Source organism: Schistocerca serialis, chromosome 7, assembly GCF_023864345.2.
Source record: "Schistocerca serialis cubense isolate TAMUIC-IGC-003099 chromosome 7, iqSchSeri2.2, whole genome shotgun sequence".
NCBI classification, from domain to species: domain Eukaryota; kingdom Metazoa; phylum Arthropoda; class Insecta; order Orthoptera; family Acrididae; genus Schistocerca; species Schistocerca serialis.
Genome location: NC_064644.1, coordinates 370,065,609 through 370,193,556, shown reverse-complemented (window position 1 = coordinate 370,193,556; position 127,948 = coordinate 370,065,609). Strand labels below are relative to the sequence as shown.

General features: G+C 40.1%; 1 protein-coding gene across 3 annotated transcripts; it reads right to left on the bottom strand.

Annotated features, from left to right (window-relative positions):
- Positions 1-46,514: 46,514 nt before the first annotated feature.
- Positions 46,515-115,556, bottom strand: LOC126412480 (protein FAM114A2). Of its 3 annotated transcripts, none has more exons than XM_050082098.1 (9): positions 115,421-115,556; positions 104,788-105,636; positions 91,764-92,013; positions 87,690-87,934; positions 77,260-77,365; positions 70,544-70,800; positions 56,990-57,180; positions 56,774-56,909; positions 46,515-46,990 (listed from the first exon to the last, which is right to left on the bottom strand). In XM_050082098.1, the coding sequence occupies exons 2-9, from the start codon at positions 105,616-105,618 to the stop codon at positions 46,913-46,915; spliced, it is 2,094 nt and encodes a 697-aa protein (XP_049938055.1). In that variant the 5' UTR covers positions 105,619-105,636; positions 115,421-115,556; the 3' UTR covers positions 46,515-46,912. The 3 variants fall into 3 exon arrangements, with proteins under 3 accessions (XP_049938055.1, XP_049938054.1, XP_049938056.1); XM_050082097.1 differs by lacking the exon at positions 115,421-115,556 and adding an exon at positions 115,289-115,369; XM_050082099.1 differs by lacking the exon at positions 115,421-115,556 and adding an exon at positions 115,282-115,300.
- Between the last annotated feature and the right edge of the window lie 12,392 nt (positions 115,557-127,948).

Here is a 127,948-nt window from a genome sequence, read left to right as displayed (position 1 = left end):
GTGGGGCTGTTATGTATCCATACGGCTGAGCCCCTGGACAACACAGGGATCACACTACTGATACCTGAGCTATCCCTCCCTTTGTATGCCAAGGAGTGGTTGCTTGTCTTCTTGGAGCATTGGAACTCTCAGCAATGGCTGCCGTGCCAGACGGCCCTTGCTGTGGCTGGGTGGTGCCCATGGGAAGGGCCCCTGGTTGGAATGGGTGGTATCAGGGCGGACGCTTGGCGCATGAAGCGTATCAAGCTGGGAAAATCTGGCCGTTCCCACATGGCCATCTCATTGAATGGTGAAGGATCCTTAAAGGCTGTCTTGTATGACATGGCAGCTTCCCCTTCCCTGGCTACCCCATGGGAAGAGGGCCAGGCTCACCATCTTGGGCTGAAACCCTTTCCCCTTTACCTCGCCTGTACTAGGATGGATGGGGACACTTTCACCACCACAAAGCCATTGTTTTTCTTGGAAAATATTGAGGACAAGTTTAGTGAAGTGGAGTCTATTAGTAAGATGCTGTCGCACTCCCTGTTGATCAAATTTTCTTCTGCCACCCAGTCCACAGCTTTTTGTGCCTGTGATTGTCTTGCCAACGTCCCAGTGTCTATCACTCCTCACAAATCTCTGAATATGGTCCAAGGCATCATTTTTCATAGGGACCTCATCCTGCAAACTGATGAACTCTGGGCTAATCTGGAGTGGCTTGGTGTTCATTAAGTTCGACATGTGCACTGTTACTGGTGCCTTCATTCTGGCTTTTGAGGGGGATACCCTCCCAGAGAAAGTCAAGGTTATGTACTACAGATGTGATGTGAAGCCATACATCCCTCCACATATCCAGTGCTTTTGGTGCTTGCGTTTTGGGCATATGTCTTCCTGCTGTACGGCGGACCCTTTGTGTGGTGACTGGCCGCCCAGCCAAGAGGGAAGTTCTTGTGTTCTGCTGTCTGTGTGTGTCAACTGTGCTGACCGCCACATCCCTCACTCGCAGATTGCCCTGCTTACAAGAGAGAAAAGAAGATACAAGTCCCTGGATCGCCTGTCTTATGCTGAGGCTCGCAAAAAGTATGAGAGACTCCATCCAATGTCACTATCTTCAACTTTTGCCTCTGTTATGTCCTTTCATTCTCCTCCTCCTCCGCCCTTGTCCTTACCCCAGCCTCGCCCCACTCTCCCCTCCACCTCCCCTGCAGTTCCCAGGACCTCCCGTCGGGGAGTTGTTTCCCCTCTCCGGCCAAAGAAGTGCCCCCCCCCCCCCCCCCCTTCTTTGGCATCTTCCGGTGATCAGGTTCCCTCCCAGGAACCCTTTTCCTGGCGTCTCTCAGGCCAGAAGACTCTCCCCACCACCCGGCCACAAAGCGCACCACCTGTACGCCCCAATGTTGCCCACTCTCTTTCAGTCACCGATATTGCAGATGCCTGTACTCCCCCTGTGACCTGCCCTCCTCCACCTCAGAAAGAGAAGAAGAAGAAACGTAAATCCCATGACAAGGCACTCCTGGTGCCCCCAGAGGAGCCAACTCCCCTCTCGCAATCTGAGTCTGATATCTTATTTATAGATGTCACCCTATCCTTGTCTGTGACTACTACTGACGAAGTGCCTTGACCTCCTCCTCGGCCCCTTCATGCCTACCTTGGACTCACGCCACATGATCATCCAGTGGAACTGCAACAGATACTATCGTCACCTACCAGAAATGTGACATCTTGTCTCCTCTTATTCTGCGTTTTGTCTTGTTCTCCAAGAAACGCATTTCCGTGATGACCACTCTACAACTTATCGGGCATTCTGTCAGAACTACGTTCACCCTGGGATAGCATCTGGTGGGGTCTGCACTTTGGTTTGCTCCAATGTTCTTAGTGACCGGATCCCCCTACATACCACCTTGGAAGTGATAGCAGTTAGAGTGCAAACGGATGCGGCAATCACCCTTTGCAATGTCTCCCTCCCTCCAGGTCAGCCACCTGCTTATGTTGCACTATCTACCTTAATCCAGCAACTCCCGACTCTGTTTCTCCTCCTTGGGGATTTCAGTGCCTACCATCCACTGTGGGGGAGTGTCACCTCAATGGGTTGGGGTATCCTAATCGACCAACTTATCACAGACTTCAGTTTGTGTCTCCTCAGCAATGGTTCCCCTACCCACTTCAGTGCCACTCATGGCACCTTCTCTGCTAACGATCTCACGATCTCCTCCCCTGCCCTCATGGCTTCTCTACATTGGTTATCCCATGACGACCTTTTTGACAGCGACCACTTTCCAGTGACACTATCGTTCCCCTACTGCGACCAGGCAGACAGGCCCCCACGTTGAGCATTCCAAAGGGCCAATTGGCCTTTATACATGTCTGCTGGCCACTTTGACACCTCCCTCTCAGATTCCATTTATGTAGTCATGCAAGACATCTCTGCCACTTTTCTTCATGCTGCTGTCACTGCTGTCCCCCTATCCCCAGGGCCCCCTTGTTATTGGCCAACACCGTGGTGGGCCAAGGGCATTGCAGTCGCTGTCCAGGACAGCCGAAGAGTGCTGCAGCAATTTAAGCGACACCCCTTCCAGACCAACCTCACTTTTAAGTGTCTCCGAGCTAAGGCTCGTTACTATATTAAGCGGAGTAAAAAGGTATGCTGGGAGTGCTATGTTTCCTCCCTAGGGACATATGCCTCTTTATTGCGGATTTGGTCAAAGCTCCATAGCGTTCTGGGCCACCGCCAACAGTCAGCTGACCAGGGTCTGAACCTCCAAGGAGCTCTGTGCACTGATCCATTGGTCCTCACGGAACACCTTGCGACACACTTTGTGATGGCATCGTTGTCCACTTACTCTACCCTCTTAACTTTCTCCAGCAGAAACAGAGTTGAACAGACCCCCCTCCATTTCATCCTTCACCACGTTGCGCCCTATAATGCACCTTTCACTGAATGGAAATTAGTGCAGGCTCTTAGCTCTCCATGAGACACAGCCACATGACCAGATTTCATTCACAGTCAGATGATTCAACACTTGGGCACTCCCCATAGGCAACAGCTCCTCAGGGGCATCAATCACATCTGGCTCACGGGTGCTTTTCCGTCACAATCGCGAGACACTATAGTTATTCGCATACTAAAGCCCAGGAACCCAACGTCTCTAGACAGCTACTGCCCCATTAGCCTTACGAATGTGCTTTGTAAACTGCTCAAAAGGATGGTCAACTCCAGATTATGTTGGGTACTCGAATCTTGGGACCTTTTGTCACCGTATCAGTGTGGCTTCTGGGCAGGGCGATCTGCAACTGGCCATTTACTTCGATTGGAATCAGCCATCTGACAGGCTTTTACTCACCGCCAGCACCTTGTCGCAGTTTTCTTTGTCCTACATAAGGTGTATGACGGCTTGGCACCATCACATTTTAGTTACCCTCCATGACTGGGGCTTCCGTGGTCCCCTTCAGATTTTTATACACTAGTTTTTATCTTACCTGCCCTTCCAGATTCGAGTTGGCTCTTCACTCATCACCCCTCGGATTCAGGAGAATGGTATCCCACAGGGTTCTGTGCTAAGTGTCACACTCTTCCTCATTGCCATAAAGTGACCTCTGTTGGGCCTCTGGTTACCCCGGCATTGTACATTGATGACTTTTGCATCTGATGCAGCTCCCACTCAGTGGCATCTGCTGAGTGTCAGCTCCGAGGCACCATTCAATGGGCCTCTTCGCGGGTCACTGCCCATGGCTTCCAGTTTTTCCCCTCCAAAACATGGGTTATGCATTTTTGTCGTCAATCCACGTATACCCCGATCCAGAACTTTATTTAGGCAACCAGCCCCTCGATGTTGTAGCACAGTCTGGTTTCTTGGGCCTTATTTTCGATAACAAGCTGACATGGGTGCCCCACATTGCCACCTAAAGACTACATGCATGCGGAAGCTCAGTGCTCTCCGCCTCCTGGCCCATACATCTTGGGGTGCAGACTGTTCCACTCTTCTCCATCTTTACCGTGCTCTGGTCTTGTCCACACTCATTTATGTTAGTCAGGTTTATGACTCAGCAGCTCCTTGCACTTTGAAATTGTCCATTATTGTGGGGTGTGTCTGGCTATTGGTGCCTTTTGCACTAGTCCTGTTGATAGTCTCCTCACAGAAGCAGGGATTCCCTCTCTACACATCTGATGGAGCCAACTCCTTGTTTATTACGCAGTCACAATTAGTCAATTTCCTGAATGTCATGTGTACCCTGTGCTCTTCGCCAATGAGGGATGTCTCCCTCCTAACACCCGCCCACCGGTGGGATTGCCGGTTGGCATGTGTCTCCCTACCCTCTGCTGGGATCTCCAGCTGCACTCACTGGACTGCACCCTGTGTCTTTCCTCCCATAAACCCCCCGCCCTTGGATGGTGCCTAGACCACGGATTAGGACCGATCTTTTTCAGAGTCCTGAGGTCTCTGTTGCTCCTATGGTTTACCAGTGTCTTGTATGTGCCATCCTTGCAGAGTTCCAGGTTGCCACCATCTTTTACACTGATAGTTTTAAGACTACTGATAAGGTGGGATACACTTTCCTGTCTCCTATTGGCTTCGAGCACCATTTGTTGTCAGGATCATGTAGTGTATTTACAGCAGAGCTTCTAGCCATTCACAGGGTCCTCCTTTTTGTTTCTCAGGCCTCCCTCCATAGTGTTTTAATTTGTTCCGACTCCATGAGCAGCCTGCAGGCTATCAATCGATACTCCTCTTGTCACCCCTTGGTCTCTGCCACGCATGACCTTCTCTCTTCTCTCTTCCCTTGAGTGTGTCGCCTCCTTCAGTCATCTTTCTCTGGGTCCCAAGTTATGTGGGAATTCCAGGGAATGAATTGGCTGACCATTTGGCTAGAGAAGCAGATAACTTAGCCCCTCATTTCCTTTCACAGTTCCAGCTGCGGATATGCAGATCTATGTCAAAGCTCTCTTTGCCCAACAGTGGAATGCCATCTGGAGCACTACTGCTCATAGTGATAAACTCCGCACAATCAAGGAGTCTACTGCAGTTTGGGGCACTTCTTTCTGCCCGTTTTTTAAGGAGGCCACTGTTTTATGCCGTTAACACCTAGGCCATACCCGTCTCACCCATTGTTTCCTCCTATGTAACGAACCACCCGCCACAATGTGGTTGTGGTGCCAGACTGATGATATCTTACATATTGGTGGCATGTCCCCTTATTTCGACCCTTCGTGCTAAGTATAGTCTTGCTGTTTCCTTAAATTTAATATTAGCAGACGATCCAAGGGTGATTGGTGATTGGCCTGGTCCTCGGTTTCCTCCGTGAAAGTGGTTTTTATTTCCAGATATAAGGTTCTCCTTTAGTCTTGGAGCAGGGGCTGGTTGGTTGTGGTTGGGAGTTCTCCTGCAGTCTTCATGGTCTGTGACCTCATGACAGCCCCCCCCCCCCCCCACACACACACACACTTTTTTCCAGTTTTTAGATTTGGTCTCACCTTTTATGCTTTTACTGTGTGTGTTTAATGTTTAGTCTTTTATAATTTGACTCCTCCGACTGAATCCGTCCACTTTTAGCAAACCATCTTTCTTATGTAACCCACTTTGGAGCTGCGGGACTGATGACCTCGCCGTTTGGCCCCATACTCTCTCAATTAATCAATCAATCAATGAATTAAGGTAATAGCTTATGGTTCCAAGCTCGTGTATCAAATTGTATAAAGTGATTAAGAGAAATCTCTCTCCTGATAGTCATTGCCATGGCAACTAACTCATAAATGTGCTAGTGTGTTTTGACAAAGATACTTGTAATTGCCTCAAAACAATGATTCAGTGATCGGTTGCAAACAAAGCATCTAATGTGTGTAGCACATTTCTTGGGTGGATGTTGGTAGACCATAACAGTAAGAGAATGAAAAAAATCTCTGGTTACCTCTTGCCTTGAGGCAATGTTCCACCAATTTAGTTATTGCTGAAATGGTGGTAAGATTAATAGAAAACATCAGCAGATGCATTGGCTACAGCAATTATTTGTGAAAAAAAATCTCAGGATAGTCGCTTGCATCTATTAGTATGCCACAAAATATTTGATCAGGTGATTGTCAACAACTGAGGAACATATTATTAGAATAAAACATCCTTTTCAGTTGCCAGTAATTTTTTATTTATTACATGACCTAGTTCAAAGCCTAAAGCTTCACCTTCAGGCGCCATGAAATAAACATGGTAACATAAATGTGTGGTGGTCGGGATAGTGAGTCACGGAAGGGTCACACCCAAATCAAACACACAATTGGGAGTTTATTAACAGCAACTGTGGTGCCTGCCTACTGCCTAAACACAGAAGTGCTGAAGATGAAGCCTTAGGCTTTGAAAACAGTCTTCCAATAAATGAGAAATTACTGGTAACTGAAACGGATTTTTTATTCTATTGTCAGTACATCAATTGAAACTATAAATGGATAGTAATCTCTTTTAGATGATTTGATTCATTAATGACTAAAAGAAGGGTTAATGATTTCAAAAAATGATTTTCTACTCCAAGTAAGAATGAAAATATTTTTTAATCGTTACCTGTGTTGTTGTTGCGGTCTTTAGTCCTGAGACTGGTTTGATGCAGCTCTCCATGCTACTCTATCCTGTGCAAGATTTTTCATCTCCCAGTACCTACTGCAACCTACATCCTTCTGAATCTGCTAAGTGTATTCATCTCTTGGTCTCCCTCTACGATTTTTACCCTCCACGCTGCCCTCCAATACTAAATTGGTGATCCCTTGATGCCTCAGAACATGTCCTACCAACCGATCCCTTCTTCTGGTCAAGTTGTGCCACAAACTTCTCTTCTCCCCAATCCTATTCAATACTTCCTCATTAGTTATGTGATCTACCCATCTAATCTTCAGCATTCTTCTGTAGCACCACATTTCGAAAGCTTCTATTCTCTTCTTGTCCAAACTATTTATCGTCCATGTTTCACTTCCATACATGGCTACACTCCACACGAATACTTTCAGAAATGACTTCCTGACACTTAAATCAATACTGGATGTTAACAAATTTCTCTTCTTCAGAAACGCTTTCCTTGCCATTGCCAGCCTACATTTTATATCCTCTCTACTTCGACCATCATCAGTTATTTTGCTCCCCAAACAGCAAAACTCCTTTACTACTTTAAGTGCCTCATTTCCTAATCTAATTCACTCAGCATCACCCGACTTAATTAGACTACATTCCATTATCCTTGTTTTGCTTTTGTTGATGTTCATCTTATATCCTCCTTTCAAGACACTGTCCATTCCATTCAACTGCTCTTCCAAGTCCTTTGCTGTCTCTGACAGAATTACAATGTCATCGGCGAACCTCAAAGTTTTTATTTCTTCTCCATGGATTTTAATACCCACTCCAAATTTTTCTTTTGTTTCCTTTACTGCTTACTCAATATACAGATTGAACAACATTGGGGAGAGGCTACAACCCTGTCTTACTCCCTTCCCAACCACTGCTTCCCTTTCATGTCCCTCGACTCTTATAACTGCCATCTGGTTTCTGTACAAATTGTAAATAGCCTTTCGCTCCCTGTATTTTACCCCTGCCACCTTTAGAATTTGAAAGAGAGTATTCCAGTCAACATTGTCAAAAGCTTTCTCTAAGTCTACAAATGCTAGAAACGTAGGTTTGCCTTTCCTTAATCTTTCTTCTAAGATAAGTCATAAGGTCAGTATTGCCTCACGTGTTCGAGTGTTTCTAAGGAATCCAAACTGATCTTCCCCGAGGTTGGCTTCTACTAGTTTTTCCATTCGTCTGTAAAGAATTCGTGTTAGTATTTTGCAGCTGTGACTTATTAAACTGATAGTTCGGTATTTTTCACATCTGTCAACACCTGCATTATTTGGGATTGGAATTATTATATTCTTCTTGAATTCTGAGGGTATTTCACCTGTTTCATACATCTTGCTCACCAGATGGTAGAGTTTAGTCAGGACTGGCTCTCCCAAGGCCGTCAGTAGTTCCAATGGAATGTTGTCTACTCTGGGGGCTTTGTTTTGACTCAGGTCTTACAGTGTTCTGTCAAACTCTTCACGCAGTATCCTATCTCCCATTTCATCTTCATCTACATCCTCTTCCATTTCCATAATATTGTCCTCAAGTACACCACCCTTGTATAGACCCTCTATATACTCCTTCCACCTTTCTGCTTTCCCTTCTTTGCTTAGAACTGGGTTTCCATCTGAGCTCTTGATATTCATACAAGTTGTTCTCTTATCTCCAAAGGTCTCTTTAATTTTCCTGTAGGCAGTATCTATCTTACCCCTAGTGAGATAGGCCTCTACATCCTTACATTTGTCCTCTAGCCATCCCTGCTTAGCCATTTTGCACTTCCTGTCGATCTCATTTTTGAGACGTTTGTATTCCTTTTTGCCTGCTTCATTTACTGCATTTTTATATTTTCTCCTTTCATCAATTAAATTCAATATTTCTTCTGTTACCCAAGTATTTCTACAAGCCCTCGTCTTTTTACCTACTTGATCCTCTGCTGCCTTCACTACTTCATCCCTCAAAGCTACCCATTCTTCTTCTACTGCATTTCTTTCCCCCATTCCTGTCAATTGTTCCCTTATGCTCTCCCTGAAACACTCTACAACCTCTTGTTTAGTCAGTGTATCCAGGTCCCATCTCCTTAAGTTAGCACCTTTTTGCAGTTTCTTCAGTTTTAATCTACAGGTCATAACCAATAGATTGTGGTCAGAGTCCACATCTGCCCCTGGAAATGTCTTGCAATTTAAAACCTGGTTCCTAAATCTCTGTCTTACCATTATATAATCTATCTGATACCTTTTAGTATCTCCAGGGTTCTTCCATGTATACAACCTTCTTTCATGATTCTTAAACCAAGTGTTAGTTATGATTATGTTGTGCTCTGTGCAAAATTCTACCAGGCGGCTTCCTCTTTCATTTCTTAGCCCCAATCCATATTCACCTACTATGTTTCCTTCTCTCCCTTTTCCTACACTCGAATTCCAGTCACCCATGACTATTAAATTTTGGTCTCCCTTCACAATCTGAATAATTTCTTTTATTTCATCCTACATTTCTTCAATTTCATCATCATCTGCAGAGCCATTTGGCATATAAACTTGTACTACTGTAGTAGGTGTGGGCTTCTTATCTATCTTGGCCACAATAATGCGTTCACTATGCTGTTTTCAGTAGCTTACCCGCATTCCTATTTTCCTATTCATTATTAAACCTACTCCTGCATTACCCCTATTTGATTTTGTGTTTATAACCCTGTAGTCACCTGACCAGAAGTCTTGTTCCTCCTGCCACCATTACCTGTTAAGTGAATTGAAATTCTTTACTTGTGCCATTCAGTTATTCATTGGAAAAGCAATTAGTTTTCAAATGATTAATTATCTTTGCTGTTTACAAGGTATGCTAAGATGACTATTTAATTCAGTCAGTGTAATAAATCATTACAATTACTGCAAATGTTTTGTTTGTCCCAGTATATTTTATACTACAGCACATCTAGACTTAAGAGAGAGCTAATTACAAGAAATCTGCTCTTTTGAAACACATTTCACACATACGTCTGTGGAGAGATTGATAATTAATTAATGGCTTTTTCAGTGCTTTGCTAGAATTTTTTCTTTTTCGAACATTGTGCCTGTGACATCTGATGTAAGAAAAATGTACTCATAGGTCTCTTGCAGGACCACTAGGATGCAGCGACATCTGTTCACATGTTATCAGATGTAAAAGGAAGAAAATGTGTCAACATTTGCTCTTGGCCTCTCATCCCTACTTTTGAAGGTAGAATTTGATTTGCATCATTTTGACAAGTGAGATCATATACAGGATCTGTAAGAAACAGATACACAACAAAAAATGAAAGGAAACATTTTGATACTAATTGAGTAGATTTTAACCTTCCTTTACTGAAAGGTTGCACAAAACAAGTGTTTTTTAAAAATACATAAATGACCCAACAGTCATAATGGTCACATCCTCAGAACTTAAATTTATCTTATCTATATACATAAAAATGTGAGACTCAAACAAAAATGACAGGCGGAGAAAAGTAAGTAAACTATTTATTATTTCAAAAGTAATTGCTATAACTGTTAATACATTATCCTGCTGAGAGACAAGATGGTCAATGCCTTAATGGAAAAATGTTTGTAGTTGTCTATGGAACCTTGCCAGGCATGCACCTCTTCATCCCAAGCAAGTCACTGGCCATAAATGTCTTTCTTGAGGCCTCCAAAAATGTGGAAGTCACATGAGCAGGGATGGATGTGCAAGGGCTTCCCCGACAACATATGATCCCACTCACAAGTTGCAAAGACTGTTTTGACTATGCTGCAGAAGTTTATGGGAAGCCCTTACATATCCTCCATACAGTCCTGATATTTCCCCTGGTGATTTCCATGTTTTTGGAGCCCTGAAGAAAAACATTCACAGTCGTCAATTTGCTTCAGACAGAGGGGTGCATGCCTGAGTACAATCGTAGTTCTGGAAGCATCTGCAAACATTTTTTCACTGAGGCTTTTACTGTCTTGTCTCGTTGAGGGATGAATGTGTTAACAGTTACAGTGATTACTTTTGAAATGATTAACAGTTATGTACTGTTTTTTTCAATCTCTCTCATTTTCATTTGACATCCTCTTAAATATATGCTGAGGTGACAAAAGTCATGGGATACCTCCTAATACTGTGTCGGACCTCCTACTGCCTGGCATAATGCAGGAATTTGATGTGGCATGGACTGAAACAAACCGTTGTAAGTCCCCTGCAGATATTGTTGAGCCATGGTGTCTCTATAGCTGTCCATAATTGAAAAATGTTGCTGGTGCAGGATTTTGTGCATGAACTGACCTCTCAATCACATGCTATAAATGTTCGGTGGGATTCATGTCAGGTGATTTGGGTGACCAAATCATTCGTGTAAATTGTCAAGAATGTTCTTCAAACCAATGGCCAATAATTGTGGCCTGGTGACTTGCTGCATTCTCATCCATAAATATTCCATTGTTGTTTCGCAACATGAAGTCCATGAACGGCTGCAAATGGTCTCCAAGTAGCCAAACATAACAATTTGCAGTCAATGATCAGTTCAGTTGAACCAGAGCACCCAGTTCATTCCATGTAAACACAACCCACACTATTATGGAGCCACCTCCATCTTGCACAGTGCTTTTTTGACAACTTGGGTCCAAGGCTTCGTGGGGTTTGCACCACATTCAAACCCTACCGTTAGCTCTTACCAACTGAAATCAGGACTCGTCTGGCCAGACCACAGTTTTCCTGTTGTCTAGGGTTTGACCAATGTGGTCACGAGCCCAGGAGAGGCACTGCAGCTGATGTCATGCTGTTGGCAAAGGCACTCGTGTCAGTCATCTGGTGCCATAACACAGTAACGCCAAATTTCAGTGCTCTGTCATAACAGGTACATTCATTGTTAGTCTTACATTGATATCTATGGTTATTTCATGCAGTGTTGCTTGTCTGTTAGCACTGACAACTCTATGCAAATGCCACTGCTCTCAGTCATTAAGTAAAGGCTGTCGGCCACTGCATCATCTGGCGAGAGGTAATGCCTCACATTTGGTATTCTCAGCACACTCTGGATACTGTGAGTCTCTGATTTCCAAAATGAAATGCTCCAAGCATCTAACTTCAGCTACCATTCCACATTCAAAGTCTGTTAATTCCTGTTGTGCAGAAACCTTTTCACACGAGTCACCTGAGTACAAATGACAGCTCTGCCAATGGACTGCTCTTTTATACTTTGTATACATGATATTACCGCCACATGTATAGGTGCATATCGCTATCCCATGACTTTTGATACCTTTGTGATTATAGCATTTAATTTGGAACTACTAATATCTTGAAAAATACGTGTTGTGTGAAAAAAATGTTCTAGATGTAAAGTTGAGATTTCCAAAGGGAGCATTTGTCTGCTAAAACTGGCCACTCCCAACACCCTCCCTCGTGGGGACTCAACTTTTTATTTTCAAATGGGACCCCCTTTTTTATTGCATGTGCAGATTCCATGCCAAAAAATACCTAGGGTTTATCTGAAATACTTTTTTCCATTTGTGGTAGATTGTATTGTAATCGATGTGAGAGGTACGGCAGTTGGATGGAACACCACACAGAATTCAGTCACACTAATGTTCAGATTCAAGGGGCTCGCCAAAATTGGCCCTCCTGATAATGTGAGGGCTCATTGAAATCAAGCCCAAAAGGAACAGGAAACTACGTAATGTTAAACATAGCTTATTTGCCAGACTTTTAAATGTCTAAATTTAAAAGGTCTACTGTACAATCAAATTTACAGAACCCCTTCGGGGTTGATTTCGGCAAGTCTCCTAGAATGCTATCATAAGGGGGACTGATTTCAGTGTGTTCTTCCATCCAACCACCATTATTCTGGCATTGATTACAGTGCAGTTTGCCATGGATGGAAAAGAAAAAAAAAGCTGTTTCAGATAAATGGTCAGTATTTTTGGCACAGAATCTGAATCTGCAGTAAAAAAAAAAATTGGAGGTGGTTTCCATTTGAAAATAAAAAGTCAATCGTGCTTGAGGTGTTAGTGGCTAGTTTTGGATACTGCTTTCACCTATTATATTTATATTGAATGTATTGGTTAATCACCAAATCAGTGGAATAACAATAATTGCCAACCCTAGCAGAGAAAACAAAATCTTCCTGCTGGCTGCTCAAATATCAAAGGAAAAGTTGATGATGTTTCATAGGACCCTTTTCACAGTTTCAATAATAATTCCCTCGTCTATGACTAATTTTAGATTTTATTCAGGTATAGCTTTTTTAGTACTCTTCTTTGTTAATTATCTACAAATAATGCAGTTCGTAATGGTCAACATTCCAGAATAATAATTATTATATTAATCCATAATCAACTTACTTTGTTGACAAAAGGTAATATACACCACACCCATCAGCCTTCATCTAATCCTTTTCCCCTGGCTACCTCAGTAACTGATTAACTTCTACAATTTAGCCATACCATGTAATTTGTTCCCTTAAAGAGACATACTTGTTCCTCACTATGATGCCTGCTATGTTCATTACCAAACAAAAGAAAAAACGTTAATGCTATTTGCAATTCTGTCTACTATTATGGGGCAATTTATTTCCTATTTTATACTAATACCTCTGCATGTTTTTTTCTTTATTGTCTTCATCTGAGTGACTTAAAATAGTACTTTACTAGGTTTTTTTTTTTTTCACCTATTGTGTTCGTGGTACTATCCATAACGAAACTGTCACTTCCACACCGTCAGTCTTCGAGGTCACAATCTTTTCCAAAAGAAGTTTATATTATTACAATATTTATAAATCCAATTGGTACCCAAAAGCACATTCATACACGTGTGGTACAACAAGGATTGACTAAAAACATGTAAAATGACCAATACTTACTCTAAGAAATGCTCCTTTCCTGATTTATGTCAATCTCTGTAATTATACTCCTGTTACTGGTAACACAAGATTACTTAGATCTGTAATCTGTGTGTAACATTTGTTACTAAATTGCTTCCATTATCAACAAATGTATTAGTATATCTACACATTGCTTTACCATGAATTACAGCCCTTACATCTAGTTTTTCTTTATATCTAACCTCCAGATATCTATCCGAATACTCCATTGCCAGGTATGACTGGCATAGTGAAACAGCTGAAAGTTGAAAACATATAAGTCACCTGGTCCAGATGGAATTCCAATTCAGTTTTACAGAGAGTACTCTAAGACATTGGCCCCTTACCTAGCTGGCATTTATTGCTAATCTCTCAGCATAAACTTCCAAATGAAAGATGTAGACAACTAAAACAGACTGAAAAAAGGAATATTTACTTTGAAGAAACGCTGAGACTGAAGAAATTAACATAAATTAAGGCCAGGTAGTTGGCAAGAACCAAGGACATGTTGTAGTGGCAGTTCGCACCTGCAGAGTTCTGAGAAGCTGGTGTCTGGAGGGAGAATCCAGATGGCACATGTTGTGAAACATGCACTGAGGTCATGACTGTCATGTTTTAGTGCATGCTGTACAACAGGATATTGTGTGTTGCCAATATTCACCTTCTGGCTATGACCATTTATCCAAACTGGTAACTTGGTGTTAGTCATGCCGATGTAAAATGCCAAACAATGTACATAACAGCTGGTATATGACAAGTGTCATTTCACAGGTGGCTCTCCCTTTGATAGCATATGTTTTGCTATTTACTGGGCTGGTATAGGTGGTGGTAGGAGGGGCATGGTGCAAGTCTTGGAGCGGGGGTAGGAGCCATGGGATAAAGAGATGGGTGCAGAAGGAGCATAGAGCCTGACAAGGATATTGCGAGATTGGGAGGGCGACAAAAAGCTAAGGCAGAATGGATCTCATTCCAGGGCAAGATTTTAGGAAGTTGCGGTCTTGTTGAAGTAACTGATTAATACATTCAAGATCAGGATAATAGTGAATGACAAGTGGTTTACTCTTTAAGATGTTTTTTGGAAGGATCAGCAGTACAAGGATTGGATGTAATGGCCCGGGAAATCTGCTTTTGTACTCGGCTGGTGGGGTAATTATGTCCAATGAAGGCTGAGGTGAGAATGGTGGTGTATTGCTGTAAACCTTTGCCTCAAATGTCAAGGCTATATGGGAGGGAACTTTTGATATGGACAGGATGACAATTGTCAAAATGTATGTACCGTTGTTTGTTAGTAGGCTTAATGTGAATGGAAGTATGTAGCTGGCCTTCTGTGAGGATGAGATCAACATCAAGGAAAGTGGCATGGGATTTGGAATAGGACCATGTGAAATTTAATTGGGAGAAAATATTTAGAGATTCCAGGAGTTTCAACAGTTCAACCTCACCCTGAGTCCATACGGTAAAGATGGCGTCAGTATATCCAGACCAAATGAGGGGCTGAAGGCTTATGGGTCCCAGGAAGGCCCCCTCCAAGTGACCCATGAAAAGGATGGCATAGGAAGGAGCCATCCTCTTTCCCTTGTCCATATTCCTGATATATCTGATATTTTAGTATAGTATGTCTTCCCCTCTAAGGTGAAGTGGTTGTTGCTAAGTATAAGATTGATTAAGGTGAGCATACTGAAGATATACCTCAGTTGGTCGATGAAAAGAGGAAATACAAAAATGTTCCGGGAAACTCAGGAATACAGAAATACAAATCGCTGTGGAATGAAATAAATGTAAGTGCAGGGAAGCTAAAACAAAATGGCTGCATGAGAAATTAGAAGAAATCGAAAAGAAATGACTGTTGGAAGGACAGACTCAGCATACAGATAAGTCAAAACAACCTTTGGTGACATTAAAATCAAGGGTGGTAACATTACGAATGCAAATGGGAATTCCACTGTTAAATGCAGAGGAGAGAGTGTATAGGGGGCAAGAATACATTGAAAGCCTCTATGAGGGGGAAGATTTGTCTGATGTGATAGAAGAAGAAACAGGAGTTGATTTTGAAGAGAAAGGGATCCAGTATTAGAATCAGAATTTAAAAGAGCTTTGGAGGACTTAAGATCAAATAAGGCAGAAAGGATAGATAACATTCCAGCACAATTTCTAAAATCATTGGGGGAGGTGGCAATGAAACAACTATTCACATTGGTGTGTAGAATGTATGAGTCTGGCAATATACCATCCGACTTTCAGAAAAATATCATCTACACAATTAAGAAGGATGCAAGAGCTGACAAGTATGAGAATTATTGCACAATCAACTTAACAGCTCATTCATCTAAGTTGCTGACAAGAATAACATACAGGAGAATGGAAAAGAAAATTGAGGATATGGTAGATGACGATCAGTTTGGCCTTGGGCCTAAGGGCACCAGAGAGGCAATTCTGATGTTGCGGTTGATAATGGAAGCAAGACTAAAGAAAAATCAAGACAAATTCATAAAAAAGCATTTGACAATGTACAATGGTGCAAGATGTTTGAAATTCTGAGAAAAATAGGTGTAAGCTATAGGGAGAGATGAGTAATATGCAATATGTACAAGAGTCCAAGACAGATTAACAAGAGTGGATGACCAAGAACGAAGTGCTCAGACTAAAAAGGGTGTAAGACAGGGATGTAGTCTTTCGCCCCTACTGTTTAATCTGTATATTGAAGGACCAATGATGGAAATAAAAGAAAGGTTCATAAGTGGAATTAAAATTCAAAGTGAAAGAATACCAATGATACGATTCGCTGACGACATTGCTATCCTGAGTGCAAGTGAAGAAGAATTACATAATCTGCTGCAGGTAATGAACTATATAATGAGTACAGAATATGGATTGAGATTAAATTGAAGGAAGACAAAAGCAATGAGAAGTAGTGGAAATAAGAACAGCGAGAAACTTAACATCAGGATTGATGGTCACAAAGTAGATGACATTAAGGAATTCTGCTACCTGGGCAGCAAAATAGCTAGTGATGGACGGAGCAAGGAAGACATCAAAAGCAGTCTAGCACTGGCGTAAATGGTATTCCTGGCCAAGAGAAGACTACTTGTATCAAACATAGGCATCAATTTGAGGAAGAAATTTCTGAGAATGTACGTTTGGAGAACAGCATTGTATGGTAGTGAAACATGGACTGTGGGAAAATCAGAACGGAAGAAAATCGAAGAATTTGAGATGTGGTGCTATAGATGAATGTTGAAAATTAGGTGGACTGGTAAGGTAAGGAATGAGGAGGCTCTGTGCAGAATCAGAGAGGAAAGGAATATGTAGAAAACACTGACAAGGAGAAGGGATATAATGATAGGACATCTGTTAAGACATCAGGCAATGACTTCCATGGTGCTAGAGGGAGCTGTAGAGGAAAACAGCTGTACCGCAAGGCAGAGATTGGAATACATCCAGCTTATAATTGAGGATGTAAATTGCAAGTGCTATTCAGTGATGAACAGGTTGGCACAGGAAAGCAATTTGTTGTGGGCTGCATTAAACCAGTCAGAAGACTGATGATCCAAAAGAAAGCGAGCAGGAAGGATGGCATAGGTTTGGAATCAGGTGGGTGCTGACTGAGGAAATTTTCAGTAGCAGACAGACCATGTATGTGGGGGATGTTGGTGTAGAGGGAGGTGGCATCAGTTGTGACAAGCAAGGTGTGTGGTTGGAATAGGACGGACACAGATTTCAGATTCATGGTAAATGATAACAGCCAGATTTCAGATTATTTAGGAAATGGTTGGTGTCTATCATGTAGGAGGGAAGACTTTGCACTATAAGTTGCGTGTGCTGACCAACTACATTCAGTGGGTGCTTTGAAGCCAGCAACTATGGGACAGCCATGATAACTGGGTTTGTGGATTTTAGGATGAAGGTAAAAGGTGAGGGTGTGTGGTTTGGGTGGGATAAGAAGCTCTATAGATTTAGGTACTAGCCCTTGTGAGGGGCCTGAGATTTTAAGGAGGGGCTGCATGTCAATTTCTATCACAGGCATGGGGTATTGATGGCCGATGCTGTGTGTAGAGGTGTCAGACAGCTGGCATACATCTTCAGTAACATACTCCTTTTGGTCAAGTACCACAGTGGTAGATCACTTGTCTGCTGGGATGATAATGATGGAGTCATCGGCTTTTAAGGAACGAGGAGCTAGGAGTTCTGCAGAGGACAGGTTAGGATCACATTCCAGGGAGATAAGGAAGCAATGCTGGATATGAGGAATCCTGATCTGAGGAATCCTTGGAAGGCTTGTAAAGGGGTGAAATTGAGGTAGTGGTGGTGGATCAAATTGAGGTCATGGTTGGAACTGTTCAAGGCAGGGTTCAGTGTCAGGTTGCTATTGGTAATATTTTGGGATTTGGTTGCAAAGTGATATCTCCAGTTGACATTACGTTTTAAGGAAAAGGAGGTTCTTCATCAAAGTAGCATGATTAAAAGGATGCTTAGGGCTGGAAATGAGACCTTTGAATAATAGAGATAATTCAAGAGGGGAAAGTGCTTTAGACATGAGGTTGAGAACAGTGTAACGTTGTGACTGGTTCTTGTGATTATGGGTTATTATTGGTCTGTTAGGCAGTGGCGAAAGTTGGGGGATGTAAAGGAGGTTGATCAAGCTCGGTTTATAGGACTGAGGTGGTGGTTGGTGGTGTGGATGTTCAGGGAGCTGCAGAGAGACAGGAAGGGAAACACCACTGTTGAGGTACTTTGTTTAGAAGGAGGTGGGATAGCTTTTTGAGGTGAAGTCTGGCATGTTGTTGCAGTTTGGAGTTATCGTAGCAGATGATACCATCCAAGGAAGCACTAGGGGCAGATAACTGCATGATTTTTATAGAAGGAGAGAAGTCTGGTGGAGTGGAAGCTGGCAGATTAGATATATAGGTCACAGTTTAGCCGGGTAAGTGCAAGAGATGGCTGTATTTGACTCCGTAGAAGAGGCTGCTGTAGAGTAGGATTACATCCAGAAACAGGGACTTGCAGTGTTAAACCTTCAGGAGTAACTTAAAGGGACAAGCAGGTTTCAAGAATCAGAATATGAGACCTTAGTTTTGATTATGCAAAAGCATGTTTTCAAAAGGAACAGATGTAATATGTGATGGGATTCATCATGGCAAGAGAGGAGGGTTTGGAGTGTTAGAGATGGTAGGAGAGGCAAAAAAGAGAAGCAGCGGGTGGAAGAAGATAGAAAAATGGAAGAAAGACAGGGAAAAAGATGGGAAAATCAGAAAATCTGCACGAGAATAGAGAGAACAGACAAGACGTAATGAGTGGGCGAAAATTTCTCACCAGGAAAGTGGCCCATATGATACAAAAACATGACTGGAAAAGAATAGCATTGATAGGGAACATTGGGGAAAGGAGAGAAAATTTTTAAAACTGGGCAAAGATAAAGAGGGAGTCAGGAGAAAATGTAAACTACTGTGTTTGGCAAATAAAGCAATGTAGTAGACAACAGTTTAATCAGTTTAATAAGTCACAGCTGCAAAATACTAACACGAATTCTTTACAGATGAATGGAAAAACTAGTAGAAGCCAACCTCGGGGAAGATCAGTTTGGATTCCGTAGAAACACTGGAACACGTGAGGCAATACTGACTTTACGACTTATCTTAGAAGAAAGATTAAGGAAAGGCAAACCTATATTTCTAGCATTTGTAGACTTAGAGAAAGCTTTTGGCAATGTTGACTGGACTACTCTCTTTCATATTCCAAAGGTGGCAGGGGTAAAATACAGGGAGCGAAAGGCTATTTACAATTTGTACAGAAACCAGATGGCAGTTATAAGAGTTGAGGGACATGAAAGGGAAGCAGTGATTGGGAAGTGAGTAAGACAGGGTTGTAGCCTCTCCCCAATGTTGTTCAATCTGTATATTGAGCAAACAGTAAAGGAAACAAAAGAAAAATTCAGAGTGGGTATTAAAATCCATGGAGAAGAAATAAAAACTTTGAGGTTCGCCGATGACATTGTAATTCTGTCAGAGACAGCAAAGGACTTGGAAGAGCAGTTGAATGGAATGGACAGTGTCTTGAAAGGAGGATATAAGATGAACATCAACAAAAGCAAAACGAGGATGCTAAGGGAATTAGATTAGGAAATGAGACACTTAAAGTAGTAAAGGAGTTTTGCTATTTGGGGAGCAAAATAACTAATGATGGTCGAACTAGAGAGGATATAAAATGTAGGCTGGCAATGGCAAGGAAAGCTTTTCTGAAGAAGAGAAATTTGTTAACATCGAGTATAGATTTAAGTGTCAGGAAATCATTTCTGAAAGTATTTGTATGGAGTGTAGCCATGTATGGAAGTGAAACATGAACGATAAATAGTTTGGACAAGAAGAGAATAGAAGCATTCGAAATGTGGTGCTACAGAAGAATGCTGAAGATTAGATGGGTAGATCACATAACTAATGAGGAAGTATTGAACAGGATTGGGGAGAAGAGAAGTTTGTGGCACAACTTGACCAGAAGACGGGATCGGTTGGTAGGACATGTTCTGAGGCAACAAGGGATCACCAATTTAGTATTGGAGGGCAGCGTGGAGGGCAAAAATCGTAGAGGGAGACCAAGAGATGAATACACTAAGCAGATTCAGAAGGATGTAGATTGCAGTAGGTACTGGGAGATGAAGAAGCTTGCACAGGATAGAGTAGCATGGAGAGCTGCATCAAACCAGTCTCAGGACTGAAGACCACAACAACAACAGTAGACAACAGTAAAAGTTGATCGAAGCGGTTTGGTGAAAAACAAACACACAAAAACACGAAAGAACTATGTACATACAAGATAAGGTGAGGGTGGGAAAGAAACTAACTGTGAAACAAAACCTTTCATATATCAGCTGTTATGTAAGCACTGGCATTTTACATTGGCATGACTACCACGAAGTTATCAGTTTAGATGAATGGGCATACCCAGAAGGTGTATGCTGGCAACACACAATATCCTGTTGCACTGCATGTACTACGACATGACAGTCATGACCTCATTGCATGTTTAATCACACATGTCATCTGAATTCTTCCTCCAGACACCGTTTTCTCAGAACTCTGCAGGTGAGAACTGCCACTACAACATGTTCTTGGTTCTCGCCACCCATATGGCATTAATTTACATTAATTTCTTCATTCTCAGTGTTTCTTCACAGTAACTATTCCTTTCTTCAGTCTTTTTTTGTTTTCTACATCTTTCATTTTCTGACCTGTCTGTTTTTCTTCATCCCCCTCCCACCTGTATCACATACAATGCACCTAGATTTTTGCTCTTAATAAACTGTGCACAATGTATTAGCAGTAATCTCTGTCTTGTCTTCCACCTTTAAGCTCTCAGGTTTTCAAATCTTGTCTAATGAAGTCCTCAACAGTCAATCTCTTTCCTCCTCATCCCATCCAGTAAGTCTCTCCTGTCTCAGGCTTCCAGATGACTTTTCTGAACTCTATCCCTTTTCCTTCACTCCTCTTTTCCCCCTTCAATCCTTCTGTGGGAAGAAGAGGCTATTGACTTCAAAAGCTTGCATACGTAATACCTTTTATATGTGTGTTCTCCTGCAATCACTTGGTGAGTAGATTTTCTGTCTATCCAATTGTTTAGGATATCCATTTGACAATATTATGTAAAGGATTGGCACCCACATGGAACCATCCTGTGCCAACCTATTCATAAGCCATCAAGAGGAATACTTTCTAACCAAACAGAATCCTAAGCCCTCGCCTTGTTCAGATTCGATGAAGACACCTTCAAGATATGGATCAAGGGTGAGGACACCCTATCCACATTCCTCAAGAACCTCAACACCTTCTCCCCCTCATTCACTTCACCTAGTCCTCCTCAACCCAACAGTCCACCTTCCTCGATGTTGACCTCCACTTCCAATATGGCTACATCAGTACCTCTGTGCAAATCAAACCTACCAACCACTAGCAATACCTCCATTTCAACAGATGCCAACCATTCCATATTAAGAAGTCCCTTCCATACAGCTTAGTCACCCATGGCCATCACATCTGTAGCGACGAGCAGTCCCTCTCAAAATATACTGAGGGTCTCACTGAGATATTCACAGACTGCAATTAACCCTCCAAACCTTGTACAAAAAAAGATCTCCCATGCCATATCCCTCCAGTCATCCACCACCTTTAAAAATGCCACCATCCAGCCACAGAGGAGCGTTCCCCTCATGACTCAGCACCAACTATGACTAGAGCAACTGAATCACATACTCTTCCAGGGTTTTGACTACCTGCTTTCATGCCCTGAAATGAGGAATGTCCTACCCACTATCCTTCCCACTCCTCCCACAGCGGTATTCCACCACCCACCGAATCTACAAATATCGTTGTCCATCACTACACAACTCCTACTCCCAACCCCTTGCCTCATGGCTCATATCCCTGTAATAGACCTAGATGCAGGACCTGTCCCATACATCCTCACACGACTACATCTGCCATTTGAGTCACAAGCATCACCTGTCACATTGTAGGCCTGTGAAACCAGTTATGTGACATTCAAGCTAAGCTGCAACCACTATGCTGCATTATACGTGGGCATGACAGCTGGCAAGTGTCTGTCTGCATGAATGGCCACCAACAAACTGTAGCCAAGAAACAGTTAGACCATCCAGTTGCTGAGATCGCTGCCCAACATGATGTTCTCTACTTCAATGACTGCTTCATAGCTTCTGCCAACTGGGCCCTTCCCACCAACGCCAGCATTTTCTAAACTGCGCAGATGGGACCCTCCCTGCAATATACCCTATGTTCCCATAACCCTTAGGGCCTCAACCTTTTTCATTGTTCTTTACCCACCTGTCCCCTTCCCTGTTCTCATTCCAGCACTACACAGCCTTCTACTCCACCACTGCACCTACAAGCCTTTTACTTCTCTCCTTTTCTGCTGCCTCTGTCCAACCTGTCAACTGCACATAGCTGCCCTACTCTCTCCACATCTCATCCCTGTATGCTCCCACAAGCAGCACTTTGCTGTCTCTCACCCCTACCTTGCTAACCCTTCCATTCCCTGCCCTAGCCTCCTCCACACCCCCGTCACCCAATTTGCTTCTCCCATCATGCGCTGCTGCTGGCAGTCTGGCCTTGGCAGCCATAGATTGTGGCCATGTTCAGAGGTGTGTGTCTTTTTTTTGTCTAATTCCAATGAAGGTCTTTTTGGTCAAAAGGATTGTTGTTCGAAGGTCTTTTTGTTGTGCATATCTGCGACTCAGCATCTCTGCTGCATGGTGGGTAGCATCCCGATTTTCCATTGTAAGGTATCAGTTTGGTTCAGCCACTAAATACAACCTAGATATACATCACTTGGACATTGTTACTGCATTTTTACAAGGCAGTTTGAAAGAGAAGATTTATGTCTAAACCCCAGAGGCTGATTTTTATTCTAGAACCATTAAGAACAAATGTATTACGAGGCTCATGAAAACAGTTTATGAATTAAAACAGTATAGTTGCAAATGGATTATTAAGCTAAATAAGGCACCCAAATTGCTACTTTCCAAGAAGTACAACAGACCCATGTGTCTGTCAGAAGAATAATGAAAATTAACATTAATTGTTGCAGTTTATGTTGGCAACATGTTAATTTTCAGTAAGAACCCGAGAGCTAAAAAAAAAAAATAAATAAAATAAAAATAAAAAAAAAAAAAAGAGCTAGGAGAAAGGCCAATTTGCCTAGCAATCAGAATCACAAAAGGGGAATATTATGGATGTATAAATCTCATTATATAGACAAATATTAAATAAATACAATATGAAGTATTACAGTCGAGTGTCCACACCTTTGGACAACAGTCAATCACTTACACACAATATGGTCACCAAGACTGTCAAAAAGAGAAAAGCCATGGGAAATAGTCCCTACAGAGAAACTAAAGGCAATTATATGTATGCATAGTTGGGAACCAGGCCCGACCTCACACATGCAATCACATTTTTACTTCGCTTCAACGATGATCCAGGCATGTCTTACTGGCAAGCAGTTAGAAGAACAATTAGTTATTTACACTAAAGTGCCAAAGCAACTGGTACAGGCATGCTTATTCAAATACAGAGATATTTAAACAGACAGAATATGGCACTCCGGTCGGCAACAAATCTCTGGCACAGTTATTAGACTGGTTGCTGCTGGTACAAAGGCTGGTTACCAAGGTGTAAGTGAGTTTGAACGTGATGTTATAGTCAGGGCACAAGTGATGGGATGCAGCATCTCCAAGGTAGCAATGAAGTGGGGAATTTCGCACATGACCATTTTACAAGTGTACGGCGAATATCATGAATCCATTAAAACAAAAAAATCTACAACATTGCTATGGCCCGATAAAGATCCTGCAAGAACAGGACCAACGACAACTGAAGAGAATCATTCAGTGTGACAGAAATACAACCCTTCCACAAACTGCTGCAGATTTCAATGCTGGGCCATCAGCAAATGTCAGCGTGTGAACCATCCAATGAAACATAATTGATATGGGCTTTTGGACCCGAAGGCCGACTTGTGTACCCTTGATGACTGCACGACACAAAGCATTATGCCTCGCCTGGCCCCGCCAACACCGACATTGGACTATTGATGACTGCAAACAAATTGTCTGGTCAGAGTCTCATTTCAAATTGTATCGAGCGGATGGATGTGTACGGGTATGGAGACAACCTCATGAATCCATGGACCCTGCATGTCAACAGGGGACTGTTCAAGCTGGTGGAGGCTCTGTAATGGTGTGGCATGTGCAGTTGGAGTGATATGGGACCCCTGATATGTGTAGCTACCACTCTGACAGGTGACACATACGTAAGTATCATGTCTGTTCGCTTACACCTATTCATGTCCATTGTGCATTCTGACAGACTTGGGCAATTCCGGCAGGACAATGCAGCACCTCACAAGTCTAGAATTGTTACAGAGTGGCTCCCAGAACACTCTTCTGCGTTTAAACACTTCCGCTGGCCACCAAACTCCCCAGATATGAATATTATTGAGTTTATCTGAGATGCCATGCAACATGATCTTCAGAAGAGATCTCCAACCACTTGTACTCTTACGGATTTATGGACAGCCTTGCGGGATTCATGTTGTCAGTTCCCTCCAGCACTACTTCAGACATTAGTCGAGTCCATGCCACGTCATGTTACGGTACTTCTGCGTGCTCGCTGGGGTCTTACACGATGTTAGTCAGGTGTACCAGTTTCTTTTGCTCTTCAGTGTATAGTGAAATTGAGCAAAAAAAAGAAATTGGTTCTCTTGGGAGCAGAAAAACGTAACAGATGGGCAGAATCTACCTGCTTTGTCACTGGCCCTAATTCCTTTTATTCAGTGTAACCTCTGTTAGTCTAAATTTTCCTGTGACATATTTTCCTTCTCTAAAAGCTTTACAATTTTCTATAATGCTGGATCTTCCCTTTGCTCAGCTGTAATGTTCATCACTGTGGGTTACAACTTGGTGTTGTAATGTTATTCCAATAGATTCTGCAAAAGGCTGTCGGCATACTTGTGTTGACATCCATTTTTATATACTGTGACGCTATTCCTAAAACATCATTGCTAATCTTGTTGTTTGTCGTGACAGATCCCACAGGCTTGTCAGCCACCATAAAGAATGGCAATCAATCACAACAGTGAATAGTCTGCTGTATAAATAGGGTTGGAACTTACTGACTGTCCACACAACTATAAGGCACTCTTACCCAGTCATAGGGTAATTCTCCTCAGACTTGGAGAGTACTCTGGAGCCTTAAGCAATTATTCTTTCAGTGACTTCCAGTTTGAAATGGAACTACACCTAATCTGAAACAACTAGCATCAGTATGTAGTTCCACTCACCATTCTCACCAAAAAGTGCTAAGATTGGTGAAGATGCTGGCATCTCTTCAAGAATACAGAAAGTTCAGTCTTTCTACTCAGTCAAGGCTCCAGAGTACTCTCCCAGTCAGAGGACAATTACTTTAAGACTGGGAAAGAGTGTCTTAGTGTCTTACAGCTGTGTGGATAGTCAGTAAGTTACAAGCTTATTTATACAGCAGACCATTCACTGTTGTGGTTTATCACCATTTTTATGATGACTGAAAAGCCTGAAGGACCTCTCAGAACAAACAGAAAGATTAGCAATGAAGCTTCAGGAATTCAGTCTCACAGTATATAAAAATGGATGTCAACACAAGGATGCTGACATCGTTTTGCAGAATTGATTGGAAGAATATAATAACACCAAGTGGTAACCCACACTCACGAACATTACAGCTGAACAAAGGGAAGATCCAGCATTACTGAAGATCATAAAGCTAAAAAATAAATGAATAAATAAGTGTCATGTAATATTTTGTGTAATGTAATATCTTGTATAGACACCTTTTATTTACCTGACCCGTTCCACATCATTATAATCTTAGAGAAGGAAAACATGTCACAGGAAAATTTAGACTAATAGAGGAAACACTGAATAAAAGGAATTAGGGCCAGTGACAAAGCGGGTAGATTCTACCCGTCTGTTACGTTTTTCTGCTCCCAAGAGAACCAATTTCTTTTTTTTTTTTGCTCAATTTCACTATACACTGAAGAGCCAAAGAAACTGATACACCTGACTAATATTGTGTAGGGCCCCAGCAAGCATTCAGAAGTGGTGCAACACGACATAGCATAGACTCAGATAATGTCTGAAGTAGTACTGGAGGGAATTGACACCATAAATCCTGCAGGGCTGTCCATAAATCCGTAAGAGTATGAGGGGGTGGAGATCTCTTCCAAACAGCATTGCAAGGTGTCCCAGATATGCTCAATAATATTCATGTCTTGGGAGTTTGGCGGCCAGCGGAAGTGTTTAAACTCAGATGAGTGTTCCTGGTGCCACTCTATAGCAATTCTGGATGTGTGGGGTGTTGCATTGTCCTGCTGGAATTTTCCAAGTCTACTGGAATGCACAATGGACATGACTGGATGCAGGTGATCAAACAGAATGCTTACGTACATGCCACCTGTCAGAGTTTTATCTAGACATATCATGGGTCCCATATCACTCCAACTGCACACACCCCACATCATTACAGAGCCTCCACCAGCTTGAACAGCCCCTGCTGACTCACAGGGTCCATGGATTCATGAGGTTGTCTCCATACCCGTGCATGTCCATTCGCTCAATACAATTTGAAACAAGACTCATCCAACCAGTCAACATGTTTCCAATCATTAACAGTACGATGTCAGTGTTGACAGGGCCAGGTGAGACGTAAAGCTTTGTGTCGTGCAGTTATCAAAGGTACATGAGTGGGCCTTCAGTTCCAAAATCCTATATTGATGATGTTTCATTCAATGGTTTGCATGCTGACAGTTGTTGATGGCCCAGCATTGAAATTTGCCAAGCATTGAAATTTGCAGCAATTTGCAGAAGGGTTACAGTTCTGTCACATTGAACAATTCTCTTCAGTCATCGTTGGTCCCGTTCTTGCAGGATCTTTTTCCGACCACAGCGATGTCAGAAATTTGGTGTTTCCCAGATTCCTGATGTTCACAGTATGTTTGTAAAATGGTCATATGGGAAAATCCCCCCTTCATCGCTACCTTAGAGATGCTGTGTCCCATCGCTCATACGCCAACTATAACACCACATTCAAACTCACTTAAATGTTGATAACCTGGCATTGTAGCAGCAGTAACGGATCTAACAACTGCACCAGATACTTGCTGTCTTTTATAGGTACTGCTGACTGCAGCACTGTATTCTGCCTGTTTACACATCTCTCTATTTGAATACACATGCCTATACCAGTATTTTTGGCACTTCGGTGTATTTTCAATGTGTTTATCTGTTGATAAGGTGCACTTATCTACAAATTTCAAAATTCTATTTAGACTTAATTTCACTTAAATTCATTATTCATATTATTGTTTCAAGTGTTTTGATTACATTTGTGTAATTAGTTTTTATTTGGGTACCATTAAGTGAAAGTTATAGTTAACTAAAGTTAGCACAACATTTTGCTATCTATGAGCTAATCAGCAAAATTTATTGAAATGTAAGCATTTTCACTTTCCAGTAAAGTATTTTAAATGATTAAAAACTAATGATCCTCTGCACTAATTAACATTAAAGTTTCTGGATAATAAGATTTTTCATTGCAGACTTCATCACAATCATTGTCAGATTCTGAACATTGACTACTTGCTTTTGTTACGTTATGTTTTCTGTATCATCTGCCATACAGAATTGATTACTTAATAATTTCATGTAATTCACAATGATTTTCAATAAGGCACTCAATCATTTAACTCTTTCAGTCCTAATGTGATTGAGAAAAATTTAATTTTAAAATTTTTTTACAAAATTGTTCTTTATTATCAGTCTGTAAGCTAAGAATACAAGAAGAAGTAGGCATAAAGTAAACAATCAATTGTTTTAAGGAGATAATTTCAGTTTGAAATATCTGCGACATACATTTGTCACCCACTCACCTTTTCATGAGATCTATTTTTTAAAGCAATTTCCAATTTTTCTTAGACACAATCCCACATCTCAAAACATCCATGAAATCATAATGCTAAAAACAAATTATATTCCTAAATAAAAAGAAAAAAACATGCCTGAAATTTAATAATTTAAGTTAGTAGTACATACTGGCTCAGTGGTTTCATTTCGAAACCATTCATAAAAGCAGCAGTACAAATTCAAATTTATGTTACAATAATATCAGATATCCTTACTTTCACTGTCAATGCTCTCCTCAAGTAACCTCAGTGTACCCCTATACGTCTCTGAATTGCAATAGCAAGATTGGTTTCACGCAAAAGGCTCTGGTACTTCAAATGAAAATTAATGGTTTCAGGAAGAAAACACTGCTACTCAAATGGTTAAACAAGGGACTCACATTGCAGAAGAAAAATTGTGTCTGTGTATTTTTCTAACTTGATAAGCCATAATATTTTCTGTAATCCAAACTTCCACTGATTCTTGCAGTTCATCAAAAACAGTAATTTCCAACCTAGCCATTTTTAAAGTATTATTTAGTTTTCAAAATAACAGTTTGTTCTTATGTCCATCTAAAAGCAGTTGAATGTAACCTCAAATAGTCAGTCCGCAGTATGAAAGGAAATGTAAGATGTGCTCTCATTGTTGACTCACACCACTATTATTTATGTTCAGTACACAAAAGTACATGCTCCAACCACCACAAATCTCAAGAAATTTAATATTTAATTACTTTCACATGATATTCATAATTTAAGTTAATGGTTGTTTTAATTCAATTGTGATGTGAAACTGAATTCAGCTATTGTTAGATTCACAGACTGTTTTAAATAACAACCAAAGTGTCAAACTATCTCGTAAATTATTCAGGATGGTGATAACTGAGAATTGTGACATTTTCTTGTACATATTAACATTGTGAAAAGTGGAAAACTGTTTGGTTTATCTTTCTTCAATTTATTCTATGATAAATAATTCAACTGGAGGGGAGTTGAGTTAGGATAGCCGTGAATACATAAAAGTTTTGACAGGTTAATGAGATTACAGTGACTGTATGTGCTGGCTTCATCTCCTTATTAACACTGTCCAATTTATCCTGGTACTGGCTATAGTACTGCTTTTTTGGGTGAATCATTAAGCACTGAGAATATAGGACAAGAGTCACATGTGTGCAAAAACACCTCTTGGTGGCCTTTCACAGAAACACAAATAGGGCAAGCTTCAGGTAGAGTGGGTCTCATGTTGTTGGGGTGAAAGTCACCACATTGAGAATCATTCAGATGCCCTGTGTATTTTTGTGTTTATGGCATGTTTCCACCATGGACAACTGAGCTGAAAGCATTAAATCCTGATGATTGAACTCTGTCAGCAGAAGGTCGGTACATGAACCATGATAAGTGCAATCAGAAATAAATACTACCCCCCCCCCCCCACCCCAGTTTTCCAAACAACATGGAAAAGCACCTCTGACATACTACAGGTTCAGAAGATGACACAGAATTGATGGCTAGCCTGGAACAAAGTCTCTTAACTTTTCCCAGGACCTGTGATGTGAGGTTAATTGCTGGGTGAGAGGACACTGACTGCTGAAACTGATGTGATCTCATGAGGAGGTAACACACAGAGGGAAGTTTTTTTTAGAAAAGAGGGGAAGAAATTGAGCTCATTGGTGATTTAAATGTCTCATCTCTTCTTGATGGGATATTTTGTTAAACAATTATGCCATTGGTGGACATATATAACTTTCAAGAGTGTCTGTGGTCTAGTTTTTTTGGTGGGAAGAAAGGAGGAGTCAGTTCTTACTGGAGGATGTATGAGAGGAAGGATACTGTATCACATTGGAACAGAGTAATGACAGGCACAAAAAGAGTACACGCAAGGCTAACATGAATAAAAGAGATAACATAACAAGAGATATGACTACACTAACGAGAAGTACATATCTACTACATTTTACGTAACATCATGTGGACTACTGCTTAACTTCATTGGCATTCTGATGGGAATTTTAAATTTTAATATAATAATTTGTGTTGTTGTTCATTTAAAATACTGTTCACAGGTAGAGAACGTATGGGGAAAGTGCTTCACAAGAAAGAGCATTATGTGAAAGAATAAGAAGTGAATAGATCTACCACAAACAAAATTACAGATAGAAATACAAAATGGGGAGGTGGGACAGAATAATCTGCCAAAATAGAACAGAGAGCAGAAACCACACCTTGATTACATGAATCACTGATGACAGTGTTCTTACGTACTGTTTGTATGCTGGAAGATAATTAATTGGATACTGCGATGATGCAAATAATTACACTTTGTTGATCCTACAGGATGGTATGAGTAGAGGAGAACTAGAATAGTACTAATAATCTACCAATAAATTACTTACCTTGTACTAACATTAATGTGTTAATTAGATGGCTATAATTAAACTTTCCTTATTTAACACATTATAACTTGGAAACGTGAATTCTTTACAGACGAATGGAAAAACTAGTAGAAGCCGACCTCGGGGAAGATCAGTTTGGATTCCGTAGACCTCGGGGAAGATCAGTTTGGATTCCGTAGAAATATTGGAACACGTGAGGCAAAACTGACCTTACGACTTATCTTAGAAGAAAGATTAGGGAAAGGCAAACCTAAGTTTCTAGCATTTGTAGACCTAGAGAAAGCTTTTGACAGTGTTGACTGGAATACTCTCTTTCAAATTCTAAAGGTGGCAGGGGTAAAATACAGAGAACGAAAGGCTATTTACAATTTGTACAGAAAGCAGATGGCAGTTATAAGAGTCGAGGGGCATGAAAGGGAAGCAGTGGTTGAGAAGCGAGTGAGACAGGGTTGTAGCCTCTCCCCGAAGCTATTCAATCTGTATATTGAGCAAGCAGTAAAGGAAACAAAAGAAAAATTTGGAGTAGGTATTAAAATCCATGGAGAAGAAATAAAAACTTTGAGTTTTGCCGATGACATTCTAATTCTTTCAGAGACAGCAAAGGACTTGGAAGAGCAGTTGAATGGCATGCACAGTGTCTTGAAAGGAGGATATAAGATGAACATCAACAAAAGCAAAACGAGGATAATGGAATGTAGTCGAATTAAGTAGGGTGATGCTGAGGGAATTAGATTAGGAAATGAGACGCTTAAAGTAGTAAAGGAGTTTTGCTATTTCGGGAGCAAAATAACTGATGATGGTCGAAGTAGAGAGGATATAAAATGCAGACTGGCAATGGCAAGGAAAGCGTTTCTGAAGAAGAGAAATTTGTTAACATCGAGTATAGATTTAAGTGACAGGAAGTCGTTTCTGAAAGTATTTGTATGGAGTGTAGCCATGTATGGAAGTGAAACATGGACGATAAATAGTTTGGACAAGAAGAGAATAGAAGCTTTCGAAATGTGGTGCTACAGAAGAATGCTGTAGATTAGATGGGTAGATCACATAACTAATGATGAAGTATTGAATAGAATTGGGGAGAAGAGGAGTTTGTGACACAACTTGACAAGAAGAAGGGACCGGTTGGTAGGACATGTTTTGAGGCATCAAGGGATCACAAATTTAGCATTGGAGGGCAGTGTGGAGGGTAAAAATCGTAGAGGGAGACCAAGAGATGAATACACTAAGCAGATTCAGAAGGATGTGGGTTGCAGTAAGTACTGGGAGATGAAGAAGCTTGCACAGGATAGGGTAGCATGAAGAGCTGCATCAAACCAGTCTCAGGACTGAAGACAACAACAACAACAACAACAACAACAACAACAACTTGGAAACCAATTACCATATGAGTACCAAACTTGGTAGCATTAATGTCCAGAGTATGGGGTGCACGACTTCCATGAACCACAGTGCCACTGTCTAGTTCCAACTATGACCACCAGGTGCCGTGATCAGTCATCGTGATTCAAAGTCTCACACACCTGACTTGTTGATTTATGAACATGAGATTGCACAAAAGGAGCACAGCATTATTAGTGAAACTCTATTATCAAAACACCAGTAATGCTGCAGCTGCACTTTGAAAACATTGCCGGCTGAAAGGATTACAGAAAAAGTCCTCTATCTCCACCTGCTGTGTGGAGCATGATGAAGTAGTTCAAATCAGCTGGAGAACTGGGCGTAGCTCCAGGAAGAGACCAACAACCATTTGCACCACAGGTGATTGAAGGAATTGCTGTTTCTATGGCAGACAACACTGCACACAATTTCCAATCATCAGGCAGTGCACGTGCTGTGTCATGGCAGTTGAACATCCCACGGTCCCCAATACGGAAGGTGCTTCAAGCCATTCTCACATGGAATCTGTACGAGATCCATATCATGCAGCAGCTTGCACCACAGGACACTTAACGACATATTGACTTTGCTCACCACTTTCTCGCAAGGACTGAAGTTGATGTGGACTGGCCCTGAACCAACCTATGGACTGACGAAGCTCATTTTTCTCTGATGGGGGAGGTGAACACACAGAATTGCCGAGTGTGGGGATCTTCACCTCCAGTCACTGTGCATGAAGGTGCCACTGTATGATGTGGCTTCATGGCTATGTTGTCCACCTCCGTAGCGTAGCGGTAGCGTTATCGCCTACCACGCAGGGGGCCCCAGGTTTGATTCCCGGCAGGGGATAGGGTGTTGTGTTCCTTCATCATCATTTTCATCATCATTGACGCGCAAGTCGCCGATGTGGCGTCAAGTAAAAGAACTTGCAATACTGTGGCTGAACTTCCCAGAATGGGGCCTCCTGGCCATCAATGCCATACAACTATTTCATTTCATGGCTATGTTCATCATTGGCCCATTTGTTTCTGAACAGGTTGCACTCAAGGACCAAAACAATCCAGTGTGACTGGCCAACATTACTCCGATATGTTTCACCAGCAAGTCATACCCGCACTACAGAAGAGAGACGCGTTAAACTCAACAGTTTTCATGCAAGATGGGGACCCACCGCAAATCGCTCATGAAGTTCACCTTCTTCTCCAAAACACATTTGGAATTGATCGAATTATCAGCTGACCATTTCTAAATGCTTAGCCAGCATGATCGCCTCATCTCACTCCCTGTGATTTCTGGTTGTGGGACTACCTGAAGAAAGATTTTACCAGGGAAACATTTACACACATGTTGATCTGAAGTGCAGCATATGAAGAGAGGTAGCCAGCATACCTATGGACATACTTTGTTCTGCTGTGCAGAATACAATCCTGTGCTTTCAGACTCTTCTGGACACCATATTGAGCACACTTTGCAGTGGTCAATTGTACTGGTATGTAATGGTATGATGTACCATAGCAGCACATTAAAAGTGTTTCAGTTGAATTGATTCTGCATTATTTCTCTTCCCCAGGTCCTTGGCATTAATGCTACCAAGTTTGGTGCTCATACATTAATTAGTTTATGTGTTATAACATGTTAAATAGTGGAAGCTTAATTATAACCACCTGGTATAACAAAAATTCACCATGTAATACGAAAGATAGTGACAACCCATAGCGGAAACAATTCATCAAGTTCACTGTCTAGTAATAACATTAATATCTGTATGATTATAATATTGGAAATAAGCTAGGGAATGTTAACGGTTTTTGTGAATTTACACAGTGTGATACTATTATGTCTGCAGCATTACTGGAAGAGAACAAGGGGATGTTTAATTCTTTCATAACATTTTATAGGATTACACCATTGCATAAATTTGTGTAAAGTAACTTTGGAGATCTTAAAAATGTGTTGTGATTATTTTTGTATTTGAACAAATTTTGTAATGGATCTGGTTTTGAAGATTGTGCAGTCACGACCGTGGAGTGGGTATGCAACAGTGGCTTGGACAGAGAGCATTCTGAGCCATGGCCAGGTCGTGTCAGTGATCATCAACCCAGCTGTAAATGGGGCAGCAAGACCAATGATGGAAACTGGTTACAGCAGCTCAGGCACTTTCACAGCTGGTGGAAGAACGGAAGGTGGAACGGCAGGACATGGGCTTGTCTGGTGGAGAATGAGAAAATACTTCAAATGAACATACATCCTATTTTTAACTGTAACCAACATACAGCTGTTCACAAATCAATGGCATCAGTTATATGTCCCTCTTCATCAGCATTAACATAGGAATACAACCAAAGTGACATTAGACTACATACTGTTGTCTTTACTGACCATTTCAATGCATACAGTACTTCACTTATGGAGGGTGGGATGATGAGTCCTGTAAGTGTACATGTTATTTACCTCATGTCTCAGTACTACGGTGGCTGTACCAGTGTACTACACTGTTGTTATGTGTACAGTCACAACAGTACAGGTCTTCACACATGCAGAGTATGGTTATCTTTGTCTAAGGGTTTTGCAGTGGGAATTTCAGAGCTACTGTTCATGAATACAAGCAATGAATTCCTAATTGCAGAGCACCAGACAGGGTACTTAAAAGCGTGTTTGACAGATCGCATGAGCACGGTATGCTTTCCAGCGTACATGTTGTAAACAAATGTCCCAGCCAACAAGATCTTAGTGAAGTTGAGAACACTCTTGAAAATATAGAATGCAGCCCAGCTATCACATCTAGAAGAATTGTTGCACAGCTTGTTATTCCACAAACACAGGAGATGCACGCAGTACATGAGGAGTGTCTGCCTCCATATCATTAGCAGTGTGTGAAACATCTACATGTAGCAGATGGTGCCAAACAAAAGTAATTCTGTCAATGGATCATGCCAATAAACACTGTATTCCATATATTCTGTTCACTGATGACTGATCAGTTTACATTTACCTGCAATGGCATCAATAACATGCATAACTTTCACATGTGGGTGAACAAAAATTTGCATGCTGCTGTGGAATCAAATTTTCAATGATGTTTCTTAGTGAACATGTGGTATGCTATGCTGCCAATCCCTCCAATCATAACAACCTAATTCCAACACTGAAACCCTGCCTCTCCCACTTCATACCATCATCAAACTGTGATCCTCCCCACCTCCCTCCTATCCACCTGCTGGTCACCTTCCAGGAATTCCTTACCTCCAACTTAGCCTCGCCATCCTTTCCTACATACCTTTCTCAGAACACCAACCATTCAAAGAATAGCCATACACAATCTCAAAACACATCCCACCCACAAGTCCTAATCTACAAACAAATCTCAGTGATCATATTCCTGTGGAACAACGAGGTGTAAGTCCTGCCCAATTCAATGACCGAGAACTACCTTTCCAGTCCTGTCATAGGCTTATCTTACTCTATAAAAAGCTGCACCACCTGTGAAAGCAGCCAAGTTGTATACTATCTCTGATGCAACCACTGCACAATTTCTATATTGGTATAACTACCAGCCAGCCTACCAACCAGTTGTCCAAGAGTATGAACGGCCACACCAAACTGTGGCCAAGGGCAAAGTAGACCAACTTGTGGCGCAACAGGCAGCTGAGCATAACATGCTTGATTTCAATGGCTGCTCCACTACCCAAGCCACCTGGATCCTTCCCTCCATCACCCACATTTCTGGACTGTGCAGATGGGAGTTATCCTTACAACACATTCTCCACTCCTGTAATTATCCCGGCCTCAGCCTATGGTAAAATACTGCTCTGCGCCCTCTGTCCTATCATCTCCTCCCCTCTCTTGTCTCCCACCCTCTTTGTTTGCTGGCGTTTGCCAATGCACCCGCATGTCTTTCTCCCTCCCCCACTCCTCTCCTTTTTTCCCCACCTCCCTGCCTCACAACTCCTGATGCTCTGCCTGTTGGCATTCAAGTCTCTGCGCACTCCGCCACACAGCATTCCTATCTTCCCACACCCATACACTACTATCCCTTCCCCACCATCTCCAGAGTGTTGCTTCCATTGCACATGATAGTTGCATTCTGGTCTGAGCTGCTGTAGTTGGCAGTCACAAGTGCATGGGGTGTGCTTGCTTGTGTGTATGAATAGTGTGTGTTTCTCTTTTGCTGATGAAGGCTGGGGCCAAAAGCTTTGTGTAAGTGTCTTTAATTGTGCCTGTCTGCAACTTAATGTGTCTTCTTTTAGGTAAGTAGCAGTCTGTCTTTTCCTACATTGTTGATATTCCTACCTTTCCAAGGTTAGATCACAATGTTTCATTTCTACATCTACAACATACATACTCCGCAATCCACCATATGGTGCATGGCGGAGGGTACCTCGTACCACAACTAGCATCTTCTCTCACTGTTCCACTCCCAAACAGAACAAGGGAAAAATGACTGCCTATATGCCTCTGTACGAGCCCTAATCTCTCTTATCTTATCTTTGTGGTCTTTCCACGAAATGTAAGTTGGCGGCAGTAAAATTGTACTGCAGTTAGCCTCAAATGCTGGTTGTCTAAATTTCCTCAGTAGTGATTCACGAAAAGATCAGTAGTGATTCACGAAAAGAATGCCTCCTTTCCTCTAGAGACTCCCATTCGAGTTCCTGAAGCATTTCCGTAACACTCGCGTGATGATCAAACCTACCGGTAACAAATCTAGCAGCCCGCCCCTGAATTTGCTTCTATGTCCTCCCTCAATCTGTCCTGATAGGGATCCCAAACACTCGAGCAGTACTTAAGAATAGGTCGTATTAGTGTTTTATAAGCGGTCTCCTTTACAGATGAACCACATCTTCCCAAAATTCTAGCAATGAACTGAAGACGACTATCCGCCTTCCCTACAACTGCCATTACATGCTTGTCCCACTTCATATCGCTCTGCAATGTTACGCCCAAATATTTAATTGACATGACTGTGTCAAACGCTACACTACTAATGGAGTATTCAAACATTACAGGATTCTTTTTCCTATTCATCTGCATTAATTTACATTTATCTATATTCAGAGTTAGCTGTCATTCTTTACACCAATCACAAATCCTGTCCAAGTCATCTTGTATCCTCCTACACTCACTCAACGACGACACCTTCCCATATACCACAGCATCATCAGCAAACAGCCGCACATTGCTGTCCACCGTGCATTGATATGAGCTTCCTACCACTCTCATGTGTCGAAGCAGATGCCCCAGAGTTCTCATCTGACAATATAGAATCTTCAGCCTCAGATCACGTTCATGTTCAGAGATGTGTTTTTTCTTTTATTTTTTGATGACATATGCAGTTCTTTGCTGTGTTGCAGCAATGATGTATGCTGTATAATCAACAATACTCATTATGTTAATAGATGAATATACTATTTTTGAACATAAATTGTGGACCAACACAAGTAAGAATGAGATCATAGTGTTTGTTTGTTTTCTTTTGTATTTACACTTAATATTACACTAGAGTATAATATTGGTAGAAAATATTAAATTATTTTATGAATACTATATGGTGTTTGCAAATAGTATTATGACATACTTAGTGCCTGTAATCATTTGTTATCATTAACACACCCTGTTTTCACAGATCTTTCTATTAGATTTAGCTGTTTCATTTCTATTTCTGTTTCTCATGCATTAAAAGTACACATCTCCCACATGTGAAAACATGGGCAGCTGTAAGGGTACAATTGTTGAACTTTTGTGTGTGTTATTAAGGGAACACACTTTGTAAAAGGGCAGAGTGGCAAAATGATAGTGTAACATAATTTCAACTCTAGTCTTAGTAAAATGTCAAATGATTTGACCAGCTGGAGATTGAAAGTTCACTTTGAAAAATTATAGATTATCAAGGATTTGTCTTTAGCATCTTGGTCGGCTTTAAGGATGTATCTGGTCGTTTCCCAGCGGATATATGTGTTTCCTTTTGATTTTAGAACCTTTATTTTCATGTTGTGGTTGGGAAAGATACATTTTTGTTGTAAGCTATTTTCAGCCAATGGCAACAGTTGTCATCTAGTTAAACCTGACGACGTCATCAGGTACCGCTCACTGTTTCAATTTTGCTTTTAAGTGCCACTCTATATCTATCTTTAGATAGAAATATCTTGCAAAATTTTTGTGCAGCAGGATATCATCAAAAGCAGCAAGCTGTTCGGCTTGTCTCTCTTCATTTTATTTTATGATAAATAATCAGACTAGAGGAGAGTTGAGGCAGGAAAGCTCTGACAACGTGACAGTTATGTCAGGTTAATGAGATTACAGTGATATATATATATATATATATATATATATATATATATATATATAAAATAGAGGGAAACATTCCACATAGGAAATATATATCTAAAAACAAAGATGATGTGACTTACCAAATGAAAGTGCTGGCAGGTCGACAGACACACAAACAAACACAAACATACACACAAAATTCAAGCTTTCGCAACAAACTGTTGCCTCATCAGGGAAGAGGGAAGGAGAGGGAAAGACGAAAGGAAGTGGGTTTTAAGGGAGAGGGTAAGGAGTCATTCCAATCCCGGGAGCGGAAAGACTTACCTTAGGGGGAAAGAAGGACAGGTATACACTCGCGCACACACACACACATACACATATCCATCCACACATATACAGACACAAGCAGACATACTTAAAGACCAATATGTCTGCTTGTGTCTGTATATGTGTGGATGGATATGTGTGTGTGTGTGTGTGTGTGTGTGTGTGTGTGTGTGTGTGTGTGTGTGTGTGTGTGTGTGGGCGCGCGCGCGCGCGCGCGCGCGAGTGTATACCTGTCCTCCTTTCCCCCTAAGGTAAGTCTTTCCGCTCCCGGGATTGGAATGACTCCTTACCCTCTCCCTTAAAACCCACTTCCTTTCGTCTTTCCCTCTCCTTCCCTCTTCCCTCTTCCCTGATGAGGCAACAGTTTGTTGCGAAAGCTTGAATTTTGTGTGTATGTTTGTGTTTGTTTGTGTGTCTGTCGACCTGCCAGCACTTTCATTTGGTAAGTCACATCATCTTTGTTTTTATATATATATATATATACATATACATATATATTTATATATTTTTTTTCCCACGTGCAATGTTTCCCTCTTTTATATATATATATATATATATATATATATATATATATATATATATATATATATATATATATATATGGAAACATTCCATGTGGGAAAAAATATATATAACAACAAAGATGATGTGACTTACCGAACGAAAGCGCTGGCAGGTCGATAGACACACAAACAAACACAAACATACACACAAAATTCTAGGTTTCACAACCAACGGTTGCCTCATCAGGAAAGAGGGAAGGAGAGGGAAAGACGAAAGGATGTGGGTTTTAAGGGAGTGGGTAAGGAGTCATTCCAATCCCGGGAGCGGAAGACTTACCTTAGGGGGAAAAAAGGACGGGTATACACTCGCACAAACACACATATCCATCCACACATACAGACACAAGCAGACATATTTAAAGACAAAGAGTTTGGGCAGAGATGTCATTCGAGGCGGAAGTACAGAGGCAAAGAAGTTGTTGAATGACAGGTGAGGTATGAGTGGCGGCAACTTGAAATTAGCGGAGATTGAGGCCTGGTGGGTAACGAGAAGAGAGGATATATTGAAGAGCAAGTTCCCATCTCCGGAGTTCGGATAGGTTGGTGTTGGTGGGAAGTATCCAGATAACCCAGACGGTGTAACACTGTGCCAAGATGTGCTGGCTGTGCACCAAGGCATGTTTAGCCACAGGGTGATCCTCATTATTAACAAACACTGTCTGCCTGTGTCCATTCATGCGAATGGACAGTTTGTTGCTGGTCATTCCCACATAGAATGCATCACAGTGTAGGCAGGTCAGTTGGTAAATCATGTGGGTGCTTTCACACGTGGCTCTGCCTTTGATTGTGTACACCTTCCGGGTTACAGGACTGGAGTAGGTGGTGGTGGGAGGGTGCATAGGACAGGTTTTACACCGGGGGCGGTTACAAGGATAGGAGCCAGAGGGTAGGGAAGGTGGTTTGGGGATTTCATAGGGATGAACTAACAGGTTACGAAGGTTAGGTGGACGGCGGAAAGACACTCTTGGCGGAGTGGGGAGGATTTCATGAAGGATGGATCTCATTTCAGGGCAGGATTTGAGGAAGTCGTATCCCTGCTGGAGAGCCACATTCAGAGTCTGGTCCAGTCCCGGAAAGTATCCTGTCACAAGTGGGGCACTTTTGTGGTTCTTCTGTGGGGGATTCTGGGTTTGAGGGGATGAGGAAGTGGCTCTGGTTATTTGCTTCTGTACCAGGTCGGGAGGGTAGTTGCGGGATGCGAAAGCTGCTGTCAGGTTGTTGGTGTAATGGTTCAGGGATTCCGGGCTGGAGCAGATTCGTTTGCCACGAAGACCCAGGCTGTAGGGAAGGGACCGTTTGATGTGGAATGGGTGGCAGCTGTCATAATGGAGGTACTGTTGCTTGTTGGTGGGTTTGATGTGGACGGACGTGTGAAGTTGGCCATTGGACAGGTGGAGGTCAACGTCAAGGAAAGTGGCATGGGATTTGGAGTAGGACCAGGTGAATCTGATGGAACCAAAGGAGTTGAGGTTGGAGAGGAAATTCTGGAGTTCTTCTTCACTGTGAGTCCAGATCATGAAGATGTCATCAATAAATCTGTACCAAACTTTGGGTTGGCAGACCTGGGTAACCAAGAAGGCTTCCTCTAAGGGACCCATGAATAGATTGGCGTACGAGGGGGCCATCCTGGTACCCATGGCTGTTCCCTTTAATTGTTGGTATGTGTGGCCTTCAAAAGTGAAGAAGTTGTGGGTCAGGATGAAGCTGGCTAAGGTAATGAGGAAAGAGGTTTTAGGTAGGGTGGCAGGTGATCAGCGTGAAAGGAAATGCTCCATCGCAGCGAGGCCCTGGACGTGCGGAATATTTGTGTATAAGGAAGTGGCATCAATGGTTACAAGGATGGTTTCCGGGGGTAACAGATTGGGTAAGGATTTCAGGCGTTCGAGGAAGTGGTTGGTGTGTCTGATGAAGGATGGGAGACTGCATGTAATGGGTTGAAGGTGTTGATCTACGTAGGCATATATCTACGTAGTATATAGAGGGGAAACTTTCCATGTGAGAAAAATATATCTAAAACAAAGATGATGTAACTTACCAAATGAAAGTGTTGGTATGTTGATAGAGACCATTTTTGGGAGGCCAGTGTCAAAATAACCAGACTCGTGAACAGGGGTCGACAAGAGGTTCGCGAACTTAAACCACTTATTGCCCAAACCGCCCATTTCTGCTCCAAATATATCCTTTTAGAATGGGAAGAGTTACTCCAAAATATAATACCATACAGCGTAAGTGAATGAAAATATGCAAAGTAGACTAATTTTTGTGTCTAACCATCAATCACTTCAGATACCATTTGAACAGTAAAAATGGCAGCATGAAGTCTTTGAACAAGATCCTGATTGTGGGCTTTCCACAACAGTTTACTATCTATCTGAACACCTAGATATTTGAACTGTTCAGCTTCACTAATCATGGAACAGTATATAGGGTTAACAGGTTACGTACACCCAAGGAAAAACAGGGTGAGGGTGGCGGAGTTCACATAAAACATACCGACAACAGAGATACGTGGCAAATTAGAGCCCCTGCTGCTCCTGATTTATGTCTATATTGGAGAAGGTGTAAAATAGAAAAATAAATTAAAGAGACTTTGATGTCAACATGGAAATAAAAAAAGTTAGAAGTTTGAGAGATACTGCAGAAGAACCCAGACAGGTGAAATTTTTCCAGAATTTGACGTGTCTCCTGTACTAGAATCAAATGAATATGTACGTTATGAGACGAACAAACCACAATTCACGAAAAATTCACAGTTCTAGACAGTGGGATATGGGTGACTGCGGAGAATAGTTAACTGGACACACTGAGATAGCAAGAATATTACATTATAAGGTACGAGTACAAACTGGGATGGGATGACATACTGGGTGTGATACTCTGTGCAGAGAAACTACAATGGAGGCAGCACGTGGGCAAGATAGGGAACAAGCCAAATAAGTCTCTGCACATATTGAATGAGGCTACTGAAAGGTGAGAGCAGAGTACAAAAGCAAAAACCTACATATCATTTGTAAGTCCCTAAGGTAGCTTGAGTATTACAAATTATACTCAGTTGTTTAACAGATAACTTTTATTTGTACTTTCATAAGAACAAAACCAGAAAGAGAGCAAACAACTGTAACCAGTCTGACTGTGGCAAAGATATATCCTATATAGTCAGTAATGGGTTCATTCACTCACTATGGTGAAGTTGATTAGTGAAGATGCACATTAGCACCCCCCCCCCCCCCCCCCCCTTTGAAAAGGGTGCCCCAGTATATGGGGGAACTCACACTTGATTTGTCTGTCTGTTCACATGAAAATGGCTGCCACAGGCAAGGACTGCTACTATTCTGCAGTTGTCACTTTAGTGTCCTCTTCTGGTTCCAAGGGTTTAGCGAAAATCTTTGTAGACGCATTGACCTCCACACTGGGTGTGGTGATGTAGGCTCTGTAAGGAGTGACCCTAATCGGTGTATGTGGGTTTGAGCTGCTCTACTGAAACTGTCTCATTTGCCATCCTTTTCAATTCTGAAATTGTGGTTTCCTCTTACAATTATCATGTAGAGTTGAAAGAACGGCATAATGAGCGGTGTGCACACTAAATCATCTAAGAACCACATGTGGGACAGCTTTCCAGGTCTTTCTGTATTAACACCCTCCAGTCTCTCCATGTCTGCCAGGGCTGGTAGACTGAATATTCCTCATTTGGATGCTGTGCTGTTGCATAAACTGTCAACATAGCTCAGGGAAAAGTGTCTGTGCAGATGCTGGCATGATTAATTCACCTGGAACCCTCAGCAGCTTGCTGTAGATCAGCTGTGTGCAAGAGCATTTGATGTCCTCATTCACTATCTTTCCCTATCCACATAAGACTAGGAGCAGTGCTTCAAATCATGATGACTAACTACATGTTATGGAAGTTTTGAGTGAGCAAATAGCATTGTCCCGAAGTGTATAGTAGTGCCCCAACAATGTTCACGTGTGTAGGCAAAAACCTTGCTGATGATGTCGGGAAGTGAGCAATAGGTTCTAAAACATGCTCGCTGATCTTATTATGCTGGCCTGTCAGGCGTACACATGCCCATGCACAACAGTCTATTTGCAATCTCGCCACACAACTTGGCAGAGACAAACTTGGCTTTGTCTCAGATTCGCTGTTGTACCACATTATGCAGTGCATAGAAAATCTGACAAAATATTTTTCTGGTATATAGGGTCACTGCTTCCCTTTCAATACATCACACCAAATTCTGACATGCACATCTGGGGCTGACACACATCTGAGTTGCAGTGTTGTTCGCTGCTCCTTTCTAATAAGATTCAAAAGAGGACCTTCTTGTTACTTTGATGCTAACTCTACCCGATGAATGGAGTTTAAATTGGAACAATTCTGAGATAAGCAATTAGTGACCAGGTTGTCTTTTCCTGCTATGTCACACACATCTGTTTTGAACTGTGAGATATACTTTACGCACCTGCATTGGTGCAATGAATTGAGGTCTATTTCCTGCTGAAAGATAGCTACTAGTGGCTTGTGGTCAGTAAAAATTAGTGATGAGATAGCAATCTGTAACTGGAGTGAACAAAAGTCTCCACATGCTCTCCATGAATTACCTTTTTATGGATCATGTGGAATGGGGAGCTCCACAGACTATCAGAATCGCAGACATCAGAATTGAATCATAATAGCCCAGCACGTGTGACACTGTACAGGTGCCAGACATCTCCATGCAAAAAGCCAAGGTACTTAGCACTGCACCTGACCTGATGTGAAAGATGCAGTAGGCACTATCCTTTCTGTGATACTGGCAACAATCGACAGTTAATGAGATTGGGTATAAGCTGATATTTAAGTAAAAGGCCCACTCCAATTATAGGACCAGGCATCTGTGCAACCATAAAACTCTATGTTAAGTGGAAATTTGAATCCAGGTAGAAAAGTGTGTTTGGATTCCTGCCTTCTTTGCTAAGACTTCCAGTAGTAAGTCTGTTTGTGCCACAATGATTGTAAATTTCAGGCCAAGATCTGTCCAAAGCCACAATATGCATAAATATTGTTCATGCACAATTTCAGGGACTGCTAATGTACACAGGGCTTTGAATACTTGTGATGGAGATTTGTAATCCAAACTTTCAATCTGCAAAAATTTTTTGTGATCGCAGCTACAATAACTGCTTTTCACTGAAGCTAGGTGTTCTGGAGTAGTTGGCCACAGTAAAGTAAGCACATGCTGCACTGCTGCTATCACTATGTCACCAGTTCTTTTTGGTGACTGGTTCTAGATGAACAATTGGAGTGATAGGCTGACTGAAAATAATGTGGCATTTACACATCTTTGTACCATGCTCTGATCCTGTGTTGAGCTATGCTGTTGCTGGTGGATGTTAGAGCCCTTTAAAGCATATCTTTGAAGTCTGGGTAGTCGCACGGCTGAGTACATTAATGGACGGAGTTGCTGAAACGCCTGTGGTACGAAAACCATTGTTCTGGCCAGTCTTGTGGGATGGCATTTTCCCATTTTTGACAACTGCCACTTCATAGATAGCTATGTAACTACTTCCACATTGAGTTTTGACACCTATGCTGCCAATTGCTCCATGGTGGTTTCAGTTGATGCGTGCTGCTGTGGTCAGTGATGTTAGCTTCCTCAACCATACCAATCCCATGGCCTCTGTCGATTTCTGCACATGCAGAAACTTCACTTGAAATTTTTGCCTTCTGTGCTAAGACTTGCAGTGGTAAGTCAGTCTGTGCCTCAATGATGGCACGAATGTTAGCTGCAAGTTTACAGAGTCATAATACGCATAAAGGTCGTTCCGGCAGAAGTTCAGGGCCTGATAATGTATGTAGGGCTTTGAATACTTGTGATGGAGACTTGTCACCCGTATTTTCAAATGTGAAATTTTTTTCTAATTGCAGCTCTGGTGGCAATGTGTAATGCTATATGAGAGCTTCGTATAATGCGGTGTAACTTTGTTGTGACAAAGTTTCTTCTATTTTCTCCATGAATGGCCAGTTTTAGAACATTTTTCTACATAAGTGACTTATCATTTGGCACCCTCCCACAGCCCATTTTTTCCTCTTACACTTTCACCCATGTCAGCTTTTGTTACTAACTGTGATATGCACTGTATAAAAATCTTGTATGGGTGACACTGGCAACTATCACAGCTTGTCATCCCACGTGGTCACTACTAATTGTGATATGTCCTTTATATAAATCTTACTATTGTGGCACCTCTAGCACTCCTCCCAACTTGCCACTTACATGACACCGTGTAACGCTTGGGTCTTACACTGGACCTGCCTTTGCAAACCTTAAAGTACAAATGTGAAACCCCTATATAAAATTTATCAGTCTTTGTACACCTTATACTGTTGAAGTACACATTCATCCTGTATGAACCAGAGTTGAGGTTGTGTCGGGGAGAATACTAGAAGTTTAACATATCCATTACGTGCATACATACTCCTGTCTTGTGCATTTGCATCTATAGTACCATTTTGTGGTGAGTTAAAAGTTGTGGATTTTGTGATCCTGGTTCTAGTGGTAAGTATTGTTCTTTCTTGATTCAAGTTTCCAGTGCTTATGTCAACTAATACCTTATTCCAACGATATACATTCATTTTTTCATTTTCCTTGTTCAGGGTCACCACTATGGGAGCTTGAGTATTACAAATTATCCTCATAAAAAGACTGCTCAGACAGACAGCATTTATTTGTACTCACATACGAACAAAAACAGAGTGACAATAAACAACTGTAACCATGCAAGCTGTGCCAAAGTTACTTTCGGCAATAGGTTTGCTCATTTATTGTGATGAAATGTATTAGTGATGTTGCCACAATCCCAACTGGAGTATGCTGTAGTGATAAGGCACAGATACTTAAGCAAGCATATAGGAGTGCAACTGAATGCAACCAGATGTACACAGTGCAACCAATGCCACGAAATAATAAAGAAACAAACTGGAAGGCCATGTAAGATGAAAGGTAACAGCCAGACTTGAAGGAATTTACCAAGCATATGTGGGTGAGAATGCAGGTGAGAACATAAGGATATATGATGGAGAGAAGTACTTTGAGTACAAGAGAAATGTGAAATCCTTAAACGACAATAGGAGTAAATATGCTTGTTGGTTCAGGAGTACAAATGGAACAATTTACCAGGGGATATCCTTGGTCCACTCCCAAGAAGCATCACCAAATTTAAATACCTGGAATAACAGTGGGAAAATGTCCAAGATTATGGAACATATGATAAGTACAAATTTAGTTAAATATATTACATAATAAATTATTGTATAACAATGCTAGGGATGTAATATAACTGTGGCGTTCAAATGTCGTGTTCACCATCTTGGCAACAGCCATAGACACAATCAAATAAAATCATCTTCTCTTGCTTATCCAGTGCCCCTTTTTTGAACATTTCATTTCGGAATAGCATTCATGAATTTACAGTTTGAATATGCAAGAAACGATGTTTCCATTGATTTATCTTTCAGATTCTCTAACCTGAAAGTCAGATGTGGGTAAAAACTAATCAATTATTTAAACTTGTGTTCTCTCTTTTCTCAACAATAAGAAATACATATATTTGATTCTGAATATTTTGATAACATAAACTACAATGCTTAGAACTTTATAAGATGACAGTTCTGTTAAAAAATAGTAACACTAAGAGTAACACAATTTTTGACAATACTGAACTTTGACAATAACCACTTTAATAATTTATTAGGTGCAATGGTACATAAATACAGCTGCGTCAACAAGTAGAGTGAAAAATGTAGCACACCTGATGTCTTAAATACTTTAAAAACAGGCTCTCTTCTGCAGAGGCAAGAGAGTGAGAGGTGGGGGAATGAAGAGAATGACAGTGCAGGGTACAATGGACACCAGGACTGGGATTAATACTTAGTGGGTGACACATCTTTTTGTTTGGTATCTTCTCTGTTCCATTTTGCTTTCATATTGAGTTAGAGGGATCCTCGAAAGCTTGAGGTTAATATTTCCCTGGGTGTTTTAATAAACATTGTTTCAGTACTATTGCGCATAACATGACAGTACACCAGTTACTCCAATTAGTGTGATGATATTGTAAGTCATTTTCATATTATGGCTTCACACCCAGTTGTAGTACTGGTATAATGAGTTGAAATGCTTCTTTTATGTAAGAACTGCTATTGGAGGCCTAGAACAAAAAACGGTCAAAAATCAATGCAGAGGCTTTCAGGGATGCATTAAAGGAACAAAAGTAAACACTGATGAGATCTTATTATCAAGATCAGTAAACAATCTTATATTTAACTCTTGGTCACATTTCAATAAAGCTCACTGTAATTAGTGTATATGCTTATTTTATTTACTCTTCCATTAATAAATAAAGTACAACTGTACTGACAGCTAAAACATAACCAGGCATTGGACAGACTATTATGAGACACCAATAAGGTAATGACTAAATATAGATAGTGAGACATGGATGTAAAGGTTCAATAATTCTAAAGAACATAAAGCATTTCATTCCAACCACCAACTATTCAAAATCGTCACTGACATAGCATTGGCAACTTTTTATTCAGGAATGTTCTTCCTATTTCTATGGAACACACTGGCACTAAATGCTGCTGTCAGTCACCAGACATTAATGCTTATTATGGAAGCTGTTCTGTATTCAGCTGCTAAACTCAGTATGCAGCAACATTTCAACTGTTGAGCCTTGTGCCTTTTGAGAGAAACACACACACATTTTAAGTCAAGAAAAATGCTTGGATGTGTACAGTGGATACATCAAAAAACAGATTCTTCTGATTTGTTCCCATTAGGAACAGCATGCTTTATGACCATATTGATGAGAATTACGATAGGAGGAAAGGGCAGCATCAGTCAAATTTATTATTTGTTTACTGCAGGTCAATTTCAGCCGCAGTGCAGTTATCTTCAGTGCAGTGCAACCGAGTCATGATGACTTATACTGAATGTAATAGCACATGGTACCAATTGACACTACAGATAACAAACATCAGTTAAAAATTGATATTTCTTTTCTGTAATGTCAAATGGTACCCTTTATGTTTACAATGAGTCATCATAACTTGGTTATATGGAGATGCTAAACAGTAGCTGAAATCTATCTGCAACAAACAATTAAAAATTTACAGCTGATGCTACCATTCCTCCTATCATTGAAAAATGGGTTGCTCTTTATTTCAATCTACTGCTGCATATTTACCTATAAAAACTGTTGAAATATTACTTGCCATGACTCAGTAGGTGAAAATATTGTTCAAAGTTCTTAAAGAAAAGACTTTAGGTAATTTAGTTAATTTAGTACACATCAGCTATAATTAGAAGGAAGTGTGAGATCTAAAAATTGTGTAGGGAGTCCAAGGTTTGAATACAGCAAGCAGTTCAAATAGATATAGGTTGCAGTAGCTGGATAGAAATGAAGAGACTTGCACAGGATAAGACTAGTGTGGAGAGCTACATCAAACTAGTTTTCACACTGAAGACCAGAACCAACAGGCATACTAATTAAATAAATGTTAAAATAGAATCATGGGTATTTTTAAATGAAAAAAAAAATACATCAATTTATACAGAACAGTCTTACAACACTCAGTCTGTGGCTTTTCTTTTTACAGCAAATATAGGGCACAAGTTTAGTATTCAGTTGAAACTGCATCTACACCACTGATCACTAAACATCTGCATTTTATAAACACTAAACTCAAACTGGACTTACTGCACCTAATACTGTTACATCAACATATCCCCATGTTCCCTATTACCTTCACATCAAGCATTAAACACTTCATTGGATTTTGTATAGGCTGTCATGCTGTTTATAGTTTTCTCTTCAAGATTTGAGTACACTCTAAAGTAAAATTCATATTATCTGTTGCAATTTTAACAATTTTATCAACCTTTAAATGTGACCTTTCCACAGAAACAGTCATCTCCATGTTATAAAATAATAATCAACAGCCTCTGGCTACAACTGTTGACAGGTATGTGGAACCTGACACATTCCACATCATTACAAAGTGTCGTATTCATGATCTATGGAACAAGTACTAATCTAATCTACTCAATACATCATTTAGTTCTGAAGTAGTGCTGTGCTGTCTTAAAGCATGGGTATTTATGTGGATTGTACTGTCAAATATTTTATGGTCCAAATATATCATATTGGAAAACTGCATTAAAATATTTTGGTTCATATGTAATTTAATACACAGTAAATTACTAAGAATAGCATAGTGACTACATTATCCTAGTCAAGACAGACACGAAGCCAAGGCCCACTACAGTACTACAAGTGTATATGTCAACTAGTTCTGGAGATAAGGAGATTGAAAGACTTCATTATGGAATAAAAGAAAATAGGATCGTTAAGGAAGTCAAAAATGTAATTGTGTCAGAGAACTGGAATTTGACAGTTGGAAAAGAAAGAAGGAAAAATAAAAGAACACAGACTGTAGGAAAAGAATAAAATTTGAAACTATGTGGTAATATTGAGCACAGAGCAATTTAATCATTGCTATACTTTAAGAATCATCTCATGAATTCAGTACAATTCAGTGCTTCAACTGCCACACTTGCTGCTCTTTCCCCATAAGATATTTATTACTGATACAGGGTCTCTCTTCAAATTTTGTATTCCCATAGTGATAGAAACACAAGCAGAAAATTAAGATAATCTCCTTAAAAAAGAAAGAAACAATGACATAACACAGTGTCTTAATTCATTGCAACAAAGAGGAAATTCAAGAAGTGAAACGAAATTAAGAAATTAGTGTAAGTCGCATGGGGAATGGATACCAAAGCTTCAGAAACAACAAACTTCTCATCACTGAATGCAAAGAAAACTTTCTAAATGTTAAAAGCAGTGGGTACACTTACTGCTACAAAAAATAGACTGAGAATAAACTAAGCAATGTGAAAGTAGCTGTGGTTTCAGTAGACAGACTGTTTTGATGCAGCTTTCCACACTCATCAGTCCTGCACAAGCTTCTTCAGCTCTGCATAACTATTGCTTGCATCTACTTGAACCTGCTTACTGTTATGTCTCGGCCTACCTCTAAAGTTATTACCCCCACCTCTCAACCAAACTTACTTCCATTACCAAATGGATGATTCCATGATGTCTCAATATGTGTCCCATTAACAGAACTCTTCTTTTAGTCAAACTGTGCCACCAATTTCTTTCAGTGAGTACTACTTCATTAGTTATGCATATGTATTCACCACCATTGATGAGGAGGCTTGCGTGCCTCAGTGATAGATAGCCGTACTGTAGGTGCAGCCACAACGAAGGGGTATCTGTTGAGAGGCCAGACAAACGTGTGGTTCCTGAAGAGGGGCAGCAGCCTTTTCAGTAGTTGCAAGGGCAACAGTCTGGATGATTGACTGATCTGGCCTTGTAACAATAACCAAAACGGCCTTGCTGTGCTGGTACTGCGAACGGCTGAAAGCAAGGGGAAACTACGGCCGTAATTTTTCCCGAGGGCATGCAGCTTTACTGTATGATTAAATGATGATGGCGTCCTCTTGGGTAAAATATTCCGGAGGTAAAATAGTCCCCCATTCGGATCTCCGGGCGGGGACTACTCAAGAGGATGTCGTTATCAGGAGAAAGAAAACTGGCGTTCTACGGATCGGAGCGTGGAATGTCAGATCCCTTAATCGGGCAGGTAGGTTAGAAAATTTAAAAAGGGAAATGGATAGGTTAAAGTTAGATATAGTGGGAATTAGTGAAGTTCGGTGGCAGGAGGAACAAGACTTCTGGTCAGGTGACTACAGGGTTATAAACACAGTCAAATAGGGGTAATGCAGGAGTAGGTTTAATAATGAATAGGAAAATAGGAATTCGGGTAAGCTACTACAAACAGCATAGTGAACGCATTATTGTGGCCAAGATAGATACAAAGCCCACACCTACTACAGTAGTACAAGTTTATATGCCAACTAGCTCTGCAGATGACGAAGAAATTGAAGAAATGTATGATGAAATAAAAGAAATTATTCAGATAGTGAAGGGAGACGAAAATTTAATAGTCATGGGTGACTGGAATTCGAGTGTAGGAAAAGGGAGAGAAGGAAACGTAGTAGGTGAATATGGATTGGGGCTAAGAAATGAAAGAGGAAGCCGCCTGATAGAATTTTGCACAGAGCACAACTTAATCATAGCTAACACTTGGTTTAAGAATCATGATAGAAGGTTGTATACATGGAAGAACACTGGAGATACTAAAAGGTATCAGATAGATTATATAATGGTAAGACAGAGATTTAGGAACCAGGTTTTAAATTGTAAGACGTTTCCAGGGGCAGATGTGGACTCTGACCACAATCTATTGGTTATGACCTGTAGATTAAAACTGAAGAAACTGCAAAAAGGTGGGAATTTAAGGAGATGGGACCTGGATAAACTGAAAGAACCAGAGGTTGTATAGAGTTTCAGGGAGCGCATAAGGGAACAATTGAAAGGAATGGGGGAAAGAAATACAGTAGAAGAAGAATGGGTAGCTCTGAGGGATGAAGTAGTGAAGGCAGCAGACGATCAAGTAGGTAAAAAGAAGAGGGTTAGTAGAAATCCTTGGGTAACAGAAGAAATATTGAATTTAATTGATGAAAGGAGAAAATATAAAAATGCAGTAAATGAAGCAGGCAAAAAGGAATACAAACGTCTCAAAAATGAGATCGACAGGAAGTGCAAAATGGCTAAGCAGGGATGGCTAGAGGACAAATGTAAGGATGTAGAGGCTTCTCTCACTAGGGGTAAGATAGATACTGCCTACAGGAAAATTAAAGAGACCTTTGGAAAAAAGAGAACCACTTGTATGAATATGAAGATCTCAGACGGAAAACCAGTTCTAAGCAAAGAAGGGAAAGCAGAAAGGTGGAAGGAGTATATAGAGGGTCTATACAAGGGCAATGTACTTGAGGGCAATATTATGGAAATGGAAGAGGCTGTAGGTGAAGATAAAATTGGAGATATGATACTGCGTGAAGAATTTGACAGAGCACTGAAAGATCTAAGTCGAAACAAGGTCCTGGGAGTAGACAACATTCCATTAGAACTACTGATAGCCTTGGGAGAACCAGCTCTGACAAAAGTCTACCATCTGGTAAGCAAGATGTATGAGACAGGTGAAGTACCCTCAGACTTCAAGAAGAATATAATAATTCCAATCCCAAAAAAAGCAGGTGTTGACAGATGTGAAAATTACCGAACTATCAGTTTAATAAGCCACAGCTGCAAAATACTGACAAGAATTCTTTACAGATGAATGGAAAAACTGGTAGAAGCTGACCTTGGGGAAGATCAGTTTGGATTCCGTAGAAATGTTGGAACGTGACGCAATACTGACCCTACACAACTTATCTTAGAAGATAGATTAAGGAAAGGCAAACCTACGTTTTTAGCATTTGTAGACATAGAGAAAGCTGTTGACAATGTAGACTAGAATATTCTCTTTCAAATTCTGAAGTGGTCAAACACAAGAAGCGAAAGGCTATTTACAATTTGTACAGAAAGCAGATGGCAGTTGTAAGAGCTGAAGGGCATGAAAGGGAAGCAGTGGTTGGGAAGGGAGTGAGACAGGGTTGTATCCTATCCCTGATGTTATTCAATCTATACATTGAGCAAGCAGTAAAGGAAACAAAAGAAAAAATTGGAGTAGGAATTAAAATCCATGGAGAAGAAATAAAAAATTTTGAGATTTGCCGAAGACATTGTAATTCTGTCAGAGATAGCAAAGGATCTCGAAGAGCAGTTGAACGGAATGGGCAGTCTTGAAAGGAGGCTATAAGATGCAAACTGAGGATAATGGAATGTAATCTAACTAAATCAGGTGATGCTGACGGAATTAGATTAGAAAATGATAGAGTTAAAGTAGTAGATGAGTTTTGCTGTTTGGGGAGTAAAATAACTGATGATGGTCGAAGTAGGGAGGATATAAAATGTAGACTGGCAATGGCAAGAAGAGCGTTTCTGAAGAAGAGAAATTTGTTAACAAAGTATATATTTATGTGCCAGGAAGTTTTCTCTCAAAGTATTTGTATCGAGTGTAGCCATGTATGGATGTGAAATGTGGACAATAAATAGTTTAGACAAGAAGAGAATAGAAGTTTTCGAAATTTGGTGCTACAGAAGAATGTTGAAGATTATACGGGTAGGTTTTTGTAACTAATGAGGAGGTACTGAATAGAATTGGGGAGAAGAATAATTTGTGGCACAACCTGTCTAGAAGAAGGGATCAGTTGGTAGGACATGTTCTGAGGCATCAAGAGATCACCAATTTAGTACTGGAGGGTAGCATGGAGGGTAAAAATCGTAGAGGGAGACCAAGAGACGAATACACTAAGCAGATTCGGAAGGATGTAGGGTGCAGTAGTTACTCGGAAATGAAGAAGCTTGCACAGGATAGAGCAGCATGGAGAGCTGCCTCAAATCAGTCTCTGGACTGAAGACCACAACCACAACAACAACAACAACAACGACAACAACAACATGTATTTACTCAATCTTCTGTAGTACTAAACATCAAAAGCTTCTATTCTCTCCATGTCGGTAGTATTTATCATACACTTTTCACTTCCATACAAATCTGTAGTGTAGACAAATACATTCAGAAAATATTTTGTAAAACTTAAATTTATATTAGTTCTCAAAATATTTCTTTTCCAGAAACATTTGCCTTTCCATTGCCAGTATGCATTTTATATCCTTTCTAATTTGGCCATAATCAGTTATTTTTCTGCCCAAATCACAAAACTCATTTACTATTTTCAGCATCTTACTTGCTAAGCTGATTCCCTTAGCATAATCTAATTTAGTTCAATTAGACCCCATAATCTCCGTTTCACTTTTGTTGATGTTAATATTCAAACAGGTGCTTCACTTTCCTTTAAATGTTCTTATACGCATGCTCTACTTTTCTCAAAGTCAGGCATGCTTCTAGAGCTTTGGGTTTCTCCTCTAGCCATTCCTGCTTTGCATCAACTGCCTACCTCATGTTTTAGACCTAGATACTCGTATTTGTCTGCCTCATTTATACATTTTCTCATTTTTATCAGTAAAATTTATTGTCACACCTGTTATCCAAGGATATCAACTGGGACATTTTAACCTGCAGTGCATAAGAAACAAGTTATGGTTAGAATGCACATCCCCACATGGGAATATTTTGCAGTTTTAAACTTAGTTCAAAAACATCTATCTAACCATTATAAGATATATCTAAAAACAAAGATGATGAGACTTACCAAACAAAAGCGCTGGCAGGTCGATAGACACACAAATAAACACAAACACACACACAAAATTCAAGCTTTCGCAACAAATGGTTGCTTCATCAGGAAAGAGGGAAGGAGAGGGAAAGACAAAAGGATGTGGGTTTTAAGGGAGAGGGTAAGGAGTCATTCCAATCCCGGGAGCGGACACAGGCAGACAGTGTTTGTTGGTAATGAGGATCACCCTGTGGCTAAACATGCCTTGGTGCACGGCCAGCATATCTTGCACAGTGTTACACCGTCCGAGTTATCTGGATACTTCCCACTAACACCAACCTGTCAGAACTCTGGAGATGGGAACTTGCCCTTCAGTATATCCTCTCTTCTTGTTATCCGCCAGGCCTCAACCTCCGCTAATTTCAAGTTGCCGCCACTCTAAGCTTGTGGTTATAGCTTGATACCAGTGCCTACCAATTTTAATTGTATATTACAGCACTGGGGATGGTCACTAAGTGACTGAAAATCGATTTTGCTGACAATAAAACAACAAAATATAGCCAATGCTGATTTTCTTTCCAATTCTATCCACTATTTGGTCATGGTGCACACAACACTCCATGGAGTTGCCAATCAATAATATTTTTTATTGCTTTATACATTCTTTCAGTCTCTGTTTTAACTGTAGAATATTTTACAGAGAAGAATGTCATAATTGTATTATTATACCATACAGTAATGTCTTCAGGAAATGTAATGGCTGTAGTTTCCCCTTCCTTTCAGCCATTATAGTACCAACAATGCAAGGGTATGCTGGTTAATGTTACAAGATTACATCAATCATTCACTTGCTCCTTTCCAGGAACTATATGTTAGTATAATCTCTCCCCAAATTCCCCTTAAATGTGGTTGCACCTCAGTATGGCTATCAATGCAACTGAGGTATGAGAGAAATCCTACCACAACAAGGGCCATGGTTGATGGGGGATGGAGACTAGTAGAAAGTAGATTACTAACTTTTTAAATATCAAAATTAGAGAAGACAAAGCACACTTAGTAAAAGAATTCTACTATCTAAGGAGACAGATTACAGAAGGTGTCAAAGCAAGAAAAACACCACAAAAAGATTTGCATCAATGAAGAAAGGTTTGTGGGGACACAAGCTCTATGGGCTTCCGTCCCCATGAATATTGCAAAAAAAGTATCTCTGGACCTCGGGCAGTGTTTTCTGAGACACCAAGTGTTTAAGTTGTTTCTGTCCATATAACGATTATAAATAAATATTGTGTATGTGAATCAGTAACGCAGAGTCATTACACAACATGAACATCATGTTCGTTACCCAATTCCTCTTCAACAAAGGAATTCAGCTGATGTCATGAATGGACGTAGAACACAAGGAGAGCTTTAAGGAATTAAGTAGAGAGAACACAGTGTTCTCTACAAATGAATTAATGTGAAAACTAGACAGCAGAAGATTAATGCTGGTAAATCTTCCAGCTTAAATGGTCATGGTCCATGAAACTTTTCCATTCCTAATGTTTTGATCAGAGCTGTGCTAGACATTTTCAGAGATTCCCCTGGTTCTGCTGAGTCTTGCCTCTGCGGCCAGAGACAGTGATCATTTATGTGCTAGTTGCATTTGAGCGAATGGGTGTGTGAGTGTTGTCTAACTGAGAAGAAGGCCTTCTGGCCAGAAGATTACTTCTTTATTTGTTTTCTTGTTGTGCCCATTTGTGACTTGACATCTCCACTATATTGTGAATAGCAATCTATTCCTTTCATAATAAGATCAGTATTCTTATATGTTACAATAAAAATGATACAAGTGAAGAAGAAACTTACCATGATAACAGAGAATGTTGTCAGTGAACTCTGAATGCTGATACTGGTGATATAGTTTATGAACTTTTCAAAATTTTGCTGATTTAGAGCAAGGTAGGTGAGAACTACACAAAATGTTAACTTAAAATATTACTGAACTGTCACTACTTATAAACTGCACATCAGTAAGAGTTAATTTTGTTCTTCAAAGTGTTTTTGCACATTGCACATACTACTGAATTGCTTTTGAAACAAAATGCTATCACAGGAATGTTTTATAATGCAGTCAGGAATTATTCTGATATGTTTAGATGTTTCCATGAAGAAAGTTTATCTCTCAGTGAAGTATGTAGTACTCACACAACGCCTTCCTGGGCAGAAGAATGGATTGCAGGTTGAAGGAATTTCTAGAATAATGGTAGTGTGTTTTTTGGGGCTGGAGAATAATAAGAAAAAAGGTAATGCCTGTGCTATATGTATGGGTTTTCGGTGTAGACACAATAATGTAAATGGATCAGTTTTCAATGAGTGAATATGTTCTGTCCACTAACTGTACAAAAGTCACAGGTGAGACTCCAGTGAATGTTGTGTTGAAAACTCCAAAAACACAGCTTAGTTGACTAAGCACTCCAATTACAGAATTAGGTAAAACACTAATGCTTCATAAATTAATGTATGGAAAAATGTAAAAACATTTTAGCTACTGGTAGGAGAAAAATGAGTATAACACAAGCATCAGGTGATAAATAAATAAAGGAAAGAAAAGGAAGACCAGTCAGAAGGAATTAAAAAATCATCTATTAATCATTTTTCCTGGCACTTCTTCCCAAACTCTTAACCTATTTTTATCTTGAGACCTAAATGAGAATTTTTTAAAGTGCAGAGACATCCAAGCCGCTCAGAGAATGCTTACCTCAAGAAAAATGTTTGTGATTATATCACTAACAGACGTTAATCCTGAGCTTTCTTCTTCTTCTTCACGAGAAGACAGGGTGTCAGAAAATTTTGCAGCCAGTATACTGATGTGGACTGACAATAAAAGAGTCATTCTGAAACAAAATTAAAAACACCATAGAAAAAATAATTATTTTTCTAATAAACACAACTTTTCCTAGAACTAGATAGTTACTCTTGGAGACAGTGAGCCTCTTGGAACGGATCTCGATCTTCCTTTACCAACAGTAATTCTGCAGTCTTGTGGAATTGTTCTACAGACACTGCTGTAAGTCTAGCTAGTGATGAAATAGCTTTATGGTGGAATTCTTGGGGCCTAATTTCTGGTGAATACTCACTGAGCCATTGTATTGTCTCTGACCAGCTCTGGAAAAGAAAGTATTACAGCAATGAAGTATATGTCTATATTTACACAGGGGAAATACACTCTAAGAAGAAAAGGGCACACCATGAATGAATTATTCAAATGGGATGCAAATCAGTGGATGTGCTGCACATGTACAGACAAACAAATGATTACAGTTTCAGAAAAGCTGGACACCTTATTCAAGAGAAAGAGCTTCACAAATTGAGGAATTGGTCCACCTCTGGCCCTTATGCAAGCAGTTATTCATCTTGGCATTAATTGATAGATTTGTTGGATGTTCTCTTGAAGGATATCATTCCAAATCCTGTCCAACTGACACTTTAGATAGTCAAAATCCTGAGTTGGTTGAACGGCCCTGCCTATAATGCTTCAAGCATTCCCAATTGGGGAGAGATCTGGCGACCTTGCTGGCCAATGTAGGTTTTTTGGCAAGCATGAAGAAAAGCAGCAGAAATTCTCATTGGATGTGGGCGGGCATTATCTTTGTGAACTGTAAGCCCAGGATAGGCAACAAAACAGGGTGTAGAATAGTTGTGCTGTAAGGATGCCACAAATGACAACCAAAGCAGTCCTACTGCGGAAAGAAATTCCACTCTTGGTTGTCAGGCTGTATGGTGTGCAACAGTCGAGTTGGTATTCCACCGCTGTATGGAGTGTTTCCAGACACATCATCAGCCAGAAATCATACTGACTGGAGCACAACTGTCTTAAGCAGTGAGTTCTGTTTCAAACTGAGCCCCAATCACCAGCACAGATGTGTCTGGATACACCACGTAAAGTGGTGGGATACCAACTTGATTGTCGTCTACCATTCTGCCGGACAGCCAGTAGTGATGGACTGGGGTGCCATTTCCTTTTCAAAGAAGGACTTCTTTGGTGGTCATCTGTGGCACCCTTACAGTACAGTGGTATGTCAATAGTATTCTAAGCCCCTTTCTGTTGCTCTTCATGGCAAGCCATCCTGGACGTACTTTTTAGCAGCACACAGTCCATGCACGCATAGCAAGAGTTTCTACTGTTTGTCTTCGAGCTTGCCGAACTTGACCTCTGCCAGCAAGGTCACCAGACCTCTCTCCAATTGGGAACATTTGGTGCATTATGGGTACAGCCCTCAAACCAGCTCAATATTTTGAAGATCCAGTAAGTTAACTGCACAGAATTTGGCATGATATACCTCAGGGGGGACATCCAACAAATCTATCAATTGATGCCAAGTTGACTAACTGCTTGCATAAGGGCTAGAGGTGGACCAAAGTGATACTGACGTGCTCAATTTGTGAAGCACTCTCTCTTGAATAAATCATCAAATTTTTCCGAAATCTTTATCATTTGTCTACTGCACATGTACATCACATCTATCAGTGCCTTCATGGTGCATCTTTTTTTTGTCTTAGAGGTATGTGGTTTAACCATGATACCAAAATAGCTAACTTCTAATCATCATCATAGCTGATATGCCAGAACTTTCCTCAGGTCAGTACAGCCGACAGTCACACAAAATCGAAAAAAAAATAAATAAATAAATAAATATAGAACCTAGCTTCCGAAAACTTGTTCCTTCACCAGGGAAGAGAGAAAATGGAGAGGAAAAAAGGGAAAATGGATACTAGTCACTCACAATCTAAGTTATGACTTAACAAGGGGAAGGTAAGCAAAGATGGAGTGTGAAGTGTCTCCAAAGGAAGTAAAAGATAATGCATCACAAGTACTGCACCAGTTTCAAAGCAAAGGAGATAAATAGTTATATGTGAGATGAATAAGATGAATAATACTAAGTAAGGAGAATCTGAATGGCTTATGTTATGTAGCAGGTACCATGATGGATAATTTGTCTGTGCTCTTTGATGTGTTCAACCAATTTTATGGCTGTCATACCAATGTTGAATGCTATGCAGTCAACACATGTCAGCTGATAACTCACATGTTGTTTCACACGCGTGGCCCTGTCTTAAATGTTACATGCTTTAGCAGTGGTGAAGCTGGAGTAGGTGATTGTGAGGGGATGCATTGGGCAGGTTTTTCAGCAGGGCAGTTACGTGGGTATGAACCTTTATGCGGGGAAGGCAGTTTAATAATTTTGTAGGGTTTCACAAGGATGTCACAGAGGTTAAAATTATGAAGAAAGGCTACTGTGAGTGGTGTAAGGAGTATATTGTGAAGGGGTGATCTCTTTTCATGGCTCAACTTGAAGTTGTAGCCCTGGCTGAGTAATATGCTAGGGCTTTCAAGGCCAGGATGGTATTGAGTGACAAGGGGATGCTTTTGTGTGGCCTGGAGGTTGGATCATTGTTGCCAAAAGTGGGGGGGGGGGGGGGGCGGGGGGGGGGGGGGGGGACTGCTCAAGAGATTGGATTATGGACAAGGTCTGCAGGGTAGTTGTAGGAGATGGAAGCATTAAGACAGGTTATCGGTGAATGTGCTGAGGAATCTATCACTGGAGTAGATAAATTTACTGCAGAGACCTAGGCTGCAGGGAAGGGAGTGCTTGATGTAGAAAGGATGGCAGCTATAAAACTGGATGCACTGTTGATTGTGTGTGTGTGTGTGTGTGTGTGTGTGTGTGTGTGTGTGTTGGAAAAGACATGTTCAGGAAGATAAATATGTTATAGTGTGTATAAGCATAATTAGATCATTTTGTTAGTGCATTTACTTACATTTTTGTTGGTTTTTTCATTGTCCGGCACAAAGAGCAACAGTAACTAGTACATGACAACTTAACACTTTCTTAATCACTCCAAAGCTAATGTAAACAATTTTCTATTTCTAAAACAGTAGCATACAGTGAATATGAAAACATTTGTATCTAGATGTATTTATGTCATGGCACACCTTAGGTGAGGCACAGGCATTCAATGTTGGAGAAGTTTTTAAAGAAGTTAATATCAGAACTTTCAAGTTCATCATTTAGTAACATGTCTCCCTGTACTGTGCCATGAATGAATATTTCCAGTTCTTCATGTATGTCCACTAGATGTCCCATGTCAGTTTTATTTAATATATGAAGATTGTGCAGAATATCATGGAATGGGTGGCCATTGCTGATTTATTACAGTTGCTAGTATTGTAGGCATTTTTATGTTTTAGTGTATTTTTTGGAAGACTTGCCCGGATTGGCCTACATAGGGGGTTTTTCAGGTTCTACACCACCACAGTATCTTATAAATACCTGACTGAGTGCATGTCTGTAAGTGTGTTAATATTGTTTCTCAGTGTGTGTTGTTTATTATGTGTTGTGAAGGCAATGTTCCGTACAGCCTAGCCACCCGTGGTCGTCACATCTGCAGTGATGAGCAGTCCCCCTCTAAATATACCAAGGGTCTCACTGAAGCTTCACTGACCGTAATTATCCTTCCATCCGTGTACAAAAACAAATCTCCCATGCCTTATCTTTCCAGTCTCCCACCACCTCCCAAAGTCCCACAGTCCGGCTACAGAGGAGCATTCCCCTCGTAACTCAGTACCATCCGGCACTGGAGCAGCTGAATTACATTCTCCGCCAGGGTTTCAATTACCTCTCGTCGTGCTCTGAAATGAGAAATGTCCTACCCACTATCCTTCTCACCCCTCCTACCGTGGTATTCCGCCGTCCACCGAACCTACACAATATATTCGTCCATCCTTACACAACCCCTGCTCCCAATCCCTTACCTAATGGCTTGTTGTTGTTGTGGTCTTCAGTCCTGAGACTGGTTTGATGCAGCTCTCCATGCTACTCTATCCTGTGCAAGCTTCTTCATCTCCCAGTACCTACTGCAACCTACATCCTTCTGAATCTGCTTAGTGTATTCATCTCTTGGTCTCCCCCTATGATTTTTACCCTCCACGCTGCCCTCAAATACTAAATTGGTGATCCCTTGATGCCTCAGAACATGTCCTACCAACCGATCCCTTCTTCTGGTCAAGTTGTGCCACAAACTTCTCTTCTCCCCAATCCTATTCAATACTTCATTAGTTATGTGATCTACCCATCTAATCTTCAGCATTCTTCTGTAGCACCACATTTCAAAAGCTTCTATTCTCTTCTTGTCCAAACTATTTACCGTCCATGTTTCACTTCCATACATGGCTACACTCCATACAAATACTTTCAGAAATGACTTCCTGACACTTAAACCTATACTCAATGTTAACAAATTTCTCTTCTTCAGAAACGCTTTCCTTGCCATTGCCAGTCTACATTTTATATCCTCTCTACTTCAACCATCATCAGTTATTTTGCTCCCCAAATAGCAAAACTCCTTTACTACTTTAAGTGTCTCATTTCCTAATCTAATACCCTCAGCATCTCCCGACTTAACTCGACTACATTCCATTATCCTCGTTTTGCTTTTGTTGATGTTCATCTTATATCCTCCCTTCAAGACACCATCCATTCCGTTCAACTGCTCTTCCAAGTCCTTTGCTGTCTCTGACAGAATTACAATGTCATCGGCGAACCTCAAAGTTTTTATTTCTTCTCCATGGATTTTAATACCTACTCCAAATTTTTCTTTTGTTTCCTTTACTGCTTGCTCAATATAGAGATTGAATAACATTGGGGAGAGGCTACAACCCTGTCTTACTCCCTTCCCAACCACTGCTTCCCTTTCATGTCCCTCAACTCTTATAACTGCCATCTGGTTTCTGTACAGTTGTAAATAGCCTTTCGCTAACTGTATTTTACCCCTGCCACCTTTAGAATTTGAAAGAGAGTATTCCAGTCAACATTGTCAAAAGCTTTCTCTAAGTCTACAAATGCTAGAAACGTAGGTTTGCCTTTCCTTAATCTTTCTTCTAAGATAAGTCGTAAGGTCAGTATTGCCTCACGTGTTCCAGTATTTCTACGGAATCAAAACTGATCTTCCCCGAGGTCAGCTTCTACTAGTTTTTCCATTTGTCTGTAAAGAATTCGTGTTAGTACTTTGCAGCTGTGGCTTATTAAACTGATTGTTCGGTAATTTTCACATCTGTCAACACCTGCTTTCTTTGGGATTGGAATTATTATATTCTTCTTGAAGTCTAAGGGTATTTCGCCTGTTTCATACATCTTGCTCACCAGATGGTAGAGTTTTGTCATGACTGGCTCTCCCAAGGCCGTCAGTAGTTCTAATGGAATGTTGTCTACTCCCGGGGCCTTGTTTCGACTCAGGTTCTTCAGTGCTCTGTCAAACTCTTCACGCAGTATCGTATCTCCCATTTCATCTTCATCTACATCCTCTTCCATTTCCATAATATTGTCCTCAAGTGCATCACCCTTGTATAGACCCTCTATATACTCCTTCCACCTTTCTGCTTTCCCTTCTTTGCTTAGAACTGGGTTTCCATCTGAGCTCTTGATATTCATGCAAGTGGTTCTCTTTTCTCCAAAGGTCTCTTTAATTTTCCTGTAGGCAGTATCTATCTTACCCCTAGTGAGATAGGCCTCTACATCCTTACATTTGTCCTCTAGCCATCCCTGCTTAGCCATTTTGCACTTCCTGTCGATCTCATTTTTGAGACGTTTGTATTCCTTTTTGCCTGCTTCATTTACTGCATTTTTATATTTTCTCCTTTCATCAATTAAATTCAATATTTCTTCTGTTACCCAAGGATTTCTACTAACCCTCTTCTTTTTACCTACTTGATCGTCTGCTGCCTTCACTACTTCATCCCTCAGAGCTACCCATTCTTCTTCTACTGTATTTCTTTCCCCCATTCCTTTCAATTGTTCCCTTATGCGCTCCCTGAAACTCTGTACAACCTCTGGTTCTTTCAGTTTATCCAGGTCCCATCTCCTTAAATTCCCACCTTTTTGCAGTTTCTTCAGTTTTAATCTACAGGTCATAACCAATAGATTGTGGTCAGAGTCCACATCTGCCCCTGGAAACGTCTTACAATTTAAAACCTGGTTCCTAAATCTCTGTCTTACCATTATATAATCTATCTGATACCTTTTAGTATCTCCAGGGTTCTTCCATGTATACAACCTTCTATCATGATTCTTAAACCAAGTGTTAGCTATGATTAAGTTGTGCTCTGTGCAAAATTCTATCAGATGGCTTCCTCTTTCATTTCTTAGCCCCAATCCATATTCACCTACTACGTTTCCTTCTCTCCCTTTTCCTACACTCGAATTCCAGTCACCCATGACTATTAAATTTTCGTCTCCCTTCACTATCTGAATAATTTCTTTTATTTCATCATACATTTCTTCAATTTCTTCGTCATCTGCAGAGCTAGTTGGCATATAAACTTGTACTACTGTAGTAGGTGTGGGCTTCGTATCTATCTTGGCCACAATAATGCGTTCACTATGCTGTTTGTAGTAGCTTACCCGAATTCCTATTTTCCTATTCATTATTAAACCTACTCCTGCATTACCCCTATTTGACTGTGTTTATAACCCTGTAGTCACCTGACCAGAAGTCTTGTTCCTCCTGCCACCGAACTTCACTAATTCCCACTATATCTAACTTTAACCTATCCATTTCCCTTTTTAAATTTTCTAACCTACCTGCCCGATTAAGGGATCTGACATTCCACGCTCCGATCCGTAGAACGCCAGTTTTCTTTCTCCTGATAACGACATCCTCTTGAGTAGTCCCCGCCCGGAGATCCGAATGGGGGACTATTTTACCTCCGGAATATTTTACCCAAGAGGACGCCATCATCATTTAATCATACAGTAAAGCTGCATGCCCTCGGGAAAAATTACGGCCGTAGTTTCCCCTTGCTTTCAGCCGTTCGCAGTACCAGCACAGCAAGGCCGTTTTGGTTATTGTTACAAGGCCAGATCAGTCAATCATCCAGACTGTTGCCCTTGCAACTACTGAAAAGGCTGCTGCCCCTCTTCAGGAACCACACGTTTGTCTGGCCTCTCAGCAGATACCCCTCCGTTGTGGTTGTACCTACGGTACGGCTATCTGTATCGCTGAGGCACGCAAGCCTCCCCACCAACAGCAAGGTCCATGGTTCATGGCGGGGACCTAATGGCTTATACCCCTTTAATAGACCTAGATGCAAGACCTGTCCCATACATCCTCCTACCACCACCTACTCCAGTCCGGTCACTAACATCACCTATCCCATCAAAGGCAGGGCTACCTGTGAAACCAGTCATGTGATTTACAAGCTCAGCTGCAACCACTGTGCCGCATTCTATGTACGCATGACAACCAACAAGCTGTCTGTCCGCATGAACGGCCACCAACAAACTGTGGCCAAAAAAAAAGTGGACCACCCTGTAGCTGAACACGCTGCCAAACATGATACCCCTCATCTCAATGATTGCTTCACAGCCTGTGCCATATGGATCCTTCTCACCAACACCAGCTTTCCTGAATTGCGCAAGTGAGAACTTTCCCTGCAACACATCGTATGTTCCTGTTACCCTCCTGGCCTCGATCTTTGTTAGTCACTGTCCTCACCCATCCAGACCCCTCCCTGTTTCCATTCCAGCACTGCACAGTCATCATTTCACCGCCACACCCAGTCTATTAATTTCTTTTTATTTTTATTTCTCTCCTTTCCGCTACTTACCCCCTTCTCCCTCCGCACCTTCTCTCCTGCCCTCCATCTAAACTGCAACACTTCACTATCTGCCACCCCACCATGCTATCCCTCCCCCTACCCGCCCTAGCCTCCTCCTTACCCCCACCCAGTCGCCACTCCCGTCATGCACTGGTGCTGCCACTCGCAGTGTAGTTTCAGCTCTCGGAGACTGCAGATGTGTGTGCCAGTTGCGCTTGTGTGTGTGTGTGTGTGTGTGTGTGTGTGTGTGTGTGTGTGTGTGTGTGTGTGGGCGCGCGCGCGCATATGTGTGTCTGCTGCTGACAAAGGCCTTAATGGCCGAAAGCTACGATTGTGTGAATCTTTTTATTGTGCCTATCGTGACTCAGCACCTCCGCTATTTGGTGAGTAGCAACTTCCCTTCTCTCGTATTGTTACATTCCATCCTGGATTTTCCATTATCTGGATATAAATGTTTTCATCTTTACTGCATACTACTGTTTTAGCAGTAGAAAATTGTTTACCTTAGCTTTGGAGTGGCGAAATTAAATGATTATGAAACTGTTAAGTTGTGAAATACTTGTTACTGTTGCTGTGTATGCCAGACAATGAAATTACTAACAAAAATGTAAGTAAATTCACAAAATGGATCAAAATATCATACTTATACACACTCTAACATATGTATCTTCTTGAACAAGCATCTTTTTCAACCAATATCTCACTGGCCCACACAGCAAAGGAAACTAACCTCACTTCATATTAATTACAATGTGAAAGTAACTGTAAATGCATCTAAGTCTGGCAGCATGCAGCTGAAAATATTATTTCCTATTCTCTTCTACTTAGTATTAATCATCTCATACATACCTCCCCCCACTTAACGTCCCCCCATCGCTCGTTGCGCTTGCTCTGTGCCAATGCACCTACCAGTCTTTACCCCTATCTAATCCTCTCCTTCTCCCACAGCCCCTGGTGCTGCCACTGCCTGTCTGGTCCTGCCACCTTCTAGTCCCTGCATGCTCCACCAGAAAGTGCTCCTCCCACCAATACTCGGCTATACTTCCCCCTTCCTTGCCCCAATCCCAACTGCTGCTTTCACTCAAAGCAATGGCTGTAATCCATCTGCAGCAACCGGAGAGAGCGGTCATGTGTGCACGAAGCATGCCAGCTTTTGTGTGTGTGTGTGTGTGTGTGTGTGTGTGTGTGTGTGTGTGTGTGTGTGTGGGCACTTGTACACTTATGGTTACTTTTCAACATAATCACCAAAAAGACTGAGACATTTATCGTACCTGTGGACAAGCTTTGCAACACCCTCTTCGAAAAATATTGCCACCAATGAGCATTGATGTTGTTTTGAAGATCTTCGTTGGTTTGAAAGTGCTGCCCTCCTAATCACATCTTCAGTTCATGGAAAGGTGAAAGTCGCTGGGTGCCAGGTCAGGACTGTACGGCTGATGATCGCAAATGTATGACTGAAATTGTTCAAGAAGCCATCGGGTTGTGCCAGCAGTGTGTGGATGAGCATTGTCGCGGATCAACAAAATTCCTGAAGTCAGCATCCCTCTTCGTTTGTTTAGAATGGCTCTCCGCAAACATTGTAAAGTTTCACAATAAGCAGCTGCATTGATAGTGGTTCCGGGCTGCATAAACTCTACAGACAACACACTTTTTTGGTCCCAAAACATGGTAGCCATAACCTTTCTGTTGTTGAATGTTTGTCTGAATTTTGTTTGTTTGTTGAATTTGGATGCATCCATTGTTGTGATTGTTGTTTTGTTTCCAGTGTGTCATATTGGATCCAAGTTTCATCTTCAGTAACAACTTATTTCAAAATGTTCTCTCCATCATCATGATAATGGTCAAGGAAATTCAAAGCCGATGCTATTCCGTGATTTTTGTGAGCATCCGTCAACATCTTTGGAACCCAAGGAGCACAAAGTTTTTTGTAGCCTAAATGTTCACTAACAATAGAGTCTACAACAGATCTTGAAACTTGCAGGATTTCCATAGAAAAAGCAGTTAGGGTGAACCTATGACTTTCTCTAACCATTCTGTCAACTCGTTCAACAAGGTTAGCTGTAACAACATACATGCATCCTTGGCCCCCTTCATTATGCACATCATTTTGGCCGTCTTTAAACTTTCGGCACCAATCATGCACAACACCATCAGTCAGGAAGTTATCAACATACACTTGGCTCATTCTCCAATGAATATCTGCTACACTATTCCCTTCTGCTTGCAGAAACCAAATTACACTTCGTAATTCACACTTGGCGGGAGCAACAATGACGGCAGCCATGTTTACCTCGCTGTAGTGCAATGCAGAATGTTGTCTTGAAATCAGCAATGGCAGAGTGTGTAGTGCGAGACTTGTGCAGTAGCCTACAGGATATGCCCACTTTCTGCCACTCGCATAGCTTCTATACTAAATGATCGGAGGTTGGAAAAAAAAAAAAAAAAAAAAATTGGCCCTCGTACATATCTCTTTCTTTCACATTCTTTCTTCTTTGCTTTTAAGATGACACACACGTGGTAAGTTATCTTTTACTTTCCCTGGACAAGCTTTACTTCATCTTTGGTTACCCTCCACTTTGTTACCTCATAACCTACGTTACGAGAGACCTGCACCCACTTTTCCCTCTGTCCCTTGTTTTCCCTCCCCCTCCTCTGGAGGACCGAATAAGTTTATGAAAGTTAGGTTTTATTTATTTTTATCATTCTGTGTGACTGTCACCTGTATTGAGCTAAACAAGGGATTGGTCCAATTCAACATTTCAAAATATGCCCTGAATTTTTTTTATAGTGGAAGAAACATCCTGTCAAAATTTTAACTGCTAAGATGCAATGCAAGTATTTTTAAAAAATGTTGAAAATTTTCAAATTCCTAGCTCGCCGGGAAGCTGGAAAAACATACACCCCTACAGTAGGTTTAGTGGACTACACAAGCGCAACATGACAAGCGATTATCCTTGGTTGACCGTGCATCAGTAAACACATAACAGAACTCGGTGTGATTATAATTTGTAAAGCAAATTCCAGTGTTAAGCAGTGTGCAAACCTGATTTTTCTCCATAAAATCTGACAGTGGGCTGCATAAATGGAAGAAAGACTCAAACAAAGTAAGAAATATTCCCCAATATGGAACATGCAAAACTATGAAAGAAACACTATCCAAAAGATTACTGTACAGGATAGCCACAAAGTCCAATTAGCCCCCACTAATGACCAACATAAATCCCTAAACTTAAATAAATAACATGAACAAAAGCTCTTTAGAGGAGTCTTCTGTAGGTGTGAACCATGTAGAGCTGCTTGTGAGAGGCAGCGCACCGTTACCAATGGAGATATATAAGACTAGGCCCTCTGAAATGCAGTTGTGGTGAACACTGCTGATTTCAAGTTTTCTTTGACCTGCTTGAGTAGATTCAGGAAATCATACAGTGCAGGATGTTACAAAACAACAAAGGTTACTCCAAGCAAATGTGTAGAAGAGATGCCATTAATTTTTAGCTGACATGGAGATGAACCTTGTTGTTACAACATCTGCTGTATCTAATGCTGTTTAGTCAGGTTTTGTGAAAGAATTGCCATGAAACCGCACTTTGTCATTTCGGGGTGAAGAAAGACAGAGTTTGTTGTGCAGTCGATTAATGCTATGGCACATTCATATACAACAATGGCAGTGTTAGATACAAGTGGATTACTCTTTCTGCACCTTCCTATCTGTCTTCAGGGAGCTTACGGCATATTAGGACCAAAAATACACAGGGATTCAAAAAGAAAGAACAGATTTCAGTTGTTTATTATACACAAATCATGAAAGATAGAAAAACACTGCACAACACAGGACAAAGGAGGACTTCAAGTTTTATGTACGCACAGACACTACACCATACAATCAACATGAGCACAAAGGGTTGCTCGAAAAACATCAAAATGGTAGTCCATTTCATTCCACACACAAATCAACAAGTCCCTGTTTACTGAATTAACAGCTTCAACAATTCGAATTCGACAAAGACTGTCTTTTATGTACCCCAACAGAAAAGAAAAAGAAATCGCAAGGTGTGAGGAATGCATGTTGCACTTGAGCAATGAATTGATTTCACACAAATTCTCTTGTGGTGTAGTCACCATGCTGCTATAAACAAACCACAGTGCAGCTGAGTCAAATCTCTGAAACTTCCTCTATGCAGTGACATACACAATGTGTTTCTATCTTTTGTAGCTTATCTGTAATAAACAACTGAAATCTGTTCAGTCTTTCTGAATCATCTGGTAGAAACAGAACTGTTTAGTCAAAAAAATTTATAAATGACATATCAAAATCTAGAAAAATGGCAAAGAATAATTTTTAACATTTCATTCAAAATGATTTCTAGCCAGTTGCAGAAATTAATTCATTGTTTTTGTTGGATTCTTGGCCTACACATAATGATATCACTGCCTTTCAGGACAATGACAAAAAGACTGTTGATACAATTCAGATTCCATCCAGAACAACCATGTGAGTATTGATAAAGATTTTTGTTTGACTGGGAAAAATATTTTTAAGGAAATAGTTGGATAATATAATTTCTGACAGCCCCATGTCATTTTTTGAGGTGTATCAGCAGAACAGTACTCTTCAATTGCAGTCATTTGTGCATTATCAGTTTGTATCATCAGCATGTTTTACAAATTGCTTTCAGTATATGCCGTATGCAGCACAATAAGCAGACCAATGACCAGGACCACTTCCTCCTCCACTACAATTCTGTCCAAATAAAACAAGTAATTACTATGAAGTGCCTGAAAGCATTAATTTTTCTTTTCCCAGGTATGCCTGATGTAGGGGAAAATGTTTGTTTTCATCATTCAAATGGCTCTGAGCACTATGCGACTTAACTTCTGAGGTCATCAGTCGCCTAGAACTTAGAACTAATTAAACCTAACTAACCTAAGGACATCACACACATCCATGCTGAGGCAGGATTCGAACCTGCGACCGTAGCGGTCGCTCGGCTCCAGACTGTAGCGCCTAGAACCGCACGGCCACTCCGGACGGCTTCATCATTCAAATGACAGTTTACTTTACTGTAAAGATTGTAGGCAATAAACAAGGAACTCGTTGATATTAAAATATATGTTATTCTAAAATTATCATAAGAACTATGCTTGTTGTTGTTCTGTTTGTAAAATGATGTATGTGGAAGAAATATTTCATTTCGATAAATTAAAGTCACGATTGATGGTAGTCATCTGCAATGTAACTTCAAACACCACATTGATTTATTTTCCTCTGCTAGTCATCTTTGTAAGAATTACATATGCAACAGTTAAGTTGTTGATACAAACTACCTCAAATTCAAAACCTTAATAGTATGTGACATTTTTTGCATCATTTAGGTACTTCAAACTTGCAGAGTCACTCCTGATATATGCACTATGCAGCTCTACACTCTACTGTCAAGACCGATCATGTGCTAGGCAGGAGTGGCTGTACAAATCGTTGTCATACGTGGTTCTTTATATGATAAAAATGACTAATTCCAACAATTTTTAAAAAATACTTGCAGTGCTTCTCAGCACCTAAAATTTCGACAGTGGATTTCTTTTGTTGTATTCCTCCAGCATAAAAAATTTCAGGGTGGGTTTCAACATGTCGGAATGAACAATTCCCTTGTAAGGTTAGTACTAGCCAGCTAATCTGTCTCTCTGTGCATTTTTCACATTTCTGTATGAGATTTTCCAGTTAATCAATTACTATAAATGAAAGTCAACATGAGACATCAGGTTCTGGCTAAAAATCAAATACTACATATATGCACAAGAAAACAGGTAGCATTCTAGACACTTACTAAACTACTAAGTTTCTATGACATAACAGAACATTAAACAGAAGCTTACATTTGCAATTTTATCAACAGGTACATTCACTCCAAGATCATGGGAGGATTCGGCAAGACTTTTTAGCCACTCATCACTTGTGCTTTGGTCTTCTGTCTCATCTGCATCATCATCAGGAATTTCACATAACTCTTTTAATGCAGTCATCTTGTCTTGCAGTTCAACTGCAACTTGACCAGTTAGAGACTGCAGAATGGCTTCCACTTTGAGCTCACACTGCTTAGACAGCATTTCAAGAGCTTCCAAGTGCACAAGACCTAGAAGCAAACAACACAAAGTCTTCATAGTTAAAAGAAAATAAAACAGTACATTTATGAACAGATTCAATAGCAGGCCAATATTTACCTCCAGCAAACGAAATCACAGCACTACTGGTAGCTTTCTAGCTTTTAGAAGAACAGGTCGGTCCTTCCCCACTTAGCACCTAGGGTCTGTGTGGCCTGCTCTTCCATCCTATACATATTCCTATTTGCCCCTTGTAGAAGGAACTAACAGTTTTATCTACATTTAAATGTGTCTACTGGCAGTGGTACTGGAATTTTGCCTCTTGGAGCTAAGTACTGGCCAGCATATAGCATGTTCGTTGCCAGGCCCACATGGAATGCAGCACAGTGGTTGTGATCTACGAGCTTAGCTGCAACCAGTGTGCAGCATACTACATGAGCACAGCAACCAACAAGCCGTCTGTCTGCATGAATGGGCACCGACAAACTGTGGTAAAGAAACAACTGGCCCACCCCCTTGCTGAGCATGCCAGCCAATACGACGTTCTTCATTTCAATGACTGCTTCACAGCCTATGACATCTGGATCCTTCCAACTGAAACCAGCTTTTCAGATTTCTGCATGCGGGAACTTTCCCAACAATATATCCTGCACTCCTGTAACTCACCTGGCCTCAACCTTCATTAGTCATTGTCCTTACCCATCTAGCTCCTTCCCTGTTCCCATTCCAGCAGTCCTCTATTCCACCAAGGCATTCACAGCCTCTTTACTTCTCTTCTTTTCTGCTCCCCCCTCCCGTCCGCCCACTATCTATTCTCCAGACTGCACCTAGCTGCCCTATCCTCTCTCCACCTTATCCCTTTGTGTGCTTCTACAAGTAGCATTTTACCATCCTCCATTCCCACCACGCTATCCCTCTCCCTCCCTGCCACAGTCTCCTCCTTACCCCCACCACCTGGTTGTTTCTCCCAACATGCACTGCTGTTTGCAGTCTGGCCTCAGCAGTGAGAGACTGGTCGTGTGTGTGTGTGTGTGTGTGTGTGTGTGTGTGTGTGTGTGTGTGTGTGTGCGGGCGCGCGCGCACTTCCAATGAAGGCCTTGTTGGCCAAAAGCTTACTTTCTGACAGTCTTTTTGTCGTGCCTATCTGCGACTCAGCATCTCCACTATATGATGAGTAGCAACTATCCTTTTCATAATACTGTCATGTTCCATCCTGGATTTTCCATAGTTTGATACGAATTTTATGATTATTTGTGTTGGCATATAAGTGGCATTAACTGATTTACACTTCAAGTTCATTTCAAGTGCATTTGTAAGCAAAAGTAACAATCCATATTGGACTTTCTGTTGTTTGTAAGTGAAAGGTTAGATCACAGCAAATACATATGGCATCAATGGGACAGTGTGGTCCTTCCACTACACATTTAGCTTCAGTTAAGCTGTCTTCAACATGAAGTTTGGTTTAAATACCACAGTACTGGAAATGGTCCAATTACAGGTGGCAAACTCTGTTTTTCTTTTACCAAAAAATTGATTCACACGGTCACTTACAAGGAAATTAACAAGGTCTAGTTAAATTAGATTCTTTTTTCACACACACACACACACACACAAACACACACACACACACACACACACACAACCACACACACACACACACACACACACGTAACAACACAAGTGCATATCATATTAAGTACAAGGGAAAACCCTTAAGACCTTTGCATTTTTAGTCTGACACTTGCAAAACTGTGGAGGTGCACATGGGTCTACAGACAAGTGATAATCGAACCAATGGTAATTTATTTATTTTTGAAATATTTTCCATGAGACATTTGATATTGGTTACTGAAAAATCATTTCCTGGAACCAGCTATTATCCACAGAATGCATACTTTTCTGACTAAGATTCACAAATGTTTGCTCCAAATATCTACTGTTCATTGCTGAGTGAGTGGCATAGCTCAGTCTGCACCTGAGTGTATTATCAACAAGTATCATGAGAAATTAGGTACAGTGTCAAAACCCAGCGTCTACTGGAGGCACCTGCTACAGACGCCAAATATTTGTAAATTGCATTTTTTTCCTTCAGCCCACATTGAATGTTGGCATTATTATATGCAGTGAATGTACATCTTAGTTTCATTAATGTACACAATGCTAACTCAATCCCCAACAAACCCAGAGAATTTCTATTTGTATGTGAAGGCTGTTAATGGTGCCAAATTTATTCTCTGTGCACTCATGGAAGACACAGGAACCAAAATTTAAAGTAGCAAAGCAAAAGCAGAAATGCTGAACTCTGTTGCCAAACATTTCTTCACAAAAAGATGTACAGGAGTACTGTCACTTTAATTTTCACACAACTGCAATTATAAGTGATATACACTACCAGTCATTAAATTGCAACAGCAGGAAGGATATTAAACAATGATATTTACCTAGTTTGCACATATCTTACAGTAGGAACAATGCTAGATTACATTTGTAGGTAATTTGAGGGTATACAGGGTGTGAAATCTGATACACAGAGCTACCATCTTTGGCAGCAACATAGTTCTGACATGTCATTGGGTGCACAACAGTCGACACAAACTCTGCTCTGCATCAAAGGTAGCCACAACAATTGTCACCTCGGTGACAGACGTTGTTCTCTCTGTCTGAATACTTGACTTTCTCTAAATAAGTCTGTTCCTTAAGGTATGTGCTGTGGCTGCACAGCTGACCGAACAATATGTCCGACTTCTTTACTGCTAGTCACATGCAGCCACTTTCATGACAATTAATTTGGCCTTCCCAAACTTATCAATTTCATATTTGCATGGCAGAGCTGAGATTCCAACCACACAGGAGCAATACTAATGAAACAGAAACTGCAGTTTTGATAGGACATGTTCTTTTGTTGCCTGATACCAACACTTCCTTGTAGATGTTTCTCTTTCTTACACGAGGTATAACATAGTCATCTCACAAATAATCTACATTCAAATGTGACTTCTGAATAATAAACAAACTGCATAACTTTCCATATGTATATAATGTAGATGGTGTTACTCCTGCTTTGAGTGTGTAGTATTCTTCATCCCAATTCGACGTTTATTGCCTGATCCCTTCCACATGCTGCAGTTTTACTGACCAGCAGTTTAAGTATTAGTGTCATTGACACTGAGAAACAGATGAAATTGTTAAAATTGAACAAGGCTCCAGGAACCAATGGAATCCCCACCAGATTCAATACCAAATTTGTAGCCAAGTTAACTCCCTTTTAAGCATAAAATGCTTAACATACCTCAACAAAAAACTGTTCCCAGTGTTTGGAAGAAAGCACGTGCTATGCCTGTCTACAAGAGAGATGACAGAAGTGATCCTAAAAACTACTATACTGCTTTAGAATCCTAGGATAAATTATTATTTCAGACGTAATGAGGTGTCGTGAACAGAATCAACTCCTCCATGTCAACTAGCATGGGTGTTGAAACCAATAGTCACGTGAAACCCAACATGCACTTTTATCAAATGGCAGCCTGAAGGCCACTGATTGAGGTAATCACATAGATGCAACATTCCTCAATTTCTAAAATGCAAGTGGCTCAGCATCATACCTAAGCTTACTGATGAAAGTACCGTCACATGGGGTACCACACAAAATTTGTAACTGCTTTGAGGGTTTCTTGGTAGGGAGGATGTAGAAAGGAGTGTCATCAGCAGGTGAAGTGCTTCTGGCTTGCCCCAGAGAAGTATGTTGGGACTCTTGCTATTCATGCTTTACAGGAGCTGTACAATAAAGAATGGTCATATTCTTTTTTGACAACATACAACTCAGATTTATAATCTGGAATGTTGTTCTCAAAATAGTCTCCTCTGGATGTGATGCACTTGTCCCACCATTTCTGCCAGTCTGCAAAAACATGCTGGACACAATTTTTTGAAAGGTCCTTCAGACTCGCCTCCGCTACTTTCACGACTAAGCAGTAGTGAGCTAGCAGTAGTAAGCTACATAAGCAGTGGTGTAAAGATCAACACCACTGGACAGTAAGTGACTGGAAACAAGTGATTTGGAGTGTTGAGTCACATTATATTCTATGGAAATCTGATGGAATGGTTTTGGTGAATGCCTGGAGAAAGTTACCTATTCTCATGTGTATTTCCAACATTGAAGAAGGAGGAAGTTGCATTATGACATTGCAACATGGGTTTTTTGATGCTTACTATGTGGACCCCTTATTGTACTTAATCAAACACTAACTACGATATGGACACATTTTACAGCATTGTGTACTGCATACAATAGAGGAACAGTTTGGACTGATAATTGTTTGTATCAAAGCAGCACCTGTGAGGCAATCATTCATGGGCAATAACATTTTTGAAATGGACTGACCTGTTGAGTCCCAACTTGAACCCAACGAAACACTTTTGGGATGAGTTAGTGCGTAAACTTTGCTCCAGAGCCCAGCACACACCATTGCTACATTCTCTGATTTTGGTTCTTAAGGAAGAATGGGCCGCCATTCCGCCACATACATTCAGATACCCCATTGAAAATGTCCTCAGCAGTGTTCAAGCCTTCATAAAGATGAAGGGTGGACTACCTGTATTCAAGTCCAGTAATAGGTACCCAGATGCTTTTGATTAGATAATGTAAAAGAAGTAATTTACATAGTTAAGGGAGATGAAAATTTTGAGTATGATGGGAGAATGGAATTTGATAGTAGGTACAGGAAAATAAGGAAAAATAGTAGGAGAATCTGGACTAATAGAAGTGAATGAAAGAAGAACCCACCTGGTACAATTCCATTGCTAACACTTGGTTTAAGAATCACATAAGGAGGTTGTATGTATGGAAGAGACCTGGAGACACTGGAATGGTTCAGATTTTTATACACTGTATTAAAGGCAATGTCCTGACTGACTTACTCATCACTGCCCAGCCCCTAAGGTTAGAAACTTGAAATTTGGAGAAGGTGTGGACGTTATACTGTAGGCGTTATTTATGAAGGGATTTTTTGAAATTCCAAACCTAAGAGGATGAAACACGGGATGAAGGGTTTTTTTGAAAAATGCTGCTATCACAGCAATTATGAAGCTACACCTACAAAAATTAGTATTTGGTTTCTTGGTCAGAAGGAAATAAATATTTGTGTCAGCATTTTTGGAAGTTTAACCTTACGGGTGTGAAATATTGTGTGAAAGCTCTTTTTAACAACACTGTATCATTATTAAAGAACAACTACAGCATTTATGAAGATACATCTATCAACACTGGTATCTGACTTCAAGGTTACAAATAAAATAAAAAAAAAATACAATTCTGTCAGAGAAAGCAAAGAAGTTGTAAGAGCAGTTGAATTGAATGTATAGCGCCTTGAAAAGAGGTTCTAGGATGAGCATCAATAAAAGTAAGTAAGGGTAATCAAATGAAGTTGAATTAAATTAGGTGATGCTGCAGGGATTAGATTTGAAATTGAGACACTGTGAGTAGTAAACAATTTCTGCTACTTGGGCAGGTTAAAACAGAGATGATGTAAAATGCAGACTTGCTACAGCAAGGAAAGCATTTAACTAATGAGTAGGCATTCAACTGAACTGTGGAGAAAAGAAATGTGTGGCACAACTTGACTAAAGGAAGGGATTCTATGATAGGACACATTCTTAGGTATCATCGAGGAATTGTCAATTAAGTATTAAAGGGAAGTGGGGGTAAATATTGCAGGTCCAGAAGGATGTAGGTTACAGTAGCTATTTGGATATAAAGAGGGTTGCACATGGTAGATTAGCATGGAAAGCTGCATCAAACCTGTCTTCTGACTGAAAACAACAACAACATGACAAGAAATACTCTTGAAACTGTTATACAAAAACTGGAACGTGTCACAATTTCTTAAATTAATTTTGGAACCATCCCTCAGAATGTAACTAATCATGGTAAAGTAACATGCAGTCTTTTCTTAAAAACACATTGAATTGGGATGTAACTGATTTCAGTTTCTGTATTCAGGAATAAACAGAGAACAGTATAATACCTTTGTTTTATGGTCACAATAAGAATAGGGTTTAACATTCTGTTGATGGTAAGGTCAATGGAGATTGGGCACAGGCTTGGATATGACAAGTCAGCCATGTCATTTTTTGAAGTAATCATCCTGGCATTGGCAGTAAAGGATTTAGATAAACTTCTGAATGGTCAGATGGGATTTGAACCCAGTTCCTCTAAAATGCAAGACCATTGCATTAAACAGGGTTTTCACCTTGCTGGGTGTGTTATGGAGCAGAGAATGTCTACAAAAGTTTTTAATGCATCAAAATGCACCACAATGTATATCCTCACTCCATGGCTATGGAGTATTAATGCCAAGTCCCATAAAAATAGAAGTGTTTTTGACTCTTTCAACTTTGCCTATTTTTAAGTGATATTTTTACTGTTTTTATATCTTTATATTTTTTATCTGATAAAAAAGTAGCAAAGTGTACACTGAGAAAATACAACATACCTTGAAAATCATCAAACAGAGTTTCGAAATGTGCTTTCCTCAAGACTTCTTTATCTTCATTTAATTTATCTTCCATTTCAGCTCTCTCTTTTGCTTCTCTCAAAACCTGTAACAAGTGCAGTTGCTTCTTAAATGTAGTGTATTATGGACCAAAAGGGAAGAACAGCAGTGTTGATTTTGTTAGTTTTTTTTCTACATTTCACTATCTGAGTGAGTGATGTAGATTCTATGGTTTGCCCTTTCAGAATATAGGACAATGAATTTTAGTTACATTTGGTAAGATAACGAATTTCAGTTAGTATTTTGTCTTATAACAGCTAACTGGTTACATGGCTATGGTCAGCTGTTACATACATTAGGTTGAATTATTGTTATTTATTACTTGTACTTTTCAACACAGTTGTGGTATAAAGACAAAACGTGCATACTTTTGGCAAAAGCCTTGTAGGGCGAAAGCTAACTTTCTTTTCGTTGTACCTTTCTACGACTTAGCATCTCCGGTATATGGTGAGTGGCAACTATCATTTTCATTATATTGTTACACTCAATCTGGATTTTCCACTATTTGATTTTATCTGACATTCCTCTTTTCACTTCAACAACCTCTGCAGAATTGTAATCAATGATGTGATCATTTCTTTTAGTGTATGTTTTGTCACAGTGGGATTATTTGTTGATATTTGTATGAAAATATTGTCATAGGAGTCACATCGCCCACACACAACCAAATATACAGTGTGTTTCAAAATTACTTCTACAAACTTTGGGGACAGGTTCCTTACAGTAAAACAAGAAAAAAGTTCTTATAAACATTTCGAGTTATTGATGAAAGTTAATATTCAATGGCTTTCCAGGTACAACCCAACAACTTCACTTATCTATGCCTCTGTCTGATGCATTTTATCCTAAGTGGAGTTTTGTTGGCAGGGACACTTTTCGACATCGTCATTCATCTATCTTCAATGTGTCCATTGTGTACATGAATTTCAGGTAATGAGTTAACTGAAAGTCCTGTGTTCAGGTATAGCATGATATTCATTTTGGGAGCATGCACGCATTTTGCTCATATGTCTGAGCACGAAGAGCACATTCTATGGGTTGTTGAAGAAGAGCGAGGTATCAATGCAGGGCAAGTGTTCTTGGCAAGTGGTGCATCTCAATGCTCGGCATGGAGGATACTTCACAAGCAACTCAAACACCCTTATCCTCTTCAAAATGGGTGGGACCTTAATTGCTGCCGTATCCCCCATCGCATCTACATACATTCTCCACAAGCCAGCTTCCGGAGTGCAGCAAATTGCATATCTAGGTTTCCGTTTGCTCTTATAGTTTACTTCTTCAGTTACTCTTGCTAGGATGAATAGGACGTGTGCATGTTGTGTGCGGACGCAGGGGAGCTAGTCACAGTTCGCACACAGCTGAATACGCTTTTGGCTATGATCAGCCACCTTCAAGCTGCTGCCTCAGTGTGTATCTGTGGTGGATCATCTGGCGCATCATATGGGACTCCTCAGATGTCATTTGCTTTGCTCATGGGCTCTGTAGCCAAGGCACCTCCTTGTGTACCTGACACAGTGGATCTGTCCTCACAGCACTGTGTGTGGCGAGTGGTAATGTGTTCACACTGCTTGAAGCGGAGGGTCAATTTGGAGACTGGGCACCTGGCCTCACCTTTTCACCCTGTGAGTGAACTGGTGGCCATTTCTTCTGCAGGACCCAAGCAGGCACATATGGGCAGGTGTTTGCTTGTTATGGGAGCTCCAACATTTGGCATGTTAAGGAACCCCTTAGAAAGGTAGCATTCAGTGCTGGAAAGCAAGCCAATGTGCAGTTGGTACATCTGCCATGACCCTCATCCATGATGTTGAGGAGGCCTTGCCTGTGGTTACTGAGCACAGGCATGGTGCAGTTGTCTGCAAGTTGTGGCTCACATCAGCACCACCAACACCTGTCGCATGAGTTCCGAGGCCATCCTCAGTTCATACAGGCAGCTGGCCAAGGTGGTGAAAGCTGCTGGCCCCACAAGTAGGGTGCAAGCAGAGCTCACAATTTGCAGCGTTGTTTCCAGAGTTGATCTGGGTCCTTTGGTTTGGAGCCGTGTGGAGGGTCAAAGGCTTCGTCAACTCTGTGACAGTTTTGGCCGCAGATTTCTGGACCCTTCTTATTGGGTGGGGAATTGTAGGATGCCCCTTGACAGGTCATGGGTGTACTACTGCCATCCCTGTTTAGGGAACTAGGGATACTAACTACTGCTTCCCGATATATTTATTCCTTAATGAAATTTGTCATTAAAAATATATCACTTTTTCAAACCAACAGCTCAATTCATGGAATCAATACTAGAAATAAGAATAATCTTCACAAGGATTTAAAGTCACTTTGTCTTGTACAAAAAGGTGTGCATTATTCAGAAACACACATTTTCAATAACTTTCCAGCAGCCATAAAAAGCTTAACAACCAATGAAATTCATTTTAAGAGAAGCCTAAAGGATTTACTGGTGGCCAACTCCTTCCACTCCATTGATGAATTTCTCAGTAGAACCAACTGATGTGTGTGTGATGATGTAACTTACCAAACAAAAGCATTGGTATGTTGATAGACACATAAACAGACACAAGCAGATACGTCTGCTTGTGTCTGTATATGTGCGGATGGATATGTGTGTGTGCGCGCGCGCGCAAGTGTATACCTGTCCTTTTTTCCCCCTAAGGTAAGTCTTTCCACCCCCAGGATTGGAATGACTCCTTACCCTCTCCCTTAAAACCCACATCCTTTCGTCTTTCCCTCTCCTTCCCTCTTTCCTGATGAAGCAACCGTGGGTTGCGAAAGCTTGAATTTTGTGTGTGTGTTTGTGTGTCTATCAGCATACCAACGCTTTCGTTTGGTAAGTTACATCATCTTTGTTTTTAGATATATTTTTCCCACGTGGAATGTACAATATATCTTCTGCACAATTGCAGTGCAGTAATGTGTTCATTGTAAATAAGTGTGTGTGTGTGTGTGTAAGTAAGTAAGTACAATCTAACTTCTGCACCAGTTCAGTGCAGTAATATGTTCATTGTAAATAAGTATTTAGTAGTTGTATTACATGTTTATTACCTATTAAATAAATAAACAACTTTTTTATTTTAAATTCAATACATTAGCATTTGCAAAATGATTCTTTCATATAGTGTTCATTAAAAAATGACGACCATGCCACAGGGATCTGTGGAATGGTACATTAGCTTATTTGTTTGAGTTGTAAATATTTGTCAAGTATTGTTGTTTTTCTGACATGTTCTACATCCCAGAGGACCTCCTCACTACGGATCAATTGGAATGAAAGTAAATACAATCCAATCTAATCTAATCAAAGTTGACTGTTAGATGGTTTTACTGGTCACCAGATTCTGCAGTGACAGTGTCAGAATCATTCAAAGAAAGTCTACAGTCAAATGGCACGTAAATACCCAGATCATGCGATAACAGTTGGAGGTTACTTTAACCTACTGAGCAACAGACTGCAACATATATGCATTCACAGCAGTGGGTACAGACAGTGTTGAGAAACACTTTTGAGCATTTTTACGAAAACTCTGGCAGCCCACACACAATGAAAATATCATCCAGATGCTCACACACAAGGAAACTGATGGAAGGGGCCTATTCTTTCCGAATTTGGCCCAATACAACGAATCTAGAACAAGCAGTCAACACTCACATGGACATTCCATTACTTTATAGTCAAATTAGTTTTAAAGACCCTCTACCTAATAATATATGCAGTAGTAATTTCATTATGCACTTAAACATCAGAGGTCTGTCTGAAGGAATGATCAGGAAGCTTTATGATATAGAAATTTTGCTAGAAAGTGTGAAACAATCTGTGAAAGTAATATGCCTTAATGAACATTGGCTAAAATCTGAAAATATCAGTCTCCTGAATAAACTTACAGGTTATAAACTGGCTACCAGCTTTTGTAGGACCAATGGGTATGGAGGCTCTTGCATACTAGTTCATTCTACGATAGACTATGATATCAGACAGAATTTTAGTCATCTGAATGATGAAGGTACATTTGAAAGTTGTTGTATAGAACTTAAAGAGTATAACATATTAATTATCAGCATATCTCACACCCCTGAGTACCATATAAGCTCTGTATTTTTAGATAAGTTAAATACATTGCTACATAAATCAAAAAGTAAGAAACTGTACAAAAAAAGGGTTATATGTGCTGACTTCAACATAGATGTAAGGACTGATGACAAATTTTCTTCACACTTAAAGAACCTGATAGCCACAAATGGGCGAAATCTCAATTTTGATCAGTATACAAGAACTACAACAAGCTCCGCAACATGTATTGACAATGTTGTAAGTAGTTATAATTATTATGTAAAAGAAAAGTTTCTTCTAGATTTAGGAGTATCAGACCACAAAGCACTATTTGTATCACTACCGAAGCAAAATTCAGTCTGCAGGAATTTCAGTCAAGAAAATGTGGAAGTATTTTGCAAAAAACTAAGCCAAACCAAGTGGGCAGTCAGCAAACACACTTCCACAAGTGACAATTACAATAACTTTTTAACTGAATTCTTGGGTATATTCAATGAGTGCTTCCCTTTTGTAACAGTGAGGACCAGGTCCCAAAAAAGTAGATCCTGGGTAACAAAAGGAATTAGAGTGTCTAGTGCTACTAAGAGGAAACTGCATATGGAGGCAAAAGTAAATCGAAGCCCTCAATTTCTTAAGTATGTAAGCACATACAAAAAAAATTCGACAAAATAGTTAAACTAGCAAAACATACTGCGAATAATAACTTCATTAAAAAAAGAGAGCTGTTTGGTCTGTTATAAGAAGCGAAGTTGGCAGAGAGAAAATGCCCTTCTCAAATACTGATAAATGGTAGAGCTGTTACAGAACCCAGTGCAACTGTGAATCATTCAACGACTTTTTCATAAACTGTAACAAATTTGGTGACTGTTCACCACCAAAAACAAAGCCCAATATGACAGACAGCAATTGCCCTTGTTTTAAGTTTTCTCATGTTTCCATCTCAGATGTCATCAAAATGATAATGTCCCTAAAAAATTCAAAATCTGCGGGGTGGGATGAGGTCACCACTGAAATAATAAAAGTAGTCTGTCACAGTATTGCATATCCACTCTCTTTCATAATCAACCAATCTTTTGATGAGGGATGTTTCCCAGATCGATTAAAATATGCAGAAGTTTGGCCCATACATAAAAAAGGCAAACAAGATGAATTGGGCAACTATAGGCCAATCTCACTGTTACCATTTTTCTCAAAAATATTTGAAAGAGCTGCATGTGATCAGATCGAAAATCACAATTCATCTAACAGCATTATCTTAGGCAATCAATATGGTTTCAGAAAAGGCCGCAGTACAATCCATGCAATAAATGAATTAGTCACGAAAGTCAGCAGATGTCTTGATGATAGAATGTATGTGTCAGGCATCTTTTGTGACCTGTCCAAAGCCTTCGACGCAGTAAGTCATGACCTGCTTCTCCAAAAATTGGCACGCTATGGTTTTCAAGGCAAATCTCTTAGCTGGATGTCATCATACTTGGCAAACAGAAAACAAAGAGTACTTATTAATGTCAATGGCAAGAAATTTCTCTCTGGCTGGAAACATACTCAATTGTGTGTTCCACAAGGTTCAATATTAGGGCCACTATTTTTTCTGTATTATATTAATGATATGCCATGTCAGGTCCAGTCTGATACTATCTTCTATGCGGATGACTCAACAGCTGTAGTCTGTTGTAAAAACGAGGTAGACCTAATTCGTCATATTGAACAAACACTTGGGGAAGTGGAGGCATGGGTCAAAAACAATAATTTGACATTAAATTTTACAAAAACAGAAACTGTTCATTTCACCACAAAACAATCTGCACAGTCTATAAGTGAAATAAGGTATATGGACAAAAAATTAGAGACTGCAGACTGTGCCAAATTCCTTGGCGTATTAGTCAATACAAACCTGTTATGGAGTCACCATGTGGACAACATACTGGGTCGACTGAATAGCCTTGTATATATTATGAATATCTTGTATAGTATTACTGATTTAGCTGTAAGAAAAACTGTATATAATGCATATTTTGTTTCAGTCATCAGGTATAGTATAATTTTCTGGGGGTCTGAAAAAACAAATTTACTTAGAGCTTTTAGACTACAAAAAAGAATCATCCGAGCAATGGTGGGAGCAAAACCAAAGCAACATTGTAAACCTTTATTTGTAAAACTAGAACTAATGAGCATTCCAAGCATATACATCTATGAAACTCTCACTTTCACGAAAACAAACCCTCAACTTTTTGAGGGCAACTTCTTCTTGCATCAATATGATACTAGATATAGAACAAGCTACATGTTACCTACCCACTGTTTAAAATCATATGAAAAAACCCCATGCTATATGGGCATGAAATTTGTAAATAAAATATGGAAAGATATGGATGACCCAAATGAAAAAGGTACCAAAAGAGACCTGGAAAAATATCTGAATGATAAATGTTACTATAATGTAGAAGATTTCATGAATGGCAACAATCCATTATAATTGTAATTAAAATACCTCTTTGAAGATGTTACACCATATATATTATTAGTTTATTGTCTATTTTTAGTATTAGTATATATAGTGTAAAACTGACAAGTCACCTATGTCACAATCTTTGATTGTATAAGGCATGTTATGTGATAATAAAAATTGAATTGAATTGAAATAGACTTTGTAGCTACAAATAGGCCTGACCTTAGCAACAACATCAACATAGAGATCGGGATTAGTGATCATGTAACTATGATTACTAAAATTATTAAATCAGTCAAGAAAACTACAAGACTATTTCTGCTAGAAAGAGAAAATAAGTAGTTGTTAGCATCTCACTTAGACAATGAAATTATACCATTTAGTTCCAGTATGAGAGACACAGAAAATTTATGGGCAGAGTTTAAACAGACTTTGTAAATTGTGGTCTGGAGAAGAATGTGCCTAATATGTGGATTAAGGACAGAAAAGACCCACAGTGAGTGAAATTCGAAAAGGGCTGAGGAAGCAAAGGCTGTTACACTCTCAGTTCGAAAGAAACATACAAATGATGACACGCAAATGTTAGTAGAGGCTTGTGCATCTGTAAAAAGATCTATGCTCAAACCATAGGCCATAACTGCCACCATCATACATTAGGAAAAGATCTGGCCAAGAATCCATGGAAATTCTGGTCTCCTGTAAAATCACTAAGCAGCTCTAAGGCTTCCATCCCATCACTTGTTGACCTCTCTGGTGTGGCAGTAGAAGATAACAAAGGGAGAGCAGAAGTTTTAAATTTCATGTTAAGAAATTGTTCATGAAGGAGAATCGTACAAATATACTGTTGTTTGACCACCACACAAACTTGCGTATGGACGACATAGTAACAGGCCCTCCTGGCATAGAGAAACGACCAAAAGAGTTGAAAACAAGTAAGTTGTCAGGTCTGAATGGAGTACCAATTCAGTTTTACAAAGAGTACTCTATAGCATTGGTCCATTACTTAGCTTGCACTTATCATGAATTCCTTGCCCAGTACAAAGTCCCAATTGAATGAAGAAAAAGTGCAGGCTTCTCGTGTATAAGAAGGATAAAAGAAATAAGTTGCAAAATTATAGACCAATCCTTAATACTGGTTTGCTGCAGAATTCTTGAACATGTTCGAATATAATCAATTTCGTTGAGACTGAAAAGCTTCTGTCCACGAATCAGCACAGTTTTAGAAAGCATCACTCGTGTGAAACTCAGTTTGCCTTTTCTCACGTGATACACTGGAAACTATGAATGGAGGGCACCAGGCAGGGTCCATACTTCTAGCTTTCCAAAAAGCATTTGACACAGTGCCCCACTGCAGATTGATAACAATGGTATGAGCACGCGAAATAGGGTCCTTGATATGCGAGTGGCTCGAAGACTTCTTAACCAACAGAACCTAGTACACTGTCCTTGTCAGCAAGTGTTCATCAGAGATTACGTTATTGTCAGGAATGCTCCAGGGAAGTGTCATGGCTGCTGTTATTTTCTATATACATGAATGATCTGGTCGACAAGGTACACAGCAATCTGTGATTGTTTGCTAATGATGCTGTGATGTACAGGAAGGTGTGATTGTTGAGTGACTGTAGGACACAAAGTGACTTAGACGAAATTTCTAGTTGGTGTAATGTGTGGCAGCTAGCTCTAAATGTAGAAACATAAGTTAATGCAAATGAATAGGAGAAACAAATCCATAATGTCCGAATACAGCATTAGTAGTGCCCTGCTTGACAATGATGTCACATCGTTTAAATACCTGGGCATAATGTTACAAACCGATATGAAATGGGACGAGCATGCCAGGATTGTGGTAGGGAAGGTGAATGGTCAACTTCAGATTATTGGGAGAATTTTGGAAAAGTGTGGCTCATCTGTAAGGGCAACCATATATAGGATACTAGTGCAACCTTTTCTTGAGTACTACTTGAGTTTTCAGGATCCACACCAGGTTCACTTAAAGAAAGACATCAAAGCTACTCAGAGGCAGGCTGCTAGATTTTTTACTAGCAGGTTCAAGCAACACACAGATATTTTGCAGATGCTTCAGGAACTCGAATGGGAATCAATGGAGGGAAGGCGACGTTCTTTTCAAGGAACACTACTGAGAAAATTTAGAGAACAGGAATTTGAAGCTGACTGCAGAACAATTACATTGCTGCCAACATATATTTCATGAAAGGACCATGAAGGTAAGATAAGAAAATTAGTGCTCATATGGAGGCGTTGTAAACAGCTATTTTTCCCTCATTTTATTTGCGAGTGGAACAGGAAAGGAAATGACAGGTAGTGGTACAAACTACACTTTGCCACACACTGTACAGTGGCTTGCAAAGTATGTATGTAGGTGTAGATGTAGCCCTCTGAGCCATTAGCTACCCAACTCTAACCTCTCTTCCTACTTCTTATCTCTCTCATCTACCCAATCACCCAACCCAACAAAATCTCCAACCCTAGCCTAGTCCACCTGCTTGACTGCAATTCCAGAATTGTAGCCTAGCTGGCACAATGTAGGCGAACAAAGGACGGTGTATTTTTCTGAAAGCTAGGACGTTTTCATTCTCTTTTGTGGGTGTACAATGGTTCTGCTATTCAGTGAGTGGTCTCCTTTACTCCTAAATTACTTAGATTAAAGTTTATGTAGTGTAGTAAGTGGTATTCAAATAGGTTAGATGTGCAATGGCAAAATGTATATTGCTTAGGGTATGTTACTCTTAACTGGGAAAGAAACATGTAGAATCAAACACTGGAAAGTCTGGTTGGAATATCAACACTGTTGGAAAAGATAAAGTGCTACTTACTGTAAAGGTGACACATTAAGTTACACATGGGCACAATTAAAAGACACCTACAGTAAGCTTTCAACCACAGCCTTCATTAAAAAAAGAAAGAGAAACACACACCATTCATTCACAAAGCAAGCACACCTTACACACACACGAATGCCAACTCTGGCAGATCAGACCAGAATTTCTGAGCTGCCCGAGCTGCAGAGTTTTCTTTATAATCAAAAATGTTCAAATATATGTATCCAGTTTGCAGAATGACCACAGAATATGCTTTGTAAATAAAAGTGAAACATATCTGATGTAAAATTCTCTTTAATTAATTACACTAAGCTTAAGACGGAGAAACCAATAATAATTGATTTTAACAACTGCTTTGGAAGATAGCCATGCAAACAAACCTATCAATATATTTCAGTTAAGTAGCTGCCCCATGGAACACCTCAATTATGAGAACCTGAAGATAGGAGCACTTATATTACTAAACAACCACCCTGGTTCACAGCTAGTGGATTCCAAGGATAAAAAAAAATCTGCTTTTCAATACTTTGCATAATTATTGACCAAATTTAAAATGCTGTCATAATCTACCCATTAAGAGGTATAATCTTAGGTTAAAGCTTTAACACAATAAGTTAAGTATTACAGTTAGAAACTGTGTGTATATTTTGAGGCAGAGTCCCTCACCGCCTGCAAATATCCTGAGTATATTCATCCTTTATTCGAGAATGAAAGCACGTAGTGACTTGCAATAAACTTTACATACAATTTCAAACCTTTACAAATTTTTTTTTCACTTACTTCCCAACAAAATGACGACAGGGGTAAAGTATCAATACAGTGCTCTTACAGTGCTTACTTCTGTTTTAACAGTGCTCTTACAGTGCTTACTTCTGTTTCAACAGTGCTTTTAGAGCACGTCAGAGCTTGTCAACTATGTGACTACGTCAAGGTAACGACTTTGGAGATTATGAACTGTGCTGAATACACCTTTTAGCACTGCTTATTAGAAATCTAATAAGTATACAGAAATCTAAGAAGTAAGTAATAAACTTACCTGTGAGAGGATAATTTTCTCTGAGAAAATCTCTCTCTTTTTTCTCAGACCGGGATCACCCTCTTGTAATACTTCCATTGTCTTTTTTCCTATAGTTTCCAATGTGTCAAGACCACCAGTAATTACTTTGCTTCCCGTGGACTCCACAAGCTTTGTTATTGTGGACACACCAGAAAAGACACGGCTGAAGCCAAACAATCCTGCACCATCTTGTGACTGACTTTCTGTCGATTTTTCGTCTGGAACTGAGAATTGAAGAAACAGTGTGTAAGATAGGGGAAAAATTTATCATTTTTCAGATTTTGTCTATAAAATTTCTTGTTACATTGTGTAATAAACTTTTTCAGGCAGATTTTAGGTGTTTAAGGTGTTTTCTTAAGAGTGTAAATAGCTGGTACTACATAAATGCTACTGTATTCGCAGAGTACGCCATACATGCCAGGAACTCTTAAAAGCTACATTGTCTTTATAATGAGGCGTAACCTATCTTGTACTGGAGGTGGGCTGGGACACTGGCCTTAGTCCCTGTGGCACACATTCTACCTTGCTAGTCACTGCCCTGTAGTATGGAAGTAATGCAGCCAGCTTGGTCTCTTTCATTAATTCATGAGGTGTCTTATCGGTGGCAACTGAAAGCTTTAGCTATCTCTCCTTTGCTGTAACCATTTTCTCTGAACACTTTTCAAGTGCAGAAACTCTGACTGTAGATGGGCATCATCAGAAATAATTTTTGTCCTCTGTTCTAATGTGTACAGGGTGGTGAAGGCTATGGGCATTTGAGGACCAGTCAGTGTGCATAGATTTCCTGTACACTGAGTGACTAACGCTGAATATTGTATTAAGCATTCACAATATATTAAACAAAGGAAACTGAACATTGCCTAGAAAACAGACATAAGATACTATTTAAAAAGATGAGAGTCTATGTTCACGTATTATCATTTAGGGATTCTTTTATAAAGGAGGTGGCTGAAATTAGAATAAACAGAAACAATTTTAAAAGAAACCAGGGGTGTACACTGCACACTTAGTGGGGCTTAGTGACAGGCTTTGGATGCTGACTGAAAGTGAAGATGGATGCTTGACACTGGTAGGGATGTGAGAGCGACAGTTTAAAACATGGCACCAGCCCCTTGTGTTGTGCCCCCTGATGTCACTCGTCCTGCAGTGGTCTGGAGGTGCTATGAGCTGCCCAACTTGACTTCTGTGCACGTGTCACTTCTGCTCTCTGTGGAAGGTTCCAGATACTGCTACTGCATTTACACATGGTTCAGTCACATTAATGTGACCACCTCCTATGTTCAGGAGCAATGTGCAATAACCATTCACAAACTCCTAGGTGCCAGGACTAGCAGTGGAGGTTATATAAAGCCTGCCAAGGAGGGGGGGGGGGGGGAGTAAGTGGAAAACAGTGCATTCATGGTCATAGTGTGGAAATGGAGCAATTTATCTAATGTGCAAAAGGGCAAGATCATCAGCTTGTGGGCCAAGGGTTAAACCACTTCCGAAATGGCTAAATTTGTTAACAGTTAGTATGCCGTTGTTGTTAAAATATACTGAAGTGACGCTATCCAACAATGCACCGAGGCAACTGTTGTGCACCAAGGGCCGTAGATGACAAGGGCGAATGATGGCTAAGGAGATAGGTACAGGAAAACAGACATGTAACTGTTGAACAATTGACCACCCACATGAACCAAGGGGGTGTGAACAGTGTTTCCTCAATGACCATTGAGTGAATGTTGCTGATTATGGGCCTCTGCAACAGGTGCCCAGTTCATGCACCCATGCCTTCTACTGTTCATCAGCCACAAAGGCTCGAATTTGCATGCCAGCACACAAGTGGGCATCCAATGAGTGGTGACAGGAGGCCTTTATACATGAATCATGATTTACGCTCCATCGAACTGAAAGTAAACACTTTGCAACATTCGCCAGAAGGGTACATGCCGCAGGAGGGAATGTTATGGTCTGGGGAATGTTTTTGTGACATTCCCTGGGTGATTTTGTCACTGTGGAAGGCACAACGGATCAACACAAGCATGCATCTATCCTTCAGGACCATGTCAACCATTACATGCAGCTTGCTTTTCCTCAGCAGAATGGTATCTACCAATAGGATAATGCAAAGTGCCACACAGTTTGCAGCATATGTGCATTATTCGAAGAGCACCCCTGGCCACCAAACTCCCCAGATTTACACTCAATTGTGAATCTGTGAGAATACCTTTACTGGGCTGTTTTGTTTGTGAAATGGATCCCCCAGCTGAGAAATCTAATGCAGTTGGCCATGACACTGAGTCAGCCTGGCTTCGTATTCCTGTTAGTACTTTCCATAACCTCATTGACACCCTTCCTGAACGTATCACAGCAGTCCACTGTAAAAGATAGTTATTCAGGTTTTTGATAGCTGGTCACATTAATGTGACTGGATGGTGTATAAGTGGAACATTGTGTCATTCCGAAATCAGCACATGTGCAATGTTTTGAACAATTCTAACAGATGACAGGATCATTGTGAACCATCAAAATGGCATCAATGCAAGACACTCATTACAAGCAGCATGTTGTAATTGAATTCTTGGTTGTGAAAAAAGAAACCATGGTGAACATCCATAAATTTTTGTGTGTAATGTATGGTCATGATGTAGTTGACTGGATGAAGACTAAACAGAGCTCTGGCTTGGAACGTGAGAGACAGTGGATATATTTAAAGGCACACTTGGCCAGCCGAAGTGAGTCAACTAGATGGGTGGAGAAGACAAGCATGCAGCCCAGGCATGCAGAACATGACCAATGGAGACAGCTGAGTGGGGAAAATCCAGAACAAGGGTGAGCAAAGTGGTTCTCTTGCTGGACGCAGTGGCAATATGGAGGCACCAGTGACTTGAAAAGAGAATGAATCATGCTACTCCCACAAAAAATACATAACATGCCTTACAAAAACATGACACACCATAAAAATGGCAATGATGAGATGAGTTCATTATAGTTCTAAACCATGTACTTCAAAAGTTATAAATGTTTTAATTATAATAGTTTATAAAATTAATAACAACTGAACCACTGAATCAATTTACTTATGATACGTCATATGAAAGCTGTGACATCTGTTATAACAACAACACATTACTTTTACAATAAGGCATGTATAACAAAAATTACAAAATACGAATCAGGCCCCCAGGTCATGAGAGTTCGCCCAAGCCTAGATTAAACCATCAGTTACAAATAATACTATCCAATGCTCATCTTCCAATCAGGTAATAGTCCAGGAAACCTGTTAAATAATTGAACAGGTTCCAAATAGATAGTAATGTATATGGAAACCAGTGAAATAGTTCACATTACTACAGTGCTTTGTCCGTGAATTGATAAAGTTTTTGTTGGACGCCTTCAGTCCAGACGTTTTCTCAGTTTACTATCAATCTTTTGGAACACGATGTTAGACCACAAATGTCACACTGTGCAGTTACGTTACTTTCACCTCACACAAAACATCACCACAGATAACAAGATTTCTGTCTTTTATTTATTGCTGACAACCACATGCACATAAATCTGAATGTAAAATTTCTGTACCCCATTTTCCTGTATTACAGCACATTTGTGCTACGCATGAGTACAAGACTGCAGTTAAGAATGCACATGTAAACATGTCATGGCATCTGCAAAGGAATGATGGGCACTGTTTGTGCAGTGGAGTGATTTTGCACTTGGTAGTCCATCCCAGTTCCAACTGTTATTGAAGGAAGGAAAATGCTCCAGCTGTGAGTCACATCCATACTGGATACAGCTACTGAATCATGGACATGAAGGAATGTTCTTAATGTGTGTCCCTACTTCTGGTGTTTTCAATATGTATTCATTTTCTTGTAGATTCTGCAGAGAAGCTCCTCATTTCTTAAAAGTCCACCTAATTTTCTGTAACCTCCGGTACATCCGGGTCTCAAACAGAAAATGCGGGTCTCAAACACTCAGATTCTCTTTTACAGTTTTCCCAAAGCTCATTACTATCATTAATTTTTCTTATTAATCCACACAAGCCTTTTGTAACAATTCATATATACTCACCTGACTGTGCACTTCCTGTTTCAGGTTCCTCAGACACATGAGTTGCACTGCTGCATTTGTTTTGACTCTTCCGCTCACGTTCTGCATCAAGACGGGCTAGCTCTTCTGGGTCTGGAATTCCAATTCCTGTTTCAAGAACACTGCTGAATCCATGAGTGACTTGACTGGTCAGAGTTGAGACACTTTCTGTAGCAGTTGACAAGAGAGAAGAAACACCCCAGTTGCCCCATCCTCCCCATCCACTGCCTTCCTGTAAATAATATTTACTGAAATGTCTGAATTGTATGTAAAAACCTGACACAATTTACTTCTGGGCAGTTATCACTCAAAAGAAGAAAGAAGTGCAGAACAATTCCATATAAAATAAGGATGAGCTTTTATCAAGTTTTTTTTCTCTTTTCATTGGTAGTGTTTTACACAGGCTGCTTGAATTTTTGCACTCCCGTTGGCTATCTCTGTGAATGCATTAAGACTGCACATGAAGCCTCTGAATCAAGACATGACTTTTATAATGAATAAATAGAATGAAAGAAAAACTAAATAGAGACATGAACATTATGAGCTATTGGCCGGAACAGTTTTTATGAAAAAAAAATACAGGTACTCATCGAAGGCAGAGAGCTGGGAGAATGAGCAGCTCCCGGCTTCCTACAGAGATTGTACAGGATGATTCAAAATTTTCTGCACAAATAGTAGTAGATGAGAGAAGTGTTGAAATACAACTACTCTGGAATACAAACTTATGGTCTTGGAAGTAATTCTGAGCCAGTGAAAGCATTGGAGTGTTAAGAACAACAAGGAAAATCAATGCACATGCACCGTAAGCTCAACAAAAATAATGTAACGTTTACTTAACAATGGTCTACATTACAGACGGTGTCCAAAATGGCAACCACCACATTCAATACAGGTGCGATATCTTTGTAGAAAGTTGTGGCACTCTCGTACAATGCCTGATGTACTTGGTAGAGTGTGCCAGAATTTTTTTACATAGATGTTATGCTTGTACAGAATGTGGGAGTCACCATTTTGATTGCCTTCTATAATATACACCATTAATGAGTAAAGAGTAAATTATCTTTACTGAGCTTAAGGTGCATGTGCAGAGAGTTTCCTTGTTGTTGTTCACACTCCAAAGCTTCCAGTGGCTCATGATTACTTCTAAGACAGTAAGTTCCAATTCCAAAGCAGTTCTATTTGGGCTCCTCTAACAATTCATTCAGTTTGTGCAGATCCTTTTGAATCACCCTGAATAAAAGTTAAAGAATTTTATTTTAGTTTCTTTTCTTTTCAGAGGGAAATGCATTGAGCTTAAAGAAGAAAATCAAAGCTTTTGAATCCTCAAATAGGTGCTCGTAAAATGTTTAGGTAGTGCCAACTCCACTTTTGTTAATTTACCTTATGTTGTATTACACTACCGCATATACTACAATAAAGCATATCCTAGCTGTCTGAAATATTAGCTGCTTCCTTGGGGACGAAAGAGTGATAGAGTGGGAAAGTTCGGAAAGGAGAATGAGAGGGACCTATCTGTGGTGAGCACAGGATTAGGATTACTGGGCAGAGGCAGAATGTGTATACAGGCAATATTTGGTTGCAGAGCTCGCTATACACTATGATAGCTGTGACCTCGATGCGTGTTTCACCACACAAGTCACATAGATTCTTCCCCCAGACACTAATTTCTCAGAACTCTGCAGGTAGGAACTGGTGTTACAACATGACGTTGGTTCTTGTTACCCACCTGGCCTTAATTTACATTAATTTCCTCACTCTCAGAATTTCTTCACAGTAACTATTCCTTTCCTCATTCCCTTTTACTTTTATATATCTTTCGTTTCCTGACTTGTCTATCCCTCCCCCCTCCTTTTACCACATACAAGGCAGTTAGCTTTCTGCTCTTATAAACTTGTGCACAATGTTTTGACTCTAATCTCTGTCTTGCATATTATTCACCTTTAAGATCTTAGATTTCCAAATATCATCCGGTGCAGTCCCCAACAATCTCTCTTTCCTTCTCATCTCGCCCAGTAAGTCTCCCATGGCCTGGGATTCCGGGTGGCTTCTCTGAACTCACCCCATTTCCGAAACCTCACAAATCATCCTCCTTCCCCTTCAACACTTCTGCCAGAAGAAGGAGCCACGGTCTCTGAAAGCTTGCAAATTTTAAATACCTTTATATGTATGTTTTCACATCACTACTTAGTGAATATATTTTTTATCTATTCAATCACATTTTGTCATTTGGTGATCTTTATTGTGTGGTCTCGTCTCATGCTCACAACAGGTAAGTTCCTCTCCATCCTGGGATCAAGTAACTAGCCCCCTCTTTTTTTAACCCTCTGCAGTCTATTCCTCCTTCCTCCCCAAGGAAGAAGCAAATAGTTTTGAAAGATAGTGTGTGAGTGTGTGTGTGTGTGTGTGTGTGTGTGTGTGTGTGTGTGTGTGTGTGTGTGTGTGTCTTGTGTCTTTATTGCCAATACTAAAATCTTTGCTTACTGAACGTAAGTACTGGGAAGCGGTTCTGCCTCAGTTTTATTGTTTTACTAAGTGCATTTTTCTTTTGATGTATTATATGCTAATTCTGGTATCCACTACTGAAACTTTAGTCATGAAGGCAAGGCAAAAAGTAAGGTGTACGCGAATGAAATGTATTTTTTGAGAAGTCAGGTAGAGGTAACAAAAATGGAAAAGATGAGAAATGAAAGTGTTAGAGGATAATGTGTGAGCAATCCCTGCAATGTATGATTGGGGAAAAAGATGACACAGCAAGAGTGCACGAAGACAATTGTTGAGAAAAAGATGCTTTGAAAAATGCGCGAGATGAAGGTGGAAAGCAAGAGACCAAGGCTTAACAAAGTAGCAACAGAGATATGTTGAGAACAGCACAGAAATGCCATGTTCTAAGTAGACCTGGCCAGTGGTGAGAAAATAAACTGCTGATGAATCAAACATACTAAACGACATACCTGAAAAGGCATGTAATGGGTTCTCAGCAATGTTTACTACTATTCTTGATTAAAAATTTTTCTCATGGCACATTTAGTTGTGAAGTTTATAGCAGATGAGAAGAAGCCCATTTAAAAGCTTAACATTTGTATCAGAGGAGCTTTGTGTAAAGGCAAGGTATCTTTTTCCTTACAATCTAGGGATACAAAGTGTATTTCATACTGTTGAGATCTGCAGGTTACGCTCATGAGAAAAGTGACAACAGGAGATATATTGAGAGAAGATTAATTAATGATGACAGCATTAAGGTCTTTAATCTAATGTTAAAAAATGTAAACTGAGACATGGAAAGCAATAGTTCTGTAGATGTAAAATTCAACAAGTTCTTGTCAAATTATAAATACTACTATGATATTTCATTCCCTCTGAAGAGAGGGAAAATAAACAAAAAATCAAATTCATGGATAAAAAGTGAAATCAAAGAGTCATCAGAAAGCCTTAGAATGTTATATAAGTGTGCAAAGCAAAATACTATCTTGAAACCATATGTTAAGTGTTATAGGAAAAAGCACAGGGAAGTTGCTGCAGAAAAGAAGCACAATAATTCATATATCAAAAAGGGTAACAACAAATTGAAATCTATGTAAAAAGTTATTAATAATCATATAGGCAAACATGAAAGAGCAAGTAATAAAATAACTATAAAACACAAAAATGAAATTGTTGATGATCCAATTATAATAGCTAATATGTTTAATGTTCATTATATTAATATACCCCCCCATGAATCATGGACCTTGCCGTTGGTGGGGAGGCCTGCGTGCCTCAGCGATACAGATGGCCGTACCGTAGGTGCAACCACAACGGAGGGGTATCTGTTGAGAGGCCAGACAAACGTGTGGTTCTTGAAGAGGGGCAGCAGCCTTTTCAGTAGATGTAGGGGCAACAGTCTGGATGATTGACTGATCTGGCCTTGTAACATTAACCAAAATGGCCTTGCTGTGCTGGTACTGCGAACGGCTGAAAGCAAGGGGAAACTACAGCCGTAATTTTTCCCGAGGGCATGCAGCTTTACTGTATGATTAAATGATGATGGCGTCCTCTTGGGTAAAATATTCCGGAGGTAAAATAGTCCCCATTCGGATCTCCGGGCGGGGACTACTCAGGAGAACGTCGTTATAAGGAGAAAGAAAATTGGCATTCTACGGATCGGAGCGTGGAATGTCAGATCCCTTAATCGGGCAGGCAGGTTAGAAAATTTAAAAAGGGAAATGGATAGGTTAAAGTTAGATATAGTGGGAATTAGTGAAGTTCGGTGGCACGAGGAACAAGACTTTTGGTCAGGTGAATACAGGGTTATAAATACAAAATCAATTAGGGGTAATGCAGGAGTAGGTTTAATAATGAATACAAAAATAGGAGTGCGGGTAAGCTACTACAAACAGCATAGTGAACGCGTTATTGTGGCCAAGATAGACACAAAGCCCATGCCTACTACAGTAGTACAAGTTTATATGCCAACTAGCTCTGCAGATGATGAAGAAATTGATGAAATATATGATGAGATAAAAGAAATTATTCAGGTAGTGAAGGGAGACGAAAATTTAATAGTCATGGGTGACTGGAATTCGAGAGTAGGAAAAGGGTGACAAGGAAACATAGTAGGTGAATATGGGTTGGGGGGAAGAAATGAAAGAGGAAGCCATCTGGTAGAATTTTGCACAGAGCACAACTTAATCATAGCTAACACTTGGTTCAAGAATCATAAAAGAAGGTTGTATACATGGAAGAATCCTGGAGATACCAAAAGGTATCAGATAGATTATATAATGGTAAGACAGAGATTTAGGAACCAGGTTTTAAATTGTAAGACTTTCCAGGGGCAGATGTGGACTCTGACCACAATCTATTGGTTATGAGCTGTAGATTAAAACTGAAGAAACTGCAAAAAGGTGCTAACTTAAGGAGATGGGACCTGGATACACTGACTAAACAAGAGGTTGTAGAGTGTTTCAGGGAGAGCATAAGGGAACAATTGACAGGAATGGGGGAAAGAAATGCAGTAGAAGAAGAATGGGTAGCTCTGAGGGATGAAGTAGTGAAGGCAGCAGATGATCAAGTAGGTAAAAAGACGAGGGCTAATAGAAATCCTTGGGTAACAGAAGAAATGTTGAATTTAATTGATGAAAGGAGAAAACATAAAAATGCAGTAAATGAAGCAGGCAAAAAAGAATACAAACGTCTCAAAAATGAGATCAACAGGAAGAGCAAAATGGCTAAGCAGGGATGGCTAGAGGACAAATGTAAGGATGTAGAGGCTTTTCTCACTAGGGGTAAGATAGATACTGCCTACAGGAAAATTAAAGAGACCTTTGGAGAAAAGAGAACCACTTGCATGAATATCAAGAGCTCAGATGGAAACCCAGTTCTAAGCAAAGAAGGGAAAGCAGAAAGGTGGAAGGAGTATATAGAGGGTTTATACAAGGGCAATGTACTTGAGGACAATATTATGGAAATGGAAGAGGATTTAGATGAAGATGAAATGGGAGATAAGATACTGCATGAAGAGTTTGACAGAGCACTGAAAGACCTGAGTAGAAAGAAGGCCCCGGGAGTAGACAACATTCCATTAGAACTACTGACGGCCTTGGGAGAGCCAGTCATGACAAAACTCTACCATCTGGTGAGCAAGATGTATGGGACAGGCGAAATACCCTCAGACTTCAAGAAGAATATAATAATTCCAATCCCAAAGAAAGCAGGTGTTGACAGATGTGAAAATTACCGAACTATCAGTTTAATAAGTCACAGCTGCAAAATACTGACAAGAATTCTTTACAGATGAATGGAAAAACTAGTAGAAGCGAACCTCGGGGAAGATCAGTTTGGATTCCATAGAAATGTTGGAACACGTGAGGCAATACTAACCTTACGACTTATCTTAGAAGAAAGATTAAGAAAAGGCAAACCTATGTTTCTAGCATTTGTAGACTTAGAGAAAGCTTTTGCCAATGTTAACTGGAATACTCTCTTTGAAATTCTGAAGGTGGCAGTGGTAAAATACAGGGAGCGAAAGGCTATTTACAATTTGTACAGAAACCAGATGGCAGTTATAAGAGTCGAGGGGCATGAAAGGGAAGCAGTGGTTGGGAAGGGAGTGAGACAGGGTTGTAGCCTCTCCCCGATGTTATTCAATCTGTATATTGAGCAAGCAATAAAGGAAACAAAAGAAAAATTTGGAGTAGGTATTAAAATTCATGGAGAAGAAATAAAAACTTTGAGGTTCGCTGGTGACATTGTAATTCTGTCAGAGACAGCAAAGGACTTGGAAGAGCAGCTGAACGCAATGGACAGTGTCTTGAAAGGAGGATATAAGATGAACATCAACAAAAGCAAAACGAGGATAATGGAATGTAGTCAAATTAAATCGGGTGATGCTGAGGGAATTAGATTAGGAAATGAGACACTTAAAGTAGTAAAGGACTTTTGCTATTTGGGGAGCAAAATGCTGAAGATTAGATGGGTAGATCACTTAACTAATGAGGAGGTATTGAAGAGAATTGGGGAGAAGAGAAGTTTGTGGTACAACTTGACAAAAAGAAGGGACCAGTTGGTAGGACATGTTTTGAGGCATCAAGGGATCACAAATTTAGCATTGGAGGGCAGCGTGGAGGGTAAAAATGGTAGAAGGAGACCATTAGATGAATACACTAAGCAGATTCAGAAGGATGTAGGTTGCAGTAAGTACTGGGAGATGATGAAGCTTGCACAGGATAGAGTAGCATGGAGAGCTGCATCAAACCAGTCTCAGGACTGAAGACCACAACAACATATTAATATAGCCCAAAACCTGATCACCACTAAATATAATCCAAAGACAAAGGTGACAACTCCAATAAATGAAAGGACAATGTACATACAGCCCGTAACACCCAAGAAGTACAAACAGCTATCAGCAAACTAAAGAGTAAAATGGCCTGTGGATTTGATGGCATCCCTGAGAAAATTACTAAATACAGTATTGATAATGTTCTCTCTCAACTTGTGGACATAATCAATGGCTCCTTTGAAACTGATGTGTTTTCAAGTAAACTTAAGCAGTCAACAGTAATACCAGTTTATAAAAGTGGTGACAAGTTTGACATTAAAAATTTCAGACCTGTATCATTATTATCTGCATTTTCAAAAATAATTGAAACAACAATGTATGACAGGTTGCTAGACTTCCTAAACAAAATGAAAATTCTTGTAAATGTACAGAATGGTTAATCTACACAGACAGCTCTCTTCAGTTTCCTAAAACTTGTTTACAAAGCTATTGAGGACAAGGAACTGATCTGTGGGCTGTTTTTAGTCCTTTCCAAAGCATTTGATCTTATAAATCATAATCTACTGCTGTTAAAACTGTATAATTATGGTGTCCGTGGTATTTCCTACAAGTGGTTCAAGTCATATTTAACTGATAGGAAACAAAGAGTACAAAGTTTTCAGGATGGAAATGTGTACCATTCTGAATATTAAAAAGTTAATTATGAGGTGCCCCAGGGCTTGGTATTGGGAACATTGATTTTTATTAATGACCTACCTCAACAGTTGTCAACAGCTGATCCCATATTATTTGCTGATGATACCAGCTTCATTATAAAAGGGAAGAATGATTATGAGATGCAGTAAAAAATTGACAAAACAGCAGAAGTGGCAGAAAAATGGTTTAAAGATGACTGTCTAGTTTTCAATGACAAGATAACTGTGTGGATGAACTTTAACCATATAAGGAACAAAAATAGGACCAATGTAAAATTCACATTATCGAATAGCCAAATTCAGCAAAAGAATCACATAAAATTTATAGCATTATGGGTGGATGAGCATCTAAGATGGGAAAAACATGTAGAAATGCTTAACAAAAAATTAAGCAAGTACTGTTACATATTAAGAGTGCTTAAAGATTGCTGCAATACCGAAACAGTTTTAAGTGCTTATTATGCATATATGCATAGTCTACTGAAGTATGGAATAGTGTTCTGGGAAAATATCCCTTTTACAAAGCAGTCTTTTAAGCTCCAAAAGAATGCTTTAAGATTAATAAGTGATGTTGCTTACAGAACATAATGTAGAGGTATCTTTAAGGAATTAAAAATCATGACTTTACCCTCTATATTTATATTTGAAAGCATATGCTTCATTAAAAAGCATCAAGTTTCAGCTTTGAATAGTGAGATCCACCATTATCAAACAAGGAACAGGGATGACTATCATAGGGATTTGCACAGAAAATCAATATATCAGGACAGTGCTGTTTTGCAAACCAAAAGTTCTGTACAGTGCATTGCCAGATAGCATAAAAACAGCACTACATTCAAAAAAAGAACTAAAAAATCTACTAACAAACAACAGTTTCTACAGCATTAACAAATACCTGGAATTTTGCTCAAATCTGTAGGTCTACTTCACAACACAGTAAACAAAAATTCATAATTCTCAACCATTCCCAGATAAAACCAAACTTCTTTCATCCATGTATGTATGTATGTAACTATGCACCTAGGTTTTGTGCTGCATGTTATTATGCCTAGTTAACTAAAGTACTGGTATTTCATAGTTTTAGTAAATCAGCTAAGGGGTTTCACAAGCTTTTCTTCTATCTGTATGTATGTATGTATGTATGTATGTATGTAAGCAGAATAATGTTTTTGTTATAAATATGATAAGATTTTGTACATGATGTAAATATGTAATATTTTATACTGTTCTGTACTTTGACAAGTCCAATGAATGTGATAATATGGGTGATAAATAAATAAATAAATAAATGCTTCTGATCTGACATGTTTTTCAGCAAACACAAATTTTTTCATCTTAGCATTTCTCACATTCATACTGAAGAGTTGAGTTCCTGAATATGTTTTTGTTGGAGCTGAAGCAAATAATGGTATGATAAATTTAATTCTATTTGCCTTCATACTTTGAGTTCTCTCATTTTTATTCCTCCATGGAACACCATGTAGTTGTTCCAGGCGTAGTCACTTTTGGCCTGACTAAAGTAAATATCTATATTACTAGATGACTATATCAGAACCTGGTACCAATTGCAAGCTACCTGTCTAACAGCTTCCGCAGCCAACAATAATTTGATCAGTATTTCATATAATTATTGACTACATCCGGAAAATTAAAATGCTGCCATAATCCAGTAATTGAGAGATATAACCTTATATTAAAAGATTAACACAGTAACTCAAGTATTACAGTTAGAAACTGTGCATTTGTCTTGAAGCAGCATAACTGATGGCATGTGAGTACTCACACTTTTTACATCCAATATTTGAGAGTGAGAGCACTTAATAACTTCCAACAAACTTTACACATAATTTCAAACTTTTATGAAACTACTTCTTGCTGAAACCCCCACAAAACGATAAAAGGAAAAAAGTTTACCAGTTACTACATTTTTTGCTGTCCATGTGATCAAACTTATACATCAGGCATGACTTTTAAATTATTACTTCTGTATTACTGACTATCTGCAACACAGTTTGTAGACAATATCCACAGATACTACTGAATGTATCTGCAAAATTTTATCATTGTATGACACATGGATCAGGAGGTATGATATCATAAAAACTGAAATGTGTGACTAACCAGCTTTTGCTTAAAATGAAGTGCAGATTACCCAAACTTCATTTCTCCAGTGTTTTGTAATAAGAGCACTTAACATCTTCCAACAAAATGTAAGAATGATTTCAAACCTTTTCTAGACCTTTGCTCACTTACTTGTTCACAGTAAAATATTTAAAACATTAAGTGATTTGTAAAGTAATCAGATGTCTGAAGCTCTTTCATACATGCGAGTTTGATTCTTTAAAAGACTGGGGGTTTACTGGCATTTCTCTAAGAGTGCGACATCTGAAACAAACTAATATTTGAGTGTGTACTAATTTGGTATTCCCAAAATAAAAGCATTTAAGGGTGCACACTGGATTGTGCACGCAAACTTGGGTCGACAGAAGCGTCCGATCCCACGCGTCGGCTTTGACCCGTGACGTAAGGGTGTTGTCGTGTGTGACGTCATGACGGCGTGGAGTTTGGTTTGAGTGTGGCTGTCTCCAGTTCTGTTTTATCTTATTTTATTTACTTTTCTGATCTGTTCGTTCTATCTCGTGAGATTTTTTTTTTTTAATTTAAAAACACTTATTACTTATTTTAATCATCTGTTTCCTCCAATTTCTGTTTTAGTTTATTATATTTATCTTTCTGGTCTGTTCATTCTATCCCATGAGATTTTCTTTTTAAAAAGACAAAAAACACTAATCAGCTACTGAAGCTTCTTTATCTTCTATGGGTTGCAGGGGTTACGACCCCTAGGGAGGTGGGTGGGTATTCATGCATGGCTGTCTTCACTTACACGTTGTAGCTACGCAAGGCATCTAAATTTGTTTATATTTAGTTTGCCCCCCACCCAAAACACCCCATTTCCCGCGCTTGTCCCGTTAGTGTCATTAGGCTTCTTGTGGAAAGTGTGTGTGTTTGTTTTTGTTTCCGCCATATTTGTGACATCATGGGTCAAAGCAGACGGGCGGGATCGGACGCTTCCGTATTTCCCGCAAACTTTTATGTAACTGCCACAATATAATCCAGTATTCTTACGTACTATCACAATGTCACAAATGCAGCAGACTTCACGAATTTATCAGCAACTCTTTTTATGAAGTTTAATTGTTAGAAATCCTTCTTCCTCATTCCCTTGTCATTTTCTGCTGCATATCTTTCTGTTAAACAGCCAGAAAGAGAGAAAAAATATTTTTTTTGCATTTCTCTTGTCAATTTTATGTCAAAAATAGCAGTCTTATGTAAGAATTACCTTCTCGGAAGTCACAAACTGTTACAAAATAGTCTTCAGCAAGACTTCTTTTATTTTCCATTGCTTGTTTTATGAGTCATTATATGTAGCTGAAACCTGAAAATGTGACTACATTGATATAGTATGACAACTATAGAGTCTGATTTAGTTTTTGACATTTCTTATATTTTGAAACAGAGTGATTCAGTTGAGCTGTTCATCTCAGATAATCATAATTCTATTTTCACCTAAATGATTTGTGAAAAAGTGCTCACTCAATGATGCATAGTCTCTCTTCATAGTTATATTAATTAAAGAGATATCAATATGACCTTACCTTTTGCAAACAGAAATACAGTAATTTCTGCTGCTAGTACAGCAGTTCTAAAAAGAGATGAATTCAATGGTGTTTCATTTTACAAAATCTAATTAGTAGTTGTAGAGAAACTGCAATATTTAGAACTTAGGATATATTTGTTCTGAATATGAGACTTATTGCTGTCTTCTGGAGAATGTTATGTTGTTATATGGAAGTGACGTGTCAAGCGGATGGCGCACTCCATCTTGATGCATCTAGGACTCTACTTACAAAAGTAACATAGGATATGTTATACAAGGATGATTTTCCCGTTAAATATGGTAATAGTTCTGCTCTTGTATCTGCCAGAGCCTTGAAACAAAGACACACGTCAAAAATGGAATGGATTTCTGAAACAGGGAATAGAAATTCAAAAATTATTTAACAATCTTGGTCATTTTATGTTCCACGGCTGATGCATGTTAATGTTATAAGAACCACCATAGCTGTACTTTGGTATATTTGTTACATCATAACCAATTTCATTCAATAATAATCATCAGATGACACATACATGAGCCTTCCAAACAACTCGTCAGAAACAACTGTGCAAATATCATGGAAGTCTCTTCATCTAAGTCAACTTGAAGAGACATAGTTGAAAGTGTTAAAGCAGATACAACCTCCGCTGAACACCTGGCAGAAGGACAGCGAGCAATGAGTGCAGGGAACAAACAGTTCTGTGATTGTTAAATAACAACTTCGAGACATGAGTTTAACATCAAGACACACATTTACACTGCAAAATTACACTAGCAAAAGTAACACAGAGGAAATCACAAATGAATGTGGTCATAAACACTTACTTAAAATACATTTATGTCATCAACTGTTTAAAATTCACACTATCCACTGCAGTCACCAGGGCAAGGACATCTGGACAGACTGATGAGATTCCTTTGATATTACTGCACATTCTGCACCAATAACACGTTTTCAATCCTCCTGGGTCATCAGAACTCGTTTATAGAGTTCCTCTTTGAGTTTACGCAACAGAAAAAAGTCCAGTGGCATAAAATCAGGCAAATGTAGAAGCCAATTGATAATGCTTTCACATCTTATTCAGCGAATGGGAAAGAGTGGGGTGAGCACAATCCTAGTCAGAAGCAAACAGTGAACCAGCACCCATTGTGCTGCCATTACATACAACTTATTTCAACTGATACCTCCTCTGGGAAAGTCAATTGCACTTTGGTAAGAAATGTCATTTTGTTTGACAACCTCTGTCTCGGTATCTTTGTGTGTACAATTCATGTTTTGTCCATATTCTCCATAAAGTAGCAGCTTACCTAGTTTCTCTTTGTTTGTGTAAGACATTTATTTTTTCAAACTAATCAGCAAAGAAGGCGCGCGAACAACAGGCGGAATGAAAGCTAAACTTTCTCTGAGCCTCTTTTATACCAGTACTGCGGCTATGAAACACTGCTTTTTCTTATCCGACATTACAGTTTTCATTATTTGGGTATGAATTCATGAGCTTTGTATAAGACAGCAATCAGTTTCATGTTCAAAAAATAATAATCAGCTCTAAATACTGTAATTGCTCCAAAACTAGTAATCAGGTTTTGAAAGGTGAAACACCACTGAATTCACCTCTTACAACTATGATACTAACAGCAGAAATTACTATAGCTTCCTAACAAAAGTAAAGTTAATCCCAATACCTCTAACTGTTATACCTATGAAATGAGACTATACTTCACGTACTTTCTCATAATTAATATATTTAGGCTTCTTTCAATGTGTATATTTCTTCACTGGACAAATCAATATAAGTAAAATTTACTACAACTTATGAACTTTCATACTGGCAGACAAAACTCTGCTCATTAAATTCAACAATGCAGCAAACAAATAAAACACTGATGCCATACCTTCGCATGGGATGTTTCCGTAAGTTTCTCCAGGACAGAGCTAATTTTCTCTTCATTTTTTTCAGATTGCATTCCTGTTGAAACTGTGCTGTCCGGATCTGTACTTATTGGTTCTAATAATTTTTCTGATTCTCTTGTGTTTGTCAGGCTATCACTCTGTACGCTTTCCTTGTACTGATTACTGCAGGCAACAGAGTCACTACTAGTTCCACTGTCAGAGATAGGTGTCGCAGACTTTGATGTGATTTTTGTTCCTAACTTTTTTATTGAACTTTTTGGTTTTGTCTCTCTTGTTTGCATTTTTTTCTTTTCATGTTTTCTAGAACTGCTGTTGCTTCTAACACTATCTGCATCAGTTTTGATCTGATCATCACTTGTGTTAACTTCTGAGGGCACAGAACTGTCCTTTGATGGTGTATTTGTTTCAAGGAGTTCATTTTCAATTGGCACTGCTGTCACAGGATCTTGTTTTGGTTTATTGTCACCTTTGAGCGTTCTTACACTATCACCACCTCCATCACTATCACTGCTATCACTTTTGTCACCAACACTAAAACCTTTGGAGTCATCTTTCACCTGAACTAAAGTTTCACTAATTTCTAGAGACTTCAAACTGTCCTCCAATTTTTTATCATCTTCAATGACCTGTGATCTCTCAGATTTTTCTATTTCCTTAGCAACAAGACCATCCCCACCAGCCTTCAGGCTGTTCAAAACTTCACAATTGTCTCTGGGACTTTTCTTATGTGATGCAGCAGACACATGAGAGTCAATATCAAAATCAAAATCCTCATCAGCACTTTCAAATGCTTCACTGTCAGAAGTAGCCATCCTTTGAAAATTTATTCCCTGCAACATGTTTAGATTAAATATTAGTTCGCAATAAATAGGCATAGAAAAAAACAAATTACACAAGAGAATGATATCTTGTCTACAGAGGTTTACTTCATTCCATTTCAACAAACAGCCCACCATTTTTTTAAAAAAAGAACTGCTCATGTGTGTCCACAATGAGACTCCAACATTTTAATATCCTATATCTTTCTCATTTCATATGGTGGACCTGTGAATCCTGAAGGGGCAGACAGAGCAACTCAACAAGTTTGAGGTGTGCAAATTTGATACACCAAGTGGCAGTAGTGGAGCTGCAATCAATTGTTTTAGCAAAATGGAGGATATGAAGGAGCGTGCACAAGTGGTCTAGTGGTACACAGAGACAAAATCGGCAACCCAAGTGCAAAGAAACTTTCGTCGCGTTTACAACAAAACGCTCCGTCGTTCAAGACTTTAAAGAAGTGGTGTGATCAGTTTTTGGCTACTGGGAGTGTTGCAAAAGGGCAGTGTGGTGGTAAGCCTGGGATCAGCGAACGTCATGTGGAACAAGTGCGGCAGACTTTCGAACAAAGTCCACAGAAGTCAGTGCGACAGGCAGCACGAGAACTTCGTATGAAACGTTCAACAGTGCACAAAGTGCTTCATCAGAGATTACGTTTGTATGCACATAAAGTGCAGGTTGTGCAAGAAATCAAGCCTGATAATCAACCAAAGTGAGAAGAATTTGCATGTGTCATGTTAGATTGCATTGCCGTGAACGAGACATTTTTATCACGCATGATGTTTACTGACGAGGCAACCTTTCATGTGTCAGGGGCTGTCAATCATCACAATGTGCGCATTTGGGTGTCCGAAAATTCACATGCACCTAGGGAACACATGCGCGACAGCCGAAAGTTAATGTTTGGTGTGGTTTGATGATAAATCACATTGTTGGGCCATTTTTCTTCAGGAGCCGACTGTGGATGGAGCCATCTACCTGGACATGTTGGAACAATTTGCTGTGCCACAGATAACAGACCTGCAGCCAAATGTGATGTTTCAACAGGACGGTGCACCACCCCATTGGAGCCTTGATGTCCGAAAATTTTTAAATGACACATTCCCACAGCGATGGATTGGTCGTGGAGGTCCAATTCTTTGGCCGCCACGTTCGCCCGACATAACCCCCTTGATTTTTTCTTGTGGGGTTATGTGAAAGACCGGGTATATGCTACACTGGTAAAGGACCTGCAAGACTTGAAACAGTGCATAAGAATTGTCATCAACTCTGTCACGGAACAGATGCTCCGCTACACATGGCACGAAATTGATTATAGACTTGATATTCTTCGCGGCTACCCGTGACGCCCATGTTCAAGTGTACTGAACCGTCCACCTGTGTATGAAAACTTGATGAACTGCTATATAATTTCCCTGTATTTGTTAGTCAATAAATTGTGTTTCCTCTCAGACTTTATGAGTTCAAATGTTGGAGTCTCATTGTGAACACCCTGTATAGTATCCACCACACAAATGTGAGAGCAGCGATGCAGCATGCTTCACTTGGTGATTCTTGATTGGCAAAGCACTGTGCATAATAAACTAACATGGAAAACAGAGAACTAACTTTGGTAACTTCTGTTTTAAGGGAATTAGGCAGTGTCTAACACACATTTCTCTTGCTAACGTTTTGTCTCCCAGTGCTAGGTACATAGTCAGGGTCAACAAAGACTCAACTAGCAGTTTAAAACTTTCATAAGCAAACTGCTATCAGAGTCCTCACAGCCTTTGATGATACTTCCATTAAGTGATGAACCACTGCACTCAGAAATATGCCTTGGAGCACAGCCTATAGGCTGTAAAACAAAGATTGCCAAGGAAGCAAACACTGGCCATGTAAGAGCATTCTGTAAAATCTTTAAACCAACAATTAAAAACTTTTATATTACTCACAGCTTCAAAATTCTCCATGTTTTATGACAGATGAGCTGTCCTGCAAATATATGGACTGTACAATGGTATGCTGAAAAGTAATGTGTCTGAGCTTTTTATGAGAAAACCCTTAAAGATTTTTATATAAAACAAACATTTACATTCTAGCATGTATTCTTCTTGTCTACATATTTGCAGCCCTCGGCCACTAGAGGGCTCCAAATTGTAGTGTGTAACATGACGGTATGCAATGAGGGGCAGTCAAATGAAAATCAAACACCCACCACAAAGAGACCATGGAACAGTTCCATCTCAAAGTAATAATCACATGTATTATGATACTTATTCCACTGGCAGACAAGATTATCAATTTCTGTTTCATAGGATGCAATCGGCCACTGACAGATCCACAGTTACACACATATTCACACATTCACATCAGACAGAGACCAATGTCTATGCATGTCTCTCTTCAGGTTGCCAAATATACGAAAATCACATGGTGAAAGACCCAGGCTGTGCAGAGAATGTTGCAGTGTTTCCCAACCAAATCACTGAACTGATAGCAGTTGGCAGGTATTATTGTGCAACAGGAAAGTTCTGTTTGACAGCATTCTTGCAGCCTGAGGGCAAATGGCATAGTCAACCAGTGGAAATATCCCATATCTCCTCCACCAAATAAATCCAATGCTGTTCACACAAGTTCTGATAAGGTCTGATGACCACCTCCTTTGACTGCGGGGGTCCTCTGTTCGCCAAGTTCCTCGAGCATGACACCACAATCAATGCACAGTGCTGTGAAGACACTTTGCAGAACCTGCAGTGTGTCATAAAGCAAAATTCCCAGGAATGCTGCCAGATGGAATCACCCTACTGCACAATAACACTTGGCCCCAAATGCCGAAGGCTACACTTCAGCAATTTGGTTGGGAAATACTGCAGCACTCTCAATACAGCTTGGAACTTTCACAAAGTGTTGTTCACATCTTTGGTAATCTGAACAAAAACAGGGATGGACATTGGTTTCAGTCAGAGTGTGTGTGGTTATGTATCCACCAGCACCTGGCCACATTCTACAAAACAGGAATTGATTGTCTCGATTCCCAGTGGAATAAATGTCTTAAAGTATGTAGTGATTACTTGTAAATGGAGCCATTACATGACCCATTGTGGTCGGTACTGGTTTCATTTGACTTCTCCTTACCGAGTGAGGTGACACAGTGGTTAGCACACAGGACTCGCATTCGAGAGGACAACAGTTCAAACCCCAAGTCCAGCCATCCTGATTTAGGTTTTCCATGATTTCCCTAAATCGCTTCAGACAAATGGCGGGACGGTTCCTTTGCAAGGGCATGGCCACCTTCTTTCCTCATACTTCTCTAATCCTATGGGACTGATGACCTCGCTGTTTGGTCCCATCCCCGAATCAACCAACCAACTTCTCCTTACATGCCAGTGTATGGGAAACAGCATGTTGTAATCGAGTTTCAAATTCAAAGCGTTTGCCTTCACATGGAGCACCATCTCCTTCAGTATGACAATCCCAAGCCAAACATGAGAACTGTGACATCTACAACAATCTGATACCTAGGTACTACTGTCATCAATCACACTCCATATAGTCCCAACTTGGCTCCATCTGATTTTCATCTGCTTCCGAAATGTAAGACAATGACTTTGAGAACTCTATTTTGGAAGTGACAAAATGGTGCAAGCAGAGTTGACGTGGCTTGGTCAACAAAGTCAAACATTCTAGTGTGACAGTACCAACAAACTGGTCTCTTGTTGGAAGAAATGTGTTCATCACCAAGGTGAACAATTTGAGAAATAAATACATGGATATGAAGAATAAAAATAAGAATGTTAATAACATTTGTTTTATTTAAAAAAGTAAGTGTTTTCACATAAAATGTTCCGAGGCAACATTTTTTGGCACACCCTCGAACAGTGCTTGGAAAAAAAGTGCTTGTACTGTATATTTTGGCCGAAAGTCCCCTTTTGGGAAATTTGGCCCTCAGGTTCAAGTGTCTCTACTTGATGCCACTTTAGTGACTTGCATGTTGATGAATAAAAACAACACAATACCCATCCCCTGAGCTGAGAAAATCTCTGACCCAGGACCCTCACATGCCATTCAGCCATGCTGACCAGTCAGTTACTCAGCTACAGAAGCAGACAACTACTTGGAACATAGATTATGTTTCCAGAATTTTTTTAAAAAGGAGACTGTGCGTGAACCCAAACAACCAACACACTTTTCATTCACTTTAATTTTTTTCTTTTTTTTGGGTCAAGACAATAGGTTAGTGCAGAGTCAACAGTGTGGTCAGCATCCACATCTACATCTGTTGTTTGTCATCATCATATTTTTCGGTCCAAAGACTGGTTTAATTCAGCTCTCTATTTATACTCTGCAAACCACTGTGAACTGCATGGTAGAGGGTATGTCCCATCGCACCAGTTATTAAGGTTTGTTCCCATTCCATTCAAGAAGAATGAATGTTTGAATGAACATTAAATGCTAAAATGCCAGACTGAACTGTTTTTTTTGTCTCACATTAAAAACATTTGTCTTCATGCCCCAACAACTCTGCCAAATCCACCCACACTTTCCATGTAGGCTCCATAAAATTTCATTACCTGTCTTTGCATAGGAAGACACATGCAGATGGATTTGATGGAGCCAGTTGGGCATGAAGAGACCAGTTTTAAAGTAATACAGAGGCCATTCAGTTCGACATCTAACATCTGTTAACTTTTAATACTTGAAGATTCTCTTAAATAACGAATCTGAGGATGAGACCTTGCTTCTCAAACCACGTCATTTGACAAGAAGGTATTAATGCTGTCAAAGACTGAGCAATTCCACTAAGGCCTTCACATGCAGGCATTATCCTCCAAACCCACTCCACATACATAACTTTTCGAGTTGCTGGTATACAGTCAGTCAAATTAAAATGAGACAAATGGAAAAAAGTAAGTAAACTCTTCATTATTTCAAAAGTAATCACCTTAATTATTAATACATTCAGTCCACTGTGCAACACCTTCCTGGAAAAATGTTTACAGTTGCTACAGAATCTTGACTGTACCCAGACGTGCATCCATTTGTCTGAAGCAAATTTATGACCACAAATGTCTTTTCTTCAGGGCTCCAAAAATATGGAAACCACATGGGGAGAGATCAGGACTGCAGGGAGGATGTGTAAGGGTTCCCTCTTACACATCCTCGATACAAAACTCATCTCACCCATGTTATTTCCAGTTTTGGGGCCCTGAAGAAAGACATCCATGGCTGTCAATTTGCTTCAGACGAAGACAACTATGGTTCTGCAGGCAACCGTAAATATTTTTCCATGAAGATAGTTACCATCTTGTATCACAGTGGGATAAAAATATTAACTGTTATGGCAATTACTTTTTAAATAATGAGTAGTTAGCGTAATTTTTTTTTCAACATGTTTCATTTTCATTTGAGTGCCCCTTTCACATAAGTATTCCCCTGCCATATCCACACACCTCTAATTCTCAAAACACCCCCTGAAACCAGCTGCAAAAGAGCATCTCCCCCATTCCCCTCCAACACCTAATATCCAATACCACCCGCAGATTTTAAGAACTTAACCATGTCCTTTGACAGAGCTTTGACTACGTCTAAACTGGTATGAAGGACAAGGATTTAACTATATCTCTAACGCTTTTGCTTTGCAGGTGAAATTGCACTGTGTCCTGAAATAAGGACCATCCCTTTCAAAAGTCTTAACTCCCCCCCCCCCCTTCCTAACTGGTAGTCCACCAGTCACCAAGTCTATGAAATTTAACTGCCCATTCTTACACCATGGTTACTCCAACTCCTAATAACATCACCTCAGGTGCAACACTTGCCCTACATACCAACACTGCAATTTTCATTCTACTTTCATCATATGCATGTATCACCCATCAAGCACAGCCTTTTATGTGGACCTGAGAACTGACACTACCAAAGAGTGACTGCAGGCACAGTTGACTACTCAGGTACCCCCCCCCCCCCCCTCCAGTATAATTCTTTACATTCATCATTTGATCTCGCAATCCTCCCGACACCAATCTCCAATAGCACTTGTCACCCATCTCCACCTCAGGCCCCACACCTTTTACTCCACTCCCAATGCACTTTAAATTTAAATGCTATTCATTAAGCTACACCAACTTTATTATTTCAGTGGTCCCCTCTCCCCCCTCATACTCTGTTCTATCACCAATTTCACAGGAAAATGGTGGATTTAAGGAATAAAATGATTTTAGAAGTAGATAGAGCACAATAGATTATTTATTAGTTGTGAAAAATATTAAAAAATGGAACGTGTATTATCAACTACTACTTTGCCTAGGATTCTTGCATTTTGAAAAACTTTTGCACTGGCTTCAATAAAATTTGTATAAATGGTCCTGGAGAAACAATACTGATTCCCATTAGAGTTCATCAGTGTAGCAGGGCACTCAACTGAAAGCGGAGCCAAACAAGGACACTCCACCTGTAAAACTATTTCCTAAACAAAATTTACAAATCCACAAACTGGTATGAAGAACACAGCATATGCATTACTGAATCTATGTAAATCACCATTGTTTTGAGACTAGCATGATAAACATGGCAAATACATTAATGACTCTACCTGAAAAGTCATTGTTTTGAGGGTGATGTACTAATTACCTAAATGCAGAAGGAATTAACATGACAGAAAATTGCTAGCAATAAGATTAAAACTATTTACAATCAATGCACTTTGAAAGCCTCAGTACCACAAAAGCCACCATTCAAAAGACCTCGTATTTCACCCCACCCCCAAATTTAAGCATGCTGGACTTCTTAAGGGCGTTCTCTCCTCCTGGTCCCTACACAGGGAACATTTTTGCTGCCAATCCTACAAATCAGATTCAAATTGAAAACAATACTGAAACCTGCCTTACTCAATTTAGTCCTCCACCTAACCATAATCTATCCCAAATCATCCCCTCATAACTTTCCAGACTTTTCTACCCTTAAACCATGCCGCACATCATTCCTCATATCCCTCAACAGAAAAACCAATGTCATATATGCAAAAAGAAATGCAATCCATTAGCTAAAAAAATGTTCTTGACTACCTGCAAATAGGCTCCATCACTGTTGTTATCAGCCGCAGGGATTACTATGCTGAAGGCTTCCACCAGCTGTCAGACACAACCACCTTTTGGCCTTGCTACAGTGACCCCATTCCAGAAGTACATGATCTCCAATCCCTCCTCAAATCCCTATGTCCATCCTAGAACCTCTCCCCCCAGATTTCTCTGCTCATCCCCCCCCCCCCCCCCCCACCCATAGATATCTACCTGCTTCCATCAATTCAGAGCACATCACTGTCACTATATGCTGCAACCTCTTAGATAAAATCTCTGCCCTTGTGGACCAACACCTTCAGCCTGTTAAATGTAACCTATCCTCCTATATAAAAGAGACTACACGCTTCCTCCACTGTCTCTCCGAAGTTCCTGTCCTTTTACTGTCTGAACCCGTGCCCATCACTGTCAATGCCACCTCACTCTCCACCAACATTTCCAAAGCCCATGGCCTTACTGCCATTGAGCACTATGTACCTCAGCACCCAAATGATTTCACAACAACAACCTTCTTGCTGGTGATCATAACCAATTATATCCTCACCCACAATGACTTCTATGTGAAGGCATCACTTACAGACAAATCGACAACACAGCCACAGGCACCCCCATCACACCATCTTCTGGTGCCTATTCATGGGTAATCTACAGAAATTCTTCCTAGCCACCCGAAAATCCTAAATACCTGACCTCAGACAGATTCCCTGATGACATTGCCACAATTTGGACAGAGGATTAAGATAGCCTAAACATTCTCCCTCATTCACTTTGCCGGACCCCCCCCCCCCCCCCCCCCCAAAAAAAAAAAAAAAAAAAAAAAAAAAAAAAAACACCCTCCTCAATGTTGACCTCCACCTCGTAGGTGGTTAAATCAGTACCTCTGTCCACATCAAACCTTCCCTTCCATACAACCAAGCTACTCATAGCCATCGCGTCTGTAGTGACAAGCAGTCCCCCTCCAAATATTCTGAGCATCTCACTAATGCCTCCACTGATCAAAATTTCACTGACTGAAATTACACTCCCCTGATTGTCCAGAAACAGATCTCCCAAACTTTGTCTTCCCAGTCACCGGCATACCCACTGACCAACCAAAAAGGAGCATCCTCCTCACGACTCCATAACACCCAGGACTGGAACAAACGAATCATGTTCTCCAGAGTTTAGAATATCCTTATCAATAACCATTCCACCCCTGATCCCAGTCCCTTGGACCATATCTTACATTTCTGCTAAAAACCAAAATGCAGACCTGTCCATACATACTCCCATTACCACCTAATCCAGTCCTGTTACAGTCTTTCCTTGCACCATCAAAGACAGGACCACCTGTGAAAGCAGAAATGTTGTCAGCCAAATTAGCTGCAGCATTCTATGCGAGCATGACCACTAAAAGCTGTCCGTCTGCACAAACAGTATCTACCAAACAGTGGTAAAGAGACAGCTGGACTATGTCGTTGCTGAGTATGCTATGCAATATGACAGGCTTTACTTCAATGAATGCTCTACACCCTGAGCCATTTACACTATTCCCATCAAAATGAGCTTTTCTGAATGGTGCAGATGGGAATTCTCCCTGCAACGTATCCTGCACTTCTGTAACCTCATACCCTTCGCTAGTCCCTGTCCTCTACCTCTCCCTATTCCCTTCTGTGCTCCACACTAGGTTCATATTTGTGGCACATCTCAACTGCATAGTTCTTTCCTCCTCTCCACCTGATACATTTCAGCAATCTACCTTTAAATGTGCCTGCATGCTGCTCAATGCCTCCTTTACATGGTGAGCAGCAATCTATTCTAATTCAGTTTGTTGTATCAAGAAGACTGTAAAAATTAACAAAGATACAGAAGCAGCTGACAATCTTCTTTTTATATTTAGGGTGGTTAAAGACTCAATTGTACAGCTAAAGCAGCAAAAAAGAAAATCTTCAACCTTTCAATGGCAGGTTCCACAAAGTTAACGAATTAGTGCACACACATAAATCCAAATAACATTTATTTATTACAACCACACAACATGAAAGACATACGAGCAATATCATCAATAAGAATACATATTCCATCACGTCTTCTGTTCGATAATTTCTAAGACGCGCATATACAGGATATTATCAGTGCAACTATCCAATTAAAAAAACTACCACCAAAACACCCATCAGAATCTCCACTTTTCTGCAGGCCTAGAAGAACAAGTTTCTAAAATAATAAAATGCAGCAGGTCGTGTGACATAAATCACTGTATACGCCATGAACTTTTTTTCCTTTCTTTTTTTCGCAGACTGTAATACATGTCCAATGGATCTCAAAATATCAAATGTGGAATGAATAAAGAACAGTAGGCAATATTTAACTGTCCTGATCAACATCTAACGTGACACATATTAAATAGGCGAGAGTTTTTCCTTACAAGCTCGACGGAATGAAGTAAGTACACAAATAAATATAAATATCTGAGGAATAGTTATTAAAATTGTACGGGTAAGCAATAACTGACTGCACTGTACACAACAATTTACAAGTAACATACGGTATTAAATATTTTATATTCTAATAAAATCAAATCCATGCTGTTCCTGAAATAATGTTACATTCCATATTTCATACGTCTTACTAAATGGGATCTTCTAACAGTTCCACGCATTGCAATTGACAACACATCTGCGGAGATTATTGCGACAGATTTAATGAGTCACCATACGAAAATGTAAATTCATGACGATAATTAGAGTATCATTACGCACACCTTTTTTCCTTTTCAGATCTATGGCTGATAAACGTTAATTCGTAAAACACAGCTTTCTATCATCAAATTATAACTAAATAGCAGACTACACCACAGATGTGACATTTACACATCTCCAACAGGTTCCTCGTAAACCAGAGATATCTTGGGGAAGCAAACGCGTGACAAAACACACAAGACAAACAAGTGGCGTGACAATTTAAACTAATAATCCTAGCCAAATGACAGGGTTTTCAGTACAGCACCATCTAAAATGGTTCGGATAAGAATGCTTTGGCAGTAAAGCAACTCCAAGAATTAAGTGAAAGGAATATAAATCATAAATAATGGATCGGAAAGTGGTTGACGTGTATAAGCGAAATGTTAGTTTGAAATACGATGATGAGAACGGATAGCCAGTCTTGTAGCAAAATTTGAGATATGCTTTATTCAATTTCATGAAAATATCATTTCCTGCCTTCACTCTTTCGTTAAGTGAATGTAATATGTATAGTTGGCGTTTAGATTTTCATGTCCCAATAAAAGTAATTTAAATTAAATAGAAACTTCTTTCACAAATCCAATTTTAAGATATTTAGGCACAATTATAAGAATATGGTGTCATTAGCAGAATTGGAATATATTACCAATACTGAATGATATACTCTAAGGATTAAAGAACTGGAAGAGAAATCACAAATTTTAAACGCAGAAGTGAATGACTAACTGAAGTAACCTGTGGGTGTCTTTTACATTAAAGGCCTACATTACTTACGTTGTATTACACGGCCCAAGTAGTGAGGATTCTCTGATCTGCAGAAAGCACTCGAAAACATACGTTTTATGAAATGACTTAGCATAACGAGGCACTATAGTACTACATTACTAATCGTATTTACGAAATAACTTATTACATTAAGAGCTTATGTGAAAACACTTCTCAGTGAGGTAGAAGGAGTTTCCCGATCTAAAGTCTTAGAGTATACCTCATTATCTGCAACATGATCAACGTGCTCTTGACAGGGTGTTGAATACAATTGTACCCACGTGTTTGATCCTTTTCTGTCCTAATGGTAACTCCTTCATGTATTTCTTCTGGTTTCTGAAAAAAACTATCACATTAATTTGAATTTCTCCAAATTAATTGTTATGTAAATCATAATAAATGTAAAACTGAACACTAAATTAATTTTTTATTTTTAAATCATTTATGGCAGTAATCCAACAAATAAATGTGTTATGTAAATTGAAGTTGGAGAGAGGAGAAATGAAAGGGAAGGGACTATTGATGTCAGCTGCTTCAGGACTTTATGCGGAATCAGCGGCAGTGAATGAAAAAGTGTGTCAGACCAGGATTTGAATAAGGGATCTCCTGTTTACTAAGCCAGTGCATTAACCACTGTGCCACCCAAATAATGTGTTTACCGCAAATGTGCGGCCTATCTGGTACGCCCCTCGGCCGATCCACATTCCACCTATCCACAGTCCCAGCACCACCTATTCACAATCCCCATCCACGTCCTCCGTGCTCACTACTTTTATATTCCCACAGGAGGTCAGACGTAATTGTGCATCTGTACTGAAAATGGTGAATTCATTACTCCCTGCGGTGGAACAGTTATACAATTATGCATACACAACCGAATTAATTCGTTTCGTTTATTTTGTCTGTAGAAGTAAAGATGTGAATAATACTACCAATTGTTCACAAAGTTCTCAACCAGGTCGTCCTATTTATGGTCTGGTAGCAGTTGGCAATATTCGGCCCTCTAATTTTTTGTGTCTGGCTCCTGGCAACATTGGCAGTCTAACAATACAATACTCATGTGTACCATAGTCGTTACGAAGTGATTGACATTCTATGCTGTGCCGAAAGATTAAGCACTTCCACTCTCCCTCTCAGCTGTCTCGGCACTGGGAGTTGGAAAATGGAGCTTAGTTTCTCTTCACCTGTATCCCCATGAGAATTCATTAAGTACCTTATGAACAAACTATACTTCAATTACATTGGAATGCCAATACATATGTGTAGAAATTACGAAACCAGAAGAGCAGGGAATAAAGATTGATCAGCCAGAACATTATGACCACCGACCTACTGTCAATGTAAACCTATCCTAGTGATAGCATCATCACCTGGAGAGGAATGACTGCTAGTCAGATACATGCACTGTGCATGTAATATCAGTGACTGTGCTGTCCATCTTTAGAATGGGGGAGGCACGCAATCTATCTGAGTTTGGCCGAGGGCAGATTGTGATGCCCTGGAGGCATGATGCAAGCATTTCAGAAATTGCACGACTTTTTGTGTGTTTGAGGAGTGCCATGGTGAGTGACTTCAACATATGACGAAACCAAGGTGAAACCACGTTCAGACATCATGGAGTTGGTGGCCACCTCTCATTACAGATGTCAGACGTCATAGGCTGCCCAGACTGCTAAAACAGGACTGGCAGTGAAGTGTGGTGGAGCTTACATCAGACTTTAATGCTGGACAGAGAACAAGTGTCTCTGAACACAAAGTGCACACTCCTAATGATGGGTCTCCACAAATGATGATCCATGTATGTGCCAATGTTAACACCACAACATTGGGAACTATGACTCAAATGGCATATGATCATTGGCACTGGACATTGGCACACTGGCGGAACATTGCACTGTCTGATGAATCCCAATACATTCTTGACCATGTGGAATATAGGCTGCGAATCCATCACCTTCCAGGAGAACAGCTCCCTGACACCTGTACTGCAGAACTTAGACAAGCTGGCAACAGCTCCATTAGGCCCTGGGGAACATTCATGTGGGCATCCATGGGTCCAGTGGAGCACGTGCTAAACACCATGATGGCCAAGGAGTATTGTACACTAGTTGCAGACCACTCACATCCCTTCATGACAATCATGTTTCTCAATGGCAGTGGCATTTTTAAGCAAGATAATGCCCCGTGTCACATGGCCAGAAGTGTGATGGAGTGGTTCAAGGAAACCAGTGACAAGTTTCAGATCTGAATCCCATCGAACACATCTGGGATGTAATTGAATGTGTTGCCAGAGCTTATCTGCTTCCTCCCTGGAATTTATGGGAATTAGGTGACTCGGATGTGCAGACATGGTGCTAACCCCCACCAGCTACCTACCAACCCCTGATGTTAGGAAGAACTCGGCTTGGAGCTGGTAAAATTGTTGTTTATTAAAACATGACTGGTTTCGTGCTTCAAGCCAAATCATAAGGTGAACAACATTAAAAGATCATGCACATAGCCTTCGCTTGTAGTCCAAATGTACATTTCAGAGAATATTTTCAGTACTATGGCGAGCGAAAGGTAAAAAAAAAACGTGCTCCATTCTTTTAAATTTGCCTGCATCTGTGTGACAACTGAACAGCTCTGTACAGGCAAAGGCAAAGGCAAAGGCAAAAGCAGGCCGCACGAATGACAAAGATAGGTTCATCGGGTGTTGTGTCTAGTTTAGGGACCACCAGTAATGCATTGGAAAAGGTTAGCTGATGCTGTTTTCACTTCGAAAGTGGCCATACAAATGTACTATCATGCTCAAAAGTATTCAAATGATCTGAATTGAGTTCCCTTATGACAAAGGGGAATGGCCAGATGACTGTCTCGTAAGTATAATAGTATCAATCCGAAAGACTAATAAGCCCAAAAAGTGTGAAGACCACAGGACAATCAGCCTAATGTCGCAGGCAGCAAAAGAAGTTCTTCGAATTCTGAATAGGAGGCTATATTGAACGCTGGAAGAAACACTTGTGAAGAACAATCTGCTTTCATGAGGGGAAAGGGAACACGAGATGCCATTGGACTTCTAAGAACCATTGGCGAAAGATACATAGAAAAGAGCAAAGAAATGTATGCTGTCTCCATAGACCTCGAAAAGGCCTTCGATAGAGTGCAGTGGGATAAGCTATTAGATTTCTTAAAAAAGAAAGGAGTAAAGTGGAAGGATCTTTGAAGACAGCAAGATTGCGAGAGGTTTTAGATAGGGCTGTTGTCTCTCGCCGATCCTATTTAACATCTATCTAAAAGAAGCACTGGAAAATTGTTTGGATGGGACAAAAGGCGTCAGGATCGGTGGGTGGAAAATTGAATGTATAAGACCTGCAGATGAGATGGCGATCCTCGCAGAAAATCAAATGCCAAATGACCCAAATGAAGCCTGTGCAGCCTGTGGTATGAAAATTAATAAAAAGAAAACCAAAAGCATAGCCATAGGTCTAAAGAAAAGAAAAGTGAAAATTTAAGTTGGGATCAGAAATCATACAGCAGGTAAATGCATTCAAGTGTTTGGGAAGTTAGATTGAAGAATACATGGATTGCCAACAAGATATCAAAGTGAGAATGGCTTTGGCGAAAGGGGCATTTCAAAAGTAGAGAAGACTCCAAACTAGTTGTTTAAACAAGGTATTAAGGAAGTGACCGGTTAATTGCTTAATATAGAGCGTGGCCTTGTATGGAGCAGGAACATGGACTTTGAGAAAGTAGAACGAGAAGAGAATTGAAGCTTGTGAAATGTGGATATGGCGTAAAATGGAGAAGATCAGCTAGACTGATAAAGTCAGAAATGAAGAAGTACTGAGGAAAGTTGGAGAAGAACGGAGGACGCTGCTGATGGTGAAGAACAGGAAACTAAGCTGGATAGGCCACAATCTAAGAAGAGATTGCCTTCTAGTAGAGGCAATTCAATGTTTCGTGCCGGGAAAGAGAGGGAAGGGCAGAAGAAGGTTCCAGATGCTGCATGATGTCAGCAGGCCACAAGGAGTGTTCCAAAGAATGAAGAGGAACGTAGAAGACAGAGAAGCATGGAAGGCTATGCAGTCAAAACCTGCCGCAAGGCAGACAACCCAATGATGACGATAATGATTCACCAGTAGCGAGATGTGCGCATGTTTGAACTAAAACTGACGAGATGAAGAGTACAGTGATGACCGGGAACCAAACACCACACGTATCATTATTGACTATACATGAAGGCACTTTTACTACTGAATTCTTTTTTACAAGTAGCTAGAAGTGGCATGTTTGAACTTGAAATGATGTGAAGGAAAGATCTGTGTCCCTCTAGGAATCGAAACTATCACACATCGTTATTGACAATGAATGAAGAGGCGTTGAAACTGAAAATAATTTTCTACCAACAATTAGGTGTGCACATGCTAACTCTTGAAGGGATATCATGAACATTTTTGTGTCAAACAAGGATTTGAGCACTGACATACACCTTAGATGGTGACCTTGAGGAGTTTGGAATCTTCAGCAAACAACTAATTGATGGAGCTATGTCGCCACTAAGTGATAAAACCCCATGAAAGGGATCTCAAGCTGAAATAAAAGGTAGAATAAGTCCCCATAACCTTAAACGCTGTTAAGTTCTTTAACTAACATAAAAATACTAGGGTAATAAAGGTTGATGGTAACAGAGTTTCTACAAGCTACCACTTTGACGCCTATCTCATGGCCCAAACCTGACCTGTAGTCGATAGTACAGGCACATCATTTTTAATGTGCATTTTGAACTATGGTGGAATCGTGTGTTCTTTGTTTGGCGTAACCAAGAGTAAATAGGGACTACTAATGCCTATTAAAATTCGCCTCTTGAAATGGGAATCGAACCCAGTCACTACGCATACAAACCTAGCATCAGGCCCCCATGACTACTGAAATGATAATATGGCTGGGTCATGGTTTTGTCGTAGCACAAGTAGGCCACACTGGATGAAAATTTTGACTTACTGATTCCTTGGAGTGGATAACAGTCTGTTCTGTATATTCGTTTCTTGTTTGATCGAATCGCAACTAACCAGCTGCCTGAGCTATGGAGTGTATACATTCAACTTCATTTTGTAATCACTGGAATAAAACTCCATAACAACCATCTTCACAAACTACCAAGACTATAGGATGTGGAGTTTCGACAGGAACTACTCTGCTGCACTATCCATTCATGGTAAACGTTGCACAGGGCAAAAGAAGCCGAGTTATTTAACCCAATTCTTCCACAATTTAGTAAACAAAAATTCGTCGGCCTGCTAACAATATCAATCTGTTGGAAACTTAGAAATGATTCAATTCATTTTCTAAACCGCCAGTAAAATCAAAACCTTGAATAAATGTTTCTGTGAAGAGCTCGTGGCTCCCTCTCATGACCACAACATTGTCTGCTCCACCGGCCTACGCCCATCTGACACTAGCCAGCGTATGTTCCAGGCGATCGCGACGGATCGCGCCTTGATGTATGGTCTACAGTGCACGTTTCTGCACTCATATTGCCGATCTTAAGGATATTCAATATCATACATTTATTTTCAGGGTAAAATATTTTCTATTAACCATATGTGCACTATACAGACCAACAACGCTGTAACCAGTATTCATGCAGCATGTCATGTGAGGAATTGTGAGTACGTAATCTACAATTGCGGGGAAAAATTCACCTGAAAAAGGAGATTGGCGCACAAGTCTGTGGCGATTTCGGATATAATCGAAGGGTGAAGGCAGGAAGCTCGAAGATCTGTACATTGTATGGGGTAAGTGTTATCGAAGAAGGGTCATTTTAATGTGAATTATTTGCCACATTCAGGAAGACAAGTGGTAGTAACTCTCTCACATAGGAGGTAAAACATTTGTCTCCTGTGAGACTGGAACCTAGAACCAAAGCAACTTTGACTTCACTGCGGTATGACGTTCCCATCCACTTATGGACTGACTGCACCATTCAGTGCGCTCTCGTAGTGATGGCTAAAGCAGATAAATCGCAATGAAGATGAATTAGCTGTAGTTCCTATGTGGAATGATCGTCCTGTAGCAGATACCTACGACTGACATATGACTCACCATAAGTGAATATCTTTCCGAATATTTAATTGAAATGCCACGACCAAATCAAGTGAATTTAGTATGACAATTCCGTGTCACTCCAGGAAGTATCTCGACCATCACAGGGTTTCCAAATGCTATCTACAATGTTGTCAAGCCCCAGTCCTTGCAGCAGTTGTTTCCACAACCGGTGTATTTCTTGGCAGGATAGCAATGCAGAAACAAAGCTTGGACTCCAAAGATGTAGTGGAAACAGTACACAAATTGAGCGATACCTTACACGCGACAGGTGTAAGCAAATGTGTTAAACTCAATAGCAACAGCATAAATTAAGAGCAGGGGAAATTCATTTTTGTGGGACAGACAAGAGTAACACGTTATGACAATATTATACATCCCCACCATTCTACCCAACCCCACCACAGAGCATTTCTCATTAATTACACAGGTCTGCGACATAAAAATTCTTTCAAACCTATTAAGTGATTTTTATAGTGTTTTTCAACTCTGATTTCTGGAAAAATAGTGAAAAATTCCACCACATACAGTTATTTCACAAACTGCTTGTCTAGTTTTAGCTTTTTTCGATATTTTGGCTCTCTAGTGAGTTTGAATTTTGGTTTTTAGGATCTCCATAAACTCTTATTTAGCCATTTTATTCTAGATATAGGTAAAATAAAGAGTAATTAGGAGAAACCAGCAGTATTTTCCTGTCAGTGCCTGTCTGTCGTGCTGCCCCTTCCCCTGCCATCACCAAGCAGTGACCTTCTGCTATTGTCTTTCCATTCACAGTACCTGTTCACTCTGTGCTGTTCATGTGTTATTCCTACTACTGCTTTAAAGTAGTGACTGTTTTCTTGTGTTGTGAAGTTGTTTTATGGACAATGACTACCAGAGGATGTATAAACTCACCAAATTGCTTCTGCTACATATGTGGTAACTATACTATACCTTCAAGGTTCGCAGGAGAGCTTCTGTAAAGTTTGGAAGGTAGGAGACGATATTATGGCAGAAGTAAAGCTGTGAGGACCGGGCGTGAGTCGTGCTTCGGTAGCTCAGATGATAGAGCACTTGCCCGCGAAAGGCAAAGGTCCCGAGTTCGAGTCTCGGTCGGGCACACAGTTTTAATCTGCCAGCAAGTTTCATATCAGCGCACACTCTGCTGCAGAGTGAAAATCTCATTCTGGAAACATCCCCCAGGCTGTGGCTAAGCCATGTCTCCGCAGTATCCTTTCTTTCAGGAGTGCTAGTTCTGCAAGGTTCGCAGGAGAGCTTCTGTAAAGTTTGGAAGGTAGGAGACGAGATACTGGCAGAAGTAAAGCTGTGAGTACCGGGCGTGAGTCGTGCTTCGGTAGCTCAGATGATAGAGCACTTGCCCGCGAAAGGCAAAGGTCCTGAGTTCGAGTCTCGGTCGGGCACACAGTTTTAATCTGCCAGGAAGTTACATAAAAGTCAGTTGTCAAATTTCAAACAACTTTCAAAAAATATTTTTTTGCAGACCTGTGTTATGATCTTACAGACACTAACATAACAAAGCCTTGTAGTCTTTCCACACTGTCTTGTGAAACTCGTGTAGTACCGAAAATAATTAACATGTCACTGTGTTCCTCTGGGTGCGTTTCAGGAAATGATTCTCTTTTTCAGGTGTGTTTTCCATTTGTACTACGCCATTTTTATATAATGTTTTGGATGTGAGAGTTTCTGCTATGTTTTGTTGACTTAAGTGTGATGTATATCTAGTGCCCCATTCATTGGCATTATATCACAGAAGATTGCAAATATTTTCAAAAATCACAAAGCAAAAGTTGGATGTTTTCATCAAATATATTATAACAAAAACTAATACATAATATAAAACGTTATCTTAGTCTGCGAGCTAAATCACCTACTCCTTGATTCAGTGAGTTCAAAGCAGCCACTCAGTTTGTTTATGATCTACACATTTTCACCAATTTGCGCTATAGGTATAGTTTTATTGCCATTTTGTATCACATATGGGCCTTTGCCCTAAAAGCTCTGTTCTATAAAGCTCAAGTAATTCACCTATCGTCAATATAAGAATAGTTCATACGAATTCCTTACATTAACTACAGAATAGGCGACAAATGTAACATGCTATCATTAAAGGCTGTATACAAATGGATGCAGCCATCTTGCGTACCCTCGGCTCCTAGGTCATTTAATTCACTGAAGCTCTTGCAGCTCGTCCTGTTGTTAAGCAAAGTTACTATTCAACTACGAATAATAAACAGATCAGGAAGCATTTCTTCTCCACAAACTTGATCTATAAGCTCGGTATTCCCAAAGCAGTGAATATCATATTTCATATGAGTAGCATTAGCATTTTGATCCAAAAGTAAGAAGAACTCAGTATTAAACATTTTCGTACCTTTATGTCCATTATAAATAGCTTTGTGAAAGCCTGTACCTGAGAAAACAATAGGTTTGTTCATAAATAACTTTTCTGCTACCTGTCATGATTCTCTTTTATTCATATTCTGTACGATGCGTTTCAGGAAATGATTCTCTTTTTCAGGTGTGTTTTCCCTTTGTACTACGCCATTTTTACATAATGTTTTGGATGTGAGATGTTCTGCTATGTTTTGTTGGCTTAAGTGTGATGTACAGGGTTATTACAAATGATTGAAGCGATTTCACAGCTCTACAATAACTTAATTATTTGAGATATTTTCACAATGCTTTGCACACACATACAAAAACTCAAAAAGTTTTTTTAGGCATTCACAAATGTTCGATATGTGCCCCTTTAGTGATTCGGCAAACATCAAGCCGATAATCAAGTTCCTCCCACACTCAGCGCAGCGTGTCCCCATCAATGAGTTCGAAAGCATCGTTGATGCGAGCTCACAGTTCTGGCACGTTTCTTGGTAGAGGAAGTTTAAACACTGAATCTTTAACATAACCCCACAGAAAGAAATCGCATGGGGTTAAGTCGGGAGAGCGTGGAGGCCATGACATGAATTGCTGATCATGATCTCCACCACGACCGATCCATCGGTTTTCCAATCTCCTGTTTAAGAAATGCCGAAAATCATGATGAAAGTGCGGTGGAGCACCATCCTGTTGAAAGATGAAGTCGGCGCTGTCGGTCTCCAGTTGTGGCATGAGCAAATTTTCCAGCATGTCCAGATACACGTCTCCTGTAACGTTTTTTTCGCAGAAGAAAAAGGGGCCGTAAACTTTAAACAGTGAGATTGCAAAAAACACGTTAACTTTTGGTGAATTGCGAATTTGCTGCACGAATTCGTGAGGATTCTCTACCGCCCAGATTAGCACATTGTGTCTGTTCACTTCACCATTAAGAAAAAATGTTGCTTCATCACTGAAAACAAGTTTCGCACTGAACGCATCCTCTTCCATGAGCTGTTGCAACCGCGCCGAAAATTCAAAGCGTTTGACTTTGTCATCGGATGTCAGGTCTTGTAGCAATTGTAAACGGTAAGGCTTCTGCTTTAGCCTTTTCCGTAAGATTTTCCAAACCGTCGGCTGTGGTATGTTTAGCTCCCTGCTTGCTTTATTAGTCGACTTCCGCGGGCTACGCGTGAAACTTGCCCGCACGCTTTCAACCGTTTCTTCGCTCACTGCAGGCCGACCCGTTGATTTCCCCTTACAGAGGCATCCAGAAGCTTTAAACTGCGCATACCATCGCCGAATGGAGTTAGCAGTTGGTGGATCTTTGTTGAACTTCGTCCTGAAGTGTCGTTGCACTGTTATGACTGACTGATGTGAGTGCATTTCAAGCACGACATACACTTTCTCGGCTCCTGTCGCCATTTTGTCTCACTGCGCTCTCGAGCGCTCTGGCGGCAGAAACCTGAAGTACGGCTTCAGGCGAAAAAAACTTTATGAGTTTTTCTACGTATCTGTAGTGTGTCGTGACCATATGTCAATGAATGGAGCTACAGTGAATTTATGAAATCGCTTCAATCATTTGTAATAGCCATGTATATCTAGTGCCCCATTCATTGGCAATATATCACAGAAGATTACAAATATTTTCAAAAGTCACAAAGGAAAAGTTGAATGTTTTCATCAAATATACTACAACAAAAACTAATACATAATATAAAACGTTATCATGACCAACTTATACTCTGGAATATACAAAGTAACACGCCAGGAATGCTCAGTATTCTACCTAGGACAACACGCCGAAATTTCGACACTTGGGACATAGAGCACATTAAAGCCAACACACAACACAAACACACATCAGCAATAGCCACACACATACATATTACAGGACATACATTTGAACAAGTAGAGCAAGACGTCAGAGCACCCCTTCACCTAAATAAAGAGCACAAAATGGATTTGTTAGAAGAGCTGGTGATATACTCACATTACAGAAAATATGAAGACAAAATGTGAAAGAGAAAACTTGAAAGTTTATCAGTGAATTTCTTCAGATGGTTTGACAATATACTTACTGAAAAATAATAACCTATAGAAATAAGCACCATTGTAAAATAGATATAAGCAAATTTTGGTCCATACTGTTAAGATAAATATCCTCTGTACAAAAATATACCATACCCTGTGGAATAACTGTTTGTTAATGTAAATTATTTCGATGTACACTGTGCACCGAAAATTGTGTGTGATGTTTAACATGTGTGAGACTCTGCACAAATGGACTACAAGAAAACTGTAAGTACTTCTTCCAAATTTCGCCACAACTACGCATAAAAATCGTCTACTAACTAAAAATTTCGCGTTTTTATATATTGCAGTAAAATCAACAAAACAAAGTAGAACCTCACAAATCGAAAACATTATATAAAAATGACATATTACACTTTAACATGTGAATCGTTTCCCAAAACATGTCATGCAAAATATGAATAAAAGAAAATCGTGACTGGTAGTGGAAAAGCTATTTATGAACAAACCCAGGACAAAATTAGATCATTTGTAATGGATATGTATCTACCATAGATGATTTGGCTGAAATTATCTTCTGAGCCCTCTGGAACATTGCAGAAATGTTAACTTGCTTCTTCAATTTAGCTCTTTCTTTTGACAAAATTATTTTATACGATTACAGATTCATACTTCAGAAGCATTGTATTGTTGGCTACTCTCAGAGAAATTCACAAAAGTGTTCAAAGCTTCTGAAGCCTCAGCCCAAGAGATGTGAGTTTTGCACCTTTCTTCTTCGTCACTCTCAGTTTCTGGTGCCTCCTGTAGGTTGAAAGCAGTTTGTAATATCATATCGTCAGTCGGCTCTTCTTTGATAACTAATTTCTGTCAGTGTCAAGTTCTTCTGCTGAAAAGGACTCAGCTCATTAGTGGATGCAGAATTTATCATGTGTACAATTTCAGAGAGATCAGTTGTTGACTCATCATCATTCGCGCCACTTTCCATCTAGGCCTCTAATGCATGCCTGAATATCGCGACTGTCAGATTATCGAGTGGAGTGCCGGAATATCGCGGTCTTACTGTATTAACGAATACCCTTCGAAGCCAGACCTTCTCGCCATCTGGATCTCCCTTGATTGTTCCCTTTGATGCGTTAGTCACTGAGCTCAGTATATTTCTCCTTGTTTGTTCAGGGTCTTCACTGTCATCCTGTTCACTCAGTTTTTCGAAAAGGTTGTTGCTCGTAAGTTGCAGCTGATATTTGTTTCATCTTTTTGTGTTGCAGTGTGTTATGTGGCAGGATTCTGCAGCTTATCCCTGGTCAATTCTATAA

Coding starts and splice junctions, on each gene's coding strand:
- LOC126412480 (XM_050082097.1), bottom strand. CDS start 115,318: ATGCGTGGAACTGTTAGAAGATCCCATTTA. Junction 92,014..104,787: donor CGGAAACATCCCATGCGAAG/GTATGGCATCAG, acceptor TATTATTTACAG/GAAGGCAGTGGATGGGGAGG. Junction 87,935..91,763: donor AACAGGAAGTGCACAGTCAG/GTGAGTATATAT, acceptor TTCAATTCTCAG/TTCCAGACGAAAAATCGACA.